The sequence below is a fragment of the Mustela nivalis genome (assembly GCF_964662115.1).
Source record: "Mustela nivalis genome assembly, chromosome: 7".
NCBI classification, from domain to species: domain Eukaryota; kingdom Metazoa; phylum Chordata; class Mammalia; order Carnivora; family Mustelidae; genus Mustela; species Mustela nivalis.
Window position 1 is genome coordinate 73,834,282 of NC_139026.1, and position 144,179 is coordinate 73,978,460.

Below are 144,179 nucleotides of genomic sequence, written 5' to 3' on the forward strand. Positions count from 1 at the left end.
TATACTCTGGTTCCAACCACATCATTGGAAGTGGCAAGATTTCATTCTTTTTGATGACTGAGTAATATTCCATTACATACCCCACCCCCCACATCTTCTTTATCCATTCATCACTCGATGGACATTTGGGCTTTTTCCATAGTTTGGCTTTTGTTGATACTCAGGGTTTTTTTTTTTTTTTTAATGAATTGGTAGTGTGGTATTACTTTGATTTCAGTAAAAAGGCTATTTCGGGGTGCCTGGGTAGCTCAGTTGGTTAAGCATCTGCCATTGGCTCAGGTCATGATCTCAGGGTCCTGGGATTAAGCCCTGCATTGGTCTCCCTGCTCAGTGGGGTGTTTGCTTCTCCCTTGCCCTCTCTCTGTGTTCTCTCTCTCACCTCTCTCAAATAAATAAAATCTTAAAAAAAAAAAGGCTATTTTGGGACGCCTGGGTGGCTCAGTTGGCTGGACGACTGCCTTCGGCTCAGGTCATGATCCCGGAGTCCCCGGATCCGGCTCCCAGCTGCATGGGGAGTCTGCTTCTCCCTCTGACCTTCTCCTTGCTCATGCTCTCTCTCACTGTCTCTCTCTCTCTCTCAAATAAATAAATAAAATCTTAAAAAAAAAAGGCTATTTCAACTCTACCACCAAAACAAAACACACCAAAATTAACTTATCACATCGTGTTGCTCACCGTGAGTGTTTGGTAAAGGCATTTTACGAGTAGAGTTAGACTCCACAAAAAGCTGCAGTAGAATGCAAGGAAATCCTCATGTGAGCTGTACTCTTCTACTCTTTTTTCAAAGTTTGAGTGGATGAAGTTTTCTTTGGTCTGAAAAGTCAGTGATTTATCTTACAGATTTTTATTTTGAGGAAGACTTTTTCTTTTCTCTTTGTAAGATTTTAACTTCTCACATGAATAATATTCCCTCTATAGAAGGAACTTTTGCCTTCAAAAGAGAATTCTGGGTCACCACTGCCTAGAGTTAGTTTAATCTGTTCAGTATTTTCTTTAAAATATTTGATTTTAAGTAATCTTCATACTCAATGTGGGGCTTGAACTCACAACCTCAAGATTAAGAGTCACTTGTTCCAACCATTGAGCCATCCTGATGCCCCAACCTGTTCAGTATTTTTAAGGTTAAAAAGATTTATCAGTTTGGGGACATGGATGACTCAGGGGGTTAAGCATCCCACTCTTGGTTTCAACTCAGGTCATGATCTCGGAGTCCTGAGATCCATCCTTGCAAAGGGCTCCCAGCTCAGTGCAGAATCTGCTCTGGGTTCCCTCTCTCCCTTAGCCCACACCCATCCCCATGGTCTCCCTTTCTCAAATACATCTTAAAAAGAAAAAAGAAAAAAAAAAAAAAAGAAAAGAAAAGGTGTATCAATTAAAAAAAAAATCTTCGTTTGGGAATTTTCCATTCCTAATGAATCCTGTGGTAAAATCTTTCTACCTGAATTGTTAATGGCGATTTTGTTATTTGATATGGCGTGTACTGTTGATACTCGGTATACGGTGACTTAGGTTACATCGTGTGCGTGTGCCTCAATTTCCCTAATTTTTTCCCGATGGTTTGAGCCTACAGATTTCGCCTCTTTTTTGCATGTTTATTTACATATATTATTGGGTCGATTGTCCCAGGTGTTTCATTAAGAGCACCAGGTTTGTTTTTTGCAGTTGTCTAGAAATTTCATAGCGGAGGAGGTCCTGAACTCCTGCCTGCAATGTAGGTCTTTGGCTTGTTGATCCTTAGTAAACACACCACGTCCATCTGGGCGTGCAGGGGAAACTCTCTAACCAGAGGCTTTGGATTTCAAAGTTTTGTTTTTCCCCAAGACACACAGTAACATCTACAGCCCAGCACACGTGTACATGACTGAATAAAAAATGTTGCTATAGAATATTTACGACTACCAGAGATGTCCCTAAAATTTCATACTCTAATTCATATAAAACCAAAACTGCATTCATTCCAGGTAAACTTATTTTACAAACGTGGTTAAAGCCCGACTGACATCGCTCCTCTAACAGTCTCCGCCTCTTCTCCTTCTATCGCAGCCCTCGACAGTGCGACGTTTGCAGCTGGAAAGGGAGAGACCCGCGATGCCCCCGAGCCCTACGCCAGCTTTGCTCGGGAAGCAGCGAGCCCGCTCGCAAACAGCTGCGCACCGACCCACTGCCCCGGCTCGGTGGATGATGCAGGGCTCGACCCATTTCCCTGCCCCCCGGCTTCCTGGAAGTCCGCCCCGCCCCCTCCAACTGCTCTCCGTCGATTTAATCTCGCCGCTGTAAAGTGGGCCGAGCGCCGAATGATCGATGTTCCCTCCACGCCCCGAGAGCCGCCATTTTGGGGGGAGGAAAACAGAAGTAGGGGTGGCAGGTCGTCCACAGGATGTTGGCTGGCTTTTGCTTCTCTTGCCAACGCTGTGGGACCGGGGTGGAAGAACCCACCGGGGCCACTCCTCCGGCTGCCTTCCCGGAATGAGGCCTCAGCGCCCGCGCTGGACGGCCCCCTCATTCATCCGAGAGTGAGTGGCGGCGATCAGCGGCGCGGCGCGCCCTCGCGCGCCCTCGGCTGTCAGTTACCCCGCGCGCTCCCGCCGAGGCGCAGCTCCCCGCGCGCTCCCGCCCCTCCCCCGCCCGGCTGGGAGCTCGGCGCAGACTCGCTTGTTTGTTTCTGCAGGAGCCCAAGGAGAGGCCGAAGCCGAGAAGATGCCTGGCAAGCTCAAGGTGAAAATCGTGGCCGGGCGCCATTTGCCAGTGATGGACCGAGCTAGTGACCTGACTGATGCCTTCGTGGAGGTTGGTGCCAGGTCCTGCCCCTCAAAACGCAGGGAGCACCCAGCCCCGCCTCGCCCCCACCTCTGCAGCCCTTTCTCCTGTCGGCCGCTGTCCTTTGTGGGGGTGCTCGTCCAAGCCCTCCTTTGAGAGCTTGAGCGCCGGGACTGCAGCCCGTCTGATGGGTGCCCCGCTCTCGGGCGTCTGTGGCGCCCTCCCCGCGTGGGGAGGCTCTTACTGCTCTGCATGCTGGGGTGACCCTAATGTCAGGACTCGGAGCGGGCCACCTGCCAGGCAGGAGGTGATCCTGAGGCGTGGCCGCGCAGCCGGCGGAGCTCAGGCGCACACACACGCGCGCGCGCACACACACACGCACACGCACGTGGGTACCGCCATCGACTCAAGGAGAGGCGGTTCCTCCAGCCAGAGTAATGGAGACCACGTGAAGAAGGTAGATACAGTCCGTTATGGGCACTTGGAGACCTCGAGGTCCCGATAATCCATTCTTGAACGCAGCATTGTCTGAATCATCAGTGTAAACACAACCATAACGCCCTCTGCTCTTGTACAGACTGGTAGGTATGATGAACTGTTTTAGGGTAATTTAGTGCCTTGAGGTAGGAAGCCAATTAAGTGCCATGGATTTAAATTGCAAAATTGCTTTTTAAGCCAGATGATTAGTTTAAAACTCATGCAAATTAGCACAAGCCTAGGGCTCTGAAAGTAATAACCCTGAGTCTGAAAGAAGCCAAGTAAAAATTGTAATAAAAACTGACTTGATGAGCCAGAGCATTAGAATAATAATCATTAGGGCTAGTAATGCTTAAGAGTTGACAGCCACAGGATAATATACAACCTGATTTCATCGCGGTATACACTATTCTTGATGTTCTGTAAAGGTTCTCTGGCTTAATAACTGCAGTTCCCCCCCCCCCCCCCATTGCCGTGGTCATTCTTAATCCCAACTTGAGAAACAGATGCTGAGTGTGCTCTTGGGCCAGATGTTGGGTAATGGGGATACACAGATGGCCAGAGCATAGTTTTTGCTTTCAAGTAGCTCAGGGACTGACGCATACAGTTTAGGTTAATAACTGATAGCTAACGTGTTGAGTCTCATTGCCAGATCTTTGCTAACTACTTTTTAATTCTTATTCCTCATAACAGTCCTATTATATTGTTATCCCATATTACAGTTAAGGTGTCGGAGGTCTAGGAGCAGTAAATAATTTCCCAAGGTTTCTTAACCTTGTAAATAGGCTTGTGGTCTGTTCTCTTAACCACTGTGCTAACGTTGACTCTCTAGACAAGGTGATGAATGTAGTAGAATATGGAAACTTCATTCTGTCTCTGAAAGTTTAGGAAGTTTTCCTCAGAAAATGACATTTGAGCTGAATCTTGAAGGACACTCAGGATTTTACTAGGCAGAGGGAACATCAAAGGCACAGAATGGGATACATGGTATGTTCAGGGAACTAGGTTTGAGATGTGTCTGGAGTAAAAGGGAATATGCGGGTAGTGGAGGCTGGAAAAGTAGGTTGGTGCCAAATCTCACTTTCTGTACTAAATAATTTTTCCTATTCTATAAGCAGGGGCAAACAAAGAGAACTTTTTAAGGAGAAATGGAATAGGATATTTATTAGGTTGTTTATAGGATGACTATATGATGGACTGGACAGATGAAAGATGAGACAGGGAGATCAGTTAAGAAGGTGGTAAAATTATCCACACAATATGTGCATGTTGAGAATGACTGTGGAAACTGATTAGAGGTGGAAGACTTGAGAGGGACATTTCCCATTTTTTTTTCCGCCTTAAGATTTTATTTATTTATTTGACAGAGAGAAAGCATGAGCAGGGGCAGGGGAGAGGGAGAGGCAGGCTCCCGTCTGAGCAGGGAGCCCAATGTAGGGCTGGATCCCAGGACCCCTGAGATCATGACCTGAGACAAAGGGAGATGCTTAACTGACTGAGCCATCCAGGAACCCTTTGAGGGACATTTTTTAGGTACAATCGTCATGCCTTGGTAATAAATGGTTTTGCTGGTGAGAGAATGGTTGGATTCGAGAGTGACTTTTAATTCCTTCTTTTTAGCAAATAGTTATTGAATGCTGTTTGCCAGGCCAGTGCTAGTCACTGGTATAACTGATTGCCTATGTGATAGTAAAGAAACTAGACTTGATTCCCAGTTTTATGGAGTTTATATTTTGGTGGAAAAGACAGACATTAAAAAGTAAAGAAATGATTAAATAGATAATTGTGATGGGTGTCATGGTAGAAAACAATAGAGATTAACAGGAACATCTACTTTGGGTTGGGTGAGCAGGAGACCTCTGAGGAAGTGTCAATCAAAGACCTACTGGATGAGGAGGAGCCAGCTGCTCAGGGAGTGTGTTAGGAAGTGAAGGAAGATGGGTGTGGCTGGGATCTGGCGCAAGTTGGAGAGTTAAGGAGCCAATCATGCAGGATCTTAGAGGCCATGATTAGGAATATGGATTTTTTTTTTTTAAAGATTTTATTTATTTATTTGACAGAAATCACAAGTAGATGGAGAGGAAGGCAGAGAGAGAGAGAGAGGGAAGCAGGCTCCCTGCTGAGCAGAAAGCCCGATGCGGGACTTGATCCCAGGACCCCGAGATCATGACCCGAGCCGAAGGCAGTGGCCTTCGGGAAGTGGTTGTTGAGTTTAGTACTTTTTTTTTTTCTTTTCCTGTCTGGAGAAAGAGCTGAAGGAGACAACTAATTAAGAGATTCTATAATAATTCATAAAAAGAGAAGGTGGGGCCCAAGATGTTGGTTTGGTAATGGAGAGAAGTGGGTGGATTCCACATAAGCCTTGAAGATAGATTCTAGAGGATTTGTTGGTTGACTAGAAGAGGGAACCAGAGAAAGGGAAGCTAAAAGATGACTCAGGGCTTTCTGAAATCTTTGGGGTAATTTTCTGAGGCTCCATAGGATTTGTAGAGGTTGTTTGAGTAGGTGGAGGATCAATTTCTGTTTAGGTGTCTTAGGTTTGAGATGTTAATTGGAGTTGTCCATGAGGGAGTTAGATTTGTGAGTATGGTGTTCAGAAGAAAGATGTAGGGGGGCGGAAAAAAAGAAGAGAGATGTGAATTAGAAATGAGCTCATACAGGCCATTGCTTTTCCACTCTGTGAGACCCAGTGCCCCCTTTATATAGCAGGTATTTTGAAATCCACTCTTTACTATGCTGTCATAATATTTATGGCCAATGTAACCTAGCCTCACAATTAAAAAAAAAAATCAATACATTGTTCTAACTAGTAGTTTGACAAATTAGAGAATTTTTTTAGTATGTATTTCAATATAGAAGTACTTGTTCATGATCACAGTAGAAGATACGAAGTAATCAGATTAAGTCCGTGAATATTTATTAAGTCTTTGTATATGTCCATCACTGTACTGGGTATAGTATAGTGTTCTGGAGATATAGTAATGACTAAGACAGAAATTTCTTTAATCATAGAACTCACATTTTACTGGGAGGATGAAGTTCATAAAGAAGGTAATTATAAGATAAACTGATAGATGGTAAGAATATGGAGAAAATAAAGCAAGGATACAAGATAGGGAGCGTCTCACCTATGTGTAAAAATCATGTGAGTCACGCAGTTTTGACATCTTAGACCTTCATTGCTATCTGATTTTTCAAAATAATCAACTAATGGGGAAAAGCAGAATTTTCCCTTAATTTACATGATGGTTATATTTCTTGACAATTATGTTTATGAAAACTGCATTACAACCTCCCCTTTCTTCCCGCATTACAACATCTTTATCTGTAAAATGAGTTAGGTTTTTAATCCTATGTGATTATCTGGTAGGACATTTGAAAGTCCTGACATGAGACAAGTCTTCATTGTTGGGAACTATTTCTTGCATTGCAGGATACGTGCCTCCTCTGGCCCTGCTTCTAAATATTATAACTGTTCTCCACAAATATAGAAATATCTAAAATTCCCTTAGGAGTTGGTCTGTCCCTTTTGTAAACCTCTGACTTAGTGGGGGAGAGAAGAGGTATGGATCCTTGAAAAAAACTTGACATTAAGCTATTAGAGGAGGAAGATTAGGGGAAGAAAACAGATTATCAGCCAATGGGGAGAGAGAAACATCAGGAAAGTAATGTCTCAGAATGCAAGAGGAAGTTTCTGGAAAGAGGAAACCCTCAATCATTGAATGGCATGGAGAGGTCAAGTAAAGAGAACAGAAAAATCACTGAATTGTACAGTGTGGGGGTTGTTACTGATTCTGATAAGGAGAGTCAAGAAAGCCCATACTGTAGTAAGTTAACAAGGGTTAAAATACAAGGGAGGTGAGGAAGAGGTGAGGCATGAATAGGCAGCTGTTTCAAGAAACAGGGCTGTGAAGGGGAGAGGAGAAATTGTGTGGTTTTTGGGGAGTATGTAGCTTTTAGTATTAAAAAAAAATAAATGAGAAGATACTAGAACATATTTCTGTGGTAATAGGAAAAATCCTGCAGGAAGGGAAAGATTAATGCAGGAAAAGGGGGATAATGAAGGATTACTATATAATAAAGGGATAAATTGTGTGATGTAGCCTCTTGTACTATTTAAGCTCATAGGAAAGGGAGATAACGATGCCAGAACTGGTCACGAGAAGTCTTTTTGCTGGGCTTGTAGGATGGCAAAATTTCTATAGGCAGAGAGGAAAAGGGGCTTTTTTAGATGAATAGGACAAACTCAGTAAAAGCAAAAGGAGAGAGAGAGAACATCTGTAATTGCTGGGAGGGTTCTTTTGTGGAATAAAATTTGCTATATAGGGGGATGCAGGTTATTGAATGATCCGAAAACTATAGGGGGGAGAAGTCTGTACAGTAGAAGCTCTCTTAAACAACTTCTATTAGCTCACTTACCACAGTCCTCAGTGCTCTGCATTCCTTCCATGAGGGTATTCTTGAATACCCCACATTGCTAGATTATTCTCTCATGTTTCTACTTCTCTCATCAGTTGGCTGATAATACTTTACCAAGAGGTAATTATGTTTTTTCCCCAAACCTGTTTATGCCAACTCTATTTGTTATTGTAATTTACTTAAACCTTATGTAAATTGGTGAAATAAGAGTGAAAATGAAGTTGATAATGCTATGTAAAGACATATGGATACAGTCACTAAACATTACTCTAGAATTAGATGGAGAAAAGACTAAAAAAATCTAGGATTCTGCGTTCATATATTTTTACAAGCAATTTTAAGTTCTACCACCACATAAAAAAACCCAAACTGGAAATCACAGATGGTACATTATGGGTGTGGTATATGCAAAAAAAAAAAAAAAAAAAGATGCAGAACTCTAAAATAGTGGACCCTTGCTTAAAGAAGAGGCCTTTGCCTTACATTCAAATATAGGGGAATGAATATTTTATTTATATGTCTTATCTTAAAATGTTTACCATTTGAATCATTTTTAATGACTCTTTGATTTAACCAGATTACCAGATGATTTGATTAACCAATCAAATACTGGTCCTGATTGCATTGGTTGAGGGAATTTCTACTGTGTGTGATGTGAGTAGTTTACGAAGCCAGTGAAGACCAAATAGTATGCATACATGTATGTATGTATTTAAGGACTAATTTATTTATTTTAGAGAGAGAGGATAATTGGGGGAAGGACCAGAGGGAGAGAGAGAGAGAGAGAGAGAGAGAGAATCACAAGCAGACTCCCTGCTTAGTACAGAGCCCAATGTGGGGCTCAACCCCACCAAGTAGTAGTTAAAGATGGTTATTCTTACAGGAATCCCCAGATGAATGAGATGGAATTCTATATAATAAAAGTATTAATGGAAATTTATCCCAGTATTAATGAGCATGTTACAAACTGACAAGCTATATTATCATTTTGTGTTTATCCAGGAGCCTTCGAGGGAATAGGGAGAGGAAAAGAAATTAATATTTAATGATGTACCAGACATTTTGCTAGTCTCTACATGCATTTTCTCCTGTAATAAAACAGTCCCCCTTTCAGAGGAGGAAGCAGCTTTAAATAGCAGGTTAAATAACTTTCTCAAGGTAATTTAGCTAATGAGTGGGGAAAGAGAATGCTTTTCTTTACTAGGGAATCTCATTAAAATCCCTGATGTTCTTTAACAAAGTTGTAAGGTATTCATTTAATTGCTGGGTAATAAAAGCTCCTCCGAATTAAATAAGACCAAATGAACTGTGATCCTTCTTTAGTAGAAGGGGAATCATCACAATTTGGCAAAGTATGCATTCTGGCCTTTTTCTTTTCCTGAAATCTTGGTTTTTGTTTGTTTGTTCGTTTAATACAGTTGGGGGCTATCAGATCTTTACTATATCTAGAATAGACAGTTGACCAAAAGAAGAATAAAAGGCACGATATAGCAGTACAGTATAGTGGAGCAAACCTGAAGATGGCTGAGCTCATAATTTATTTATTTATTTTTTAAAGATTTTATTTGTCAGAAAGACAGAGAGAGTGGGAGCACAAGTAGGGGGAGTGTCAGGCAGAGGGAAAGAGGCCACCCGTTGAGCAAGGAGCCCGATGTGGGACTCCTTATGGGGGCTGAGGTGTTTGATATTTGTGTTGTTGAGGTTATAGAAATAATTATTGAATATATTTCATTTTTAAAAAAGGTTTTCTTTGTCAGAGAGAGAGAGAGTATGCAAACGGGGAGCAGCAGACAGAGGGAGAAGCAGGCTTCCTGCTGAGCAAGGAGCCCATGCAGGACTCAATCTCAGGACCCTGCGATCATAACTGAGCCAAAGGCAGACATTTAACCGACTGAGCCACCCAGGCACCCTGAATTCATAATTTAAAGAACGATATGGTAGTTTTGGTGCTTGAACCTAAGCTTTTAGCTTGTGAAAGGTTTTGAATGATTTCATAATCCTAACAATGTTTTACTTCAAATGAAGCTGGTATTAGGTAAATTAGAAGTATTTCCTTGATGTTTTAGATATTAATATGTACTGAAAATTAAATTAGTAACTGAACAGTAACTTCTATTCTTTCCAGGCTCTCCGTCCCCCATATCCCCATTAAGTTTCATTTCTTACTGTTCGTGATTTAAAAAAAAATTATGGAAGTAATACATGAATGGCTCCCATTACAAAAGATTCAAATAACTCAAAAGTGAAACTTTAAAGCCCTTTACTTGGTAATTTACTACACTGTATTGTATTCCCTATACCATGTCAGTCCTTTCTTCAGAGATAATTACTCTCAGTTTTTTGGCATGTGTTCATTTACTCCGCCACCTTTCCTTTAAAAAAAAGAAGAAGTCTTACTTACATTTTAAAAAACGTAATCATGCTTTATAGATTCTGCAGCTTTTTTTTTTTCAGTTATTATGTCATTGACATTTCCACATGGCAGTACTTAAAATCAGCTCCATTCTTTGAGTAGCAAACATGTGATTTATTCAGTCATTTTCCTGTTGAATGATTACTTAGGTTTTTTTAGTGTGTTGTAGGAAGGAAACACATCGTGTTTCTTTTAACGAACCAGTTCTGTTGTTGGTAGTGGCCACTGTTAACATTTGTTGTATAACCTACTAGAAATAACCTATGCTATATATAGGCATATATTATATGACTTACAACATTTTGCCATTTTTTCCTCCCAAAGTATGCCATACATGCTGTTCCACAGAAGAAAGATCTGTCTTGGTGGTGGTTCTGTACCAGTGTGGAGGGAACTGCTTCGTTCTTCTATTTAGCACTATACTGTGTGGCTTTACCATACTTCATCCAACCAGTTCCAAATTGGTGGATATCTCGGTTCTTTCCAATCTTTTTCACTCTAATGCTGCTTGTACATGTCATTGTGTACTTCTATATAAAGTTAAAGGATGTAGTCATTGAACATTTTGATATTTGTCAAACTGCAGTCCTTAGAGATTGTTTTATTTTATACTCCCATCAACAAAGTATTAGAAGATCTCATCAATACTGTTTTCAAACATAAGTAAAAATGTTGGTTTAGTTTGCATTTCTGTTGTGGTTGATCATCTTTTGATATATAGTTGACCCATGAGCCATTTGGGGCCTTGTCAGGGCAGTTGACATCCCCCTCTCAATCCAGCACAGTTGAAAATCACATATGACTTTTGATTCCACCCCCCAAATTAACTACAAATGGCCTGCTGTTGACCATCAGCCTTACTGATAATATAAAGTTCGTTAACACATAGTTGAACTGTTATATGTATTTTATATTATATTCTTACAGTAAACTAGAGAAAAAATGTTTTTAAGAAAATAGGAAGAGAAAACATATTTACAGTACTGTGCTGTATTTGTAGATACAGTAAGTTTACGCTGTATGTTTATAGGATGAATCATCTGTCAATATCAATATTGTCTTAAATGATACAAAACATAGTAGATATACATATTACTAACACTAGACATTAGAAATGAAAAGATAATGTGAAAAAGAAATTCATGTTTATTTACAAATACAATGATTTATGCATTGATAACAAAGAAGCAGCAGTATGACTGCTTTATGGCAGCTCAGTATAATTGATAGAATTGCTTCACAGTAGCCTAGCCTATATACTAACAAGTGAATCGTTACAAAAATATTTTATGGCTTACAGTATTGCAGTCATATTTATAATATAGCACTAGAAATATAACTTGTGATTATAGGCTGATAGCAGTTTCCCCAATTATCAAAGAGAGGCATACTGTAGCTACATAGCACTTTGAAAGCAAAGTTATAAAACAATAAGAAAACTAACTTCTGGGACACCTGGGTGGCTTAATTGGTTAAACATCTGCCTTTGGCTCAGGTCATGTTCTTGGGGTCCTGGGTTGGAGCCCCACGTTGGGCGCCCTGCTCAGTAGGGAACCTGCTTTTCCCTCTCCTGCCCGTCCTGCTTGAGCACGCATCTCTTTCTCAAATAAGTAAATAAATCTTAGGAAGAAAGCTAACATCTGATTAATTTTGTGTTAAATATTGCTCACCTGTGACTATATAAGTCTAGGCTAAGCACTTCTATATAGTCTTACATAGGACGACTACTTAGGCAATGATGATGACAGAGAAGTACTTCAGACAGATCTTGCCATGCAGTTACTAGATTTTCACATGGAGACATTCGCATATACACAATATATAAGTTTATTATCTGTACGGCTTGATGATTATATTCATGAAGTGGAAGTGGATTGTCATAAAGGTTTCATCCTTGTCTTCATGTTGAGTAAGTGGAGGAAGAGAAGGAATCGGTCTTGCTGTCTTGGGTGTCAGAACAGGTGAAGGAGTTGGAAGGGGAGGCAGGAAAGACAGGCACATGTGGAATAAGTTTACTGAAATATGTTGTAACTTCTGACATTTTTTGCTTTTTCATTTTTTTAAAGACTATTTCTATATAGTACCATTGTTTGCTTTAGTTTCAGTGGTAGTATGCTAGAAAGGTCCATGTTGTAAAAGAAATCAATAGCAGTCTTAAATAGTCAGATCCTTTCTGTCAGGTTGTTTAATATCAATTTGTTCTCGGGCATTGCTTCTTCTGTAGCTTCTTTCTTGTCATCTGGCACTGGTTTGGAAGCATTCATCTTCATCAAGTTGTCTTCTGTTAATTCTTCTGGTGTGATGTTTATTAGTTCTTACATTTCTCCAAGATTCAAATGTTGAAACCCTTCACCTTTTACCTTTTTTGTCATGTACGTAAACTCTTCCCTTATTCCCTTGATTGGCTCTATTGTAAATCCTGTCAAGTCATGTACAACATCTGGACATACTTTTCTCCCCCAGGAATTTATTTAATACTGATGGCTGTCATGGCTTACTACAATGGCATCTTCAGTGGTGTAATCCTTCTAGACTTTCATGATGTTTTCTCATCAGGGTTCTCTTCCATAGTGTTGACATGGTATTCTTTTCAAAGAATACCATGTAATGACTTGTAAAGGTTCTTATGACCAGTTGATCTAGAAGGTGATTATAGAAAGGTTGTGTTTGGGGGTAAGTAGACCATTTGATGCCCTTAGTGTTGAGCTCATGGGGTTCTGGGTAGCTAGAGGCATTGTCTAGTATCAAAGGAACTTTAAAAGGCAGTCCCTTGGGAGCCTGTGTGGCTCAGTCAGTTAAGTGACTACCTTCGGCTCAGGTCATGATCTCGGAGTTATGGGATGGAGTCCCACATTGGGCTCCCTGCTCAGTGAGGAGTCTGCTTCTCCCTCTGCTGCTCCCCCTGCTTGTACTCTCTCTCTCTCTCCCTCTCTGTCTCTCTGTGTCAAATAAATAAATAAAATCTTAAAAAAATAAAAACGGCAGTCCTTTAGTGGAAGGTATTTCCTGACTTCAGGGACAAATCACCAATGGAACCAATCTAGAAAAAGGATTCTTGTTATCCATACCTTTTTGTTGTACAACCCAAAGACTGGCAGCTGGTATCTGTCTTTTCTCTTCAAGCCTTGGGGGTTAACAGCTTTATAGATAAAGGCAGTTCTTACCATACACCTGACTGCATTTGCACAAAATGGTAGAGTTAGCCTATCCCTTCTTGCCTTAAATCCTGGAGTTTATTTTTGTTCTTCCTGACTAAAACACTTCGTGGCATTCTCCCCCCCCCCCCCCCCGCCCCCCAGCATAGGGTCCTTTTGTCTGAATTAAAAATCTGTTCAGGCAGATATCCTTTCTTCTCAGTGATTCTCTTGATCATGTTTGGGAACTTGTTTGCTTCCTCTTGGTCAGCGTAAGCTGCTTTTCCTGTTATCTTGACATTTTTTAAGCCAGTCCTCTTTCTAAAATTATCGTACCATCCTTTGCTGGCATGAAATTATCCAGCTTTAGATCTTTCACCTTCCTTTTGCTTTAAGTTGTTATATAATGACTTCACTTTTCTCTTGAATCATATTAGGCTCTATAAATATACCTGCCTTATAGCAACCCTGCATTTTCAATATGAGATAAAAAGGTATTTTGCAAAAAGCATAAGGCTTTTGCACCTGTTAGCATGGCTGCAGCATTGGCTTCACGAATTTTCTTTTATTGCAGTGGTTCTTTATGCTGGATTCATTTATCTTGAAGTAACAAGCAAATGCAGGGGCAGAATTCAAACTACAGTGCATGTCAGGCAGTTCAGCTTTTTCTTGTAACATAATGACTTTTCTTTCATTCTTGGGAGCACTTTAAGCAACACTAGTGGCACTTTGTATGGGTCCGATGATGTCACATAAGATACGGTGTTGCCTAAAATAAAAATATGCAAGAACTGTAAGAGGTCACTTTGTAGTGCAACATGCTATTTACTGAAGAGATGGACTGCTTACACAGAGATAGGTAGTATCACACAGTGTTTTAAGCAGATGCTAGCAACACTTGGGCTCATGTTAGTTGCAACAGAAGGTGGTTTGAAATTATCGTACAGTAGTACAGTACATACTACAATTCATCTTGTGCAGTTATAATTTGATACTGCATCTTTCCATTCATTTACATTTCCCTCAACTGCTAATGGTGTCATGTGTGGTCTGTTATGTATTTCTGTGCATGTTTTGATCAAGTCTAACTTTTTATCCTTAGTGTGTATTTTATTATCATTTTATTAAATGATAAAATAGACTAGTATTTACATATATTTTATGCATTCATGACATAATTGTTTCTTAGTTTTTTTGCTATTTCTCGGATACATGGTTTGTCTATTAGTTTTTTCAATTTGTCACAAATCTCCAAAAGATTTTCCAGTATATATATTGAAAAAAATTAGCCTATACATGGATGCGTGCTTTTCAAATCCATGTTGTTCAACGTTTAGCTGTGTTTTAAAAGCATCTGTGTTAAAATAAATAAAAACATCTATATTTTCATTTCTTTGAATTGTCTGTTTATGTCCTTTGCCCTTTTTTTTGTTAGACTATTGATCTTTTTCATATTGCTTTATAGAAACTCATTAGAAATAGAGGAAAGTTGCCCTTTAGTATATATTTAGCAAACATTTTTTTCTCTCTTTTTTTTTTTTTAAAGATTTTATTTATTTATTTGACAGACAGAGATCACAAGTAGGCAGAGAGGCAGGCAGAGAGAGAGAGGAGGAAGCAGGCTCCCTGTTGAGCAGAGAGCCTGATGTGGGGCTCTATCCCAGGACTCTGGGATCATGACCTGAGCCGAAGGCAGAGGCTTTAACCCACTGAGCCACCCAGACGCCCCTCTCTCTTACTTATCTTTGACTTTCTTATATTCTTTATTGTGCCAGAAGTTACTATTTTCACATAATTTTTTTAACCTTTTCTACTCTCTAACCTGCCTAAACACCAAAGTGGTTGGTACCATGCCTAAGAATTCAAATTAAATGATAAAACACCTAGGAAAATATACAGAAGATAAAAACAATAATTCTTTTGGATATTCTGCTTTTAGAAAATTTCCTGGACTGATAAAACAGGAAAATCAGCAAATATCATAATACCAAAGGAGAAGGAGGTTTCTTTCAAAAAGGAAAGGAGGTTTCATAGTTTATCTGCTTGAACTAGCATTTGTTAGGAATCTACAGTGTGTTTGTGATGGATATTGTCTTTTTTAAAAAAATTTAAATCAATTAATTAACATATACTCTATTATTCATTTCAGATGTAGGGTGTAGTGATTCATCAGTATTTCTTAATACCCACTGCTCATTATATCATGTGCCCTCCTTAATGTCCATCACCCAGTTTCCCCATTCTCCCATTCCTCTCCCCTCCAGCAACCCTCAGTTTGTTTCCCATGAGTAAGAGTCTCTTACTGCTGGAAATTGTCTTAAAGGGGATAAGCTTTAGTTAATTTAGAGGTTAGGAAAGATAATGGTAATAACTAGTAGAATTAGGGAAGAGATCAAATTTAGGAAAGGCGAGGCCATCTAGGAAGTATTTCCCTAGCTATTTTGCTCTTAAGCTTCCTGACCACTTCTCAAGTTGAGTCAGATTTCATAATCTCCATTCCTTGTTGGAAGCAAGTCCCAGGGATTTAGCCTGATTTCTGTTTCATTCCCTTCTTATTTATTTTTGGATCTTTGTGATTTAGTGTCTGCCAAGACTGGCTGTGAAATAAGATAGTTTCCCCATCCAATCCCTTTCATTGTCCTTGAAGATAAAACCTTTAAAGATAATGGTTCGTTGCTGATCACTATATGTGCACCGGTAAGGGATTAAAAAAATAACAAAAATGGGGAAGCTGAAAAATACAAGGATCTATTTCTAAGTTCTTGCAATAATGGGCTGGAGTTTTGGATTCCCAAACTGAGATGGTGAAAGGATGGTCAGCTGATGTTTTTTACCTTCTGATTTTATTCTCACTGGTCCTCTGCCATTAAGATTCCTCTTCGGTCTGAGCTTTTGTTCCCTGAAGGCTATATTAACTTCTTCCTTCATGTTGACAAAATAGTCTGTTTTTAATTTCTGTGTAGAGCTAGTCAGCCAGAGCAGGAGGTAATCTCTTATTTCAGGTGTAGCCTATAAACTTACTGGATTGTACTTTCTTCCCTTTTGTTTCAAGGAATAGTTGTCCTTTTTTTCCCCCTTCCATGGTTCTTCCCACTGCTTGGCTGAGATCAGAATTTACTTTTATTCATATCTTTGATGTTTATATTTGGATTGTTTATTTGTTTTTAGGTAAAATTTGGAAATACCACCTTTAAAACAGACGTGTATCTCAAGTCTCTCAACCCTCAGTGGAACTCAGAATGGTTTAAATTTGAGGTAAGTTTTTAATTTTTTATATTTTTAAAATATTTTATTTATTTGAGAGCACAAGTGGTTGGGGCGGGACAGACAGAGAGGGATAAGTAGACTCCCTGCTGAGCAGTGACCTAAGCCCCGAGCCCCTCCCCTGTCCGCCTTCCCCGGTTTGGTGCTTGATCCCAGGGTCCTGGGATTATGATTTGAACTGCAGGCAGATGCTTCTCTGACTGAATCACTCAGCTGCCTCTTAAGAAAAGTTTTTAAATAAAACTAAATAAAAAAAGTTTTTTAAATAAAACTAAACACAAAGAGTTTTTTTTTTGTTTTTGACATGACCCCTTCCCCCCAGGAATGATAGGAGTACCTTTTATTTCAGGTATAGTAGTTTTCCTACACCATAAAAGATGACTTTCTTATTTGCTTAACTAGGATTATTAAGTTCTTAAAAAAATAACGTTATAGTTAAGAAACTACAGTGTATGAATCCAAGAACACAGATTTGAAAAACAAAAAACAGAATCCATTGAAGTATATTATTGCTGTCATATTCTCTGGATTTTAGTATATACCAAAAACCACTTACGAATAGTGTACAGATTCAGTTCTTTAAAAAATTACAGTCAAAAGTATACATTAAAAAAATGCCATTTTAACCAATTTTAAGTGTAATTCAGTAACATTGATTACGTTTACAATGTTGTATAGGCATCACTACTATTTCCAAAACTTTTTAATTACTCCAAACAGAAACTACTCATTCAGCAGTAACTGCTCCCTCTTCTAGTGCCTGATAATGTCTAATCTACTTCCTGTCTCTTTGAATTTGCCTGTGTTAGACACAAGTGAAATCGTTGTGATATTTGTCTTTTTGTGTCTGGCTTTCACTTAGCATAATGTTTTCAAGGTTTATCCGTGTTATCATGTATCAGAATTTCTTTACTTGTTACGGCTGAATAATATTCCTGTGTGTGTGTGTGTGTGTGTGTGTGTGTGTGTGTGTATCACATTCTGTTTATCCATTTATCTGCTGATGGACAGATTTGGTTTTCACTTTTTGCCTACTGTGAATAATACTGCAGTAAACATTAGTGTACAAGGATCTGTTTGAGTCCCTGTTTTCATTTGTTTTGAGTATGTGCCCAGAAACGGAATTGCTGGGTCATATGATAAATTGTATGTTTAGCTTTTTGAGGAACTGCCAAACTGTTTTCCATAGTAGCTATACCATTATCTATTTCCACGAGCATATATGAGAAAAATCTAATTTTTCCACATCCACATCTTTGTCAAGCTTTGTTATTTTCTGCTTTTTAAAAAAATCATGCCATCTTAGTAGGTGTGAAGTGTTTATAGTGTAATTTTTTCATGGATGAGGTGATGTATGGTTTTTTTATGGTTAAGGACCATTTACATTTCTTTTACTTTGAACTACCATCTCATATTTTAACTCCCCAAAGAAGATACTTAGAGATGACATTATGGAGGTAGACTTCACAGGTCTTGGTGACTAGCTTACTGTGGAAAATGTAAATGTGATGTGGTATGTCATTGGTTTTGATTTGCATTTCCCTAATGACTAATAATGTTGAACCTTTATTCATGTGTTTATTGCCTGTTTGTTTGTCTTTGGAAAACTGTTCAAGTTCCTTGCTCATTTTTTTTTTTTAATTTTATTTATTTATTTGACAGACAGAGATCACAAGTAGGCAGAGAGGCAGGCAGAGAGAGAGGAGGAAGCAGGCTCCCCGCTGAGCAGAGAGCCCGATGTGGGGCTCCATCCCAGGACCCTGAGATCATGAACTGAGTGGAAGGCAGAGGCTTTAACCCACTGAGCCACCCAGGCGCCCTCCTTGCTCATTTTTAAGTTGGGTTTTTTATCGTATTAATAATTTTCATGATAGTAGGACATTAGTATTTAAGAACATTAATTTCATTTTATTGATGATGCAGTACCATAATTTTTAAAGCTGCAAAGTACTCAAATAGCTTAGGTAACTTTAAAAGATATTTGTACTTTACTGAAATAAGGGATTTTTATAAATGTTAATGAGATTTAGCAACTAAAGTTACCAGCCATTTCCCTTAAAAATTTACTAAGTTTACTATTTTGGCTAGTACTTCTAATAACAGTGTATATTGTGTGAAAGATGTTCTTAAACTTTGTTTTGTAGTTAACATTAATTATATACTTTTTTAACCTTGTCATTTGCGATTGGCATTAATTTATATTTTGTGAACTCTCAAATATCATGAACAAATGGATGTTTAGTTTTCTTTTATCTAAAAGAAATACTGGGCCAGGTAGTATAATGATATTTTGAAAGCTCCATTTAATCATTTGGGACCCAGGATCCGTTTGTCTTTGTTCTTCATCATCTGTAGTCTGTGGCTTCCATATTCATGATCACATTAGCCTCCAAGTTAGTGTCTGGAGTTCCAGTGGTCACATCAGTGTTCTAGGCCTGTAAGAAAAAGCAGGAGAGGAGGTGGTGAGTTAATACATATTTTTCAGCTGAGCGAGCACTGTTTGAGAAGTTTTTCCCTACCCTATCTAGCTCTATATAATGATTTATGCTTATATGTCAGTAGTTATGAAGGAGGGTGGGAAATTTAGTCTTTTATCTGGACATATTGCTGTGTAATTAACATTTTTAAGCACTTAGAACATTTATGAGAAAGTCTTACTTTATAATTTTTCATGATTTGATATTGGCTCAGTTAAATCTATGAAATATCCTTAATTACCTTATTAAAATTAATTTCTGAATTTCTCTCTTCAGATTATTTATATTATTAGCTATCTATATATATCATAAACAATGCTAGTCATTTAGTTCTAATGGAGCCCTATAGTGTCAGGGAAGGAATACCTTAATTTACAAGTACATAAGATAAAGGTTCTTATAGGTAAATGTATAGGTGGTTAAATAAGTGTACACAAAAAATGTTATTAATGGAGGTGAAAATCGGAGGGATGTGTTTGGGGCAGTGGTTAATGGCTTAGTTTATGACTCTTTCCCTTTTACTATATATATAGGGAATACCGTAATATGGAATGCTGTTGATGACATATGGTTCAGAATGGATTGGAAATAAGAACTATTATTTTAACATTACACTATCGAAATTTTCAAATATGCATAAAAGTAGGCAGGATGCCTATCCATCATCTACATTTACTTTTACCTATACATTGTGCTGTTCTTGTTTTACCTGTTACATCAGGTAAAACAGTTGGAGGGTGGGGTGACAGGAATATATATATATATATATATATTTTTTTTTTTTTTAAAGATTTTATTTATTTATTTGACAGAGAGAGATTACAAGTAGGCAGAGAGAGAGAGGAGGAAGCAGGCTCCCCGCTGAGCAGAGAGCCCGATGCGGGACTCGATCCCAGGACCCTGAGATCATGACCCGAGCCGAAGGCAGCGGCTTAACCCACTGAGCCACCCAGGCGCCCAGGAATATATATATATTTTTAAGGTTTTTTAGTTATTTGATAGAGAGCACAAGTAGGCAGAGTGGCAGCATAAGGAGAGGGAGAAGTGGGCTCCCTGCACATGGGGCTCTATCCCAGGACCCTGGGATCATGACCTGAGCCGAAGGTAGACACTTAACTGACTGAGCCCTGACAGGAATATTTTAAGGCAAATTCAAAATATTATGCAATTTCATCCATAAATTTTTAATTATGTCTCTCTTATTGAGAGGTATCCCCTTTTTGAAAGCAAATCATCCAGTCACATTATTATATCAGTGATATCAACAATAATTCCTTCTTGTACTTTAATTCTTAAAATAATCTTCAGCGGTTAGATTGTTAGTCTAAAATCAACAAGAAATTAAATGGAATGGGGAAAGGCATAATATTTCATAATTAAGTTTAAAAAATTAACCAGAGTATATGGTTTGTAGAATACCACTTGACCAGAGCATATGTAAGGAAAATAGAGATTTTAGTGTACTACAAACTCTGTCTTAATGAACAATGTGGTATATGTGCTGTAACAACAAACATTCGTAGACTGCATTCAAAAAGTATAGTATTTTAGTTGCAGGAAACAATAATCCCTTTGTATTCCATCCTTATAGATATCTGTAATATTGTGTTCCATCTAGCCACCACATTTGATGAGGAGTACTGGCAAATTAGAGGATGGTATGGTATCCAGAGGATGGCAGCCAAAATAATGAACATGTCTTCCAAAGGGAAAAATCTTTTTTTGCCTCATTCTTTGCCTTAGTCAGTTTGGCTTGCTGTAACAGAATACCATAGAGTAGGTGGCTTAAACAATAGCCTTTTATTCTGATATTTCTGGATGCTGGGAACTCTGAGACAGAGTACCATCATGGTTTTATTTTGCTGAGGTCCCTCTATCTGGCTTGTAGATAGTGATCTTTTTGCTGTGTCCTTACATAACAGGGAGAGAGATCCTCTCTCCCCATCTTCACTTGTAAGGATCCCAGTCCCGTTCGTAAGGACTGCACCTTTATGACCTAATTACCTCCCAAAGACCTCATCTCCAAATATCATCGTATTGGGGATTGGGACTTCCATATACAGATCTTCAGGGGACAGAAACATTTAGTTCACTGCATTCTCCATTGTAGTTCATTTTTAGCCAGTGCTTGGCATGTGATAAGTAATTGATAGTAAGTAAAAGGAGAGAGTACATTTATTTCACTTACTTAGTTCATGAGCTTTAGTTGTTTTTTTTTTGTTTGTTTGTTTTGTTTTGTTTTTACCAATAATATGTTAGTTTTCCTATAGTTTTATTCTGGGAAATTGTCTTTAGAAATAAATGATGGTATCATGGTGCTCATTAGCATCTTTGCTCTCCTGTAGATATTGTATGGACCCTGTTATGACGTTCTTTAAGCATTTTTGCTGGATATTATATGTAGAGTAGTAAAACACAGGATTGTATGTAGAAACAGAAATTAAGCACGGCCCTGGCACAGAATAAAATGTAGAAAAAGAACTTAAACATGCAGCCCAACACGGCCTGAACTCATGGTGCTGAGATCAAGACCTGAGCTAAGATCAAGAGTTGGATACCAACCAACTGAGCCCCCAGGTGCCCCAAACTATACTTTTTTTCCTTAGAAATTTGGCATCTTTTATAGAAAAAGGGATTATAACTTTTGTGTGTGTGTGTGTGTGTTAATTCCTTTACCTTTGTGCTTAGAGATAAATCTCTGTTGTTTTTTTTTTATAAGTAAGTCATTTATATTTGGTATATATGTATATTTATGGTAATGAAGATTGAAAAATAAAAAGATTTAATTTTAAGGTATACTTTCAGGTGGACGATGAAGATTTACAGGATGAGCCTCTACAGATCACAGTTCTTGACCATGATACTTATAGTGCAAATGATGCCATTGGTAAGGTGTACATTGATATTGATCCCTTACTCTACAGTGAGGCTGCAACAGTCATCTCAGGATGGTTTCCAATATATGATACCATACATGGTAAGGAGTATATTTTAAGAAAATATATCATGATTATTAAAAATTATCCATAGAGACTTCTGTGCTACATTTATGGTTTTAAAAGATGTATATGTAAGAGATATATATATATTTTTAAAGATTTTATTTATTTATTTGTCAGAGGGAACGTGAGCACAGGCAGACAGAGTGGCAGGCAGAGTCAGAGGGAGAAGCGGGCTCCCTGCCGAGCAAGGAGACCGATGTGGGACTCGATCCCAGGATGCTGGGATCATGACCTGAGCTGAAGGCAGCTGCCTAACCAACTGAGCCACCCAGGCGTCCCAAGATATTTTCCTTTTAATAGGGAGTCACAAAGTATTGTTGGTGAAATTGTTATTTTTCAGAACATAATTTGAAGTAATCCCTGCTAAATTTGTACAATAAAGAAAATAAATGCATGATTTAAAAATCATCTTACAAAGGTACAGTGGAATTTTCTGGAGTTTTTATGATATATGATATCACTGCACATTGAATACAGACCAGAAATAGAATCTAACTGTATTCCATGAAGCTAAACATTATAGAGAACTAAAAAAATGTAAGTGCTATTCTCATTACGAGTTTTTTGTTTTTCAAAATTAGTTATTTTTTTTTTTAATTTTTTATTTTTTATAAACATATATTTTTATCCCCAGGGGTACAGGTCTGTGAATCACCAGGTTTACACACTTCACAGCACTCACCAAAGCACATACCCTCCCCAATGTCCATAATCCCACCCCCTTCTCCCATTTTATAAAAATGTTTATAGTATTAAGTAATTACTTTTTAAAATTCCCAGCTTTCATTTTCATTTTCAATTTAATTTTTAATCTTTAATTTAATTTAATTTAATTTTTTAAAAAAAGATTTTATTTATTTATTTGACAGACAGAGATCACAAGTAGGCAGAGAGACAGGCAGAGAGAGAGGAAGGGAAGCAGGCTCCCCGCTGAGCAGAGAGCCCAATACGGGACTCGATCCTAAGACGCTGGAATCATGACCTGAGCCAGAGGCAGAGGTTTTATCCCACTGAGCCAACCAGGCACCCGAAATCTTTAATTTTAAAATTTTTAAAAAGATTTTATTTATTTGAGAGAGAGAGGGAGAGGGAGAGAATGAGCAGGGGGTGGAGCAAAGGGAGGAGAAACAGACTCCCCACTGAGTGGGGAATATGATCCCAGGACCCTGATATCATGACCTGAGCTGAAGTCAGAGGTCCAACCGACTGAGCCATCAAAGTGTCCCTCTCACTTTTAATTTTAATTATAACATGGTAAATACTAACATATGATGCATATAAACAAAAACTCCTTGAAGTTCTCAATAATTTTTGAGATTATAAAGTGGTTCTGACATCAGAAAGTTTGAGAACTGTCAGCCTGAAAATGTGCCATCTTTTTAGAATGGCAAATGGACCCATAAGGAACTGGCAAATGTTTCTCTCTATAGTCTAGCATCTTTCTGCCAATTTTTCATTTTTGACCTGGCAATTCTGTTGATAGTAGTTTTATTATAATAAACAGATTTATGTCAAAGTATATTTATTGTGATACATTCTATTATTATTAATTAATATTTATAATGCTAAAATAAATTGGAAAAGAAGATTTACTTAGATAAGTTAGAGCATATATAGATCATGAATTGTTTAGCCTGATCAAAATGCATTATTTAGAGTAGAATGGCATAGCAAAATTGTAAAATTTTGTAAAATTCAGATTATAAAACATTACTACTATAGGATGATTACATATTTGTTTAGAAAGAAAAGAATTGCATATATGTGATATCATATGATAAATTGGCAGAATACATGATAAAATGTTTATTCTGTTTTAAAAAAGATTTATTTTTTTTAAAATAAAAAATAGAGGAGGGAAAGAGAGAGTATGAGGAGGGGCAGAGGGAGAGAATCTCAAGCAGACTCCCTGCTGAGCATAGAGCCCTATGGGGCTCCATCTCAGGACCCCGAGGTGATGACCTGAGCTAAAACCAAGAATTGGACGCTTAACTAACTGAGCACGCAGGTATCCCACTAAAATGTTTATTCTTGGATAGATTTATTTCTGAACTACAATCCTGTTTTTGCTCTTTTGCTTTATTCTGTATTTTTTATAATATAAGTGTATTATTCTTGTAGTCAGAAAATAAAATCCAGTAGTGTATTACCAATAAAACACACCACTGGAGAAATAATCAGAGTTAGCTTAGCTTAGATTAAAGGCAATAGCAGTATGAATGAATGAATTATATTTATATATTTTATATATATATAAAAATATATATTTATATATTACATATATATAAATATTTTATATTAAATGCTGTTTATATTTGGTTTAATGTTTATGGACCCTTTGTTAAGAACATCATCTCATTATTTTAGTAGGTCACTCTTCTTAGAAGGCCTTCAATAACTGAATTTGATTGACATGCAATCAGGACAGTCCAGTAAAAATATTTAGTAATTGTTAGGAATAGAGACCGGGTCATTTTTATTTATTAGGGCATATTCTGAAAAACCCTTATTTTTGGAATTTCTTAGCTCATTTTAACTTAATATATTCATTGAAAAGAATAAAGTTTTTGTGGTAAATCAGATTCTTCGCATTTGTTGTTAAGACCATTTAAGATCATACTTCTAAATTTGCTGTACTACTTAACTAGTTATTGACACTATGCAAATTATTTAACTTTCATTAAACTTTAATGTTTTCCTCTATAACATGAGGATGGTATACTACAGAAATTACCTTACTGGGTTGGTGTGAGATCTATGAGATACTACACGTAAGGCATTTAGAACATTATCTGTGCTCAGCTGTTACCGTCATTATTGTCATCAATTCAAATATGGCTCCTTTGATTCAAATAAGTAGAGACTTTTTCATTTTCTAGTGTGTATATGTACTTCAGAATATGTAATAAACTACTTAGAGTAAAAATAATTAGGAAAGTATTAGCATTGCTATTATGATTAATGTTATTTTAAAATCACAAGTTGGCATTCATTTGCTGGATTATTTAATTGTGCTTTATTTTGTTAAGGTAAAAACTTGATTTTCCTTTTGAAATTTTAGGTATCCGTGGGGAAATCAATGTAATTGTCAAAGTAGACCTCTTCAATGATTTAAATCGATTTAGGCAATCGTCGTGTGGAGTCAAATTCTTTTGCAGTAAGTAAATGCATTTTATTTCACATTTAACAGGGAATTTAATTGTCAAATATAGTTAATCAAATTAATACTTCAGAAAGCTAATGGAAAACCTATTATACTTTGGTTTTAATACCTACGAGGGAATTGTCCATTTTTCAGAAACAATTACTGTACCTCTGGGGACTATTTATTTGATTTTAAAGTGAATGAAATCTTTCTTACAAGTTCTTAGAAATTTTTGTTAGAATAGTCCATTGGGGCACGAGGTATACATGGTTATCATGACTACGAGGTTGGAGGAGTTTGTGGAGCAGCAGGAAGGAGACCACCCTTCCTGACCCTACTCTGGCTTATACTCTAGCCCCTACTCCAGACTTTGGAAGAAATCACAGTAAACATTGCTGGTAATAGTTGCTTACTGCTGGTAGAATGACTGGTGAAGATTTTGGGTTTTTTCCAGAATTTCAACAAAGAATCCATGTATTAATGAAACAACTTAATCTTTTTTACTTAAATCTTATGTTAGTAATATTGGGCCTGAAGGTGAGAATTGATTGCAAAAGAACTGCGTAATAATACAACTCTGAAATATCTAAGAATGACTGGAAACAAGTTTGAAAATGACGGTGGGATCTGTTTTACAGGAATGCTAAAAATTAATTCATTCTTACAGAAATGAGATCGGAGTGACTGTGGTCTGGAAATGCAAAATGTGATAGCATTTGCTACAGTCCTAACTGAAAACCAAAAAACTAAGGGAATATACCCAAACTTACCTATACCATATGGTGAATAGGAGGAGTCTGCAGTTGATCTAGGCCACATGCTGAAGGAAAATCACTGCCTTGTTGCATTGTGTATATGTAAGCACGATATTATAAAGAGTTAAGTGATGCACTATATCTGAACAGTAGCCTGTGCTACCTTGATGTCAGCTGGTTATCAGTAGTCAGCAACAACGTAGGGGGAGATGGACTTGTACTTTCACAATCAATGAAAACAAATCCCATGCTCTCTAATATCTACAGTTGGGAAAACAAACTTGATGAGGCTACATGCGTTAAGTTATATAATCAGACTTAATTCAGATAGACCATGTAATACCATCTGTACTAGGTAATACAGATATGGAGCCATTTGTGGTGGGTGGACAGGTATATTTTGTAGAAGTCTGCAGTAGTCTTAAAAAGCATTATTATCAGACATCAACTTATGGAGAAGCTTACAGCTTTTTTTTTTTTAAAGATTTATTTTTTTGAGAGAGAGGGGAACATGCAGATGGGGGTAAGGGCAGAGGGAGAAAATCTTCAAGCAGAGTCCACACTAAGCAAGGAGCCTGATTTGGGGCTTGATCCTAGGACCCATGAGGTCATGATCTGAGCAGAAACCAAGAGTTGGACCCTTAACTGAAGCGAACACCCAGGTACCCCATAGGTTTTCCTCTTCTACCAGTAGGTCAATCTCTGTGAAAAACAAGCTCTAAAGTAATTTCCCATATTCATCTTATTAATTTCACAGTGATGAATATTGCCAATTAAAGTTTTCTTTTACAAATTAGAACAAGTTGCTTTGTTAATATGTAGAAGATATGACTATATATATATATTTTTAAAGATTTTATTTATTTATTTGACAGAGATCACAAGTAGACAGAGAGGCAGGCAGAGAGAGAGGAGGAAGCAGGCTCCCCGCTGAGCAGAGAGCCTGATGCGGGGCTTGATCCCAGGACCCTGGGATCATGACCTGAGCCGAAGGCAGAGGCATTAACCCACTGAACCACCCAGGCGCCCCTAGGAGATATGACTATATTAAACTTTGTGTAACTGTCAAAAAAGAAAAATCCAGTGGTATTTTATTTTTTTACCTTTATTTTTATTTTTTTTTTTTTAAGATTTTTTTTTTTTTTTTAAAGATTTTATTTATTTATTTGACAGACAGAGATCACAAGTAGGCAGAGAGGCAGGCAGAGAGAGAGAGGAGGAAGCAGCAGGCTCCCTGCCGAGCAGAGAGCCTGACGCGGGGCTCGATCCCAGGACCCTGGGATCATGACCTGAGCCGAAGGCAGAGGCTTTAACCCACTGAGCCACCCAGGCGCCCCTAAGATTTTGTTTTTAAGTAATCTCTACATCCAATGTGGGGCTCAAACCCACAGTCCTGAGATCCAAGTGTCGTACGCTCTACTGACTGAGCCAGTCATGCTCTCCTCCAGTGGTATTATAGTATAAGACATTGTTAAGGTAAGGGCTGAGCACTATAACCAAACATTGTGATGCTATCCAAAATTAAATAGGTATCATCTACAGATATAGTCCCTCAAGTGCCATGAAATATGGCCTGGCATTGGGCAGATGTAGGCAGTCACAGCCAGCCTGGATTAATTGGGTTGAAAACTCCTAAGTAGTTGAGTTAGCTTTAAGGCATGGATATCTATTTTAGGAGACTAATTTGGGATAGGTGTTCTTAGTTTCTCCCTTTTAAAAAAAAAATTGTTTTGCTTGTTTTTCTTTCTTTGGATCTAATTAGATCTTATTTTAAATCTAACGACATTTGGTATTATTTATATTAAATGAGTTTGTTAAATAGTATAGTGACTACTGAACCAGTTGGCCATATGGCCATAGATTATTGGAGGGGCACCTGGGTGGCTCAGTTGTTGAGTGTCTGCCTTCGGCTTGAGTTGCTGTCCCGGGGTCCTGGGATCGAGGCCTGTGTCAGGCTCCCTGTTTGGTGGGAAACCTGCTTCTCCCTCTCCCACTCCCTCTACTTGTATTCCCCCTCTTGCTGTGTCTCTTTCTGTCAAATAAATAAATAAAATCTTTAAAAAAAAAAAGATTATTGGCAATTGCAGGGCTGTATGACTCCTCAGATTGTCAGAAAGGTGATGGTTTTGACTTTTGAGGCTGCACTGTATGTTGTAAGGAAGAACTTTTTCAGAGGGCTTTGAATAAAGTTTTTTGTATTTATTACCCACTCTGTACCTATTTATACAATGATTACCTAACTGACATTCATTGTATTGAATGCTATCTAAGGTTGTCTATGGCTGTTTTCCAAATTATAAAAATATAACTTGTATCTACTGTTTTTACTATGTGAAAAACAAGTGGTCTTAATTAAAGAAAATGATTATTTCTAAGAACAATATGGAATTTAGAAGGCTGGAAGTATGACTATTATAATTACATTGAAATTAACACAGTAAATGTGTTCTTGTATTATGTATCCAAAAGGTAAGAATTTAATTGTACATTTTTTTAAAAATTGAATTTAACGTTGTTATAAATAGAAGCATAATAGACAATTTCTTTCAACAGCAACATCTATTCCAAAGTGCTATAGAGCTGTAATAATTCATGGTTTTGTAGAAGAGCTTGTGGTCAATGAAGACCCAGAATATCAATGGATTGATCGAATTCGTACACCAAGGGCATCAAATGAGGCCAGACAGAGACTCATTTCTTTAATGTCAGGTATTTAAAAGAAATAACTTCATTACTGATATACTTAATACTGTTAAATTTTCATTTCCTTTTGACATGCTATGTGGAATTTTACAGTGAAGGCTATGAATTGCATTTGACTGATTCTCTACCCTTGCCCAATCTTTCTGAATGTACCACGTTGACATCTTATAAGAGGAAATCTGAACCAGAAGCTTATATTTCCTTCTTAACTAGGCAGTAAAAGGAATTTGTGCTCACGAAGTGGCATAGTGGAAAGAACCCTGAGCAAGGAAGTAGGAAACTGGGTTCTGGTTTTCCTTTCTCTAGCATTTATTTATAGTCAGAGTTTAGGTAATCTCTCTAATGTTTTTTGTTTCCTTTTCATAGTTTTTCTCTGACAACATGTTTTAGCTCCGTGTACTTCTTCCTGCCATTCTTACCCCATTACTTTTCTTTTTTTCTTTGAAGAACTTGTTTTTCATTTAAAATGTATATGTACATATGTGTGTATATATATGTATGTATGTATATTCACATATGTATATCAGACAATAAATGAGTATAAATGTTATATTTAATAAATATAAATGTTATATTTATATATAATAGATTTATGTTTTTAAATATAAAATATGTAAACATATCATATTAAAAATATATCAATTATACTTTAATATTTATAAATCACTATAAATATATTTATACTTACTATAATATATAATGTCATTTAATCTATTAAATAATATATCTTTTTTGTTTACCTCTGTATTTCTAGCACTTAGAAGAAAGAAAGAATGCCAGGCACATAGTACACAACCAGAAATTATTTGGTAAATGAATGCATGAATGAGTGAATCTTAATTTTGCTGCATCTGTAAAATGCAACTAGTTAATGTCTTACCTCCCTGAAATTAGGAGGCTAGAGCAGATAATCTTTTAGGTTCTTTTCAAGTTCTAAAAATCTATGATTTTTTGACTTTTTTTATTGCTATCATATCCAGCTTTATATTATGTAATGTGAAGATCTAAAGCAGAATGCATTTTCTTCCCTTTTTTTGCAGGTGAACTGCAGAGGAAGATTGGCTTGAAAGTGCTTGAAATGAGAGGAAATGCAGTCGTTGGGTACTTACAGTGTTTTGATCTGGAAGGTGAATCTGGGTTAGTGGTACGAGCCATAGGAACAGCATGTACACTGGATAAACTAAGTAGCCCAGCAGCATTCCTTCCTGCATGTAATTCCCCGTCCAAAGAAATGAAGGAGTAAGTATGAATCAATGAGTCGTTCTTATGGAGCTTTTTCTCTTTTACTCTTATGTTTTCATTTGATTTGAAATATTCTAGTAGGGTTGTTTAACATACATTTTTTAATATGGTGATTTTTTTCCTATGGTAATTTTTATGATCAGAGATGATTATGAAAATCTGAAGCTTTAATCTATTTAGCTATTTCTAATAATTTATTTATACTTTCTTAATATGAAATTCAAGTTAAATAATATAAAGCTAAACTTATTTCAGATCTTTAGGCACTATATATTCAGAACATTTTTACTTATTCTTTGGGGAATGCTTAAAACCCACTATTATACCTTATAATCCAATTTTGCTTATTATTAGCAACATAGTATAGAAAAGAGAAGTATAGCAGGAAAGATTGACCCATGCAGGGGTCTCATGCAAATGTCTACAGAGGATCGTTTATGTAAATAAAATAATTGAGTATAATTAAATAGGGAGTACTGAGGATTGTGTAAAGCAGATGTTGGCAAACTTTTTCTGTAAAAGGCCGGATAGTAAATATTTCACGCACTAGCCATATAGTTCCTGTCTTTGTTTACCAAAAAAAGGAGTTTGCTGTTCCTGAGCTAAAGGAATTTAGGCTCATACATTTTATAAAAACTGAGTGTGATTCAACAAAACATTTTGGTTGGCTGGATTTGGCTTATGTGATACCATTTTTGTCTAAGTCAGAAGATACTCAATGTGGTGGGATGGTGCTGTCTACAAGAAATGTTTAAAATGAAAATTTTCTGTCATGTTGATTGGGGAATGGGGGCAGATCCTGGTTGGGAACTAGAAATGCTCACTGTTGTACACAGCAAAGGGCGACTCTGTACAAGATGAAGACTTGTTTCATCCTAAATGCCAGTAGTACTTCCATTGAGACCCACTGATTTAGAGATTCTTCTAGATCAAGGGTCAATAATTTTTTTTTGTAAATCACCAGAAGATACAGGTAAATAATAATTTAGTCTTTGCTCATAACTGTTCAGCTTTGCCATTCTAACATGAAAACAGCCATTGACTATGCAAATAAGTGAGTGTGGCTGTGTTCCAATAAAACCTGATGATTTACAAAACAGGTGCAGGATGGATTTGACCTGTGTAGTTTGCTGACCCCTGCCCTGTATCATCAAGGAGTCAGGATTCTGTAATCAGAAAACCTGAAATGCTTCCCGGATTAACAATAGTCAAGAAAGGTTGACTAGAAAACAATCACAGTCTTTTTAAAAAAAATTTAATTCCAGTGTAATATATAGTGTTCTATTAGTTTCACATGTACAATATGGTGATTCAACTTTTTTTTAAACAGTATTTTTAAAAATGAGATTTTCCTCTTAAGCTTATTCTGTTTAACTGTTTCCTTTCTGTTGGCCTTTAGTCATGCAGATTAAATTCTAGTCATGAGAGAGCACAGTATTATATATATGTTGCCTGATTTTATTGGAAAGTACCTTGGCAAGTGAAATGACTTGTTTTAAATAAATCGAAGAGTGAATTTGCTCTATATTCCATTTAAGATAGGTTTTAAAACGATATGAACTGCCTTCTGCCACAGGTAGAGTCAGATTGCAGGTGTACCTTCTTGAGGGATTCACTTTTTATTTTCTTTTTCCACACCAAATTTAAGTAAAGACTTGAGTACCTCCTTCTCATGCCGTCCTCCAGCTTTATCTAAGTTGCCTGAAGGGGCCTTGCTTTTGCAGCTGTGATGTCTGAGGGTTTCCTCTTTTCACTAAATTATTTAGTAGAAAGAGAATATTATATTGTCTGTTGATGTCTTAAAATGATATAGTGATAGTAATGGAATATGTTTTGGCTACATTTAAGAATAATTCTGTTAATGTAAATCTTCTGGGATTGTGTAAATATTCTGCTTTTCAAATTTTGCTGTAGCCTGTTTGCCCCAAGTTGTCAAATAGTCACATCATGAAGAATTTAAGTTGCTTCATTAAGATTTTCTGAAAGACATCTTACTACCTCAGTCATGCTATTAAAAAACAACAACAACAACTCAGTACTTGGGCTGTTTTATCTCAGCCAGTTTCTTTGTATTTTTGATAATGAATCAATTTTGGTTGCTAGTTTAAATTGTTTTATAATTCACTGATTATGATTATTTTGACATTTAGTTACAATATTGATTCTGGACAGGAATTTGATAAAAGGTAGTTTGGATTATGTTCCTGTCTGAATGAATTTAATATTAGAAATGCCACTGGTGTATTACTGCAAGGTAATCTTTCATGCAAGAAGACTGATAAGAATTAGAACTCCAAGAATACATATGATGATGGTCCATTATATTTGGATTTTAACTAGATGTCATAATTTGAGGCTTTTACAATGTTCATTTTATTTTACCTTTATTAATACTGTGTTCTACTTCATTTTTTTTTCCCCTTTCAGATATTTAGTATAATGAATGATTTAAATCTCTTTGGTATTTCCTTGCTGAACTATCTCGATGGTAGAAAGTGCATTTAAATAAGACGTACTGCTTCTCTACTTTGAAAAAAAAGTACTGCTTAAGAGACGTTAGCTGTAATTTCTCCTCTGTACAGTACTGATTCTTAGAATTTTTAACATTAGTCACTTCAACAGAGAAAGAGAAAACAAAAACGAAACCTCACTCTGTTGTTTGTATGCAAATAGGTCACCAATAAGGTGTTTAATTTTTAATCAGTTGTATTAAACACATTTTTATTTTAAACTAGCAACAAAAACAGAAACATTGCCCTATCATAAAACCAGTGATATTTTCAGAAAATAGTCTGTAGATTCTGTGAAGGACCATTATTGTCCGTCAATGATAGCTCATGTTTGAACTTTGACAAATTGTGATCACTGGGAATGTTCACTGGCCAGTAAAAAAGAAGAGGCCAGGAAAAGTTGAACTCTTGATCTGCTTTAAAAAAAATGGAGATACGATAGTTTCTCAGTGTTTTCACATATGATTCTTTTTCCCTCATTATGCATAAGCAAAGGCACTGCTTAGTGAGATAATTGCTAATATGAAGTACAGGATTCTTAGTTGTCTAATATGCTGTTTTTCCCTACCCAGTGTAACTGTGCCCTTTTAGCAGAATTTCTTCATGAAAATTTAAATATTATATGTGAATATATATCTATGTGTATGTGATGAAAATATGTCTATACATCCACATAGATATAATCTATTGCACGGTGTCAGTTGATAAAAGAATTTCAATTCAGAATGTAGTTTAATAGACTCTTTAAATTTAAATAATATATTCTATTTGAGAGCCACACAAAAATTATCTACATTGCTTTTTATTAATGTGTTTTGAAAAGCAGTGTTCCCTTGTTTTTTGTGTGTGTGTGTGTGTGTTTTTTTTTCCCAGTATAATCTGGAAAGCAATATACTTGGAGTGCTGAAATACTGGAATGTTTATATTTGCTTGGATCCATTTAGTTTATTTTTCTTTATGCTGTCATTTTCATATTCTTTAGTACCACTATCTTGCTATTATAGACAGAAACAGCTCTGTTAAACTTTCTTTATAGAAAAATAAAATTACATGTAATCAGTTTCAGAAGCAGCATAAGAGCTTTATATTTGACTATTCATTTTTATGAGTGTTTTGTCCCCGTGTAGTAAACTTTATGGTGATCAAAATATTTTAAAGCAACTCAGAATCCAAATCTTAGTCTTTCTTATTTAATGCCACTATTCCTGTTTTTCTTATTCACAGTCCTAATTATTAATCTGATCCCTTAAAACTATACCTGTATCCTAACAAGTTAGTATTTAGCTATTCTTTTTAAATTTCAGTCTGTTTTTTTGCATGTTGGGGGTTAAAAATTCCTTTCCCCTAACTAAAGCTCCTTTGAAATTATTTTAACATAACTTTGCTATCTGTTGTATGTATTGTTTTCTTTTCTTCCACTTTGACTACAAATTCCCTCAGGTCTCCGCTGGTTCATCCTCCAAGCCATGGATGCCGCTCGACTCACAACAGCCCAATTCACACTGCTACTGGCTCACGACTTACTCAGAACTTCTCTGTGTCTGTTCCCACTCTCATCTATACTGGTACGAGACTGCTCAGACTCCAGAGCTGGGGAAGGCAGGCCACAGGCAGAGTGGCTGTAAAGGGCAGGCAGGCAGGTAGCATAGTGTAGGCAGGTGCCACAAGTCTTTGCTTCCTCCTTTTCTTACTTAAAGTCCAGCTGCAGTGAAGAAATCCAGTATGTAGCCACCACAGAGGCTCTCACTACTCTGAAGTGAAAGTGTTCTAGCTTCCAAAGTCTCTTCCATAGATCCTGTAAGAACCCTATCTTATGTATGCATCCTGTAAGATTTAGGAGTATCCTCCAGTATGTGTTTTGCCATTATTTCTGCATTTGGTTAGAAATAAAATTGATGATTGGATTCTAAATGAAATAGCTGTCAAAGCTTCTGATTTTCTTATTTTATTTATGTACAAAACCCGTTACATAGTAGGGTCTGTTTTATTCTGTGGAAGAGAGCTGTTGGAAAACAGGTAAGCAACTCTTCTGCATAAAATGCAATGGTTCTGTGTAGCTATATTCATTTTTCTCTCTGCTGTGTTTTTAGCTGTGGCACTCTTGATGCTATAGGATAAGGAAACATTTTTCTTTTGAAGATACCTGTGTGTGCAAATATAAAAACTATTCTGAATATTTGCACATACTATTTGCAGCATCATTTTTTCTTTGTAACTTAAAAAAGCATTGTTTATTTGAAAGTATTTTCAGTCATGTATTTATTTTTTTTGTTTACTTTTTCTTTTAATATTTTTTACTCCCTTAGTCTGTCATTTCATGCTTCTTTGCTTATTTACTTGGCTTATTAACTGTTTCAGTGCAGATAATTATTTATCTGGAGAATGATGAATGGTTAAACAGCAATTGGTTGTCTTTGGCCTCATACCCAGCTCCACACTTAAGAAATGACTGCTGGCCCTGCCCAATACTTTCCTGGTGTTTGGATCATGCTGCCTTCCGTCAGGTCCTTTGGCACATGATTGCTTAATATTTCTCCACCTTCTTCTGGCAGGATTCCCTTCAATGAAGATCCCAATCCCAATACTCACTCATCAGGACCCTCAACCCCTCTGAAAAACCAAACTTATTCCTTTTCACCTTCCAAGTCCTACAGTCGACAGTCCTCTTCTTCTGACACAGATTTGAGTTTGACACCCAAAACTGGTAAGGCGCTTCCACCCACCTTTTTCTTTTTCTTTCTTTCTTTCTTTTTTTTTTTTTCCAGATTTATTTCTGTTCTTTATTAGCTTTCCATCCAAGGCTTTCCTCCTATTTTTGGCATTTAAGTTAAAAGATAATATGAATACTGATCATTTTCAGTTACTACCATTAAAATATGAAAATTTCATATAGCTCAGAAATTATCTTGTTCAAAGATAATTTGTATTTATTGATTTAATCATAGTGTAGATATGAAGTCCAGAATTTATTTTTGCATGTAGACATTTTTTCATTTCATGCTCATATTATGAGGAATAATATCTTAAAGCTTTTGAATAGAAGATAACACTAGTAGCTTGCAATCCAATTCCTCATGTAGTAGAAACATTTTCAAATTCATTTTTCTTTCTATTTCTGAACTTAATTCTAAGATTTTATTATGAAAAAGTTTTTAGAATTGAAATGGTTATATTGGAGTACATATATCTATTAACTTCTTGCTATTTCAAATGTTTGGTTTTGCTAGTCTTGCTCTCTAGGTTAGAAAGTAGCATTTTTGCTTTACTTATTCTTACATATTTCTCAATGTATGCAATTTATAGTTTTTCCCTCTCCTATTTGTATTTTTGATGAATAATTTCTGTGAGTTTTTATGAATGTTTTATGATAAAAATTGTTTAAAAAATCAAATTATTTCATTACTTCTTAAAGTAGAATTAAGTTATTCAGATCATTAAGAAAAGTAAAATGTAAAAAGTTAAAAAGTTAGTAGTTAACAATTTTTATAAATATTGTTTTTGTTTATCAGTTTTCTCTCCAGATTGATGAAAACATTTTGCATACCTCCTGTGTCATTTTATCATCTTTAATATCTTTTGTGTGTTACACAAGAAATTTATAAAATGATCCCAGATTTTATGAAAACAATGAAAAGAAATCAACTCTGAAAAACCAGTGCTAATTCTAAAGAAAGGGAATTAAAAAGAAAGCCTGCAGATTTAGTATCTATTTTTATAAATGTAGTCACAGAGTGAGAGGAAGATAATTATGGATACCTAATTTTTTGAAGACAGTAGCTTTATTCTTTATTTACGTATACATAATATGCGTAACGTTTAAAAATCATGAGATTTTTTTTTTTAAAGATATATTTATTTTAGAGAGAGAGCACGCGCAAGCCCGCAAGTGAGTGTGCGCACATGCTCATGGGATGTGACTGTAGGGAGATCAGGGAGAGAATTCCAAGCGACTCCCCGCTGACCACAGAGCCCCACTTGGGGCCAATCTCCTGACCCGAGATCATGTCCTGAGCTAAAATCAAGAGTCGAACACTCACTGACTGAGCCACCCAGGTGCCCCAAATCACGAGATACTTGATAGTAATTGATGCTATTTAATGTGGCATCTTAACCATATTTATACCATAAAAACTGAACCATTCCAACCATAGTGAAGTGTGTGTTTGTTTGTTTATTTATTTATTTAAATAAAGGTTGAGATTCTGGCCTCCAAATTCATGCCTATCAAAACAAGAAAGACTTAGAATAGTATTAAAGAACAAGTTTTCTTTCTTTCTTTCTTTCTTTTTTTTTAAGATTTTATTTATTTGACAGAGAAATCACAAGCAGGCAGAGGCAGACTGAGAGAGAAGGGGAAGCAGGCTCGCCACTGAGCAAAGAGCCCGATGCGGGGCTCGATTCCAGGACCCTGGGATCATGACATGAGCCGAAGGCAGAAGCTTTAACCCACTGAGCCACCCAGGCGCCCCATAAAGAACAAGTTTTCTTAAAATATTTTTTTCAGGCTTTGAGCATTGGAAAGCATCTGCTTTTCAATATTTTTATCTATATTTTATTCTTTGTCACATCACAGACAAATTTTTGGAAGTATTTTCTTGGTCTTTCTGTTTCCTTTTCTTTAATTCACCAAATGGCCAAGTCTGAAAAAGTTGTCAAGTAATAAGTTAACTGAATCAGATTTGTGTTCCCTTATCTTTCTCGTAGGCAATCAATTGTATTTTCAATGAAAGCTTTTTTACATTTTATTTTCTAGTTCCAAAATTTTAGTTTTTAAAGATTTATTTATGATAATTAATACATGATTCTCATGTATTTCTGTATTTATCAGATGCTTCTAAATAATTTTGTATTTCTACTATCATATGCTATTCATTATCTTTAATAGCATACTTATAGAACATTAATAGTTTTTTAATATTTTCACTTATCGTGAATCCCTAAATATCTTTGAATATTCCAGAAGAGATTTGAAATGACAAAATTATGACTGTTTTAAAATTTCTAAAACTATAATTGAGTATGTGTTTCATAATTCTTTGCCTTCAAATTTACCTATATACAAAATCAGTCTTTTGAGGAATAGTGGGGGTAAGCTGATTATGATTGATTGATTATATGCAACTGGGGAACCAAAAATAAAGTTAACAAAGCTTTAGACTAAGAAAGTTGGTTTTCTGTTTGTAGTTAAAGCTATTGTCTTTTTTTAAAGATAGGTCTCATTAAAAAAAAATTCATATTGATTTATTTCTATAAATTCTAATTTTTGACATTTTACGAGGCTTTATTTTCATATTTTTTTCAAGTACTCAACTAGTAGGAGTGGAATTTTAGAATGCTAGTGTTAGGATATTGATTTGACATGTGACTTAAGCTTAAAAAAAAAAAAAAAGTCAAGCTTTTAACCATGTATAGTTTTGGTGATTTGAGAGCATTTGCCCCTTACATACTCAAATCCTTGTAGATACAGTGTTACAATCAAACTCGAATATTAAAATTTTAGAGGAAAAAGAATAGGAGTAATATATATCTCAAAGATGCACAGAAAGAAGTTAATATTTCAAATTAGTGATGGCAACCATTTAATGTGGTGCTGTTTATTTTTTATGGGTATTAAATTAAAATACTCATAAGTGATATGTTTTAGTAACATTTGAAGAACTGTACTTTGCCACTTTAGATAATGTTTATATTTGAGGCAATAAGTTTCTGGCTTTAAAAATTTACAAAATATACCTTTTAACTTTAACATTAACTTTAACATTAACTTTAACATTCTTAACCCAAAAAAGGCAGGTTATTTAAGTGTTTTTGAGAAATCTGCTCCAAGTTATTAGAATGGCACAAAATCCCACGTTAGTGATTTAAAAAATTTTAACAAATGCAAAGTTCTATGAAGGTTTTACTACGTTTTAGACTATGCCTTTAATTTATATTGTGTTGGGTAGATGGTCTTGCTAATGACTTCATATGCTTAGTGTAATTTATGTAGCATTTTAAAATCCATTTTTACTGTTACGTTTTGTTTCATCATTGCTTTCCTTATTCTGCATTTTCTGGTCATCTTCTGAATCTGCATCTTTTCTCTGCTACTTTCCTCCACAGCACCTTACTCACAGGGGCCTAGGATTTACCTGTGTCCCAGCTCCCCCTCTCTCTCTTGTGGTTCCCTTCATCTTAAAAAGTCCTGTCTCCTACTCTCGGAATCTAGCCTTCCCCCTCATCATTCTAGCCCTGTCAGCCCAGTTCTGAGGAAAAGTGTTTCTTTCAGTGAAGAGCTGTTCCTGGCTGCTTCTGGTAGGATCACATTATGTCAGCTTTTTAATCCCTTTATTTTAACTCACCTTTGAAAACAAGTAATTATTTCATACTATTAAAGAAGTATTGGGTGTCTTGCACAGGGCATACTTCTTATTTTTCTTATTGGTGGACAGAATTAAATGATTACAATGATGGTTGAGGATTATTGGTTGGATAATTATGAATATTCTGCTGAAGTCATTTTGTTTACTAAAAAAATTATATGTCTGAGGACATAGATCTGCATATTTCCAAGGATTATTGGGTTTTTATTTCTAGAGTTTCTGTTTTAGATGCTTTACTTTCTTTCCCTTCACACCAACTCCATTCACTTCGGACCTGCACCATCATGTTGCTAAGCCATATGGTTACATTAGTAAATTATTCTGTTCGAATTGGTTTAAGTCTCATTTTGGTGGTATTCTTTCTTTATCCATTTTTTTTTTCTGTCCATTGCATTGATTTTCAAATTATTCTGCTGTATTTTCTGATGTTTTATTTACTTCTACAAAATTACATTTTATTTTATGGCTTTCAATATGCTTCATACAAAGATATTAGTTTTATTTCTATGTTTAGTATTGTATAGTCTCTAAAACCCATATTTAGATTCCTACAAGAAAAATATGTTCCTTTTTTATTTTTAAAGAAGAGAATGGGACTATACACATGCTAACCTTTGTTTCCTTATCCAAGAACAGCTAAAAATGTGAAAGTGAATTAGTTCCTTTTTTAAGTCATTGCAGTAAATTTGTATGTATCTTCAGTTTCAAAAGGGTGGGATTGAACTGTTAACTCTAGCCTCTAGAGCACTGGCTTCTCACCTGTCCCCTACTTTCTATAATTCTTTGATCATAATTGGTCTATTGGTACTATCAAAAGAATAAAATAAAGTAGGGAAAGAAATTAAAACTTAAGCCTTTAAAAAATACATCTTAGAGCTTGGGAATATAATTCTTCTCATCCATAACTATGTACATTTGTGATGTGTCTATTACATGTCTGTGATTTTTAGTTTTTAAAAATATTTTATGTTGATTTTTGCAAATGAGTATTGAAAACTATGAATGTTAATAGTGTTTTGTCACGAATGTTATATTTAGGAATGGAAAGTTACCAGAAAATAGATTGGACTATATTTCAAAATTGCCTAAAATTCACACTCTTTAGAGAATTTTGGAATATTTTAAATAAGCACAATTAAACGTGCTTCTCTCTATAGTTACTTTTAAACAAACATCTGATGTTTCTAGATTTCTTTTAGTAAGTATTCTTAAATTGTGAGCATAGTAAGTACAGTTGACCCTTGAGCAACACACCCCTGCGCAAATTGAAAATGGGCATATAACTTCTGATTCCCCAAAAGCTTGAATATTAATAGTCTACTCTTGACCACAAGCCTTACTGGTAACATAGTCAATTAAAACAGTTATATTACATGTATTCTATACTGTATTCTTGCAATGGAGTAAAGCTGAGGGAAGAAAATGTTACTAAGAAAATCATAAGGAAGAGAAAGTACATTTATAGTACTGTCCTGTACTTATTGAAAAAAATTAATGTATAAGTGGACTGTGCAGTTGAAACCCATGTTGTTCCAGGGTCAATTGTAATTGGTAGTATCTTGATTATTTTGTATTAGAAGACTCACTCAACACTTAAAAAGTTGAATATTATACAAAAATTCATACATTAACAAAATTTTAAAAATAAGTTTTAGAACAGATTGAATCTGAAACTCACTGTGATCACAGTTTTAACATCTAAAATCTTTGTGAATAAAGTAGTAAAATATGTGCCTAATTGCATGTCAAGTACTTTAAATGTTTATATCATTTTAAGAAATTTGACTCATGATATTTATAAAGATGAATGCAGTTAACTTTCTGTTTCTATAGTTGTTTTTTGGTTGTTATTTATGTACTGATGTTCTGTAGGAATGGGAAGTGGTAGTGCTGGAAAAGAAGGGGGGCCGTTTAAAGCTCTTTTAAGACAACAGACTCAGTCAGCACTGGAACAAAGGGTAAGAGACACTCAATATTCTCTATTCTTACACTGTTAATATGATTTTATTATTATGCTTCTACATATTTATAACTTATTTCCATAAACTGGTTTGATCATATATGTAATATAATTTCAGAGTCCCAAAATTTATTTAAGGTATTAAAGAAATTTGTTTATGAATAATTAATTTTAATTTGGAATTCTGTAACTTTTTTTTTTGTCTTCTAATCTTTCATTAGAAGTAATCTATTTGGAAATATCCATTGGGTGATGAAATCATTTGTCATTTTACCTTAAAATTATACAAAAGGAAATAGTGGACATTTTTCAGAAAAATATATTTCAGTTGTACTATATTAAATATCTTTCTTGGGGTGCATGGGTGGCACAGTTGGTTAAGCATCAGACTCTGGATTTCAGCTGAGGTTTTAATCTTAGGGTTGTGAGATTGAGCCCATGTTGGGCTCCAATTTCTAAAAAAAAGGTAATTCTTCAAATATTAATATATTTATATGCTGAGATTATTTTTATGGTTGGCCAATCTCAGGGGTAAGAAATGCACAGATTCATTATTTCTACAGATTAACATAAACAGTGTGGTTATTTGGTATGTGAATATATCTCTTTTAATTATTATAAGTTTAATGTTTAGTTAACTTTGTTAATTGGGAAAATAAAGAGTCACAATTTTGGGATGATTTTTCTCTTTTTTTTTTTGTATAAACTTCATTGCTAAGGGAGGATCGCCTCATAGGTTCTGTAGAAGGCGGGTATGTTTCTGAACATGTGTGAGAGCCTTTTTCTTGTATTGGTAGCTGTTCTAGTTTTAATCTTGATCATTTAAGTTTTATTTAAGCTTTAACAAATGTTGCCAGCTTTATTTCTTTTCGTAATGCATTTTTAAAAAATTTATCAGCACTATGAGGCTCATTTTTTTTCTACTCAACTAACACAGTGCATGATTATTTATATGTTATGTCAGTTATTTTAAGGCACAGTCCCATAGCTTTCATTGTGTCTGATTTGGAAGTTTATAAGCATTTACAGAATTTTCTTTTACATGTTCCCATTTTACACGAGCATTAAAAAAAAAAGACCAAACAATAAATACCTTTAGAAGAATGCATTTTTTAAAAAAGGTATTTCATCTCTAGAGGTTAGCTTTTTGAGAATAGGGTTTTCAGGGTCTGTTACAATGTACAAACAATGTACACAGTTTACTTTTTTAGACTTCTTTACTGTGCAGAAGTATCTGTATGTACCCTTTGCCTTGCAGACAAGGTTGGGGGGAGCAGAGCAGAGCTGAGCTAATCAATCAGTGTGATGAGACATTAGAGGTACAAGGTGGTTTGCTTTACCCCTCAGCAGGCAGCATTTGCACTTGAGCTGCTTTCACAACTTGCAGGCATACCGGCTACTATTGTGCAAAAAAGCCCACTTAAACATTGGGACCATTTATTGAAACCAAATATAGAAAGAGACTGGAAACACAGAGAAGAGGGTCAAGGGGAAGGTATGTGTGACTGTTTCTTAGGCCAGAATGCTCTTACCTCCTCCCCACTCCCACTTTTACATTCTCTACAGAGTTCCTTACACTAGGAATATTCCTTGTAATTGTACTAGAATTCATAGGAACAGAAAAACTCGTATGAGATACGAGATTTTGCCTCTATCTTGTGCCTGTGACTTTATTATTGATATTAAGAGCTTTTGTAAACATCTACCTTTAAGAGAAGAAAAATACTAATCAATAAAAATTGCTTTAAATTTAGTTTGGATAAAATTTATGTTTTCAAATATGATTTTAAACATTCTTCAAGTTTTGGACACATTATTACATTGGGTATACATTTCTAGATAATCTTTATGGACTTAACAGTAAAGATGTGGGAGAACTATAGTTTTCATTTACAACCTTGTAAAATCCGAGTTGGCAATATGTTTATGTTACCTAACTCTGCAGTAGTTACTTGAGTTTATGAGACTACCTCACTATCCTGGGTACACAGTAAATAGAACAAGCTTCGTTTTTAGCTTTCCCATTCATCTGTGGTGGCTGTTAGTATATCTTTGTTTTGGGAAAAAATTTGTACAGAAGTATGAAGAATTTTTCCCATATGTGTTCAGATATGCCTTAACTCTGTCAAGTTGAATATTAGATTGAGTGAACATATGATATACTTAATACCATTTTTATATTCATTTTTAAAATATTAATTTCTATTCCTTGCCATCCTTTATAAAGTGTATGGCTTCCCCCCACCTTAGGGGAAGAGAACCTTTGTCCAGCATGCTTTATTTAAAGGGTTCAAGTAACAGTTCTCAAAAATAAAAGTGTTACAAAATCAGTGAAAAATAAGTTGACAGGATCTTGGTAATAGGTGTCAAGTGATTAGGAGATAAGATGTAGAGATATAAATTTGATTAGATTTAGGGTCTACCTATGAATGATTTGATGTAAAGCAAATAGGTTTACTTTTCAATATGACTCTTCTTTCACTTGTAAGAAAAATGAAGTTACTTTTCAGATGCTGGGAGATATATTTTTCTTCAGTAAAGAAACTTAGTTGACTTGGTTGAATTTAGTATTTCCCAAATATATTTTACAATGGAATCTGCCATGCAAAATACCTGTTAGTGAGGACCACACTTTGGGAAACACTTATACAAAGCAAACTCTTTTAATAATTGTGATGTTTTCGATAGTGGGGTAAAATTATATAATAAAATCATAGTAGGAATCTGGCACAGAGTTCTTTTTATCTAGAAAGTTGACTCTCATTTCTTGGGAAAATAAAAAGAATACTTGGTTGAAAAATAAACTATTTAAATATATTCTAAGAAAAATTCTATTTAAATGTTAAAAAATTACTTCCATTGTGTCCCCAGATTTTCCAACTAGCCTGTCTTTGAACACATGGTATTAAATAGATTTATGCTGTATGCATTTGGCTTATTGTCAAAATGTCAACATACAAATTTCCACCTAGTTGTGCCACAAGGCAAGGCACTTTATTTTTTTTTTCTAACTTTTTTATTTTTAAGATTTTATTTATTTATTTGACAAAGAGGTCACAAGTAGGCAGAGAAAGAGGGGTAAGCAGGCTTCCTGCTGAGCAAGGAGCCCTGTGGGGGCCTGGATCCCAGGACCCTGAGATCATGACCTGAGAAGGCAAGGCACTTTAAATATTAGGGGTTTACAGAGAAAATATCTTCTGTGGTTTTGAAATTCTCATCTAGGCATTGAAAACGGGTTGGGCTTGGCTGATCCTAAGGAAGCTGTTCTTTTCAGTGGAAAAGAACCTACAAATTCATCAGGTATAATGATAAACTAGAGATTAAAACCAGCACCTTGTCTCACTGTTTTAATCAGAAATTTCAAGAAGCCAGATGATAAGGCTTGTTGCTCACATAGAGCCGAGGCCTCCTTGACTCACGTTAGCGTATGGGAAAGATTATAAAGTATAGTTTTAAGATACTTTGCCGAGGTCTGGCACTCTGTAAGTACTTCACAGTAGTCACTATGTAGTGGTGGTGGAGATGAGCGCTATTTAACAGTCACTGGTAGTCACTGGCTACTGGTGAGAGGGGTGGAAGTGATAGGTGTTTAATGGTAGGTATCCGCCATAGTGTTTCTGGGAGAGTTATCTGAAGATGTAGTTGTGGTTGAATAAACCATGCCATTTTTATGTACTTCAGGTTAAATTTTGTGTGTTAAATTAGGTGTGTTGATTGGACATGTAGGACAGAGTTTAAGTTTGCAGAGTGATCGTCTGCCTCTTTGGGCAGCCATTCCCCTACTTTTTCTGCTTATGATCACCAACTCTACTATGCTGCTTTTCCTCTTGTCTCTTTTTATCCCATCTTCTGGAATTTAGGAAAAAGAATCAGAATCTCAAGTAGAGAAATCATTTAGGTTAATTTTTATACCTACCTAAATTCTTATATTCAGATGTTTTCCAATATGTGAATTTACCTATCTTATTTCTCACTTTCAGAAGAAAGTACAGCTTTCCATTTAGCTGTTTTATTTTCAGTGTCTCTTGTCCAGAATATTTAAAATGTTTAAGTATAAAGATTAAATGTAAAGTGCTTTTTTCTACTATACTTCAGTATTTTGAGAAAATTTAAAAACTGTCTACTTAAAATTGAAAAAAATCATGAAGGCCTTACTTAGGTAAGATATTTAAGTTTCTAATAGCATAAACTTGGATGTGAGGGCGATCTGGCTGCGACATCTGTCACCCCATTGATCACCAGGGTTGATTCAGCTGATCTGGCTGGCTAGGCAGGTGTCCCCTTCCTCCCTCACAGCTCCATGTGCGTCCCTCCCAAAGCTGCGTGCTCGGTCGAAGAGGACGACCTTCCCCAGTAGAGGAGAGGACCGTTCTTTGGTCAAGGGTATACGAGTAGCTGCGCTACCCTGCTAGAACCTCCAGACAAGCTCTAATAGCATAAACTTATTTGTATATTTCTCACTTAAAACTTATATTTAAAAAACTCAGGTAGAAATAAGGAGGCATTTTTGACTAAATTTTTTATAATACATGTAAGTGAAATTCCCTTCCTATCCTCCCCCTTTTTTCTTTTTGCCTGTCAGCTGTGCCAATCCTATCCATTTCCATAGATAGGTATTTACTTTTTTTTTTTTTTTAATGTAGCCTAGGTTTTTTTTACCCTTGTTAATTTAAATATTTCCAATTCTAACTGAATTTATTTCTAAATTCTCTCTATATTTTATACTATGTCTTCATGGGTTATTGAAGTGTGCAGGACTGTTTGCCTTTGTGTTAAATGACTCCAAGTTGCTATGCTTTGTGAATTATGCTTTGGTGAGTTTGTATTCTCCATGCTTAGTAGCCAGTCAGTAATCTTGCTGCTTTTAATGTGCCTGCTTTTAGTATTCTGTATGTCTTTATCTCTCAGCTTTCATTTGCTGCATTTAAATTATTGTGGTCAGAAAAAAAGATATTGCTAAGCTTTAAAATATGTTCCTAAAATTATGTATTTATAATTGCTGAATGGCATAGTATGGATATAATCTGTAGGGATTTCTTATGAATCAACATAAATTTTAGCGCTTGGAAGTATGACAGTTCTTTGGACTGTAGAGAGCTCTGTTTTGCTTATTTTCCAGCTCTCAGTTATATTCTGAATAGCTGAGGCTACTGGTAAGTGACTTCTGGATAAGTGAGCTATGGTAATCTTAAAGCCGTATGAGGCAGATATTAAATTTCCCTTGCTTGCATCCAATTTTGTGTAATGTGGGAGCCCTCTATACTTGGAGAGCCACAGGAGCTCTGCTTTCTTCTTGGGTGCTATCTCAATGAATTTCCTTTCTCTGTTTCCCATTTCTGCCTTACCTCTAAATTGATGAGATTGATGTTCTTGAGAGAGAAGGGGAGAATGAAACTTATAAGAACTTGGGGAATTTTATTTCCTCGCTTGCTGTCATCTATTTTCTTCTCCCTTTTCCTTAATATGCATCTATGTACTTAGAATTTTTTCCAGCTGCCCTGGTGTTGATAGAGTAAATTATCTTACACAGCAATTCTGTACCCTCTTGACCTTGGTATTTGCCCTTCGCTTATTCCTGAATCTCTTAACCCACACTGCTCATTCTCTCACTCCTTCCTTAGTTCCACATTCTTGTAGATCTCTTGCACCAGGCCTTCAGAGTCTTTACCAGTAGCCTGGAATTGGGTGTGTGTATGTGAGGAGGATTCTGCCCCACTGAGAAGTAGACTCAGCCTCGAAGGGCAGGGGAATCCCCACATCTCACTGTGAATTTGCATCAAGAGTAGGAGATTGAAAGGAAGGAAGAATGTGTCCAAATATCTTAAATCAAAACTCTGAGAACCTTTTTTTCTCATTGAGAATTGATAAAAAGAGTGTTTGGATTCTGTATAACATGATATATGTGGGAAAATGGATTAGGAACTCTAAACATCTAAGAAGACATTTAATTACAAAGCATGTGTAATGTGTAACTGGTAGCCTTTTGTTAAGAGATAGGATTCATATCATAGTATGAATATAATCTATGGGGATCAGGCTTCTTAACAAGATAATTTTTTGTACTTTACACATGGTCAGTTATATTTTCCCCCCTTTCTTTCTACTAGGAATTTCCATTTTTTACCTTGACGGCATTTCCTCCTGGATTTCTCATGCATGTTGGGGGTGTTGTTAGTGCACGCTCTGTGAAGCTTTTGGATCGTATCCACAATCCTGGTATGTTCTTTAAAAGTTTGTTTTCAGAGTTTCATTTACTTAAACTGGGATTATTAAAATTGAATTTTATACTAAAAAAAATCAAGTCTATCCGTAAAGAGAAATGAAAAAGAAAGTATAAACTGGCATGTTGCTTTAAGTATTTGCTATAATTCTGATTAAAAATAATCAAATAAGTAGAAGTATATTTTAGTTAGCTTTTTTATATAAAACAAATATTGATTCATTTTCCTGGCCAGGCATCACTTTGAAGAAGTTCCTAGGTAACTTTTCAGTCAGCTTTTTTCTTTGACCCAGGCAGACAACAAATTTTGTAATTTGACCGTTGTGGCCATTATCTTAAGATGTTAATTCTTTCATTAGCAATAACTCTTCATAGATTATTTTAGTAATTTCCTTATTCCTAAAAGAAGTATTCCTTTGAAATGTAATTATAAACATTGTGTAGTGTCTAAGAATTAAGAAAAATAGTGCTGTCTGTGCATTCCTGGTTTCTTTTCTAAAACTATTTGTTCTACATAAGCAAACAAGTAAGAATAGTAGCTCACTCCTTTATTTTTTTTTTTATTTATTTATTTTTTTAAAGATTTTATTTATTTATTTGACAGAGAGAGATCACAAGTAGGCAGAGAGGCAGGCAGAGAGAGAGAGGAGGAAGCAGGCTCCCTGCTGAGCAGAGAGCCCGATGCGGGACTCGATCCCAGGACCCTGAGATCATGACCTGAGCCGAAGGCAGTGGCTTAACCCACTGAGCCACCCAGGCGCCCATAGCTCACTCCTTTAAAACATGGGGCCATGATCAAAAAAGAAGAAAGGCATCAAATCAATCTCAATTTCAGGCCCTTGGATTAGGAATGCTTTGATGGTTTTTCTAAATCCAAAATAAGCGTGATAAGTGGTAGAAACTTTCTGTGTGCAGTGTGTTCTTGCATCTCTTGACTGGATTCCCAGTAATTTGCTCAAGTCACTTATTATTTTGATGACATACTTAAAAAGCTGAAGTTATGTTAGTGTTCTTATTTGGCATATATACATACATATTTTTGAAAATTTTAAACTGTCACTTCCAATAACCTCTTCCTGAGGCTTGTACTGACAGCTACAAAAAGAGTAAAACACTGAAATTATTTTATGCAAAACACTGCAGATAGTGATTTTGAGGATACAGAGCATTACCATTCTTCTAAGTTAAAAAAAAATTTAATCTGTGCCTTGCGGTTTGATGTCTTTTCAGTTAATAATTCCAGAGGAGCAGAATGGAATTTTTCCAGAGCTTGAACGAGATTTCAGAAGAGGAATAGTAGCTAGGATTATTTAACTCTTAAAGCTAAACAAATACATCTTTTAAACCTTAGTCTTCTCTTTTTTTCTTCTCTGGTTTATTTTTTTTCTGCTCTTCCTTATTTTTTCAAATCAATTTAAGATCTTCATGTAGTTTTTGTGAATTCTGTAGTAATTAAAGGCACATTTAGATTGATGCTAGTTTAATGTATTGAGACATTGGGGACTCTGCAATTTCCATATCTTTGTGTTTAGGAACTTAAATTATTTGGAAAGCGCATGGAAATACTGAGTTAATATACCTGACATTAACTTGGGTGTGACCCAAGGCTTGTTAACTGCCGTTTCTTTGGACCATTGACTTAAATATTTTGCCAGATGGTGCCCACTGATAAGCTCCAAAATGGTTTCAGCAATATATTTAACTGTTCCGTTTACTGAAAACATTTTGATTTTATTGTGGCTTCCAGGTACTCTGAGTAAGCTATAGAGTCTGGGAGAACAAACAAGTCTTACTTAAATAAGTTTAAGTAGAAAGCTCTATTTAAAATCCTATTATTTTTTACAAAAAACTCTTTTTTAGGGTTTATCATGCTTGCCAGTTTGTTGTAGCGGTGTGAGAAATGTAAGAACCCAGGCCGAGGGAAGAACACAGGAATCTTGAATACAGAATACATTTTGTGTATTATAATTATCAAGTTATCCATTCTCTTCCTTTCCTCCCCATATCAGAATATTTTTTTTTCAATTCACATGTAGGAAATCCTAGTTACTAATGTACTTATTTCCTAAAAGATTATGGGCATATAAATATAAATGCTTTTAATGATATACAAGTTATATTTTAATTTTGTTTTATTTTCAGTTAATTTTAATCAACTATGTATTCTAATGGTTTCACTATTACATGATTTTGATATAAAAATCACATTTTGGGGGGTGGTTTTATATATGTATTATGCATTAAAAAAGGAAGATTTTCTTAAGAACATTTTATTGATGTTCTTAGTATTTCATAAATAGTTATTTATGAAAAAGATTTAATTTGTTGAAAAAAGCTGAATGTTAAAACCAAAAAACCCCTCTAGATTAGCATCTACCATGATAATGATATATTGATTTTATGACACTGAGTTACTCTGCTGAGAGAAACTTAAGATGGATTGAGATGCCTGTGCTGTTAAAATGCTGTATTTGCACTCTCAAATGAATCTTGCAGCTATTTTTTTTCTAGTGAATATGGGAACTTTTCATTTTACACTGGAGTGTAGAAGGAATAAAATCTTATTTTTAAACCGCTACTGTCTGCTACATATAGATTAGTATTCTGGAGTTAGTTCCTTTAGCATATCCTCCTTTGTTAAATATTAAGCAACACGAACAAGAATGGGGTGGTTTTAAAAATCAAGGTCATTATCTTAAACAACTAGACTTTAGTTAATGTTAGATTATGATAGCATGCTCCTTCTTCTCTTTCTATTTCTACTTCTTATTAACTCTGCTGTCTGTGTCTTTCCAGTTGCTGTCGAGTGGTATTGTCAATTGTGTTCTTGTTTGTAGTGTTTTTTTGTTTTTTTTTCCCTACTATTCTGCACCTAAAACTGATCTACTAATTTGCTGTTTTGAACTCAGCCTTTGTCGGAATTATGGGTAACACAAGATCTTACAAACTGCTAGACTGGAATAGTTTCAATTCAGGTATTTTGATGGTCATTCAGTACTACATATGCTGACAAAAATTATGGCAGCTCAGTGAAGTTTTTAGAAATGTTCTAGATTAAATAGGTTTAATGGAAATTCAGTTATACAGATACACTCTGCAGTACATATGTTGTAACTCTTAAAGTTTCCACAGAATTGCAAATATAAAAATGTGTTAACTAAAATGAATTAACCAAAACCATAGAAATACCATAAATTAAAAATGGCTTTTGTCAGGTGATTAACTTTCAGAAACCTAAATTTAAATTATATTTATTATATTTTGGACAGTTTTTTCATGTCAGTTAATTGTCATAGGCATTAGCTTTATAATTAAAGAGATGTTAATTGTTAAATGTAAGTATTAAATGGCTAGTTTGATAAGCTTAAAGTCTGCTTAAACATTAATTTAGACTTGAGTATAATGTATTTAGTATTCTATAAATACTATAAAAGTGTGACTATTACCATTTTTTTTTATAATTCCAGAAGTGTTTCAAAATTTGGTAAGTAAGAGCAGATTTTGGGGGATTAACAGCTTTCATAAGCTCCCTTCCTTCCCCGTTCATGTGAGAATTAATTTTTCTTTTTAGGTAATTTTACATATGGATATAATTTGTAAAATATAGTTTGTAGCTTTTAGAGAAACTAAACTAACTTTACAGCTGATGATGTGGTTTAGAGTCAAAGCCAGTTTTTCTTTTTGATAAAAGCATATCCTTCTAATATAAATATGTAAATTTTTATGTTCTTTATTTTTGAAATTAAATAATAGAACCATTTTGATTCGGTATTAGAGGCTGGTATTTTGCCTGAAGGATTTTACCAGTTCTTTGTGTCAGAAAGTATATATCTATTTATAGAAAAACAAAATCACCAAGAGGCTTAACATTTTAGATAATATTTCATAATCTTTTCAATACTGTAAGCTTTTTTTTGTTCTTAGGGGTCCAGGATGTAAGTTCTGATGTAAGTAATGCATGTTTGACTATGAAGTATCTCATGTTCATCATGCAGGTTTACCTAAGTTCAGTCTAGTAAACAATCTGATCAGGTCCAACCTTTGCAGATTTAGACTGACATCAGTTGGTAAGTCTTCAGGGAAATTACCTCTTCTACTCAGGTTTTTGCCAGTATGTTACCATATTGATTAAAATTAAAATAATCGTTTTTAAATGTTATGTGTTATACTTGGTTTTTAGTGAGGAAAATACCCTGCTGGATTCATTTAATAAAAATAATGTTATTTTAAAGTGTAGGCAGATTAGTTTATAAGAAGTAAAAAAGCCTAATTATGTAAGAAAAGGACATTGGGAATAGACTGATCATTAATAATTTAAGGAACTTAAACATTGTCAGGGCAAAGATGTTTAGGGTGAGATGAGTGTTAGATGAATGAACAGTCTTGGAAAGTAGAAAAGTAGTTAAATCTTATAATACTTTGTCCCCCATAAGCAGAACTACAGAATTTGGCAAGGATAAACATGGTTGAGGAAGCGGTATATCTTGCCATCATTTAAAATAAAGTCAGGTAGTGAGTGTATGAAAAAAGATGGATAGAAGTTACAGAATAGTAAAAGAATTTCAAAGATGACACTTTCAGTTTAATGTTCTAATAGCTCTGTGCTTTTGACTGAGATATTAGAATCTCCTAACAGTGTATATCAGGCTGATTTTGATATTAGGTTAAGAAAAATAATGTGATAATTCTGAAATACAAAAATGTAATATTTATAAATATATTTGAATCATTTATGTATTCTTTTCTGTGATTGGGGAATAGATTAGCCATTGCTGTCCTGTATTACCATAGAAAATCAGGAGTTGGCCACATCAGTAAGAAAAATAACTGTGGTTATAATTTTTATTAATGTTAGAAATTGTTCATCAATACTGTACTTCCTGGATTCTGACACCATTTATTTTATGAGGTATCACCATTTTAATAATAGCTTTCCAAGAGAAAAGAGAAAGAAACATTACTATATTAAGTATATTGATTAATTACTAGACATGTTTATTTCAGAAACATTAAAATGTGTTTCAAAGAAACATCTTTATCACATAATAGTATTTCATGAAATATGATCTATCGTGCAAGCATTTATTAGAACTTATTTTGTACCATACAGTTTGCTAGATGATAGGTGTGCGAAGATGTCAGTCACCCCGTTTTCATGAAAGTCATATTCTGGACAGTTAAAAAAAATATGTTAATGGTATACTGTGTGGTGTGGTGTGATATAAGGTAGAGAAGTAAAGAGGAAGGCATGATTAACTATGTGGCAGGGAAGCTTGGAGAGGTAATTCTTGAGTTCAGTTTGAAGGATATATATGACCTTAATGTAGATTTTATATTTCTGACAGTGTATTTGGAGGCATATTGTTCACTCCTTTGAATGTAGTTCTGAAACTTTAGTAGTGCATTGCAGAACAATCCCCTAGTCATTACTTGTTTGATGATGTTTACCCAGTTATTTTATACCTATTGCTTGCCATTGAATACAAAATGTCCTTGTTGCTTCAGCTTTTTATTGTGTTTCCCTTTTTCTTCTGCTTTGCTGTCTTAGGTTTTGTTAACTACAGTGATAGGAAATATTTTTATATAGCAGGAAGAAGGAAACTCAATTATCTGAGAATTTATTTTAAAATCACGGTATTACCTTTTCTTATCTTGCTTCTTATGTTTCTGGCCTGGTTAATGGACTTTGAGAAAGACAAGCTGAATCTTGCTGCTTGAAAGGAGGAAGCAGCATTTGCAGATCTTGTGTGTGACATGCCTGGAATGGGCTGCGTAGGAGTAAGACAGGGAATCCCATGGTCACATGTATGTTAGATCATTGGCTGTATAATGGAGAATGCATTTAAAGGCAGCAAGCCTATACACTGCAGTACTCCTGGCCTGGTAAGTGACCTAGGATTTGGTGGTGATAAGAGAGCTGAAGTTCACAGAGCACTTAACTATGTGCTAGGCACTCTTCCAAGTGCTGTATGATAGCAAGTCACTTAATTCTCAAAACACAGCTCTGAGATAGGCATTTTTCCTCTTTTGTGAATGAGAGAAATGAAGCATAACAATTTGCCTTAAGTGAAATAGAAAGTTGTTAAGCTACAATGTGAACTTAACTACTCTGGCTTCATGGCTTACACTCTTAAGATAAATTTAGAAAATATTTAAAACGTAAAATCATCAGGACTTGGTAATTAGTGGAATGTGGCAAATCAAACAGTCTCTTAGCAACTTTGAGCTGAGAGAAGGAGAAAGATGGATTAGAATGATCCCACATGGCTACAAGTCTAAAATCCCAGTGAGCAGTTGAATCCTATCTTTTGGAAACCCAACTCTATTTGAAAATTGAGTCATAAAAATATTTTAAGAGTAGATTTTAAAAGGCATAGCTCTTTCCTTCTTAAATGGCTATGCTATTTATTTTTCTTTCTTCTGAGTTTACCACTGAAAGTTATTTCTGGGTAGCAAACTGATACAATTTTTAATTAGGAATAGTCTCAGTATAATTGAGAAAAAATTGTTATTCTTTCTTAATGTAGGGTACTTGTGAGCTTAGATATTTTTTTCAGGAAGTCCCAAGAGGAAACAATAAAGTAGATATGTAATGTCGTTTGAAAAAATGCTAGTCTGAAATAGCTTCCAAACTTAGACAATATTTTTAAGAGCAAATGTTTTAAGTACTGAGTTAATAAAATAGCTAGATAACTTTCGTTTTTGAGGATATTTTAAAAAGTTATTATTTTAGATTGTAGGTTTAGGACATATGTTTGAGATTTTCTGTCTTCTAATAAATGAACCCTTGCTAGTGCTAAGGGAAGCTTTATATTAGTGGTCTGAATTCAGAAAATGTTACTCTTTTTTTTGGTCATCTGAATTATAGTTGTTTTACTTTGGGGTCAAAAATTAATCATCAAAACCAAGAAAAATAGGTATAATTATTACTTTAAACATATTTTAACAAAATGAGTCAACAGATGTGTAAGGAACTATTAATAGAATACACATATCAGTCTGATAATCTAAATTTTTTTTTTCAGTTTTAAGTAAAAATCTTTTATTCAGTGGATGTTTGTGGTTTGCCTACTGTGTCTTGAGCATGATGTTGGGGATTGGGAACATGTTTGTTCAGCCAGGCAGACAACATGATTATACACCCAGTCTAGGCTATTTCTTAAACTATTTTGCTGTGTGTGTGTGTAGTAGTAGTAGTAGTAGTAGTAGTAGTAATAGTTGTTGTTAAATGGAGAGAGGCTTTCTTGGAACTTGAATTCTACTGATGACCCCAGCAGTTATTTTTACTACATCAGAGAGGTACTCATGAGCAGATATGCAAAACTAAGCTTAAAGTAGTTAAGCAGCTTTTGGTTTTAAGAATTTTAATAAGGTTTTAAGAAGTAGGTATATGGAGTTCAGGAGGGCATAAATATAGCCATGTATGATGTGTGAGCTTCTCTTTATACGTAATGCAACATATAACTGTAATAAATAATTTTCTGTTTGTGTATAATGTAACTGCATATTGACTACTGTCAATCCTTATTATCTGTAAAAAAAAGTCAGGTTTATAATTTCCTTAATTTATAAATTTTATTCTTTATATATATCTAATATAACTGGATATTAATTACACTATTATAAGGTGACATGTAAATTAATATATAACTTTATATATATATAAAAGGAAATCTCACAGGTCAGGAGTGATTATATATCTGACTTATTTTATAAATAGTGAAGACTCCAGTTTGATCTAATATGGATTATATCGCAGCTACCATCCTAACATCCTAAATTACCACAAGTTGGTGTTTGCTCTGAATTTGCACATCATTTCCTGTATGATGGAACTGTTCTTCCTAGGTTGGTACTGAATCCCCATCTGGTTTGAGATTGTATATACACTTAAATCTGAACTCTGTAATTCCTGTTTCATTAGGGGAAATTTATCTTCGTCAAAAAGTTGTTTTGTGTTGGAATAATATTTTAAGGTATTTAAGAATGTGGCTTTCTTATGCTGTCCATTGACAAGATAGATTATCATTGTAGTAAAAATGTTTACTTGAGCCCACCTAACCTTTGATCTTGTTTAAAATCTCTTCTTGTTTATTTAAAAATTAGATTGAATAATTGTCCATTTCCTTTTTTTCTTTAAGTCAGATGTAAAGATTCTCAGTGGCAGAATTCTCTTCCAGAGTTATGTAACAACAGAATTAAATTGAACACTTCAGATAGTCATTATTTCTTAGTTGCAAGTGTGAGATTGCCTAAAATCTCAAAGGGATTCAGTTTTATAAAGGCCTATTATGTTGAGTTGTTCACTTCTTTACTTTCTGAGATATAAACATTTATTTTCATTATAGGAATACTTACCAGTTTCACCTGCATTTCAGAAATAAGATAAAATGTTAAAAAGATGGCAAGATATCAAGCTATGGCCATGCTCTAGAGAAGTGACAGTAGTAAAATAAGTTAATTGTGATGCCAACCAAGTGTGCAGACATTACCTCTAAATGAAGCATCACTGAAGTATTGACCTACAGCCCAGTTCATGACTATAAATAAAAGGATATAGTAAAAGATTGTGGGGCACCTGGCTGGCTCACTCAGTGGAGCATACGAGTCTTGGGATTGTGAGTTTGAGCCCCATGTTGGCTGTAGAGATTATTTAAAAATAGAATCTTAATTAAAAAAAAAGATTTGTGATATTATCTATGAAGAGTTTTGACCCATAGTAGAAAAAAGTAATATAGTTTTAAATATAATTTATTTAATAAATAAATTTTAATTTCTCCTAAAATGAGGTCTTTTTAAAATTATAAATAATTCTATGGATTATTAGGAGGAGCATGATATTTAAAGTGAAGATGTTTTTTTCTTGACATCTGTGAATTGTTGATTAATTGCGACCTTCACATCTCAGCTGTATTTCCTTCAAGTGACTAAATTGTATCCAGTTTCATGAGTGGCATGTATAATTGCCATAAATTTTTAAGCCAGATTCTTTGTTTTTGCCTTTATGTAAGTATAGTAGATCCTCAGTTTTGACTTTTGGAGAGTGTAAAACAATTCAAATTCAACTAGTGTGTTTCTCATAAGAATACAGTTAATAGCTTTTAGGCTTTAAAAAGTCTATTATAGGATTAAATATGGTGATATTTCTGAATCTTCAGTGATATAAGTTAGGCTGAATCATTACTATATGAATATTCTCTGGCTCATCTCTGCCATAAATATGTAGACTTTGAAGTAAATTTAATTTTTTAATATTAATTAAATTGATTATTCTTAATTTTATTTTAATTAAATAACCCCTAAATTTAATAGCCAACAAATTCATCCTTTGGCTTCTTGCTTACAGTTTTAGATAATTATTGTTAATTCAATTCCTAGTTTGTGATGAAGTGCTCCCTACTGTATGCTTGCCTTGCTTTCACCTAGAATCTAGGGCCATTACTTTCTGTAACCATTTCAGTGAGCTGCCATAGTTTTCAGTCTGTACTGTCACCTGATCCAAGCATGCGCCAAAATATCCACTGTTTCTGGCTCCTGTCTGCTGAATCTGCTTTGCAAAACCCTTTGTTCTCTGAGCTTTTGCTTAAGCCAAAAACAAAATTTAACAAATTCTTTGGAGTGTGGACATATGCCATTTGCTTCCTTAGCCCCCCTGTTATGTAACTCTTTAGCTTTTATTAAACTTGTAAATATTGTATTAAATACAACAATGGCATCCCCATGTGCAGTTGTGTGGCTCATGTGTCAAAATAAAGGCTGCTTGTGAACCTGCCAGAAGAATATGAATGCTCCACTTGTGCTGCATTCAGCTTTTTGTTTTGTTTATTATTTTTTTAAAATCAGCCACTTACTCTTTCATAGTGTTTGGTTTAATTATCTGATTATTTTGTGTGTTATACCAAGGTAAGTTTGATGTAAATAAACTTTGTATTCTATGTGGTTATATGTATTTCATAGTAATTATTACCTACTTTCCCATTTAGACATGCTGGCCATTTCTAAATAAATATATCCTGAACTTAAAAAAGTAACTTCCTCCATTTTTTTAAAATTAATTTAAAAAATAATGTTATGGATTACTTTCTGTAAAATTCAATTTAAAACAGAAAGGCTACCATGTATTACTTGTGGCACAGATGTAGGCAAATCTAATGTGAGAAAATCTGCTTTTATAGAAACATAGTATACAGTTATTTGCTTTAGCAAATAATATTTTAAATTCCCAGAAAGGTTTAAAAAGTAAATAGCATGTTCTACTAGTGTTTTTTAAAAAAAGTTAAACTTTATTTTACATAGCTTTTCAGGGAAAATTGTTGTTTTCCAAACTGAGATATATTTCTATTATATCTATGATACTTACTTTTAGAGAATCATAAATAAGTTGATAGATTGAGCAACTGCTTGAGTAAATTTTTGTCTTATGATAAAAATTCCCTTATTAAGAAAGGAAGACGTTAAATAGATACCCAAATTGGTCTGGGAACATGTATACCTAAAATAGAGAATGGATTTGAGAGTGTATTTGTGCTGTTAATGTCTGTATTTCAGGGGGAATATGAAGAAATTCTTTAACATAATAATGTATGTGCTACCTAATTGCCTTACACATTTCTTACACAAAATAGGGCTACCTAATTGCCTTACACTTTTCTTAATTCATAATATTGATTGCTAGTACCATATTGTAGTCTTTTCTATTTTTCTTCTTTCTTTATTTTATCTTGTCCTTGGATCTCTTCCTCAGTTTCCTGGAGTCTGGATTTCTTTTTTTTTTTTTTTTTTTTTTTTCCTGAAAGAAAGTTTTAGTGTAGCTCTGTCTTGGATCCAAAACTTTAATACGAGAACTGGCTGGCATCATTTGTAGCTCTGGCTTTTATCTCATTTCTCTATTCTGCTGATCCTCCTCCCTGTGGAGGAAACAAAATTACATCCTAGGAATGTCAGCTATAACAAGCCTTTTAACCTTTCTTTATTTTGCTGTCATCAGTATTTTACTAGTGAGTATAATTCTACTTATTCTGCTTATTTAAAAAACATTTTGAAAACTAATATGTACTGAAATTCAAAAAAAGAAAGCTTTTGGATTGTTTGATTTTCAGTTTTAATAGTGCCTTTTATATGGAAAATTTACAACAGGAGGTTAGCATCCTATTTTGAGTTAGATTAAGTTTTTTCTATCCCAAATTGTTCCCAAATGGAATGGGCTCCAAAAAGAAACACATTAGGATATGCTCATTATAGACTGTTTCTGTTTTTAACATCTTTGCACATGAAATGTTACTATAATTTGCAGCTGCTCTTCACCAGTACTTTGCAGCTAAATGCAAGTGATTAGGAAGGATGTGTGCCAGATGCTCCATTTATAATGCTTTATTACAAGTAATATTGGACTCCTCTGTGGTAATAAAATGCAGTGCTGTGATTCTGAGGCATTTTCTTAATTACAGAACCATATATGAAGTTACAATGTACTAACTGAAATTTGTCCTTATATACATTAACCAAATTATTTGTAATAATCTTTAAATATATTTGCTTTCTTTATTTTTAAATTGGCTAGTCCCTTCATTTCTTGTTACTTTGCTTTAGGACCCACAAGGATGGCTACATGGCTTTCTCTTTTTTAACATTGACAAACCTTTGCCTTGGAAAGAACCTAGAATATAGTGGGTTATAAAAAAAAAAATAGGTACCAGGAAATGAAATCAGAATTTAAATTAAATTTGTGGATATGACTCAAAATGTTCACTGAGCAAGGTGAGTGAGACACAGAATATCCTCTCAGTTTAGGATTAGAATCTGGAAACTCTGGGTCTACATTTTAAGTTGTAGGTAATAAAATACCTCTCTATAGTATAGATGTCCTCTGAAGTAATAAAGCAATAGAACTAGCTGGTTTATTTTCTATCAATCAAGTTTAAAATGTTAAACTTTTTTGGAAGTAACATTGAATTAAAATGTTAATAAGCCTTTTGAGAAATAACATTTTAAACATGTGAAGTTAGTTTTAAACTCTGTTATAGACCAGTATGTCTTTGCCTTCCAAAGTATGTTCATTTTAAACATTTCTTTATCATATAGACAATGTGCTATTGAGTAGTGAACTGATTTAAAATTTATTTTTCAGATGAACCAGAAACTCGAGATGCGTGGTGGGCAGAAATCAGACAAGAAATAAAATCACATGCTAAAGCATTAGGCTGTCATGCTGTAGTGGGCTACAGTGAATCAACTAGCATCTGGTAAATGATAACTTGATTTCCTAGATGCTGTAATTTACCAATTGCCATCTGAAAGGGTAAAAGTTTTATGCAAGTATAAAGAAAAGAATTGTGGCATGATCTAGGAGCACGGGCCTTGGGAGTACATCAGACTGAGGTCCATATGCCACGTTTGCCACTAAATTGCTGTAAAACTTTGGGAAAGTAACTACTCCTCTGAGCCTCAATTTATAGATTGAAATGGAGATAAAGACCACCTATCAATTAAGGTTATTGAAGAATTAAATGAGAATTGATACTGGCACACAGCAAGTATTAATTCTAGGCCGACTTTACTCCATTTTGTGGCCCTGCTGATTCCTTCCTCTGGAATATTGGGACCCTTGATCTATTGTAAATGAACATGAACTGCCATTTGTCTCTTAAGTTTGTCTGTAAACTCTTTCTGCCTTCTTTCACTAATCCTACCAACACATCATCCTTCTTGTCTCTGTCAAGTTAGGAAGGGACTTCCATACCCTTACTCTCAATTCCTTTTTCTCCTACCTTTCCTCTCAGCAAACTCTGTTACTTTCAAGTCCTTGCCATTCCACAGTTCAGACTTTTCTGCCTCCAAAATATTCTTCCGCCTTTCTTAATTCTCTGCTGTCTCCACCAGTTGAACATGGTTACCCTCCTTTCAACAGCTTGACCTTGTGCTTTCTCATTCACAAGTCCTCCTCTATCCCCACTTAACTTTCAACCACATTTTGGACTTCATTATTGCTCAAAACTGTTTACCTTTAAAAATTTGAAACTATAAAATTTCACTTTTGGATCACAGCTTGATATTTTCCATCCATCTCATTTGCTCATTTACATCTGGCTTATTTTGACTCTTACCTTGACCAAGACTTTGCCCAGTTCCTTACTCAGGTTCTGATTTAACTTTATGACTGCCATTGATGAACCCTGTTTTTAGCCACTCAAAAAGTTTATAACAGGGACTCCTGGGTGGCTCAGGTCATGATCCCAGGGTCCTGGGATTGAGCCCCACATTGGGCTCCCTACTCAGTGGGGAGTCTGCTTCTTCCTCTCCCTCTGCCTGCTGCTCTGCATACTTGTATTCTCTCTCTGTCAAATAGATAAATAAAATCTTTAAAAAAAAGATTATAACAGATATCATCTAGAAATTGTTTGACCTTCTGCTATCTTATTTTCCCACCTATTCTTGAATAATTCTTAACTGTCCCGCTGTTACACCAGTAGTTCTCTTGTGCCTATGGTGGTCTTTATTGTTAGGAGAAAAATGATTAGACTCCAGTAAATGTGGACATTACAGAGACATGCTGTTTTATCTTCTGAGGGTTCTTTCTTTTCTTCTGCTGACTATGTATGATGTTCTTGCACCTTCTTGTCCTCAGTGTAGCTGTTCTACTTGTGTTAAAATAATAATTTTTTATGCTTAACCTGCCTTACTTCCCAGTAGATAGTCTTGGCTCATTCATAGTTTTAGTGTCATATGCTTTCAGTTCCTAGGGTTATAGTTTTTTGTTTTTAGTTTTTTTAAAATTTTTAAAAAAGATTTTATTTATTTATTTGACAGAGAGAGATCACAAGCAGGCAGAGAGACTGGCAGAGGCTGGGGTGGGAGGAAGCAGGCTCCCCGCGGAGCAGGGAGCCCGATGAGGGACTCGATCCCAGGACCCTGGGATCATGACCTGAGCTGAAGGCAGAGGCTTAACCCACTGAACCACCCAGGCGGCCCCTAGGGTTATAATTTTAAAAGATGTAGTGGTGGGTTTTTTTGTTTTGTTTTGTTTTGTTTTTAAGATTTTGTTTATTAGAGAGTGCAGGGGGAGGGGCAGAGGAAGAGAGAGACTCCTAAGCACAGAGCCAGACTCAGGGCTTAATCCCATGACCCAGAGATCATGATGTGAACTGAAATCAAGAGTGGGACACTTAACCAACTGAGCCACCCAGGAGCCCTTAAAAGATGGTTCTTGCCATCAGATTCATTTCTCCTGGAGGATTATGACAAGTATAACACATTTTATGATAGAGATGCTGTGGGATCCAGAGGATTGGAGTTTAGAAGTAAGATCGGAAGAAAGTGTTAATGAAAAAAAAAAAAGTGTTAATGAAGTAACTGAAACTTCAAACTAAATCTCAGGGAATGAGTGTGAATTATGTGAATGAAGAGAGGAGGCATGAGGGGAGTGTTCCAGGGCAGAAGAATAGCATACAGAGAAGTCCAGAGGTGTAGATTCAGTGTGGCAGGGGTTAGGTCACAGATAGATCCAGGGATCTACAGAAAGGAGTCAATTTACCTAGACATTTGAATTCACCTGATTCAAGCTTCTTTTTTCCCTCCGAACCTCAAAACAAGTCTTTGTGTTTAAATCCTATCTACAAATTTTGTTTCTGTTCTAATCCATTCGATTTACTATTACTGGATTAACTCTCTGAAATGTACTTCTGCTTTCATAGCTCCTTCTTACTTAATCCAGTACTCTCCGTGGCTCCACATTATTCTTTGACATTTCCAGTGCGCACTTTAACATTTTAAGACTGGCCTCTCTCTACTCAATTACCGATCAAGTGACCATTTCTTTCATGTCCTTTCAGGGTTCTGGTCCGTTTATACTTTGTTTTCATCATTTTGTCCCTTGACTGCTACTTTTGTCATTTGCTTTAGGTGATCTCATTCAATAATTTTATTGATTATGTAATAAATTGATATTATGTAATAAATGATATTGATTATGTAATAAAGAATTCTTTAGAAAATAACTTTTTAATCATACATATAATGATGTAGTTTAAGCTCCATTTAGTGTATTTTGGATACTGTTTGTTTCAAATACCTTTTGTTATTAAGTTTAAAGGTACAGCAATAATGATATTGATTATTACATATTAAGCTTTTAAAGTAATTAATGAACTTCAATGTCCTTTAAAGAGTGCTTTAATATAGTTTTATGGATTATTGCTGAATTCAGCAATATAATTTGTTACTACTTTTATTTTGAAACATTTCAGTATTTGTTCGTTTTACCATATTTAAAGGAATTTATTGTCATTAATATTATACTTTATCTTTTATACTTCTAAAGTAATAACTCTTGCCCTTTTCATTTTAATAATTATTTCTATTTTTTATTCTAGGGTAGGAGATAATCCTATGATATGATTAATATTTAGTAGAGTCTAACTTGAATTTAAATTGTCACCCTTATAATCACTTTGATATTGAACACTTTCCAAAGCTAGGCTGCCTGGAGATAATAACTATTTAATATTTTTTTCTCTTATAGTGAAGAGGTCTGTATTTTATCTGCATCCGGCACGGCAGCTGTACTCAACCCTAGATTTCTGCAGGATGGCACCGTGGAGGGCTGTTTGGAACAGAGGTTGTCATGGCAGCCTGGCTTCTTTTCTATAAGGGCAAGGAAGGGAGAAGTTGACTTTTAACTTTAGAGCCAGGATAGTTCTGTATGAGGGTGGGGTTCAGCGGTACACTGTAGGGATCAGGACCAGCACACTTTACTGCTTTTTACCTAAAGAAGTACTGTTCTATACTACATGACACACCTTATTATAATTTTCCTAGTATCTTGATAAATTACATATGTGACTATCAGAGAATTTCAAGTATATATTTTTTGTTTGTTACAGTATAGAAATAATTTTTTATTTTTTCCTTTCCCTTAGTCTTACTTCTGAAACACAAAAAGGTTGTAAAACAATTTGCATAAAGAAAATTTATAATTTATAAAACAAAACACTATTTTACCAGAATTATATATAAAAGCTCTTAGAAAGTGAAGTATAACTTTAATGTTTGTGAAAGTGAAATTAAATGAGATTACTTTTTAGTTTATTTATTCATCCCTTAATCTGTAGACTTCCATAAATGTCAAAAATGCTTCCCATAAACAGATGAGATTATCAAATACACATACATAAAACTGTTTGTTTGGTGCCAGAGTATACCTGGATAATGTAAATTTTAATTACCCCTTACTCCACTGTTTGCATACTTGCTTTCTTTTTAGTGTAAATTTGCCAGTCTCTGTATAACAAAAATATTCTAGCTCAGGCAGGCAAACAGAAGACCTTGGTCGGTTTCTTCTTTAGCTTGTATTAAAAATGGATTTTGACTATATTACTGAGCATTGAAAGTCATCATAAATAGGAAAATAGAGATGTGGAACATTGTGAAGTATAGTAAAGATCAGAGTGTTCTGTTGAGAAAACTGCCTGCTGGTGAGTTGTCCCAGTCATCCATAGTTCTGACACATGTCAGTTGATTTTCATTCTTGAGTGGTTAGAAGTCCAATTGAGCAAATGACCCCCAATGCAGCTTGATTATTTTGATATTCTGGCTTGGGTGGATACCAATGGCATTCTAGTGCAACAGATACCATCCCAATCTGCAAAAGAGGAAAATGCCCTTCTTTCTTGCTATACAATTATTTCTGCTTATAGAGAAAATTTGAAAAATATAGGAGAGTAGAAGGAAGAAAACATCCCCCATTATCTCAATATTCAGAGATAGTCCCTTTTCTAGATTTCATATTTCAAATGTTTTCCTAAATTTAAATACTTCTATTTTTATGCCTATAATATTAAATCACTTAAGTTCAACTTTCTGTGAGGTGTTTAGTTAAAAATTGCCCCAGTTTTCATCCTTTTATGTCTTTTTGTAACTCATGGGCTTTGGTTCAAACAACCTGACATTAGAATCTGAGGTCTGCTACTTAGTATTTAGTGTGACTGAATAAGTTACTTAGTATCTCCAGTTAGTTTTAGGCCAAGAAGAATTAGTTTTTGTTACTGTTTGCTGCACATTATATTGGGTGTATGCTATGCTTATTAGCCTTTCTGGGTAAGTATTATTATTCTAGTTTTATAGATGAGGCTCTGAGAGGTTAAAAGATTTGTGTGAGGTCGCACAACTCCACTTAGAATCTGTTTGATTTCTCTATTACTTCTAATATACCAGAATGCCATCTCAACAATAAAAGAAGAATATCTGGGAGTGATTAGATTTAGAGGGTTATTGTGGATATTTAATGAAATAATATGTACAAGGAACTTGCAAGAAGCCTGACTCATAATAGGTACAGTACAGCATTCCTTTCTCTTTAATTTGTCCACTTGCCAAGTTTCAACTTCTAACAGGTCGCTTTAGCTTGGAGTGAATTGAGAACCCATGTCTTTCCGGAGCCCTAGAAGGTGTGGCTTTGTGAAAGTCTGGAGTTCTCCATGAACTTCCTTTTGCTTTCATTTCTGTTGTTCCCTGAATTTCCTGAGATTTGATGAGTGAAAAAAATACTTAATCATTCTAAAATGAATTCATAAACATTATTACAACAAACATTTTACAGTGATTGGGAAGGTTGTGTATGGTCCTTTGTGGTTTATATATGATATATATGTTGCTTGTGAAACGGTTCTCAGAAATCTTAAAGCAGTCAACTAGAAATTAGAAATATAAGATTATGCCTATTTTTGACTTTTTAAATTTTTAAATAGGTTTGTTTTTGATCATAATTTTTTTTTTTCAAATTGTTAGATTGTCTGGTTAAAGAGATTTTTCTTCCTTGGGAATTCGTGTGTGTGTGTGTGTGTGTGTGTGATTCTATTTGAGTTATATTGGTATTTAACCATGTTTTTTTATGTTGTATCACAAAGAGCAACCTTTGGGATAATAGTGGTTTTTGTCAGGTGGGACATCCTCAAACGTATGAATTGATGCAAATCAGTGGCTACTTATGTAAGTCTTTTCTCATACGAAAGAGTATGGTTCTGATTTCATGGTCATTTTTAATTCTAGTAGTCATAGTGGTACTCTTGTAACCTATGGTGGTAGAAGTTGCAGTGTTGTGTATATAAGTACTGTATATGAAAAATATGTTTTTGAAAAAAATGCATAGAATTTTAAAGAAGTCTTCATTTATTTTCTTTGTGTATTCATACAGGCTAGAAGAAAATTTGCCTGCTGGCTGTGGATTTTGCCACATACCATATGATGAACTAAATATGCCATTCCCAGCTCATCTCACGTACTGCTATAACTGCAGGAAACAAAAAGTTCCTGATGTTCTCTTTACAACTATAGACCTCCCAATAGATGCAACCGTTATTGGAAAAGGTTGTCTTATTCAAGCAAGGTATATTTATGCAAACACTACTTAGGGTCCTTGAAAGAGTTATGGAATATGAAGTCAAATAGACATGTTTCAAATGTCAGCTGTACTCCTTCCTACCTGTGTGGTCCTGGGCAGGCTGGGCAATGCTATCCAAATCTTGTGTTTAATCACATACAAAATTGGGAGGAAGAATACACTCTTTATAAAACTCAAAAAAGTTCATATACAAAAGCAGTTTTAAACACTTTCTGTACAGATATTTATTATTATGAAGATTACTAATTAACCTGTTGTGGGCTAGTAATGTGTCTCTATTTTAAGGACATTATGTAATACATTTTAGAAATTAATTTTTTTTCTTTTAAAGAACAATGCCATCTAGTGTTTCTTTTATTAATTCATTTAGCTGTTGACAGTTCCTTTTAAAATGTCCTGGAGTAGGACATGATAAATTGTGGTTGTCATGCAGGAAGTAGCTGTTACTGTCTAGGTCACTAACTACTGCCAGGTTGCCAAATCCATTGAGCAGTTCTGTCTTCCTCTTACTTGACATCTCAGCAGTATCACACAGTTGAGCATTTTCTCCTTCATACTTCTTGACTTCATAGTGTCTCCTGCCACAACCTGCCCCAGGTTTTTCCTACCTTTATGCATAATCCTTAGTCTCCTTGTTGATTCCTCCTCCTTTTATTGATCCTAGAAAGGCCATGGTTCTGTACCCTCTTCTCAAAGCTCTCTCCCCAGTTGAACTCATCAACTCCTATAGGTCTGTGTGCTTTTTGTATGTTTGTGACTCTCACATTTACAACTCTAGTCCAGAACTTTCTGCTGAGCTTCAGACTCATATACTTTCATACCCAACTTTGAAGTCTTGTAGGTGTCATTTATTTTTTGAACCACTGATTTTTCTCCACTTCTTTCATATTAGCCTTCTTTATTTTATTTTATATTGTTTTATTTTATTTTGTTATTTATTTTTAAAAGATTTTGTTTACTTATTTATTTATTATTTATTTATCAGAGAGAGAGAGAACACAAGCTGGGGGAGCAGCAGGCAGAGGGAGAAGCAGGGTCCCCTCTGAGCAAGGAGCCTGATATGGGACTCGATCCCAGGACGCTGGGATCATGACCCGAGTCAAAGGCAGACTCTTAACTGACTGAACCACTCAGGCGCCCCTAGCCTTCTTTATTTTAACTAATGATCTCCTTGCTGTGTCTAATTCTTCATGCCAAATGTGGTATTCTTTGACACTGTCCTCCTGACAAACCTCTCTGCATCAGTTATTTTACAAAGTCATGTTGAGTTTTCTTTTCTTTTTTAAGATTTTATTTATTTATTTGACAGACAGAGATCATAAGTAGGCAGAGAGACAGGCAGAGAGAGGGGGAAGCAGTCTCCGTGGTGAGCAGAAAGCCCGATGCAGGGCTTTATCCCAGGACCCTGGGATCATGAACTGAGCTGAAGGCAGAGGCTTTAACCCACTGAGCCACCCAGGCACCCCAAGTTTTATTTTCAAATGTATTTCTCATCTATTTACATTTGCTTTCATCTTGGACCTTCTATTTGGGATTGTTTTTCTTTTGCTAATACCCTTTAGTATTTATTTTGGTGGGTCTGCTGCTGGTGAACTGTCTATTTTGCTTGTCTGAAAATACTGACTTACCTTGAAAAGGTTTTGGGCTGCCATTTATTTTCTTGCAGCACATTGAAGATACTCTTCCATTGCTTTCTGGTTTTCATTACTACTATTAAGAAATAACCTATTAGATTAACTTTTATTATTTGTCCCCCTCCCCCACAACCAGGCTATGTGTGAGTTATTCTGTTTGTCTTTGGTTTTCTGCAATTGCCCTGTGAAATGTTAGGTATGGAATTCTTTTATCTTAATTGCTTTATATTGGGATTCTTGAATCTGTAGATTCTTTCATGTGCTTTAGACAATTTTTAGATATTAGTTCTATGTTTCATCTCTTTCTTCTTGATACTGAAATTAAAAATGTTAGACTTTCTCGCTACCTCTCTTGTCTGTATTTTCTGTCATTTTGTCTATGTCACATTTTGGATACTTTCATATCTATATTAAATTCTCTCATCAGCTGTCTCTAATATTCCAGTAAGCCCAATAATTGGGGTTTTAAATTTTTGATAATCTTTTTTTATTCTGTAAGTTTCATTTTGTTCTTTTTCAAATCTTTTATTATATGTTATAACCTGTGACTGATTCTTTAATGGATAGTTTTAATATCTGAAAAATTTTTTTATTCTGTTACTTCTTTTCATTATTATTCATTGTGTTTTGTTTCCTTAGACTGTGATAGGCTCACAGAAAGTTGCAAAAGTGGTACAAAGAATCCCGCGTAGTCTTCACCCAGCTTCCTTCATTGGTGGCATTTTATACAGCTATAGTAGAATATCAACTAGGAAATTAACATTATTAATGGTTAACAATTAATTAACATTGTTAACTGTTAACCATCTACAGACCTTACTCAGTTTTTACACTTTTTAAAATTTGCATTCATTTGTGTATTTGTGTATATATGTATAATTCTATGCAACTTTATCCCACAAGTAGATTTGTGTAACCACCACCATAGTTAAGACACTAAACTGTGTTCCCTTACCACAAAAGAACCTCCTTGTGCTGTTTCCTTATGTTTATACTCTCCACTAACCCCTTGCCCTTGTCCTGTGATGCTTTTAAGAAGATTCTTAGAAATACATAATTTATCCAGTGTTTTGTTTGTTTTAGGTAGGAGGGAGTTAATGTCCACCAGTCTTCAGAGTGTCATCCCTAGATTAGTAGGATCACCATCCTTGAGAGAACTTATAGAAATGACGATTCTCAGGCTCTACTCCAGACCTATCGAATGAGAATCTCTGGGGATGGGTCCTAGTGATTGTTTTTTAATGAACTCTCAAGCTGAAGATTGGTAACTACTAACATTAATACCCTTTGTTAGTTTGGGGATCTTTCCTTCATCTTTACTGCTACCTTTTTAGTCTAAGCTGTCATTGTCTGTCACCTATATTGCTTCTTGTTACCATTTCCTCATCAGTTCTGTCATCCTTATTCCATGTTCTGTGTAGGAATATAAGTGATATCTTAAAACATAAATTGGATCATGTTACTACTTAAAAACATACCTGAATTTCTCATTGCTGGTAGAATAAATCAGATTGCTTAGCATGACCTGTAAGCCCCTAACATGATCATGTCCCCGTTTAACTGCACCCCCATCCATGCTGCTCTCACCCTTACTCACTTCACTTTAGCACAGTAGTTTCCTTTTGGTTCTGCTAATACATCCGCCCCATTCTGTAATTGTGTTTCTCTAGCTTTCTTGGCTCCATCTTGTTTTTAAGATCCCAAGTCAGGTATCCTCTCTCCTGTGAGGCCTTCTCTCTAGTTATTCCAATTCACGTCACCTGGTTCATTTTCTTCAGACACCTGAGTCTTCAACATAATCCAACCTTACCTTGTTTCTTTGTTTATTTCCATCCCCCTCCACTGGAATATAACCATGAGAACGGGGGCTCTGTGTTTTGTTTGTTGATTAGTGCTCACTATCTAGAACAGGGCCTAGCACATGGTAGATGCTAGGGAAAGTTTTGTGTTCTTTGAATGAGTAAATTAACTTTTTTCCTTTGCTGTCCATTCATCATATGACCACATGGAGTTATGAAACCTAAGATTTTAAATTATATTCTCTAGTGATCTTGACTGGTAATTTTTTCATTTCTAGAGATTTTTGAGATTTTTCTTTTTCATTTATTAAGATAGGACTTTTAGCGAAAGCATACACAATGAAAAAACTGACAGAAAAGATTATTGATATAACTTAGTAAGCCCATTTGAAACAAGTAAATGTTTTAATTAAGTACACTTATAGAAAGTTTTAAAAATTGGACATTTCTTGAGATAGTACCAGGAATACTGTCTAGTGACTGAATTATTTTCCTTAACAGGTTATGTCGCTTGAAAAAGAAAGCACAGGCAGAAGCAAATGCCACAGCTATTAGTAATCTGTTGCCGTTTATGGAATATGAAGTGCATACTCAGCTAATGAATAAACTAAAACTCAAAGGAATGAATGCTTTATTTGGACTGAGAATTCAGATCACAGTGGGTGAAAATATGTTGATGGGCTTAGCGGTAAGTTTAGATGTTTTGGTTTTGTTTTGTGATTCCTGTAGTTGTAATAGATTCTGTTTCATGTGATTCAAAGAGTCTTTTAAAGGGACTTATTTAAAGAAACTGGCATTAAGATCTTTAAGGGTTGGGACATTATAGGAAGTAAAAAATAGGGTTATAGGCTTTTAAACATTTTATTTTTATAATTATGAATTATTTAAAATTCAACTAATGAAATTATATAGAATTTATTTATATTATTATATTTTTATATTCTGACAATCTCAATAGTGAGATTTTTTTTTTTTTTAAAGATTTTATTTATTTATTTGACAGACAGAGATCACAAGCAGGCAGACAGGCAGGCAGAGAGAGGGAGAGGAGGAAGCAGGCTCCCTGCAGAGCAGAGAGCCTGATGCGGGACTCAATCCCAGGACCCTGAGATCATGACCTGAGCCGAAGGCAGCGGCTTAACCCACTGAGCCACCCAGGCGCCCCAATAGTGAGATTTCTAAAAATTATCACGTGTAGCTTGTTTAGTAAGTGGGTCATCATTTTTCTGGACGTTATTATTTTTATGCATTGCTAAGACAAGATTTCTCCTCAGCGCAGTTGATATTCGGGACTGGAACCCTCTTCATTGTAGGAGGCTGTTGTGGTCACTGTAGAATGTTTAGCAGGCACCCTGGCCTCCGCCCACTAAATGCTTCCCTTCAGTGTGATGAACAAAAATGTTTCCACACATTACCAGATGTCCCTGCAGGGGCACAATCACTCCTGAGGGGGAGGACCACTATGCTAAAATAATCTTTAGTTGTAGGAAGAAAATAAAGCAATACATATGAAACAGCCTACGGCTGGATATGGAATTAAGTTTCATCATAAATGTGCTCCTGTGGTCAACAGTGGAATGTGCAATGAAGTATGTGTTTCTTTTTCTTTTTCTTAAGTATGTTTTTCTTAAGTGTTGATATATTGTGAGGCAGTAGAGGGGTGCTGGGTGTTTCAGTGGGTTGAACATCTGACTCTTCACCTCAGCTCAGGTCCTGATCTCAGAGTCATGAGTCTTAGCCTGCACTGGGCTCCATGCCCAGCATGGAACCTACTTAAAAAAATAGAAAAAGAAACGTTATGAGGAAGTGGGAAGGTCTTTATCTCAGCTTTATGTTCACCTTGTCTTATTAGAAAAGAAGTTCTGACTAGAAAGTCATCATGGGGAAAGCGAGAGTTGTCTTTATAAGTTGTTTGAGACCCAGAGAACTAGGTGCCTGCACAATATATACTGACCAGGTAGAAACTGATTAACAGTATTTATGGAAATCCTCTTCTATTTTAGACACTTGGCTAGCTACAATCTTTATCTGTGACACTGGCACTTTCCAAATTGGAATTCTCTGCCATCTTTCTGAGATGCATAGAAATTTAATTTAAAGAAATTTATAGAACTTGAATTTTTTTTCTCAGTATGTATTTGTAGATTAAATGCTAAACTATTTCCTGTTCATGCATTTACAAATATGTAAATTGCTGTATGTAGGGGATAATTGTGTGATAATGATAAACTAATCAGGTAATCATGATTTCTATAGCAAGAGAAATTTGCAGTGATTAATGAAAGTAATCTGATTTATATTAAAATATTTGATATCTAGATTAACTTGTGAAGAAAGTGTTCATTGTAATTCATTCATCTAAAAACTTTCATGCTTAGCAATTATTAAACATGTATAATTTGGCTGAATACAAAACTGTCATTATTGGTGGGTGTTTGTGAAACTAAGACTTGATTCAGATCCAGAGATTTAAAAAGCATTGTGCCAGCTGTATCAAATACTTCTGGTGGTTGAGCCCCAGAAAACTAGTTTGTATAATTTTTCAGTGTCTGCCTAAAATACTGCCTTTTCTGATTCTTGCTAGTCTTTTCCTTCTTGACCACTAGTGACACTCATTATAATTGTTTGAGATTTTGGTCTTTGTGCTGTGGTTTACCTTGTGCAGTTAAGTCTCAAGGCCCCAGGAGTAGCTTCCGTGGTAATTGATCTCTGATGAATGTCTACTGCGTGTCTGGCTCTGTGCTACTCCAAAAGGAATGCAAGGTTACTTTATTAGAGGGGAAAATGGATGCTGTGATAGATTGAGACTTGTCCAAAGTGGTATGATTACATATACTGGAACTGAATTTCAAATCTAGGCCTGTCTTATTCCAGAGTCTGTGTTCTCAAGCTTTCTGGACTGTTGCCTTGTTAGTGAGCACAGTTAGAATGTGTTAGAGGTGGTGTGCTAAAGTTTCATATGGCAGGAGGGTTCTGAGCTTGAGTATTAGAGACTGGGTCATAGACACAGTCATGGGCACTGACAAACCAGGAGAGACAGCTTCTGAGGATCAGTTTCATCTACTGCACAGACATCATCATAGAGTATCATACCCTTTTTAGGATGAACTTTCACAAAATTGGCATTTGATTAGAAAGAATAATAATAACCCACACAGGAGTGCCTGACTCTTGATTTCAGTTCAGATCATGATTTCAGGGTCAGGAGATTGAGCCCTGCATTGGCTCAACAGGGCATGGAGCCTGCTGAAGATTCTCTCTCTCCTTCTCTGCTCCTCTCTGCCCCCCCCCAACTCACTTGCATACACTTTCTTTAAAAAAATAAAAATAAAATAAAATTTCACAGTTCAAAATACACAAGTGTCCAGAGTTAAAAGAAATGTCTTTTCTTGTCTGCATTCTACTCCTTCGATGTTAACAATTTGATATTTATACTTGTATATATATATATTTATTGCTTTGCTTATGTAAGCATGTTTAAATGTAAATGCACATAAGGGTGTGTGTGTGTGTGTGTGTGTGTGAAAATACTGTGTTTCATATTTCCTTTAATAGTTTTCTAATACTGCTGGCATGTGGTACCATTACAGAGTCAGAGATTAATAGTGATTTAATTAACTATTTAAAATAAATCTATATTAAGTAGTTTCCTTTCTTGGTAATTATGAAGTGGGGTGGTGTCATGAAAAGTTCTCGGGCTTTAGATTTTTTTTTTTTTTTTTTTTAAACTTGAGACTGAAAGATCCCACAAGCAAGAGGGAGGGGGAGAAAGAGAGGGCAAAGCAGGCTCCCTGCTGAGTACGGAGCCTGAGGCGGGGCTTCTTTCCTGAAGCCCAGGATTGTGACCTGGGCTGAAGGCAGATAACCAACTGATCCACCCAGGTGTCCCAGGTTCTTGGATTTTAGAATGAGAAACATATTCAAATCTCTTCTCCACGTTTATTGACAGTATGATCTTGAGTAAGTTTCCTGTCCTTTTTGAAGTTCAGTTTCTTCACTGGCTTTGCAAAATTTTCCCTTTTACTTTGTCACTTTAAAGGGACATTATTTAATCAATCATGAAACATTTACTTTTCAACAACTTTTAAACTTTTTTTTTCTACACTATTTTTCAATGCAGTTTATTTTTTACAATCATAAGGTAGAAATTGAAAAGTGCTGTTGGGTATGCAGTGAAAAGTGCTGTTGGGTATGCAATGAAAAGCAAATCCTTCTTTCAATGCTGGCCCACCTGCCTACCCAGGATTCTCGCCAGAAGCAACCAATTCCTGTTACCAGTTACGTGTTTCTGCACTCTTCCAATGTACGTCCCATACATGCACTGATGCTAATTATATTTTTCCTCTAAGGCAAAGACCTCTTTCATAAATGTGAAAACTTAAGGACTATTATTCTTTAGATAGTTTTTTCTGATTATTTCCCCCATTATTTTTACAAGTCGGCCACAGGTGTATATTTAGCAGCTTTACCAACGCCTGGTGGCATTCAGATTGCTGGGAAGACTCCTAATGATGGCTCCTACGAACAGCATATATCGCATATGCAAAAGAAGATAAATGACACAATTGCCAAGAATAAAGAATTATATGAAATCAATCCTCCGGTAAGTGAAATAAATCCACATGTGACTATGTAAGTTATTGTTTAGGGGTTAGCTTGTTTTGGCGTGATTTTATTTTGGACATAAAATATTTTTTTTTGCTGTCCTCATTACTCATTCTTTTCACCTTCCTTTACATTCATGCTCAAATGTCTCCTTTTAGGGAGCTGACTCTGACTGCCTTATTTGAAAATTGTTTTCTTCCATCAATTTTTGATAACCCCCATCCCCCTTTTTGTTTGTTTTTTATTTCTCTTGTCTGTGTGTGTGAGTGTGTGTAAACCCAAAGAAATACGTTTTTTCTATTTGTCATTGCTTGTTATTCCTAGTAGAATAAAACTCCCTTGGGGGACTGTATTTCTGAGGCCTGGAACAGTTCTTTCTAGTAGTATCCTCTTGATGAAATAAATGGTTTGAATGTTCATTTTTAGTTAAAAGAAAGATTTCTTATTTATATGCTTAAAATGGGAAAGAATATACCATTTTTCTTTCTTTCTTTCTTTTTTTTTTAAAAGATTTTATTTGTTTATTTGACAGAGAGAAATCACAAGTAGATGGAGAGGCAGGCAGAGAGAGAGAGAGGGAAGCAGGCTCTCTGCTGAGCAGAGAGCCCGATGCGGGACTCGATCCCAGGACTCTGAGATCATGACCTGAGCCGAAGGCAGTGGCTTAACCCACTGAGCCACCCAGGCGCCCCTACACCATTTTTCATTTTAGCTTCTTTCTCAGGATTTTCCTACCTGCCACTTTCATAGGCAGTCTTTCATACTAAGTGTGTAGGAGGTGTCACAATATCTCTTACTCTGAGGGTGTCTCATAGCCAGAGTCTGAATTGAAGGAAAGAAGTGTTGGAGTTAGAAGGAATCTATTTGTTTTCTTATGAGTGTCCAATCATGAAATATTTCAGTACAAAGAAAGTGTTTGGATAACATTATTATGGTGATTATTTGATTTTATACACACTATTGAATTTTGGTTGATTATCTGGGACAGTGCATCTGCATTCTAACTTCAGACTTGCAGCTTTCTCACAGAGTCAGCTGAGAGGAATTTCAAAGATACAGTGGTGGTAGATAGCGGTCACATGTGACTATAGAGCACTTGGGTATGTTTCTGGTCTGAACTGAAGGGTGCTATCAGCATAAAATACACACTGGATTTTGAAGACTTAATAGAAAAAAAATATCAGTTATCTCAAGTATCTTTTTATATTAATTACATGTTGAAAGTGTATTCTTTTGGATATAGTGAATTAAGTATTTTATTAAAATTGACTTTGTTTCTTTTTGATTTTATTACCTACGAGGTGTCCTTTGTATTTCTGTTGAACAGCGCTGATACAGAGCTTCTTTAAATTCACTAAGGAAGTTGATGTGTTAATATATGTTTAAATAGCCATTGTAAAAGTTTTCCACACAACACTACTGACTGCTTGTTGGCAGTACATTATTTTTCTTTTATAATTATGTTTTGATATTTGACAAATAGTGTTTATGCCTCTTGGGGAGAATAATTTGCAAAGCTTTATGTTAGGGCTTCATGAAAGAACCTGAACTCTTGCTTACCAGTGTTCATCAACTATGTACTTACCATGTTGACCTCCCACAGGAAGAATTGACCCCCTCCTCCATTACATTCCTGGTGTTTCTGTATGTGCTTCTGTCATAGGGCTTGTTCCATATTACTGCACTTAGCTTTTACATGTCTGTCTGGCTTTATGAGCCTTTTAAAGTCCAACATATTTAGAGAACGTGAATTAAATTATTTCATCTAGTCAATAAATATTTATTGAGCTTTTGTATTAGCAGTACATTTTAGAGGGGGGAATAAATCTGTCACGATTCTTAAAATTTCAGCATATCTAGATTTAATGTATTGAATACGACTGTATTTCCACAAAAAGACTAGCTTATGAATTTTCTAATATGTCTCTCCTTATTTCAGCATAACATCTCAGAATTTGTTTGACAAAGTCAGTGTAGTAGGTCACTAGTCATATTACAGTTTCATCTTTTCTTCTTCTGAGAGAATGTATGCCCACCCTGAAAATGTGGATCAGTGTGTTTCTTGTCTGAGGAAGGTAGCTCCAGCTGAAGTGAATGTCCTTGTTTGATTTTTTTTTTTTTTCTCAGCACTGAAAAATCTTTCAAATGCAGAGATGTAGTACCATTTAACTGGAGATAATTCAGGCAAACAAAGGTATCAAAAGGTGCAAAACTTTCAGAATAACACACAGGACCAGTGGTGAAATTTCATTATGAATCTGAGATATATTAAATCCTGGATAGTTGCTTTTATGAGGTCCATAATATAATGACAGAAGCATAACCAAATCTTAAACTATTAAAAATTATAAAAAGAAAGGTGTTATCTAGTGGGAAGAGCATTGCACTAGGTAGGTTTATCACTTAAAGTAGTTTTCAAGCCCAGGCAAACTGCTTTACCTCTGAAGTAAAGCTCTTTCTCATTTTATAGTCGTTATAATAGGCACCCTGTCAGAATTATACAGGGCAAGTTAATTTGGGGTATAAATAAGAGAAATGAATGTAGAATTGCTTTATAGATCACTATTATGAAATTGTGATAGTCTCTCTCTTTTTTTTAATACTTTATTTATTTGACAGAGATCACAAGTAGGCAGAGAGGCAGGCAGAGAAAGTGAGGAGGAAGCAGGCTCCCTGCTAAGTAGAGAGCTCGATGCGGGGCTCAATCCCAGGACCCTAGGATCATGACCAGAGCTGAAGGCAGAGGCTTTAACCTACTGAGCCACCCAGGTGCCCCCAAATTGTGGTAGTCTTATGTAAGGTATGCACTAGTGATGAACATTTAAAGCTTCATTTTGAAAAGAAATTCTTATACTCTCTCTCTTTTTTTTTTTAAACATAGCTTTGTTATGCCAACAATAGGCTATGTTTTTTGCATTTGTGCTCACGTATTCACATTCTGATAGTCCTTGTAGCCAACAGATATTTAGAATCTCTGGTTGGCTCTGATCTTTGACTGTGTAGTAGTAGGTAAAAGCTTGCAAACCCATATGGGGTCACACCATACACTGACCTCAATAAGATCATTGTTGTAGCTACCAAAGTTTATTTACCTTAATTAGTTATACAGCAAATACCTGCATAATATATGTATTATGTATACATGCACACATTTATCATAGTCCTCATTTTATTATGTGGAGCTTTGAAAAATTACCACTGGATAAGAAAAGATAAAAAAGGTGAGAATCCTTTTTGGAGACTACATTTTTAATTTTTTCTGGGCTTTTCGGTCTTTTAAATGCTGAGTAGAAAATACCTTTTGAGGGGCGCCTGGGTGGCTCAGTGGTTTGGGCTGCTGCCTTCGGCTCAGGTCATGATCTCAGGGTCCTGGGATCGAGCCCCGCATCGGGCTCTCTGCTCCGCAGGAAGCCTGCTTCCCTCTTTCTCTCTCTCTCTCTGCCTGCCTCTCTGCCTACTTGTGATCTCTGTCTGTCAAATAAATAAATAAAATCTTTAAAAAAAAAAAAAAAGAAAGAAAATACCTTTTGATTTGAAAGGACTGCCAGTTTACTCATTGTGGTGTCCTCTCTGTATACTAGATGTCAGTATTGCCTTGCAAGTTGGCAGTTCTATATGTTTATGGATAGGTGTAGCCAGGCTGCTATTATTGATAAAAGGAAATATCCGTGTACTCTATAAAAGGCTAATTAGTTATGAAAGTTAAAATTAAATATAGGCTGTGAATATATTTTTTAGACTTCTTCTCTACAGATATTTATTGATATAAAAATTTAAAATCAAACTGAAGTGTAGGGGGCGCCTGGGTGGCTCAGTGGATTAAGTCTCTGCCTTCGGCTCAGGTCATGGTCTCAGGATCCTGGGATCGAGCCCCACATAGGGCTCTCTGCTCAGCAGGAGCCTGTTTCCCCTTCTCTCTCTCTGCCTGCTTCTCTGCCTACTTGTGATTTCTGTCTGTCAAATAAATAAATAAAATCTTTAAAAACAAAAACAAAAACAAACTGAAGTGTATAAGTATGAAATCATGTTATATATCTGAAACTAATATAATGTTATATGTCCATTATACTTGAGTAAAAAGAAAAAAAGTCTACAGTTTACAAAATAACACCAAAACTGAAAAAGACTATCTCATATGACATAAAGCAAATGTATTTCTTTTAGGATATATCTGAAGAGATTATAGGATCACCCATCCCAGAACCTAGACAGCGCTCAAGACTTTTAAGATCTCAGTCAGAAAGCTCTGATGAAGTTACGGAATTGGACCTTTCACATGGGAAAAAAGATGCTTTTGTGTTGGAGGTATTACTGCTTTAGATTAATTTCTCAAAGTTTTTGGAAGATAAGATGTATATTGTTACAATCAGATCCTAAATTGATGTGACGTGATTTTGTATTATTGCAACTGCTGTAAATATACAAAAGGTTTATTATAGAAATTATAGCAAATTTGAAAATATTAGAAGTTGGTAATATATTTTTTGATTAAGCCCAGGTACAATAATGCAGGTGGTTTTGGAAAAATTAATGTATGGGTTGAAATAAAATTAAGATAATGCCTAAACTAAAAATATAATTGCTTAATTCTTAGAGCTATTTTTGTAGACTTGAATGAATTCAAAGTGTTTTTTTTTTATTTACTGTATTTACTTGCTTCATGTGTTATATAACATGTTAGTATAATTGTATCCTTTCACATGTGTATAATAGCACTACAAATTCTGAGTATAGTGTTTTCTTACTGAATTCAGAAGGTATGGTTGAGCTTTCATTATAAAAATACACTCAGACCTTTCCTGGAGAATAAATGTGGCATGGAAGATCTATGGAGCCTCCTGCCTCGCAAGTTTGCTCCCTTTGCCCTGCCCTATAAACAGTTAGCTTCAATGGAGATAAATGATCTTCCTTTGGTATTAAGGAAAGGAAAACAATTGAGGATACTCAGAAATGTTCTGGTAAGGTTCCAGTTGAGAGAAAAACATCAGATGCCTTTACTTTAGTAAAGCAGGAAGCTCATGGTAGAATTTTTTGGGGATGGGGTTAGACATTTGAAGAATCTAGAACAGTGCCTATGGACGTGATCAGGATGTCAGCCATGGGAAATGCACAAGACTGAACTGAGGTGAGAGTGTTGACTTGTAGAAAACTCAGACTATATGGGTGTTTGCCTGTTTCTCATATTTTTCTACAGTCTGAGAATGAACAAAAATTGGAGGTTGGTAAAAGAAAATGTCAGACTGAGGAGGTAAAAGGTGCTAGGGTACTTTTTGGGGTAGTGCTACTCAAAGTGTGCTGTGACTGACTAGATAGCATCAGCACCATCTGGAATCTTGTAAGAAATGCAAATTCTGGAGCCCGTACTTCAGACCTAGTAAATGAAAATTAACTAAATGAAAATTTCAAAGTAGGCCCCAGGAATCTGTTTAACATTCTAGAGCATTATTGATCTTTATGGTCCTAGATCCTGGCTAAGTAGAGAGTGAAAGTGCTTCAGATCTGGGTAGAAGGCTGAGAGGAAGGTGCAGATTCAGTACGAGAGGGAACAGACAGGACATTGTAGTTGGGACTGGGTGTGGAATGTTTTTGGGAATAGTGGGCCGAGATATGGCGGTGACTGGATAGCTACGGTAAAGTTAAAAATGGTTCTTCAAGTCTCAACGGTAATGTGAAGGGACACTTGAAGTGTGTGAGAGTCAGTCAGATTCCTGCTGTATAGATGAATGTCAGCATATGTCTAGTTGGATGGTTTCACTATTTATTATTCACAATGGAATATTGTGAATTGTGAATAAGAAAAATAGGATTTGGATTTATTTTTCTTAGCTATGCCTTTAATTATCCCTATGTAATTCAGTTTTAAAGCAGTTTTGTATGTAAGTCAAAAGATCTTTTTAAATTGCCTTTATTAACTTATACAAGTAGAGATAATTGTTTATATCTGTATAAGCCTTTTGAAACATGTACTCATAAAGGCTTGAGAAAAGGCTCTCTCTTTTTTTTTAACTGAGTATACTTTATAATGTGAAATATTTACTTAGAAGTATTTATAATAAGTAATGTGGAGAAATTTACAGATATTAGAACTTTTTTCTTTTTTAAGATTCTATTTTTTTATTTGAGAGAGAGAGAGAGAGAGAGCAGAAGGTCAGAGACTCAGACTCCCTGTGGAGCTGGGAGCCCTATGTGGGACTCCATCCTGGTACTCCAGGATCATGACCTGAGCTGAAGGCAATTGCTTAACCAGCTGAGCCACCCAGGCACCCAGAACTTTTTTTTTTCAAGTTTTGTATTTTAATTTAGGGGAAAATGGCTCCACTTTTTCTTGACTCTTATGTTTTATATTTAGTAAATAATAAAAACAATGCTTTTTTAAAAATTTGAAGTTATTATACATTTAGTACTTACACAATAGTTCTAACCCTTTTATTTTCAGATTGATGACACAGATGCTATGGAAGATGTACATTCTCTGCTTACTGATGTTCCTCCTCCTTCAGGTGAACAGAAAAAACATACTTTTGAGATGAGATTCGTTTTATATGTCAATATTTTAGTTCATAAATTATTATAGTAATACTAAATTTATTTTAAAGGCTTTATCAGTGTCACATCCTCTCATGTACTTTGCTGCTCCAAGGCTAATAAAACATAGTTTACAATTACTTATGTTAGAATTTAGGTGAACTGAATGGGTGCCTGACCGGCTCACTCAATAGAGCATGTGACTCTTGATCTTGGGATTGTAATTTCGAGCCCAATGTTAGAGATGGCTAAAAACTAAAATCTTAAAAAAAAAAATTTTTTTTATCTAGATTTTTATCTTTATTTTTTATTTACTTATTTAATTTGTTTTTCAAAGATTTTATTTATTTGACGGGGACACAGCGAGAGAGGGAACACAAGCAGGGGAGAAGGAGAAGCGGGCTTCCCGCTGAGCAGGGAGCCTCGATGCCGGGCTCAAACCCAGAAGAGAGCTCATCTACATGAACAGGGGAAGGAGCAGAGAGGGAAGCGGAGAGGATATCAAGCAGACTCCTCACTGAGCACAGAGCTTGTGAGGCTTGATCTCAGGGCTGTGAGAGTCAGATGCTTAACTGACTTGAACCACCCAGGTACTTCTAGGTAGACTGATTTTTAATCCTTTCATGTTAGTACATTAAAAAAAAAAACCCAAACTCATAATTTATTAAGATGGTCTAAAGTTTACTGAAAGTGTAGTGTTTTAGAAAAAAGAATAAATGGATCTTATAGTTAGAATTCCATGTAATAAGTGAAAAATGTTATTCTCTAATATAAAAATAGATAAAATAATATCATATAGTTTAACTATGATTTATTTTGACAGGCTTTTATAGTTGTAATACAGAGATTATGCCTGGTATAAATAACTGGACATCTGAAATACAGGTAAACCTTTCATAATTTTAAGCAACTACAACATTTATGATTTTAGCAAGTTCCTTCTTAATATGTTTTCTCTTTGACCACCTTATTGCAACTAAAATGTTAGCCTTTTTCATACCACATTATTTGTTATTACTCATTATTTGGCAGTTTTATCAACTGTCACAGTATTTAGATAAAAATAATAAAATGTCATGCTATTATATCTCCCCATATTTAGATGTTCACATCAGTAAGAGTAATCCGATTAAGCAGCCTTAACCTGACTAATCAAGCCCTTAATAAGAACTTTAATGATCTCTGTGAAAATTTGCTCAAGGTAGGAACATTTTGACTATATTTTAATTAAATCTCCTAAGAATTATGCAGTTAAAAAAGAAAAGTATATATTATCTGGAATATCTTACACAGTTGTGGGCTGAGTGATTTTTATTTACATATTATATTAATCTTAACTCTCTCATCTGGTAAAATGCTAAAGTTGTGCTCTCCATCTTCATATGCCACATGATTAAATATATTTTAAGTTATTTTATAACTTTAAGCTTCAAAGAAATGTATTGCATATGTGTAAATTTTAAAAAATCTTTTGTCTTATATTTTTATGACTTAGTGATAATATGATTAAATCTTTTATTATTATTTAAAATAATCTAAGAGTACACAATAGAAATGGACCAGCTTTGCTTTAATCTTTTAAAACTTTTCTTTTGCCATGATATAATGTGCAGTGGAAAATCAGTTTAAAAAAATTTTTAAATGGAAAGAAGTGATATTACTAATATATTCTATTATGTAGAGCCTGTATTTTAAACTGCGGTCTATGATCCCCTGCTGCCTTTGCCACGTAAATTTTACAGTATCTCTGCCTGAAGATGAACTAATACAGGTAATTAAGATTCGGTTTATTGTTAAAGAAAATTTCTGACTTTTATCTGATCTGTTTTAATATTATAAATCTGCCATAACTGAATAAATATAAAGGATTTTACTTCAAAATATTTTTAAACAAACATACTAGAATGAATCAGACCACATATGTTTTATTTTTCTAAATTCTGAATTATCAAAGGTAGAATCTCATTTCTGGCATATATGTAATAGGATGCGTACTTACACGGGATTTCTTCAGTCCCTATGTTTTAGAGAAGGTACTTCAGTTCTTTCTGGAATATTTAGGTTTAGGTATATATGGCAGACTCAGTTGTAGTCTAAATATCTGAGGTTTTCTGTAATTTTGGCTGAGAATCTTAACCAGAAAACCAAATTAGTTAGTTAATATAAATTGTTCCATTACTGAAGAAGATTACTGAGGAAGATCTGTGAGAAACTTATTTTGTCAATGATTATTTTGCTAATCATATTGTTTCTGTAATTCTAGGTAACAGTCACAGCAGTTGCAATAACTTTTGATAAAAATCAGGCTTTACAGACCACAAAAACACATGTTGAAAAGTCATTGCAAAGAGGTAAACCTATGATGGATGGGAACATAGTTCATGTTTGTCTACAGTTATAGTTCAGTGAAAAAGGTAGATTAAATAAATGACTTGTTTCTTGAAGAAGAGTTACTGTCACTTTTTCTGTTTATCAAGGTAACTTTGTGGTTGACTTGGTATTTTTCACATGTGAATAGGTGGTTGACTGGTGTTTATTTTATTTACATAGAGAGTGCTGCCTTTTTTTAGATTTTGGTTATAGCATATTCTGCAGTAATTTAGAGGTTTTTGTCCCAGGACCTTTAGGGAGGTCCCCAAGGCATCTGAGAACCTACTGATGTAGTTAGCACCATGTGTTTTTCTTAGGAAAGGTCCTTGGAGTTGTCCTTTATCCAGTAAAATCTAGGAAGTACCATTCTCAATATATCCCAAAGAAACTCCAATTTAAAAACTGCTAATGTGTTCTGAAAAAAAGGAGAGGGAAATAGTATGCTTTCTAATATTTAAGGACTTAAACCAGCTAAATAAAATACTTGTGATTAGTCTAAAATTTTTATAGTTGATTACATTCTACATGTATAGCATTGAATTAATGTCAAATAGAGATGTATTAAACGATTGCATTCAGATATTTATAAAGGAAGATAGAAAATAGCTGGTTTATGTATCATAGAACCAGTATGGTACAAAGAATAGGATAATAATGGTTATTGAATTCTTACTGTTTGGAAGGCATTGTGCTAAGAGATTTATACTTAATATTTTTCCGAGGCTTCACAACAGTCCTAGCAGGGAAGATAGCATCTCTCAACATTGTGCAGGTGAAGGAAGGGTCTCCAGGGGAGTAACAAAGAGGAAAATAACCAGAATAAATTGGATTGGAAGAAATACATGTTTTATCCCAGATTCTTAATTAAAAAAAATTAATTCTAGATCATTACTAAATAACCGGTGTTTTTCTTGCCTCTCAAGCCTCTACAGATAATGAAGAACTTCTACAGTTTCCGCTGGAGCTCTGTTCAGATTCACTTCCTTCTCATCCTTTTCCACCAGCTAAAGGTTGGTTAAGTGAGGGAAATGCAAACACAAATAAATCCTAGTTTCTAGTTCCTTTTACTTCTTCATTGTAGGCAGTCTTACTTAATGTTGAGCTGAAGATTTACTCTTCATTCCCTCATTGTCTGTTTCTTCATGTTCATGCAGGGGAGAGAGTAATATTCCTCTTATTTTAATTTCTCAAGTAACCTCATCATAAATTATTAAGGTAATGCTTCTTGTGATATTCCATTCTTATACTTCAAATGCATTAAAGTTTTATTTTCAGAACTCTGGATTTCCCTCGTGATATATTGGTATTTATATCTGGTAAGGTTTTTTCCAGCCACAATCAAAATTTTACAAAAATTTTTAAATTTTTTAGACAACAAAATACTGATTTTCTTCAGAAGAGATGTGGAGAGGGGCGCCTGGGTGGCTCAGTGGGTTAAGCCTCTGCCTTCTGCTTGGGTCATGGTCTCAGGGTTCTGGGATTGAACCCTGCATCGGGCTCTCTGCTCAGCTGGGAGCCTGTTTCCCCCTCTCTGCCTGCCTCTCTACCTACTTGTGATCTTTTTCTCCCTGTCAAATAAATAAATAAAATCTTTTTAAAAAGTTGTGGAGAGAGGTTTGGGTTGGGGATAGTACAAGTGAAAAAGGGATGAGCTGTCTTTAGAGCGTCTTGCTTATTATTGAGGAACATTGTTGTGTACTTAAAAGATACTGCCATATTTTCAAATGCAGAATGATAGTCTCAGCTTAATAGCAACAAATCTACTTAGATCTGTACAGTCTTTGGTGAAAAATGGGAGGTAGTATTTTCTATTTCTTTTCTGATTTCAGGACAATTTGTATTATAAGAATTACTTATAATTATGAATTATAATTGAATTATTCAGAATTACTGTACCTTATTTTGTAGCATTACATATATAATACATGTGGTTTGTGTTTTTTCATAATTTTTTAATTCTGAGAAATGATGCATTTGTTATTTCAAACCAAATTGGCTTTTCTAGCATTTATATTTTATAATATAAGGAAAATTTTTTTATGATTTATACTTCTCAGTTTGGTACCAAATTTGTTATGATACAGAATAGTTTTATAGTCACATTGTATATTAGTAGAGTCTTTACTAAATCAGTGCAAGCCCTGTTTATCTAGGTAAATAGATCTTGTCTCATATTTTGAAGATGAAATATAAGCTACTTTTATATTCTGAACTTTCTAACATGGTAACTGTGGTCCACTTTCTTTTTTAATCTATATTAAAATTCTAATTTAGAACTCCATAGAGAATTTTAGCATAGTTGAACTCCTTGAAAAAACAGAGAGGAAAAAATTAAATCCAAAGATAATTTGAGTTCAATTTGTAAATTAAATCTAGCTTCCAGAACAAAAAAAAAAATGTGTAGAATCTTCCTTAGAACTGACTAGACAGAATATTTTTAAAAACTTCTACTTTATATAGAAACTTGTATTTTTTTTTAAGAAACTTATATTTAACACACGGTTAATTCCAGATCACTTTTAAGATCATTTCATTTATCCTTATCCTCCAAGGGGTGGGATATGAACAGAATCAAAACCAAAAATCTAATCAATAATAGCAAAAAGATTTGATCAATTGCTAATATATAGGTATATACATTTATGGATATTGGGCCCCTGTTACCTCAGCTTTACCTTGTTAATCATTACTGATTTCTGCAGAAGATTAGATTTAAGTTCTATAAATTTACCATATCTATATTGATACCTTGCAATTTCTGCATTAGCTTTCAAAATGTTTTCAAAGTTAATTAGAATTAGTGCTTGTTGAAGTCATTAGTCTGTTTTGTACAAATTATACTCTGAACTGAAAAACAATGCTTAAAATATTGCAACTTACTTTATAATGTGGAGAGGGGCCATAATGTGGACTAATAAAGTAGCAAACCTCAATTCTCTTCTCAGTTCTGCTACTGATAGTGTGAGAACTTGGGCCAATTAACTTCTAATAAGCCAGCTAAGCCTCAGTTCCTCATATGAGGTAAATATGAAAAGATTAAGATTAAGACTCTCTCTACCCTTTAAAATTCTCTGATTCCTTGGGTTTCTATGGTTTATGGTTCTTCTAAAATTAACATGTTTCTATTATTAAGAACAAATCAAAAGCCAATTAATCAAAATCAAAAGGTAGTGTTTAAGTTACATTAAAAATTTCCAAATAGCTTCAAATCTGTTAAACCAGTAATTTTTAAGCTCTGCTTCTCCAGACCATGGGGTTTCTTCAGAGGTTCCTCGTGGCCTTCTAAAAAGGCAGGGTGAGAAGGGAGCTGAGGGGCGAGTAGAGAGAGATTAGATCTCTGGACCCCCTTCCTACCTCTGAACTAGAACAGCTTTGATTCAGTATGGTTTTATTTATTCATTTTCTATATGTGATTTTGTTGTACGAGTTTCAAAAAGTCTGAAAACCACTGAATCAGATGTCATTATCATCATTTTCATAATATTACATCTAATACTAATATATAGAAACCTTTTATACTAAGTACTTAACTGCAAAATCTATGTGCTTTTTTTGAATATTACATTTTAAAATTATCAGTAAACACTAAATAGTTTACCTGTATCTTTTTATAAATAGTTGTATAAATTGTAGTTTATGCTGCATGCCTGTTTATTATCTTTGCTTTCTCAAGTCTTCTCAGGAGGACATGGGCTATACTAAATATACTTGAAAATGTTATCAACAAAATATTTTGGAAGATTGGGGATAGGATAGGTTTTGCAATATTTTAAGATTTGAAGATCGGATGGGTTCTGAAAAATGTCATAGAATGTAATACATGAATGTAGTAATTGAGCATTATAACATGGAATGTTTTGAATAGAGAATAGAAGTATGTGGCAAAAGTTAAGCGTAGCAATTTAGAAGTAACAGGCAAGAGAGGAAGGTAAAAGTGCTAGGAATAAATGCTAGGAATAAGTGCTTGGAATAAAGAGAAATACAACCACAAGAGGCTTAAAAGTTAACTACTAATATTGATAAGTAAATAATTGTATAGTTTTTATAGTTTTGTTAGGTCAGTTAGCTAAGCTGATGGAGCTTTTCTCTTCTTTTTTTTTAATTTTGAAAACTTTGAATCCTATTTTTCATGTTATTACAAATATGGCAATTTATTAAAAATTTTTTTATTTTATGTTGACAGAGTAGTTTCAAGAGGTATGCACAGTAATTTATTAATACTTCCATCTTTTAACTTGTAGATAAACCTTTCTGATAATTCTCTTTTTATGTTACTGAAAATGAATGAATATTATGTGAAAAAAGATGCTTCAATTACATGTATCCTAATTCACTGAGTAGAGTAAGCCTGGGCCTGAATTGTCCATCCATGTTCAAATTTTTCCTTTCATCCTTTGTTAAACTTAGTTTTGTTTCTCAAGGTAACAAAATATTTGTTTGATATATGGTTGGTTTGGTTACCTTGCTCTAAGTATTTGATTTTTCTGACTTGAATATTAAAAGATGCTGAGCCTGAATAATTTCTTCCAGGAAATTATGTGAAGGTCATCAAAATTCTTGATGAATACTATGAGGAACATAGATGATTGGCATCAATGTAAATACTTACATGAAGCTGTATTAAGAAAAAAAGGATGGTATAACAAGTTTTTTATATCACTCCCATGATGTTTTTTCCTCATCAATAGTGTGTATACTTTAGTTCTCTGAGTATTTACTACTTTACTCTGAAATGGCTTTAAGAGACTTTAAAAATGTTATAAAGGGATGGAACACATTCAGTAAAAATGGAGAATCTGAGGGACAGTAATTGGGGTGAAAAGTAAAAAAAAAAAAAAATAAGATTTGTTTTACAGATTGTAGTTGATCTCAAAAATTTTATACATGTAGTTTTTAATAGAAGGTTAGCATATTATTTTTGATACATGTCTAAAGACCTAAATCTCAATATCTTAAATACCATGCTGTGAGGCTTAAGATCTTAGGGAAATGTATGTGAATCATGTGCCACTAGAAATATATCTCAAGTACTTAATAAGTTTATAATAGGGTAATAGTTTTCATTCAAATTCTGAGAGGTTAAGCCTTTAAAAAGATTAGGTCAATTTAGTTTTTATTTACTTTTGGATGAAATTTTATGGAAGAAAAATCTTTTATACCTACCTTGTTCCTGCTTTCATTTTGCTTTATGCTGAAGTGATAGCCTCATGTTTAATGGCATAAGCTATAGGCTGGTAGGAGTACTGTTTTCATTAAGCAGCTGCCAATTAATGTGACAAGCATAGGTCACATTCTGGATTTCAGTATAAAAATAAAATCCTCAATACATTATATTCCATAATTAGGTATCACATTCGAAGTTTTTTAAATTTTTATTTTTATTGAGGCTATAAGGGTTATTTTTGTTAAGCCAAATTTGATTCTAAAAGGTAGTTTAATTTTTTACTTTTAATGACTTGCCTTACATTTTTTTAAAACTAGTGATTAGAAATATAAACCTATGAAAACTACAAAAGTTAGCTTTTATTTTATCCTGCCAATGAATGGTTCTAAATTCTTAAAACTATTACACAATTCTTTGCACTAACTAAAAATATCTTTATGTATTAACAATTCATTGCATGTCTGTTATTTCTCTCTTTTTAAAATGTATTATATCATTATGACCAACTGGTAGCAAAAATAAAAAATATTGAAGTTCTCCATGTTCTTGATGGCCCCAACAATTAGTGGGAAGTCCTGAAAGGAGAGAGATATTGAGGGGAAGGAGATTGAAGGGAAAATAGAAAGCAAACAGTGGAAAACTTATTAGAAACTTATCTGAGACATGGGGAGGAAGGAAAGAGAGAACTGATGGAGAAGTGTAGGGATAAGGATCTTTGCTTCTTCGAGGCAGCTTAAGTTCAGTGAAATCCAGAGTCTGAGGAAAAGGGAGTAAGGAGCAAAGAAAATTGAATTGGGTTACTAATGAAAATAGGTGTTATTTGGAAGAGAAGATCTGAAGGGTGGGGGAGAGGAGAGAACTGAATGCCTGGAAACAAAGGCAGGAAAACAGAAGATGGGGTTTGAAGAATAGTGGTGTAGGCTGTTGTACACCTTTAGCTGGAAGCTTTAATGATGTGAATAGAGAAGCTATTTATGTTTGTCGTCTAATGTATGTATTGTAATGGTGGTTGAGTTTTTCCTCTTAGTGGACTATCTACTTTGAAGCTCTTTACGTTTTTTTCTATGCTTTAATAATTTTTAGCTCTCATATGGCAATTATCACTCCACCAATATTTGAATACCATTATGGACAAGATTTATACATAGTGTTTATACACATAACTACATACACACATAAGTCCGTTGTTAGGCCAGATTTTATAGTTACAGGACATAGCTAATCAGTGCATCATAGATTGATGGAAATGCCAAAGGAAATATAAAACAAATTTTGATCATAATAACGTAAAACTGAGAATGTTTAGGGACACGTGGGTGGCTCAGTCGGTTAAGCGTATGACTCTTGGTTTCAACTCAGGTCATGATCTCAGGGTCCTGGGATCCTTCTTCATGTTGGGCTCCATGCTCAGTGAGGCTGCTTGAGATTCTTTCCCTCTCCTGCCCCATTCCCCCCATGCATGAGCATGTACTCTCTCTCTCTTGAAAATAAATAAAATCTTTTTCAAAAGTTTAAAATAAAAAACCCAAGAATGTTTTTTTAAAAAATTTTAAAAGATTTTGTTTATTTGAGAGAGACCATGCTTAACCCAGGAGCCCCTGTCTATTTTTTTTTTAACATTTTATTTTATTTTATTTTTTTAAAGATTTATTTATTTGAGAAAGAGCGAGCAAGAGAGAGCATGAGCAGGGGACATAGGGAGAGAGAAGCGGACTGTCTACTGAGCAGGGAGCCTGGCTTGGGGCTGAATCCCAGGACCCCTGAAATCACTACTGGAGCAGAAGGCAGGCACTTAACCAGCTGAGCAACCCAAGCACCCCCACCCCTCACCCTGAGAATGTTTGAATAGCTAAATAAAACATACATTTTTTTTAAGACTTTAGATTGTATATATTTTCTTTTAAGTAGGCTCCATGCACATTGTGGAGCTTGAACTCAAACCCGAGATTAAGAGTTGTATACTCTAGCCATTGAGCCAGTCAGGCACCCCTGATTGCATATATTTTAATATTTTTATCTGCCACAGAATCTTCAGAAGTTTCAGGAACTTTTTTTAGTTTTAGTAATATTCTTAAGGTGACCAGATAAGATTATCTCAGATACTTTTTAATTATTCAGAGCAAAGATGATCTGTAAATCCTAATGACATAAAGTGAACAAGTTGTCTGAGGAGTTAGTGATTGGCATAGAGCTTTATCATAGCCAGCTGATACCTTTGTCATTGGTTATGACTGTTTAGAAGAATGGAGAGGCCTCAAACTTCAGAAGCACTGGAGCATATATAATTGTAGGAGGAAGAATCCTTGCCACATTGTTTTCTTTTGGTCATCAGTATGCTCATTTCCACTCAACTGCTTTTAACATAGGCTAGTCCCCCTCCCCACACTGATAGAGCTTGTTAAATACTGTTAGAAGGTACTAAGAGAATAAGAAAACCTTATGTTCTGTTTGCCTTTCTCACTTTCTAGGGTTGTTCTTTTATGGATAACAGGGTTATCACTTACGGGGGACAGTTTAATGAGACAAAATAATAATTTTCTTGTATCCAGTGGGAAAGGAGATTATAAGTGAAGTAGGCTGCTGTGTGGCTTGAATGAGACTTTCTGCAGCAGGAATGGGGGGAACCTAACATAAGAAGGGTTTGTCTCAAACTCTTCTATACAAGTATGGCTGACAGTGGGCATTAGCTCTTCAACAAAGCCCAAAAGATTTTAATAAGATTTCTAATCCTGAATATGAAATATGCTTTTTTAAAAAAAGTATTGACTTAGAGATTACATATGGGTTTATTTCTTTTTCACCTTAATTACTAGTTTACCACTGAACCAGACAGCTAATACCTGCAGTACCTTCTCTTTTGAGAAGACTTTTATCCTGGAAGCCAAACTGTAATTGGAAGAGCAGAGTAACTGAGAATCTGAGGTTATTAGACACCTGCAGTATTCAAATATCTGAAGTGCTGATGTTCGACTGTTTCCCGGACCATCTCATCTAGGGCCTTTTCTCTGAGAGAAAAATTAAGATCCTAGCAAACACGTTGGATGAACCTGCTCTCCTTGAATGAGATTAAAAAATGATGTATTTTAATCTTTCCCTTAAGAATATCTGTAATTTAAAAGTTTTTATTTTTTCCCCCAGATTTTAATTCAAATACATTTACATGTGGAGGCAGGGAAAAGACGTTTTCCCATGTTGCCCCCCACTTTTTTTGGAAAAAAAAAAGTTTCCATTTTTGTGGGGAAGTAATAAATGTACATGGTAAAAAATTCCCATCTTACCAAAAAATCCTATAGTCCAAAATGAAGCTCCCTTCTTCGTTCATTTGCCTTTTCAAGAGGCAGCTACCCTCAACCAGCTTTATTGTCTGTCTTTGCAAAGATAATTTATTTTTTCCTTTTTTAAAAAGCAAGTATTTAATAGATCACTATGTCCCTTAATTTTTTTTTTTTCACTTGATATTTAGAGTTGAGAACAGATAACTTTCTACATGTTTAAGTTCTTTGTGGACATTTGTCATTAAGTTATATACAGCTGCTACTGAGGAGTTTCATATTACTGAGATATAGAAGATATAGAAGATAGTTTCATTTTAGTAATTTTCATATTTTTTAAGCTTTTTGCCCCCTGTTTCTTCACTTAAAAAACTTGCACAGAATTCCTGATGCCAGCTATATTTTTCTGTAAGTCTGTACTCCCTGAGTCTGTACTGCATAGGACATAGGAGAGCCCTGGGATTCTCCTGGCATATTTAAGCTTGGGTAGGCATTTGCTGTCCCAGCTTCTACACTACAGCCTTTTTCAGTACTGAACTAGCTGCCCGTTAGAGATGTGGTAAGCTTCTGAATGTCAGTTTTGTTCTGGTCTCCTTCCTATTGGTTCCATCTCCTTCTGGGCTTCCAAAACTCCTCAGGATCCCGAATCAGGGAGGATGTTTTCTTGCCTAGATCTGCAGTGTGAGGGCATGATGGTCAGGCACTTCCACAGCATGGTACCCTCACAGTCATTTTGTGGATCCTACCTAGTAATCCCTTTTATTCAATGGCTCTGTATTATAAGAGAAATGTCAGTCACTGTACACTTTCCAGTATTAGTTAGTGGTCACTTGCTTGGTAAAAATGGGAAGAGGAGGGAATATGGAGAGATACTCCCATTGCACCCGATTAGCAGAAACCTGTACAAATCTTATTTTTAAAAGGCATATCTTTTGTTAATTTAAGAATATTACCAAAAGATTAACACACTAATAAGCAGGGATAAAAATATGTACTTACTTAATTTATAGATTCTTTTTAAAAACTGCATGATTGCAGTTATTTTTGGTGTTTTTTTATGAGTTATTTCTAACTTGGCAACGCTATTCTTTCAGTTATAAAATTCTTTGAAACAAAAATTCAAATATGCTAACGTAGAGTCTGAACTTTAGAAAAAATTATGAAGGTTTTTCTAATAGTGCTGTTCAAATTTGTATAATACTTTAAACAGGTATAATAAAAATACAAAATACTAGGGAAAATTCTGGATGCTCCTTTTATAAGGTTAGTGTTAGTGGAAAAGGAGCGATTCCAGTTTGGAATCTAGCTCTGTCTGTGGGGAATGCTTTTTAGTTCTATGATGTGTTGGTGCCACCAGAGGGAGCTGTTGATAGCAAAGTCCTTGAATGAAAGGGAGTTGGAGAGGGGGAGGGTTATAGCTAGTAAGCAAGCAGTTTGTTTTATCTTTGAGACATAGGTTATTGCCTGGTCTATAATTTTTAATCTTACTGACCCCCTCACCCCCACCTCCCACACACAAACATTTCCCCTCTCCGTGTTTCATTTCAGATTTTCTTCCTAATACATTGATGCTTTTCTGTGCTCAATTTTTTTGCCCTGTTTTCATCCTACTAACATTTGTTACTATGTTTATATTTTCTCCTGTCTATAATGTTTCTGAAACTCTTTTTGTGTTAGAGTAACAAGTAGACTTCCTTGGCATGATATTTATTAACTGAGCTAGTTTTCATAAATCAATAGAAACTGCATTTAAAACCTAAATACTTCTATTTGGTTTGCTTTTATAATGAAGCCATAAAGATTTCCTTGTATTCATCTGGCTCATAGAGGTTTTGACAAACAGCAAAGAAGAGATACTGGCTTGTACTTAGCATTCAAGCTAATGTTGTTCATATTGTCTTATTAGAACACCTGGAGAGTGCAAGTTCTAACTCAGGTATACCAGCTGCACAGAGAGGTGAGTTTGTCTAATTAAGCAAGTAGTCACCAAAGGTGTGAAATTCTAGTGTGGTGGTGCATAAACATACAGACATTGGAGAAATGCACTGGACAGTGGAATAGACACCAAAACGTGACTTTATTGTAGTTAGAATGTATCTTTTAAAATACTAATTAAACTAATATTTATGTTTTTAGCATTTTAATAGTTTCCCTGTTTCTAAAAATAAAATCTTAGCTCTTTTACATTTTTTTAGCTCAGTAATAGCAAAATCTATTCTTTTGAAAAAGGAGAACTTGTTAGACTCCTACTTGCCTCCCCAGTCAGTGTCATCAGAAGTTTTGTTGCCAAAATCAGATGTGAAAACAGAATATTGACCAAAGTGACCTTTTGGCTTTCCTGTTACTGATGGTAGAAAGAATGTGTTTTAATAAAAGATAAGTCAACTAGTGATTTTAAAAAAATGTATTCTTCAGCATTTGATTCTTATTATTTTTTTGATTTTCAGGGTAAAAACAGGGAAGTGAATTATTCACCAAGTTTGAATTATAAATTAAAGTCATAAAATATAAACAGTTAACACATTGTAAAGTACAAAGAATGGGAAATAAAATTAGTTAAAGCAGTATATGGTCCTTTCACTGATATTCTGTTAGACTTTGCTTCTGTTTTCCCTAAGCAACCACACAACTATGACATCACCAAAAGCGCTCAGCCAGCTAACTGAGAACTTGGTTTTGGACAAATCAGTGTCTAAAGCTTGACTCTTTACTCTCTCTCATATCTGACTTGAAAAGGACCATTCTTTTTCTAAGTTACAGTTAAATTACATCATCAGAAGGAGTGTTATGACGAGTAAGAGACGTCACCCATATTTTTTCTTTGTTTTTTCTTTTGTTTTCTGTCTGTGTTTTCAGCAACGTCAGTTGATTACAGTTCCTTTGCAGACAGATGCAGCAGCTGGATAGAGCTCATTAAACTGAAAGCTCAGACCATAAGGCGCGGATCAATTAAGACAAGTAGGCGGATGTTTCTACCACATTATGATCTGAGAAGCATATCCCTGATTTCCCAGTGGTGAAGGCTAGACCTTACGAACCAGCAATAACATTGCCAATCAATCACGTACTGGAGTGTGAAAGCTGCAGATACTAATGGTCACTTAGCCAAAGTTATTAAAGGGCCTTTAGATTTGTTCATTTTAACTGTACAATTGTGTTTTCAAAATTTTACTTTTTGTGATGGTATTCTTCCAAGTGTATAGAGACTATGTCCCTTGAATGGAAGGAAATTGTGAGCTCTCTTATTGAAGAGATGGTCTTCCAGGAGCCAAGCTACCATGTAGTGATGGCATCTGCTAGTTTACTGACAGTGATACCCAGAGGGCTAAAAGAATGAGGTATTTCTGAGTAGAAAATAGCTAACTCTTATCTCACTGCTACAATCAGCATCATTACCTAAATGTTCTTTATACTCCATGTGTTCTGGTAGAATCTGAGGTAAATGTATTTGAGTGAAGGAATTGACATTAAAAAGGAGGAAACGATGTTTTGGAGGAAAGATCACAGGATATGAAACCAGACAGATCTGGTTTGGGATCCTATAAGTGTCGTTTTAATAGCTGTGTGACCTTGGACAAACTATTTAACTTCTCTGAGACTTAGTTTCCTCGTGTAAAATGGGGATAATAATACCTATATTGCTGGATTGTTGTAAGGATTAGATATATATACATATATACATATGTATGTCTGGCTTATGGTAGTTACTTATTAAGTGGTAGCTATTATTTATGTTACTTTATAAACAATCAATTTTTAGACAGCCAAGGTCATTGTTAAGTTTTTAAAATTGTGAGTTTGATCAAAATGGTTTGAAGAAGAAACCAATTACAACTAGTTAATGTAAGGTTTATCTACAAGTTGACAATGATGAAGTCGTCTGAAAAAGATGGAAAAAACTGCACTGGGAAATATAACAACTTTCACACTCTCTTTGTAATAATTTGTTCCTACAGCAGATAATTTTTAATGCTCTACCGCTTTTTCTTTTTCTTCACTTTATAACGATCATTGTGTGTGTAGCTGCACCGCATCAACATTTTCTTTTGCAGGAATGCCATTTTTCTTCCAAAAGAATTCCATTCCAGCATTTCCTCTTAAGTTTTTCTTTCTCTCTCTTTTTAATTGCATGCAGTGCATGATAATTTCTTTACTTTCATGACATTGCTTAGCCTCACAGACAGCTGAATGTTGTCACCACTTACTTGGAAACCTTAGGGAATAATTGAGTTACCAACACCCGATCTTAATGTTTTTTCTTCTTTCTCCAAATTTAGCTGTGACAGTTGAAAAAGCAAGTCCTATGGGTGAAGGAAATTTCCGGAACCGTTCAACTCCACCTTGTGCAAATTCTACAGTTGGGGTTGTTAAGATGACACCTCTTTCTTTTATTCCTGGAGCGAAAATAACTAAATATCTTGGGATAATTAACATGTTTTTTATTCGGGAAACCACTTCTCTTCGTGAGGTAATTTTACAACATTGTTTTTGTGAATTTTCTGATTAAAGACAGTAGTAACAAACTGTCTTCAGATTGTTATTTCAGATTGTTATTACAATTTCGATTTATTATTTTTTGCCAAAGTAATCACAACACTCATGCACATACATACAACTTTTTTTTTTTTCCCCAATAACCTGTATGGATTGATTATAGATTAGACTTGCCAAATTTCATATAGCACTTAGTATTATCACAAGAGTTATGTTGGATTTAATTTCATTTATTATTAGAAATTCCAGATCCTCATTATATGATAAATAAAACAAGTAAATTTATCAATGTATGATTAGAGATTTAAAACAGCCCGAAATTTCAGCTTAGTTTTCTTAAGTAGTTATTTGTCTGAGATATATTTAAATAATAGTTTTTAAGGACTTATATTTAGAAATCATAGGGGACTAAATTATAGATAGATGTCTATGGGGATAGTTTATAATTTTTTCCCCCTGAAAAAGAATTAAGCTGCTTGTTTTCTTTCCACCTCTCCAAAAGTACATGAGAATGCCATTTATTCAAATTCTTACCTCTTACTGGGTAACAGTAGTTACAGTGTTTTGATGTGGTCAAATTTAAGAATCACGGTTAGCCTATTATATCTGTAATTACACAGGAATTTAAACTCGAGAAAAAAATTGTATTTATATTGTATCTTATGTTATGAAATAAGACTAGAGCAAATACTGTGAATAGGGAAATTTTTTATTGAATAGGTATGAAACCCAATAAACTCTTCAGCAGTTTGTATTTTTTTAGAGTGTGTGCATTATAAAGATGACTTAACTCTGCTTTTTTCCCATTTTCTCTCCATTAATGTTTCTACACTTCTTAGAAATAATAGCCATCATACTTTTTTTTTTTTCAAGTAGGCTCCATGCTGGGTGTGGAGCCCAACACGGGGCTTGAACTCATGACCCTGAGATCAAAACCTGAGCTGGGATCAAAAATCAGACTCTTAACCCCCTAGACACCCAGGCGCCTCGGCCCTCATACTGTTTTTTTTTTTTTTTTTAATATCATGCTCACCTGCCTGGGACAGTGCCTGGCAGAGTAGACATAGGTATTTTTGTGTCAATGAGGGAATGACTTCTGACAGAATGATTAGGTAGATGTTTCCTTTACGATAAATTAGTTTTAAATCATATTCTAATTGTGTTGAGATGGAGAAGACAGTATCTTAATATAGTCTCAAAATCCTTTGAGACTTTAATATAGAATTAAATTAGGTGACACTTAAGCCCATTTAATTCTGACAAGGAAAGTTGAGTGTGAGAAGCTGGTATAGATTGGTGAATTAACTTTTCAGTTGCTCTTAATAGTACATGGATATTGCATTATTTTAGTCCATAAAATTTTATCCCCTAAGTGCCTTCTCTACTACTTGAGCAGCCATACCCCAACATGTTGCTTCATAGTAGATTTCCCTTCAACAGAAATTTGTAATATTAACTGGATGGCATAATATCCCAAATGTATTCATTGCTTGCTAAGTTGTTACTTGCTTTCAATTATGTAATCTTTTAAGAATTACCCCTCCGTAGTTTCTGTTACTCTGCCATCGGAATTTTGAAGTTTAAAAGACAGGAGTAAACCAAATACAAGTAAAAGAAAAAAAAAATGTACTGAGCTGTGAACTGAGTAGGAGGTAGGCTGAAATACTCACTTCCTTAACTACAAAGAGAGCTACCTTTAGATAGCTACCTCTCTCTGGCTTTTAAATAAGGTGTGTTCTGGTCAAATGTTTTTTCTAACAGTGCATTAAATTTTGCCCTTAACTTCCAATTTTAAGTTTGAAATTTATTCCTAGACTGTGTAAAAGCTGCAGTAGAATTTGCGGAAAACTTAGGTTCTAAAGTATTTTAGGCTCTCAGTTAGACTTTGGTTTTTGTTTTATTTTTGAACACTGAAAACCTTCCATAACCTACTGGATTTCATTCCCTAACAAATATGTATGGAATGCTCAGTGTGTGCACCTGTTGAACTAGGTGTTAGCAAAGAGTTACGAGCAAAACAGATGGCGGTCTCTGACCTGATGGAATTTACAGTCTAGAGGAATGGAGCCTGGTGAACATTCAACAAGTAATCATTAACTAATGTATAATTACTAGTGATAATAAGTAATATAAAGAAATACAACAGAGGCTATCAGAGGATATAACAGGGGGAACTTAATTTAGGTCTGAGAGTTAGGGAGTGTTTCCCTGAGGAAATTACATATAAACAGGGACCTGAGGAATTGAGTAAGAATTATCCTGGAAAATTGGGTGAGGATCCATCAGGGACTTACCCTGCACAAAGAATCTGAGGCAGGAAAAATGCTTGATAGGTTTGAGAAACTGGTAAAAAGGCAAGTGTAGTTGGAACATGCTTCGGAATGGGAGATACAGCTAGCAGACAAGTTTATTGGTTATATTTACCATCAGTTTCTGTGAGTGATAGGAATGATTTGATGGAGATACTGGAATTGGAGAAAGTTTGAATTCTTGCTCTGCCATTTTTTATTAGCTATGTGGTCATAGTCATGGGCATGTGACACATTTTCTGACATCGCTTTCATCATCTGTAAAGTAAAGGGATAATCCCTATCACAGACATGTTCAATGAAGGTTTATTTGTTCATTCATGCAACAAATCCTGTTGCAAGGGAAATTAAAATGATCACCCATTATATTAATATCATTTAAGATGTTTTAGTATAATTTGGCATTTTGTATAAATTCATGCATACAGTTAGATTTTCTTGTGTATTACTTGCTAGGAAGGAGGAGTCAGTGGTTTTCTCCATGCTTTTATTGCTGAAGTGTTTGCAATGGTGAGAGCTCATGTTGCTGCGTTAGGAGGGAATGCTGTTGTCTCCTACATAATGAAGCAGTGTGTCTTCATGGAGAATCCAAATAAAAACCAGGTGAGATGCAGTTACAAACTTCTATAAGTGAGGATTTCCCCTGTGGCTTTCCCATCTCCCACTGTCTCCCCACCCACCACCAAAGAGAACTGGTCTTCAGAACTTTTTGATTCTAGATGCTTAAAACATGGTTTAACAAATGTATTGATAAGTACGGTCATATATAGATCAGATGCTGTTTTCATATCCTGGGTATTCTTTTTTTTTTAAAGGTTTTTATTTTTTTATTTGACAGAGATCACAAATAGGCAGAGAGGCAGGCAGAGAGAGAGGAGGAAGCAGGCTCCCTGCTGAGCAGAGAGCCCAATGAGGGGCCCGACCTCAGGACCCTGGGATCATGACCCGAGCCAAAGACAGAGGCTTTAACCCACTGAACCACCCAGGCGCCCCCATATCCTGGGTATTCTTAAATACCTTTGGAAGTTTTGCTCCTAAGTTACTGTGGAAGACACCCTTTAGTTTGGACTGTGATCTGTCCAGTTCTAACTACCATAGTGGTGAAGAGTATGTCCCAATTATTATTCCTCAAAAATAATTCTGTTAGTGGGGGCAAAGAATTGTTGCTTAGGATTAATTTTAGAATAAATTTCTTTTATCAGTATTTTTCATATAATAGCTTACTTTGAATTGTTAAAGTTTCCTTTAAAAAATTAAAATTATCAATGGGGTTTTTCTGAATTTCCTTTCTTATGAATTACCTTCTTTTTTTTCCCCTTTGTTCATTTTTCTATTGTCCACCTTTTCGAAGTGACTTAAAAGCTTGTGCTTTTTCAGCTATGTAGCACCCCTAAAATAGCCTAAAACCATGAGCATATCTGTGAGTTGGTGATTGGACATTTCCTGTTGTTTGTATAGGCACAGTGTCTTATAAATGTAAGTGGTGATGCAGTGGTTTTTGTTCGTGAATCCGAATTAGAAGTGCTGTCAACTCAGCAGCCTACTGCCAACTGCCAGCCATCATGTCCTGGAGGAGAAGTTACAACCTGAAGTAAAGCAGAAAGGAAGAACTCAACTAAATGAAATTCATCTGTCACCATTGTTTTTTCCTTAATTATCTTACTGGATTTTTAAAAGTGAACTTAATTTGAGATAATTAAGAAAGGAATGGTACATTATAAGTAGATTTGATTTGTCTGGAATTTCTAGGAGGCATGAGAATTTTAAAATCTTGATGTTTTGTTTGCCAGTCCTTGTCAGGCCCCATGGGATCTCAACTCCTCATTAAGTTTGGGTAGATTTCTCAGAGAACTTAGCAGAGATGGAAGTTACTTGTAGTTTATGTTGACTTTAATAAAATCATACTTTGAAACAAAATGGTGAGATTATCAAGAAATTGTAATAGCTATCCTAATGTAATTGAGAGAAACTAAGCAAGAAATTTACAAATTGTCAATGCATTAAAAATCTGATTTGAGGAATGTGTGAGAAAATGGAGAAAAGTTTTAAAAACACTATGTGGGTTTCCTAATGTGTTTTATTTTGAGAACAACTGAATTTGGAATTCAGTAACAACTGAAAGGAAGCCATCTTTTAAAAAAAGTTAAAATTCTGCAGCTTGTATCCATACTCTGTCCTAACTGCTGTTAAAAAAAAAAAAAAAAGTAATTTATTAGAGCCAGTGCCCTTCCATTGAAAGTTTTATTAATGTCTGTAAGGAGGGAGGAAAAATCTATGTAATCTTGTAACTGGCCAAATTTCGTTAGTGTTTAATTTGTCTAGAAGAGGCTTGGCTTCAACTGGAAAGAACTTTTGTTGACATAGTGAAAGTATGATTGATCTAGTAGGAGCATAAAATTATTTCTAATAGAATCATACTGCACTCCTACCAAATAAACAGAGTTACATCTTAGGGATTTTTGATGGTTAGTTAGATTGTATTTGGCATAGAATTTGGAAATGTAACTTGAATGTAAATATGCTGCAAAGTGTTGAATGTATACATAGAAATACTTTTTCTGTCAATGCCAAATACCTATTGTAAATGAACCTTAAAAAGTACATTCCTCCTTTGCACAATAAAATTTCTTTATAAGACTTATGATTTTGCTCTTTCAGGATAACAAACCACCGAAAGATTAGTAGGAGTCATTTCCTTGTTATCACAGGTGTCAATATTTTTCTGCATTTTGTTTATAATTTTATTTTTTAAATAAAAAGTTTATAAACTGGAATATTCCCGAATCTCTTCTTTGCCTACTTTGTGTGGTGTAGTACCGCCATCCTATCACCTCCATTCATTCCTGCAGTCAGCAAACATCTGTTGGGCAGCAACTAATCCTTGCGGCACTTTCATTGTCTTTGGTAGGTAAGTATTCACATTGTGAATTCACATTGAATGTATTCACATTCAACAACTACTGTATGCCTACTAGATATTAGATCCCAGGGCACAGTTTTAGGCAGTGAACAAAACACACAAGTTCCTAATGATCATGGAGCTCGTTTTCAGTGGCTACACAAGTAAGTTGTAAACTGTGCTCTGTGTGTGTGTGTGTGTGTGTGTGTGTGTGTGTGTGTGTACACACTCTACATACTATACATATATGTGTGGTGTATATATATGTATGTTTATATATGTATATATATATGTTTATGTCTTGTGTGTGTATATATACATATATACGTTCTTGTGTATACAGATATACGTATGTATATATGTATATACCCGCACTCACACACTATAACAATTGCTAATGCTTACTGAATGCTTACTATATACCAGGTAGTATAATAAATAACTATATATATATTTTAATGATTTTATTTTTTTGTCAGCACAAGGAGGGGCAGCAGCAGGCAGAGGGTGGAGGAGACTGACTCCTTGCTGAGCAAGGAGCCTGATCCAGGACTGGATCCCAGGATCCTGAAATGATGACTGAGCCAAAGTCAAATGCTTAGCAGACTGAGTCACCCAGGCACCCCAAACATTATTACTAATTCTTGAACATTAAAGTAGCTGGGTGGCATTAGCTCCATTTGGTATGAACAATTGTATACTTAACAGAGGCCTGAGCTAATTTCTAAAAAAAGCTGGAATTTCCTTAATTACTCAGGCTTGCTCTGTTGGCTCACATGAGCCATTTGCTCATGTGCTCTACCTTTGAAGCATAATTAGCCCAGGCCAAGAGGGGCTCCTTCCAGAAAAGTTCATGTTGCCCTATACCCCAAATGCTACTGCTTATTCCTTTGTGTGGATTCCCTCAAAAAATGATCATTTTTACAGATGTGCTGGGACTTAGTACTCACTCTTTTGGAAACACTGAGGCCAATTTTAGTATTTATAACATGCCTCATATGTATCTCTTTCATTCGTTATTGCTGCCCCAAGGGTCAGCTACAAAACTTAACCAATGTTAGATTTGTTAACTGCACCATCCCACTTCTACCTCCTCCTCTTTCCGAATCCATTGCCGTCTGGCTTCCAACTCCTCTGCCCTTTGTATGCCAATGACACAAGAACTGGATTGCAGTATTACATTGCAATTTTGATTAATGTATAGATGGGATCATATACACAATTTTAAAAAGAATGGCTTTTTTTTTTTTTTTTATCTTTTGACCTGGCTTTCTTCTCTTTTCCATCACATCTCCATTAATCTTCTAAAGAGTTCTAATTTACAATTGATAAAACTAATCTCGATGTACAGTTCAAGGGGCTATGACAAATGGGTTCAGTTGTGTAACCAAGGTAAAGAACATTCCCATCACACAAGAGAACATTTCTCTCTCTCTCTCTCTCTCACACACACATACACACATGGACATACATTAAAACACATTTCCATCACCCCAGGAGGTTTCCCTTCTGTCCTGTAAATGGGATCTTGTGTTTTGTTGTTGTTGTTGTTTTGTTTTTACAGATTTTATTTGAGGGACACCCAGGTGGCTCAGTTGGTTGAGGGCCTGCCTTTGGCTCAGATCATAATCTCGAAATCCTCATCAGACTCCTGGCTCAGTGGGGAGTCTGCTGCTCCCTCTGCCATTCCCCCTATGTATGCTCTCTTTCTATAAATAAAATCTTAAAAAAAAAAGATTTTATTTATTTGAGAGAGAGACAGCACAAAAGAGAGAACATGAGAAGGTGGGGGGAGTGGGAGAAGCAAGGGCCCTGTGTGGAACTTGATTCCAGGATCCTGGGATCACGATCTGAGCCAAAGGCAGCCACTTAACTGACTGAGCCACCTGGGTGCTCCAGGATCTTGTGCTTGACAACTTTCACTTAGTGTAATGATTTCGGTGCAACTACATGTGGACAACACTTTTGTCTGTTATGACTAGAGTGATTTTTAAAATTCAGTTAGCACTTTTCTGTGAAAACTGAATTCCTATTCTTTGGAGTTTACCTTTTCTTGTTGATAATTTGCCATGTGTGTGACAAAGTTTCCCCTTATTTTGTTGTCCACCAACATAGTTTATTTTACCTTTTTATCATATCCAAACATTTAATTTTATTATGAACAATATGACTATGACTATCTTTTCTTTCTTAGATTCCCTTAATTAAGATGATCTCCCCTTGATTTTTTGGTTACCTTGAAGGTTCACCAAACATGTCCTGAATTGCTCATCTCAATGGCTCCTCACCAAACTTATTTCTTACCAGATAAATGCCAGTCTTAGCTTGAGTCAGATACCTGAGGGAGATCCAAAGCCTAAACCTTTCTACTACACCACCCAATTTCAGGGAACAAGATGCATAAAGGTGAGGAGGCATGAAAATGTATGTGATATGAAAGTAACACATTTATTTACAAACAGTTTAATAGTTTCTTTTTCTCCAGAGGAGGATTTTTCACAGAGTACTTTGAGAATCTGATCTAAACTCTGGAACTTTTCCCCAGAGAAATAAGCAAATCCTTGATATTCTGCATACTTATTCAGAAAGTTTATTGAAATGTTGAAATCCCTTCACTGACCCCGACTTGAATCAATGGAGGAGAATAAAGAACCAGGCTGAAGTAGAGGTTAGGAATGATCAGGTAAATGCTATCCTAAAAATTTGCCTTTTCCGCAGTAGGAAAGTCAACTTTTTAAGATTAGATTTTTAAATATTAAAAAACCCAGGGGTGTCTGGCTAGTTCAGTTGGTGGAGTGTATGAGTCTTGATCTTGGGGTTGTGGGTTTGGGCCCCACGTTGAGTGTGGAGATTACTTAAAAATAAAAAATCTTTGAAACAAAAACCCCACCAATGTATCTATGGTAGGCAGAATAATCCCACCCCCTTGAAGACGTCCGCAGCCTAATTTTTAGAACCTGTGACTATATCACCTTACAGGACAAAAGGGACTTTGCAGATGTGATCAGAGTTAAAGACCTGGAGATGAGGAAATTATCTATGGTTATCTTCAAGGGTCCTAGAATCTAATCTTCCTCGAAAGTGGAAGAGAAAGGTTTCAAAGAGTAGGTTAGAGAGATTCTATGAGAGATGGACTCAATCTGCTTTTGAGGGCTTTGAAGAAGGAAGAAGGGAGCAGTTGAGAAACGTGGGTAGCCTTATACTCCAGGAACAGCCCTCAGCTGACAGCTAGCAAGAAAACAGGGATCTCCGTTCTATAACTGAGTTTTAACAACTCAAACGGGCAAGAAGATCGATTCTCCCTTAGAGCCTCCAGAAAAGACCAGAGCCCTACTCATGGTTTGATTTTAGCCTTGTGAGACCCATATCAGGTTTCTGACTTACGCAACTGTAAGATAATAAACTTGTTGAAGCCACTAAGCTGGCAATAGTTTGTCATGGAAGCAATAGAAAATGAATACAAAGTTCTTATAAATTTAAACTACGCCCATATCTAAAGTTGCAATATTTATGGTAATATGAAATCCTTCACAAACTCAGGATATAAGTACAGTCCTTTTATTTTTCTAATGAGTTTTTTTTTTTTTTTTTGAATACCCAGCCTATTAGGATAAATCCAGAATGTCCCACCTTTGAGGTCGTCCCCAGGACTTCAAGGCAGCTTCCCCACCCAAGCTCTGCGGAACACTCTCACCTTTGCTTCTCACTGCCACATGATGTCGCTGTTGGAATGGACTCCGCACAAACGGACCGCGCGGGTCTCCCGCAGTGATGACGCCAATTTAGCCAAGACTCCTGCAAAGGTTTGCTTGATTCCTGCAAAGCTTTGCTTGATACTTTAGCAGATTGTCCTATTTCCTCCATGCCTACGTACACCATCTAAGGAAGCCTGCCAAGTTTCAGTTCCTAGTGCTCAAGCCAGCTGCCAATGGAGTCGTGAGAGTTTCCTATAAATTCTAGATACCAGAGGTTGGTTTGTTTAAAATACATATTTTGCAGACATTTTCTCTCAGTCTGTGACTTATTTTGCATTTTTCAAACATTGTCTTTTGGGGGAACAGAAATTCCTAATTTTTTAAAAAAGATTTTATGTGTTTATTTGACACAGAGAGAGCACCAGCAGGGGGAGTGAGTGAGAGAGAGAGAGAGGCAGGCTCCTCCCGGAGAAGGAAGGCCCAGGCCAAGCAGGGCCAGATTCCAGGACCCCAGTACCATGACCTGAGCGGAAGGCTGAGGCTTAACCAACTGAGCCACCCGAGCCCCATATATTTTTTAATTTTGAAAAAGTCTACGTTTTTTTTTCTTTTGTGGTTTGCGCTTTCTGTGTTCTAAGAAATTTATGCCTAACCTTACATTGTGAAGATTTTCTAGAAATTTCAGATTTTGGCTTTTCTTTTTTAGGTACATGATCATTTCAAGTTACATTTTGTATATGATGTGAGGTTTGGGTTAAAACTCTTCCCCTTTCTGCGCATGGATGTCCACGTGCAAATTGCTCCAACACAATTTGTTGAAAAGACAAACTTTAATACATTTGATTGACTTGACATTTTTGTTGAAAATCGATTAATTGATTGCCCATATACACAGGTGAGCCATTTTATTGGTTTAGTTCTGGATCTGTCATGTGTTCCATGTGTTCCACATATCTATCCTTTTTCTGATATTACATGATCTTGATTCTTCTAATTTTATAGGTCTGGAAATCAAGGAATGTGAATCTTAAAACTTTGTTCACATTCTTGAAAGATATTTCTGATAATTTTAGTTCCTCTGTTTCTTCCATATAAATTTTAGGGTAGCTTTATATTGAAGAAAATCCCTGCTTTTTAAAATTGGGATTGTGTTGAATCTATAGATCAGGTTAGGGAGAATTGACAATTTAATCCATGAACGTGCTATTTCTTTTACTTTTTTTCATTAATATTTTGTTGTTTTCAATATACAAGCCTCACACAAATCTTGCATGTTTCTTGAGGGGAGAGTTATATCTAAGTACTCCATGTTTTTTGGTCCTATTATTAGTGGTATTGTTTTAATTTTTTTTTCTCTTTGTTGCTGCAAAAAGCTTTATTGTTTCCATTTGTCCCACAGCTTGGGAGGAGGCTCCAGGATCCTTAGAATGCTGCCCAATGACTGCGTGTAGGGAGGGGGCCAGGCGCAAGCACTGGCACCAGAGGGATGCCCGCGGGGCCCCTCAGAGGCCGCTTGGCTCCGGAGGTTTTCCAAGAGGAAGTGATACCCACCCAGCCCGGGCCGGGGGCAGCCTGCAGAGGAGAGGCAGGTGGTCGCCACCTCGTGGATGAGTTTCCCCTCCTCCCCCGGGAAGTGCGAGATGCGCGTCTGCGCAGACAGAACCGGGCACGCGGAGCAGGAGGGCCGGCCTCCGGGCTTCGCCAGGACCTGGCCCTCACGTCCATGTCTTTGTTACTCATCTTGGCACAGTTTGTGCAAGTCCTAGAAGAGAGCCGGCTTCCACGCCGGTTTGGCGTCTTCTAGAGAAGTTCAGGGAACCTCGTGCTTCTCAGCCAGCTCGCGCTAACCCTCTCCAGAGCCACGTCGTTGCTGCAGTGGAAAGACAAGCCCAGGCCGTGCTCGGTGTTGGAGACCCGCAGGTGCATGTTGACCCGGCGGTTGGCGGTGGTCTCCAGCTCGGTGGAATAGTTCTGAGGACTCTGGGAGCTCCTGGGTTGATGGGACACAGGGAGTTAAGCTCAGAATAGGCTGCTGGCTGGTCCCAGAGGCAGAGGGTGGCCAAGGAGGTGCCTCCGAAGGTTGCCCCTGGGAACCAATGTTGCTGGGTGGTGTTGAAGCAAGAGACAGATCCGGGGGGCCGCGCGGGGCAAGCATGGCCTTAGTTTTCAGCGGTTATTTATTTTTAGTGTATACAAGAAGAGGTGATCGTGTGTCCTGCAGTTGGGTATTGCTTCTAGTAGTTTTTTGGGTTATGAATTTTTTTTTTTTTTTAATGTAGACAGACATTGTCATAATCGTGCCTCAGGACTCCGAATGAATTTTATTTATTTTTCTTGTTCCTTACTAAATTGGCCTAATTAGTGATCACCTTATTAAGATATTAAGTAACATGTAGAGTGGATTAAGTATTAGGTATGACGTATGATGGCAAAAATGGGCATCCTGACCTTTTTCCAGATCTGAGGGGGAGCCATTCAGTCTTTCACTGTTAAGTATGATATTGTCCCTGGGTTTTCCCAAGACCTTCTTTGAATTTTGTCAAATGCCTATTCTCCTACTGAGAAGATCGTATTAATCTTCTTTGGTTTGTTGATAAGGTGGATTACACTTGCTGATTTTCAAATGTTAAACCAAATGTTCCCTTCTTTTCTGTTTTCCTGAAGAGTTTGTCTAAAATTGATGCTATTTATTCCATAAATGTGTGATAGGCTTTGCCATAAAGAGTTTTCTTTGTTGGAATGTCTGTAACTATATTACAGACATGTTGATTTTGTTAATAGATAGGGGGCTATTCAGGGTATCTTCTTCTTGTTGTGTAACCTTTGGTAGTTGGTGTCTAAGGAACTGTTCCATTTCTTCTAAATTGTCAAATTTATTGGTAAAAAAATTTTTGGTACTGTTTCCTAATTAATCTTTTTAATACCCGTGGTTCTATAGTGTTGTGGCTTCTCACTTTATTTCTTGATCAGTTTAGCAAAAAGTTCATCTCATTTATTGATCTTTTCAAAGAACCAGATTTCAGCTTCATTGGTTTCTTGTGTTGGTTTTTCCTCTGTTTTCATTTTATTTGATTCTGCTTTTATCTTTATATTTCCTTTATGCGTGCTTTTGATTTAATTTGCCCTTATATTTTTAGTTTCTTAAGGTGGAAACAGATTATTGATTTGAGGCCTGTCTTCTTTTTTTTTTTTTTTAAAGATTTTATTTATTTATTTGACAGAGAGAGATCACAAGTAGGCAGAGAGGCAGGCAGAGAGAGAGAGAGGAGGAAGCAGGCTCGCTGCTGAGCAGAGAGCCCCATGCGGGACTTGATCCCAGGACCCTGAGATCATGACCTGAGCCGAAGACAGCGGCTTAACCCACTGAGCCACCCAGGCGCCCCAAGGCCTGTCTTCTTTTCTAATATAAGCATTTAAACTGATGCATTTCCCTCTATACAGTACTTTAATAGTATCTCCAAATTTTGATGCATTTTAAAAAATTTACCTTAAATTAAAAATATTTTATCATTTCCTTTTAACTTCCTCTTTAACTAATGGTTTATTTTAAAAGAATGTAGTTTAATTTCCAAGTGTTTTGGACTTTCCAGATGTATCATTTGTGGTGAGAACAATGAGCTCCAGGGCTTATTTATCTACTGTTTGCAAGTTTGTGCCCTGAAGTAACATCTCCCCGAATTCCCCAGTGTCCAGCCCATGGTAACCACCATTCTACTGTTTTTATGAGTTCAGCATTTTATTTTTAAAATTTCATTATTAATTTTACTAACATAATTGACATGTAACATTGTATAAGTTTAAGGTGTTCAACATGTTGATATATTCACATATTACACGTTTTAAAGAAGATTTTACTTATTTATTTGAGAGAGAGAGCCTGGGGAGTGCAGAGGCAGAGAGAGAAGCAGACTCCTCACCAAGCAAGAAACTAGACAGAGGTCTCAATCCCAGGACCCTGGGATCATGACCAGAGCTGAAGGCAAGTGCTTAACCTACTGAGCCACCCAGATGCCCCTATATATTGCAATTTGATTACCACTGTGGTGTTATCCAATACCTCTCACGTCACATTATTATAATTTCATTTTTGTGGTGGGAATAATTAAGATCTAGTTCCTTAGCAAGTTTAATGTTCATAATACAGTATTGCCTATAATCAATTATACACTAAAACTTTGATTTTTTGAAAGTCAGAATTTTATTAAAAAATTCCAGTATAGTTAACATACAGTGTCAACAATTCTGTACATTACTCAGTACATTACTCGGGTAAGTGTACTCTTAATCCCCTTCAGTTATTTCACCCAACCCCCACCCCACCCCACCCTGCCGCCACTTCCCCACTGGTAACCACCTGTTTGTTCTCTATAAGAGTCTGTTTTTTGGTTTGCCCCCCCACTTTTTTCCTTTGTTCATTTGTTTTGTTTCTTAAAAACAAGAAAGAACAAGTGTTGGCGAGGATGTGGAGAAAAAGGGACCCTTGTGAACTGTTGGTGGAATGCAAATTAGTCCAATCACTGTGGGAAACACTCTGGAGGGTCCTCAAAAAATTAAAAATGGAACTTCCTTATGATCCAGTAATCACACTACTCAGTATTTACCCAAAGAATATGAAAATACTAACTTGAAAAGATAAATGCATCTCAGTGTTTACTGCAGCATTACTTACAAAAGCCAAATGATGGAAGCAACCCAAGTGTCCATCGACAGATGAATCAATAAAGAAGATGTGGTATAGATCTAGATCTATATCTGTGCACACAATGGAATACTTTTCAGCTATAAAAAAAGAATGAAATCTTGCCATTTGCAATCACAGGGATGGAGCTTGAAAGTATAATGTTAACCAAAGTAAGTCAGAGAAAGACAAATACCATATGATTTCACTCATATGTGGAATTTAAGAAGCAAGTTTGATTTTTAAATACTTCACATGTGAGTAATGTTATACAGTATTTATCTTTCTCTGTCTGACTTAATTTCATTTAGCATAATGCCCTCAAGTTCTTACTGATTTCATTGTATCTTCACTATTGGCATGTAAGTTATGTTTCTTTTTTAAAACGTTTTAGTGGTTTTTCTATACTTTTCAGTCTATACTTTTAATTTATCATAGCATGTCTTCAAATTAGATCGGTATGAGACCCTCCCCACAGACACACACAAAAGTACAGATTTGTATACTGGAAATACATGAAGTACTTAGGTATAAGTTATAGTATTTCTTACTTCCAATAAACTAGCATAACTACTTTGTGGTTGGAATATAGTCTCTGAATGACTGTAATCAAGTTTATTATTTTTTTAAATTCCTCTTTTCTTTAGGCTTCATCAGCTTCCTGGGGTGAATGCTTAAACTTGTTTACTGTCAGTCTTTCTTAATTCATCATAAATGTATCTAAAGTTACAAATGTCCCTGCTCTTTTATCATTCCACAAGTTTTATGCAGTATTTTTATTTCTTTTAAATCTGAATTTTTATAGTAACTATTGTGATTTCTTCATGAGTCTATAGATTATTTAGGAGTGCATTTCTACTCTCCCAGTGTATGGGTTTCTTTCACTTTGTTGTTTTCTAATAAAGTTGCATTGCGATAAAATATTGTGATCTGATTGACAAATTCTTTGGAAATTCTTGAAAATTTTTTGTTGCTTTTCTTTCAATTTTCATAACTGTTTCATATGTATTTGGAAAGAAAATATGTTATTTGTTGCATACAAGGTTATATATATCTCTCTATCAACCATCATCTATTATCAAGTATCTATAAAATCGAGCTTGTTAACTAATTATTAACTCTTCTACACCCTTAACTATGACTGCAGCTCTCCCATCAAGAGGGGGAATCTTTTTCTCCATGTCTTAAGTTTGGGCTGGCCTTCTGCCTTGCGCTGGCCAGGAGGATACAGCAGAGGTATTGATCTGCCTACCGGGAGCCTAGATCACAGGTGTAGTGTGTCCATTTGCTTTCTCTCTGGAACCTCCACCATGACATGCAAACAAGCCTTGGCTAACCTGCTAGAAGAGGAGAAACTTCATGGAGCCAAGATCAGTCATCTTAACTGTTCATCTTGCAGTTGAATTAATTAGCTAATGAGAAGATTCATGAGTAATAATGACAGTTATCTAAAGCCAGAGAATTTGGGGGTAATTTCTATGGAGCAATAACTAACCAACATACAGCATTAACATTTTACACGGTTGTTGATTCGTCTTTATAATTTTGGTACTTTTACTTTTTTGACGCTATGAATTTAGGTTTATGTAATTTTGTGATTTCCTATCACCTTTGTTGTTTACATCTTTTATCAATGTAAATGTGTTTTTTATTAACATGAAATATATTCCCACAGATGTATTTCTTAAAATCATATATTTTGAGCAATATGAACATTGGTGTGCCAGTTTTCTTTGGGTTAATTTTTGCCTGGTCTGCTTTTTTCCCAACCCATTAAATTTAAATTCTCTGTAGATTTTTGTTCTCATTGTGTCTTCTTATGTATGGCCCACCATTCCTTTGCTTCTTTTTTTTTTTCTCTTTCTGTGTTTTCAGTTGGATTCAAGTCCTCCCACTTTTTTCTCTCATTCCAGTATGAAAATTCAGATTCGAAAAAAACTAATGGGTGATATTTTATTTTTCCCCATGTGTGTTCTGAAGCAACCGAGAGATAGACAAGAGAGTGAGGCAGACAGAGGTCAAATGCCACTTTTATTAGTTATGAAGGTCTTGGACCATGGGACTCTAAGTCTGTTGTCTCTGAATTAGGCAGAACTACCTGGTCCCTAGTAGTGTTGCATAACCACAGAACTCCTTCCTCAGGGACAAGCACAGTTGAGCAGAACAGAGTGTTTATGTTCTCTCCTGGTAAACAGATCACAAGAGAGGCAAGAGATTAGAAGGGGCAGAGCTAAGCATTCAGTTTTGTTCGAGGAGGTCACTGAGAGGATGTGACCACTGGTTGGACTCATGAGCTGGACCCAGGGAAGTCAGAGGCTCTTCACCCTCTCCCGTGTCCTAAGAATGTATGTTCTACCTACCGTTCCCTGAGTAGGAGCTGTTCAGAGATAGAGCTTTGAGAGAGTGAGAGGTTGTTGAGACCATCTGGACAGTATACATGCCTTTGGTGGCGCCTGAGTGGCTCAGTGGGTTAAGCCTCTGCCTTCGGCTTAAGTCATGATCTCAGAGTCCTGGGATCGAGCCCCGCATCAGGCTCTCTGCTCTGTGGGGAGCCTGCTTCCTCCTCTCTCTCTGTCTGCCTCTCTGCCTACTTGTGATCTCTTTCTCTGTCCAATAAACAAATAAAATCTTTAAAAAAAAAGAAAACAAATAGACAGTATACATGTCTGAATCCAGCTAAGTTCTTCATATAAACCTCTAAGAGTCTGGCAGGGAGGGGCAGGGATTTTCTTGTCTTGCAGCAACACTCCTATGCAAGTTTCCTTGCTTTTTAAATCTGTCACCTGCCAGTCTGGAGTGGGCTGCCTCTTTCTTCAATCTCTCCTTGCCCTCTGTGTACAGTGGCCAGTTTGCAAACCAGCAAATTGCCTTTCCTGAACTGTCATTCTGAGAAGTAATTTGTCTATCAAACAAGAGTGAGGAGGAGTGGCCTGAGTGCTCAAGAACATTATTTTAATAAAAATCACCCTTAGAAACACAAGTGGAAGCATACGTATTCTTAGAAAATAAATAATATATTCCACAGCTGTTCTTTTAGTTACTACGCCCAAATTTTTAATCTATTAGTTTTCTATGGCTGCTGTAACAATTACAACAAATTTGGTGGTTTCAAACAACACACATTTATTCTTCTTTTTTTTAAAAGATTTTATTTATTTATTTGATAGAGAGCACGAGAGCGAGCGAGCACGAGCACACAAGCAGGGGAAGTGGCAGGCAGAGGGAGAGGGGGAAGCAGACTCCCTGCTGACCAGGGAGCCCAATGTGGGGCTCGATCCCAGGACGCTGAGATCATGACCTGAGCTGAAGGCAGACGCTTAACTCACTGAGCCACCCTGGCGCTCCCCACACATTTATTCTTTTACAGTTCTGGAGGCGGGAAGTCTGAAAGCAGTATCCCTGGGCAGAGACCCAGGTGACAGCAGGGCTCTCTTCCTTCCAGGTGCTCTAGGACTTGAATCCTTCCTTCCTTTTCTGCCTTCGAGTCCTTCATCTTCAAAACCAGACCTTCAGCATCTTTGTTCAATCATTACATTGCCTCTGTCTCTATGCTCATCAACTTTCTTATGTGGACACTTTTGATTACATTTAAGACCCACTTGGACAGTCCAGTGTTGTCCCAATTCAAGATCCTTAAGCCCATCTGCAGTGTCCCTTTGTCACATAAAACACTTTCACAGGTTCTGGAGAGTAGGACATGGCTATCTCTGGGGGCCAGTGTTCAGCCTAGCACACAAATATATGTAATATTTTAGTTCTCTAACAAGTCTAAACTTAGAGCCTTTCTAGCCTTCTCTCAAAGAAGTCAGGACTTAATGTTGTTGTCTATGATTTTTGATTCTAACATTTTAAAACACATACAAATGATAGTTGTTTTTATATTCTAAATATTTACTGAGATTACCAGTGTGCTTTTGTGATGTCTACTTATTAGTTTCTTCTGGGTTCATTTTCCTTCTTGCATCTTCTTTATTTTTTAGGTGTTGGTTTATTAAAATTCTTATCTTTCGATAAAAATTTGTACCTAGAATTGTTTTTGTTCCGCCTTCACTTCACTTCAATCTAATTTAGGTGATTATAAAATCCCAGGTTCTGAGGCGTTTGGGTAGCTCAGTCCATTAAGCGTCTGACTTTTGATTTCAACTCAGGTCATGATCTCAGGGTCTTGAGATCGAGCCCCACATCAGGCTCCTTGCTCGGTGAGGAGCCTGCTTCAGATTCTCTCTCCCCCTCTCCCTTTGTCCATTCCCCTTCCTGAAAAAAGAATTCTAGGTTCAAAGTATTTTTTCCTCAGAACTGTACAATACTTCTTAGCAGAGTAGCAGAACCTCCAGATGAATGAATGCGTTTTTCAGATATTAGGAGGACAGAATAGTGAAAATAATCCTGGATTAGGAATCAGATAAACTGGCTTTAAATGCCAGATCTTCTACTTATTACACTTAGGCTTTGGTAAAGCCATTTAGCATAATGGTCTCACTTGAAAAAGGGACCCTAATTCACAACATCTTTGTGAGTTTTGAAATAAAAAGAAAAGAATGGATTTGAAAATTATTTGTTACCATCCAGTTATATAATTTCTTAGTAATCAATTAATTATTGCAAGGCAATTAATATCAATTGACAGATGTTTCCAGGATACTGACTTTTAAATCCCCATCCACTTATTGCATTTGATAATGTGCCTTGCAGATGGTTTAGAATTTTTGATAAGGTTGTTTTATTTTTCACTGCTAAACTGTAGAATTATTTTATTATGCTTCACAGACATAACTCTTACCTGTAGAATTTAATTATGTCAATTAGTACAAAGTATACTGCCACGGCAAAGATGGATATTGTATATTTAAAGAATCCCCTCTACTATAGCAGCCATATAGTACTTTCATTGTGGTTTTAAAAATAATTTTAAGTATAAAAGGTTAGTTGGAAAACTTGATATTCCTAGCAGTAATGTTTTTTTGACAGGAAATTATTTATTAGAGATTGTTTAAGTGAATTACATCTGTAGAGAAGATGACAGATGAAGTTTAGAATGAATAATGATACAGAATCTATGATGGTTAGAAGAGGTTTTCTCCTTTTGCATTGCTGTCAGTCATGCAAGCATTTTTTAAAAAATTTATTTATTTATTTTTAAAGTAATTACTTTTATTTAAATTCAATTGATTTATAATATATTACTGGTTTCAGAGATAGAGGTCAGTGAGTCAGTCGTCAGTCTTATATAACACCCAGTGCTCATCATATCACCTGCCCTCCTTAATGTCCATCACCCAGGGACCCCATCCCCCCACTCCTCTCTCCTCCAGTAACCCTCAGTTGGGTTCCTATGCTTGAGTCTTTCATGGTTTGTCTTTCTCTCTGATTTCATCTTGTTTTATTTGTTCCTCTCTTCCCCTGTGATCCTCTTTTTTTCTTAAATTCCCCGTATCAGTGAGATCATATGATAATTTTCTTTCTCTGATTGACTTATTTGGCTTAGTGTAACAACCTCTAGTCACACAAGCATTTTTCTCACGGGTAAGGTTTTCCAAGCAACCACTAGAGATCAGGTCGAGGGAACAAGGTGGATTCTTTCTGACATAAGGATATCCACACCCTACAAGACACAAACGTGTACATATGTTTTAATAGCAGAGTCATCTAGTTAAATTATTCTTGTCTGCCTTGGGTGTATTTGCTAAGCTTGTTTAGAGAAACTGGTTTATCTGCAGACGTCATCCCTATCTCTTTGTCACTCCATAAAATTGAGGAGAAATTATTTCTGTTTTCGCCTGGGCACACTCAGTTATGTTTGATGGGCCTCCTCCGATTTTAAATTGAGGCATTTTTTAATCCTCCAATTTGAAAGAAAGTACTCGGCTGTTATTGGTTCCCAGTGTAGATATTAGAAATGCTTATTGGTCTGTAAGGTTTTCTTCTGCACATGGCACAAAGACCTCATTTACCAAAGGGGTTGTAATGGGGGAAATAACCGCTAAATCATCACTTCATAATGGGTAGAAGGAGGTGGGTAGCAGCTGGGTTCTGGGTTGATTGCTGTTTGTCCCCTTGCGTGTTTTCCAGAGAGGCCTTTCAGATTTATTCTCATTATGTTGCCCAGGCATGAACCTAAAGGACTGCCACTTAATGGCCCCCACCATAGACCAATTTTCTTTCCTACTCAACAGGATGGACAGAGGTAAACTTTACCCCTAATAAGCTCTTTACAGTTGCTTTTATATTGCTTCAGCTAATCTTGGGATGTTAAGAGTTCTACCACCACGAGCACAGTGATTGGTACATAATAAGGGAAAGTAAATATTTATTACATGTAAAATGATCGAAAGCTTTTATTTCTTCTTTTAAAAAAAAAAACTTGAAAGGCTATGTTTTTACCATCCAAGATAAATATTTAAGTAAAAAGATATTTGAGCTAAAAAACAGTTAATTCCCTAAGTGTTCTTTAGTAGTTTGTTACCATATTGGTGTCAGGCTGTCTGAGTTTTAATCTATCTAGGAGTTATCTTGTGTGTCTTTTCAGTTAACATTTTATTCTTTGATATCAGTGTTTCCAAGCCTTTGAAAATTTTATCACTTCTTTTGTAGGCTTGTTTCTGGAACTCAACATGATATTTTAAAAGGTCACTAACCAAGAACCTTTTATTTGATTTTTCACAAACATCCCCTGCTATCTAAATAGCAGTCAATCTGGGAAAAAAATTAAAAGCCAATGAGGTCAATTATTCCTTTGCCCAAACTCCAAATTGATAATCCTCAATTATGATATTCATTTTGTCTAATTACTTAAAGCTTTGGCAAAAGTAGTGATAGATAAGAAAGTTGATATTAAGCCTGCCTTCCTTTCTTCTTTCTTTTCTTTTCTTTTTTTTTTTTTAAGATTTTATTTATTTATTTGACAGAGAGAGATCACAAGTAGGCATAGAGGCAGGCAGAGAGAGAGAGAGAGGAGGAAGCAGGCTCCCTGCTGAGCAGAGAGCCCGATGCGGGACTCGATCCCAGGACCCTGAGATCATGACCGAGCCGAAGGCAGCGGCTCAACCCACTGAGCCACCCAGGCGCCCCACTTCTTTCTTTTCTTTCTTTCCTTCTCTCTCTTCCTCCCTCCTTCCCTCTCTCTTCCCCTTCCTTCCTTCCCTGCATTTTGCAGAGGTGTTCAAGATTCATTCTCATAACATGACTTACTGCATTGAAATTTGGATGTGTTTCATTGCATAAAATACCACCTATCTAAGATAGTTATTTTTCCATTTAAAATGACCAGATGAAGTAGTTTGCTCTGAAGGCCACATTTACTTTGAAATCAGAATAATGCCACTAGAGTGAAATTCTATTTTTCTGGTGAATGCAGCTTTAGTCAGTTCTGGAAATTCTTCCTAAAATGTATTCCCATTCCTTAAATCTTTCCTATATATCTCCTATTTTTCTGGTGAATGCAGCTTTAGTCATAGAGTGAAATTCTAAAAATAGGCTTTGGCCCAGTCATTAAACCATCATCCAGCCCAGGTATGTTGGCAAGAACATTGGAATTCCGGGAACTCTTCTGGTCCTGGCTCTTCTACCCACCTGGTATTAATACTTCTTCAGCTTAAAGTCACCTCCACAAAGTGAGAAATTTAATCATCTAAAGAAGCCCAATTCTAATTCTCTCTCTGGCACCTACCACTCACTAGAGATTCTCCTTGTTTGTTTCTTTTGATTATCCTCTTAGAATTTAAGCTTTAGAGATGTTACTGTCTTTCTTTATAGCTGAATACCCAGCATCTAGAAGAGAGCCAGGAATATACCATATATCACTGAATCTATGATGACATCAATTGAAAGATACACCACCATTTCATGTGTGTCTGAAACAAAAATGCCACCTTGTAAGTTATGGGGACAGTGCTGTCTTATCATGTCAGAGTTTTTGTTTTAATTCACTGAAGAGCTCTTTTAGTTTTACTTAGACCACAGATTGATCATATGTCTTACTGTACACTCTAAAAATGAGGATATAAGCAAAATAAATTGGTTAAGCTATTCCTGAAACAACTCACTTGGAGTCCAAGTCTTCATTATCAATTTTCGGTGACAAGTTGCCAATATACACCTTTTCCTACACAGTACCACTCTCTGCGCCATCAAGAGTGTTGGTGAAGCAGTATTTCTTAAAAGATCCCTTCATTATTGTCTTTGAAATTGTCTTTCCAGATGGTGACCTTCACTCTGTGAGTCTTGGTGCTCCTGGCAGTCACGCCGGCAGGCATCAGCTCTAAGGCTAACCCTAATTTCAGAAATGTCACAATGTGAAAAAGTATACCTCTTTTTTTTTTTTTTTGAAAAAGTATACCTCTTTAAGTTTCAGAAATAGGGTGTGCATATTCAGTAAATAAGTACTTTTAGAATACATGGATAAATGACTGTTTTCAACCATCTGTGTTCTTGGGCGAGCCAGTTTTCCCTTAAGCCTTATTTTTGAACTATTAAAAAAAAAAACAATGACTCTGTTCAGTCTAGTCTTAAAGGGTTCAAGGTCCGGGTCAAACATTAAGACTCCCAGCAAGACTCTGAGCAAGACTTCAGATCAGAAGATGAGTTATGTGAAGTCTGGGGGGTTTTGCCACATTTAGCTGACCCCTTTCTTTCTCCTGCTTCTAGCTGGTTGGTATGTAGTACATAGAACGCTATCATCAGAGAAAGAAAAGGTAATCAGTGAGAGGATTTACACACAGGAAGAACTGTACATTTAACCTTTAGATAGCTCAGTTCCCAGGCGGTGAGGGAAGGGAGGGCCTTTGGACTCTGAAAGGTTACAAAACCTCTAGAGGGGCCGGGCTGAGGCTAAACCTCCAGTTGCAGCTATGACAGACTCTCCAGCCATTGTGGGGCTATCTGGCCTACCTGCAGGCGACCCAATGGGCAGAAGTTAAAAAATCTTGGTTGTCAAGTAAGAGCTGTCTGTCTGTACACAGCCCTCAGAATCCTATCTCTAGATGTGGCTGAATGGCCACTTTGTAAATACAGAATTGCTTGTTTATAAGCCTGAAGGCAATGCCTACAAATGGGGAGGAGTAACTCCATGAAGCCCCACATAACCTGTATGTACGCACACTATCCAGCTAAAATATCTACAGGACATACCCCGCATGGTGACTTACACCCATTCATTTCCATGGCCTTAAATTTACTACATGTCCCACTGTGTTTCTGGAGACCCTATCTAGGCTACAGTGACCTCCTCCACATCAGTCAAAGGATGGAAAGTCGAGTAAGGAAAATCAGGATTGGTTTCTACTTTGTTTCATCTATTACCGAAAATATCTGACTCTATTGTAATTAATTGCTTCCTGCCTGTTTCTTTCCGTGGGTTATGAGATACTCCCCAGAGAACTGAGGAAGAACAATGGAGTACATTTATTAACTAAAATCAGTGCATTACTTTTTTTTTTTTTTTTTTTTGGTAGCCATTCTGGAATAGATAATTTATCGTAGTTTGGTGCCTCAGGAAACATTCCATTTTGGTGACATGACAGAGAGAAGAGCGGTCTTAAATGTCCTCACAGACTCCTTCATGCACTTGGCAGGATGCTAACCCTCGACACTGCTGTGGGAATCTTCTCTTCGCAGCGAAATTTGAATTTCTACTTCTAGATTAGAATCTAATAAGGATTAGAAGTCCGTTTTAATATTTAAAGACCATTTTAGGACTACTTTTCATATCCTGGCAGTTATGAATGTTTTGCATTTACTAAAAACTGCTAAGTATGCTGCCAAATTTTTTTGTTAATATTATAATCAAAGTTACTTAGTTACTGATGTTTCTGCAGCCATGGAAAATGCCACGCAATTATATACCGAATATATTTTCTCCTTTGAAACTGCAAAGCCCCCGAGGTTCAGCCTAATAGCCATGCTCTTCCAGATACATTATTCATTGTAAACTAGCTTTCCAGAGTCCTACATTATGGAAAATTAATTAACCTGTCACATTTTAAAACACATGTGTGCTAATGTATATTATGAGCAATTTGAACAATCTTTCATTCCTGGTCAATTGCTTTTTTTTTAAAATTATGAACCTTTTTTTGGCAAAGTTTAAAAAATAAAAAAATAATAAATTAGGGAAATTTGACTAACAGAATTTGATGCACTTCATTATTAGATAAATAAAAAGTAAGTAAAATGTAGGATGGGTAAGAGATTTATGTGCTGAATCAGCTGTTAAAATGTAAGTCTTCATTGCTTTTGATTCCATGTAGGTGCTAAGCCTGAAATGGAAATGATATGGGATATGTCTCCCGATTGAGGACATGAAAGACACTACTCACCAGTTGCAGGCAACACCTCTGAGAGGATTAGATGGGATGATTTTGCTAGCTGCCCTGCTCCCTGTATATGGAGGTTTCCCAGAGCATAATATATTCAATTCCATGCCTAGAGGGGGTTTTCAGGTCACCCGGACCAGGCTTCTGTCGTTAAATTCATCCTTTGCTATAGTTTTTAGGGAAGGATATTCAAAACTGGTCTTAAGTACAAGTCTTCAGAAACCCTGGGAAGTCCTGAAGTATTATAATCCACAGAATAGAGAGAAAATTTGAACAATAACAACAAACCAGGTACAATATTTTTTAAAGATTTATTTATTTTAGAAAAAGAGAGAGAGAATGAGGGGGAGGGACAAAGGGTCAGGGAGAGGGAATCTCAAGCAGACTCCACACTGAGCATAGAGCCTGACATGGGTCTTGATCCCAGGACTCTAAGATCATGACCTGAGCCAAAAACTAAAACTCTGAACGCTTAACCAGCTGTGCCACCCAATGACCCTTGAAACCAGGTACAATTGTTAGCAATATCTAGAATATAGATCTCCTCTGGTCAAACTTTCTCCATTAATTCCACCTGCATTGATGTCTCATTAAATTTAGAATGCAGTTAAAATCCCACAAGATTCAATACGAATTGTCTTCTGCCACTCTAGCTGACACTAGCTCTTATTTCTCTCCCAGTGTCCCTGGATCCTCTGCTTCAACTAACAGAAGGTAGTTGCGATCACTGTATTCCTCACATAGTATTTAATAAATATTGGGATGCCTGAGTGGTGCAGTTGGTTAAGCATCTGCCTTTAGCTCAGGTCATGATCCCTGAGCCCTGGGATCAGCCCCACATCAGGATCTCTGCTCAGGAGGGAGCCTGCTTCTCTCTCTGCCTGCCACTCGTCCTGCTTGTGTGCTCCCTGTCTCTGACACATAAATAAATAAATTCTTAAAAAAATAAGTAAACATTTATACAAGTCTATAAAAAATGGAGAAGTTTCATATATGCATTTGTGTGTACATATATAAGTATATAAATATATATATGTTTGCATGTACATATATGTATGTGATTTTTTGAAGAGTGGTGCTTTATAGTTTTCAAAGTACTTTTACTTGTTTCTCTTGGTTTCATCTTGTTTCCAGAAACTTTCTACAGTTTTTGTCAGCTCTCTAAGAGCTCCCATATTCTTGATATTGGATTATTAGGGTATTAATTATTAGGACATTAGCAGTTGGTAGAAGTAATAAAAAAAAACTCAAGTCAATAAATGTGGCTTGTTGGAGGCATTGAAAACATAATTTAGTACAAAAATAGATGGGCAAATTTATTTATTGCTGTCAGAAAATACATGAAAAAGTCAGTGACTCCAGTTAGAAAAGTTAGACAGAAAGTGAGATTTTTAGCATACTCCTGGAAGCAAGGTAAGACCAAGTGCACAGATACAGAATAGAGTGTTAGCTGGGCAATTAGTGTACAGGGAAGAACTGCATTTAGGGGAAACCTTGTGTATCACAGACAACAGCCTCAAACCAGAGGAAAAAGTCATGTGTCCTTAGATTGAAAAGCCTGTTGTGTCTTTAAGCCTGTCTTATATGAAGTTGATGGTAGCACTTTCCATCAGGGTACCACTTAATGGGAGTAGAAAACCCAGAGTCATGTGCCCTCTGTAGAAAGAATAATTAGCATATGTGTTCAGATTCTGTTTATACTTCTATCATAAATCTAAATGTTTTCTTGGTCGAATGAGAAGGTCGTCGCTTGCTTCATCCTAGCTCCAAGTTCAGCCTACAGCGTGAGCTGGCTGTTGACCACTCTGGCTGGGCTCACTTATTTGCTCAGCTCTGAGCTTTTCCTCCCTCACTCATGACATGAGAAAAGTTCAATAGAAAGTGCTTATGTGCTACATATCTCTGAGTTTCAGGTGTGAAATTAAATCGTTTGGTTTAAAACCTAGATCACGTTTTGAAGAATATTGAATGAAAGGCTATAAACAAACAGGAAGGTGAGAATTCCTTCTGCCTCCCCCACCAAGTATTTATCAATATGCATTTTTTTTATTTTTAATATTTTATTTATTTATGTATTTATTTATTTGAGAAAGAGAGGGAGAGCACAGAGGGAGGGTGAGAGGGAGAAGCAGACTTCATGCTGAGCAGATAACCTGATGTGGGACTTGATATCAGGACCTGAGCCAATGGCAGATGCTTAACCGACTGAGCCAACCAGTTGCCCTAGCAGTAAGCATTTATTTATTTACTTTTTAAAAAAGATTATTTATTTATTTATTTGACAGAGAGAGATCACAAGTAGGCAAAGAGGCAGGCAGAGAGAGAGAAGGGGAAGCAGGCTCCCTGCTGAGCAGAGACCCCTGATGTGGGGCTTGATCCCAGGACTCCGGGATCATGACCCAAGCCGAAGGCAGAGGCCCAACCCACTGAGCCACCCAGGTGCCCCAGCAGTAAGCATTTAAAAGACATAGTGGCCCAGCTCACAGTGGGACAATCTGACCTGAGTTCACTGAACCGATTTATGATAGAATCTGAACACATATGCTAATTATTCTTTCTACAGCTCTTTCCCAGCTCACAGTGGGACAATCTGACCTGTGGCTCACTGTATTTACCAAAATTGACAATGCAGTGTTTTGAGTTACACATGCTCCCTAGACCTTGCCTTTCTGCACCAAGAGGTGAGGTAGCTGTTTCCCACTTGCAACTGAAATAGAATAAAAGGAATTAACAAGTATAGGAGATACTACCGAACTTCTGAGGCTTCATCCTAAGAAGGTGATATAGTCACTTCTCTCTCTCTCTCTCTTTCTCTCTGTCAATACTCGGCCTTGGGGTCCAGCCCCCCATGTTTTAAAGAAGCTCAAATGGCTGATGTGAAGAGATCACATAAAGCATCCTCTCAGACAGCCAGCATTACTGCCAGACATGTGTGGGAATGAGTTTTCACTTAATTCCAGCAATAGTTGGTGAGAAATACAGATTTCATGTTCTTTGCTCATGTTCTTTGCTCGCTTGGAGGCTTGCCAAAACCATGTTCTGTGCGATCTGCTTTGTGCTTCTTCCTGTGTCATCCACTTCACTTGGGATGCGCTTCTCTTCCTCTCAGCAAATACACCTTCTCCATTTTCATTTCCCGGCATAACCCAAAACCTGTCCTCCAGAGCCTAATGCTGCTGTCCTCACTCTGCCTGTCCCTTCACTCAGTGAACGTATTTATACTGTATTTTTCTTCATTCATGTGTGTTTTGTTTTTCTTTCTCTTTGCTTTTTCCCTCAGGGCCAAGTCCTGAATATTCCATTAGACCACAAATGACTAGACATTACAGGGAGGCAGAGGGGGTGGTGGGTTAAGAACATCGGCTGAAGGCCCAGACTGCCCAGATCAGGGGGGTGGCTCCACCATTTACCAGCAGTGTGCCCTTGAATAAGCGACTAATGTCTGTGTCAGTCAGGGACCTACCAGAGAGACAGAACTGCTAGGAGGTCTACCCGTAAGCACATACATGCACACACATACAGAAAACATTTATTTCTAGGAATTTCATGATTGTGACCTGGTGAGAGAAATTTGAAATTTATGTCCTTGCCACACCAGCTGAGAAGATCCCAACCCTGGGCCAGGCCAGCCATCTACCCTTTTCTTGCAAATTGGTACTGGAACGATCTCAGTTGAACCGTAAGCAATACACAGTAGACGTCCTCCTGTCTCTGGCAGGCTCCCTCTCCCCTTCCTCTCAGCAGCTATTTCAAAGCTTATTTACTCCTCCCCACTCTGCCCGAGGATGGGGGAGCCCTCCTCCTTTCTCTGGCTAATCCCTTTGTTGAGTTGAACGTCTCATCCGTGAGTTTCCTCCTGGAAATCCTCCCAGTTCTAGCCCATCCCTTTTATTTTTAAGCTTTCCTCTCTTCTTGTTCTTGGTCTTAACCTACAAACTTGTTCCCGCTCTTCCCTATGTCAGTCTTCAGCTGCTGGGCCTCCCTTCTTCAAAGAAACTTGGCGAGAAAGTCATCGTGGTCCTCTTTGTATCCTCACTTGCTGCTCACTCTTCCTTCTGTGGAAATCTGGCTTCCACCTCTGTCTCTCCACCGAACCTGTACACAAGGTTGATGACCTAAAACCACAGATCCAAGAGATGACTAAATGGCATGTTGAACAATCTTGTTCCAATCTCAGCAGCTCTGGACACTGCATACCACTCTGCTCTGTGTGGATGCCTGTCTTCTCTGGGCTTCTATGGCATCACTTTCTCAAACACTTACATCCTTTATTAGTCATAGTAATTGCTCAGCCTCCGTTTGCTCAAGTTCTCATGTCCTCCAATCAAACGTGTAAGAACCTGGAGGCTTACTTAGTGCCGAGGGGCCTCTCCACTGTCCACGTGCCAGGGCAGGAAGGAACCAAAGACTCCGACAGTCCATTGGGAGACTCATTTTTCAGCTGCTATTACTTCAGTCACGGCCACTCAGCATTCCTGTGGAAAACCTGTGAGACGTGGAGACTTCAGGTCTCTTTCTTCAATGATGAAAATGCTGACCAAGTTGAAAGCATGGGTTTATCTAAAGAGAAAAGAATTAGAAAACTTTAAATGTCCAGTTTTAAAAAGTCCTGCCTAACTGGCATTATCATATTTCACACAGACTCACTTCTCAGTTACATGAAAATATAAGTATTTCTTAGAATATAGTTGCTTCATGTAGTTTGGACATCTTAAAATATATTTTTATATTTTTTTGGAGTTGTAAAATTAATTCTATTAGCATTAACTCTCTTGGTTATTATTTATTGATTCTGTAATTTGGACAGTTCCTGGCTTATACTGTGCTATTTGTGTTAAGTTTGTGGGCAGTATGTAACCTTAGGGTATAAATGTTATAATCCTCTATTTACTATGAAAATATATGAGGTGGGTTTTAGGGATGTCAGACTGTCAAGTGTAAAGTAAAGAGAGCTAAGGGGCCATGTAATAATTGCCTAAATTGGCTGATGGGTAGCTATTAAGAAAATGCAGTCATTGAAAAGGAGACCCGAGTGCTTGAGGTGAATTGAGTGAGTCAGTAGTTTTCTTGAAGACCAAATCAGAAGAAATGCACTGATATAGTAATAGAAGGTAGGATATCAGCCCCCTGTTTGTGGTCCTTTATTTCCACCTGAACAAACCATAGCAAAAATAGCAGACATTTATATTATGCTTGTTATGTACAGATGTTATTCTGAATGCTTTACATCTGTTAACTTGTTTGTCCTCACAACTTCCTGTGAGGGAAGGATCATACTCTCCTCATTTTTTGTTTCATGTTCTCCATGAAACACAGAGAAATGAGTTATTTTCTCCAAAGTCACACAGCTAGTAGTAGAAAAACTATTGTTTCTTTTTTATTTTTATTTTTTATTACACATTTATTTACTTATTTTATTACTATTATTTTTTTAAAAGATTTTATTTATTTATTTGTCAGAGAGAGAGCGAGCGAGAGCGAGCACAGGCAGACAGAGTGGAAGGCAGAGTCAGAGGGAGAAGCAGGCTCCCTGCGGAGCAAGAAGCCCGATGTGGGACTCAATCCCAGGACGCTGGGATCATGACCTGAGCCGAAGGCAGCTGCTTAACCAACTGAGCCACCCAGGCGTCCCTATTACTATTATTTTTAAACATATAATGTATTATTAGCTTCAGGGGTACAGGTCTGTGAATCATCAGGCTTACACAATTCACAGCACTCACCATAGCACATACCCTCCCCAATGTCCATCATTCAGCACCCTATCCCTCCCCCTCCACCCCCAGCAGCCCTCAGTTTGTTTCCTGAGATTAATAGTCTCTGATGATTTGTCTTCCTCCCCGGTCCCATCTTGTTTCATTTTTTCCTTTCCTACCTTTCCTTTCCTACCCCCTACCTTGCCTCTCAAATTCCTCCTATCAGAGAGATCATGTGATAATTGTCTTTCTCTGATTGACTCATTTTGCTTAGCATAATACCCTCTAGTTCCATCTATGTTATTGCAAATGGCTGGATTTCAGTTTTTTAAAAATATTTTATTTATTTGACAGAGAGAAATCACAACTAGGCAGAGAGGCAGGCAGAGAGAGAGGAGGAAGCAGGCTCCCTGTGGAGCAGAGAGCCTGATGCGGGGCTCGATTCCAGGACCCTGGGGTCATGACCCGAGCTGAAGGCAGAGGCCCTAACCCACTGAGCCACCCAGGTGGCCCAGGATTTCAGTTTTTTGATGGCTGTATAGTATTCCATTGTGTGTGTGTGTGTGTGTGTGTGTGTGTGTGTGTGTGTGTACACATATATACACACACACACAACACCACATCCTCTTTATCCACTCATCTGTTGATGGACATCTAGGCTTTGGTTATTGTGGACACTTAGTTATAAACATTCAGGGGCATGTGCCCTTTTGGATCCCTACATTTGTATCTTTAGGGTAAATACCCAGTAGTGCAATCGCTGGGTCATACGTTAGCTCTATTTTCAACTTTTTGAGGAACCTCCATCCTGTTTTCCAGAGCAGTTGCACCAGCTTGCATTCCCACCAACAGTGTGGGAGGGTTCCCCTTTCTCCACATCCTCGCCAACATCTGTTATTTCCTGACTTGTTAATTTTAGCCATTCTGACTGGTGTGACATGGTATCTCAGTGTGCTTTTGATTTGTATTTCTCTGATGTCGAGTGATGTGGAGCAATTTTTCATGTGTCTGTTGACCATCTGGATGTCTTCTTTCTTTGCAGAAATATCTATTCATGTCTTCTGCCCATTTCTTGATTGGATTATTTGTTCTTTGGGTGTTGAGTTTGATAAGTTCTTTATAGATTTTAGATCCTAGCCCTTTATCTGATATGTTGTTTGCAAATATCTTCTCCCATTCTGTCAATTGTCTTCTGGTTTTGTTGACTGTTTCCTTTGCTGTGCAAAAGCTTTTGATCTTGATGAAGTCCCAGTAGTTCATGTTTGCCCTTGCTTCCCTTGCCTTTAGTGATGTTTCTAGGAAGAAGAAAACTATCATTTCAATTGAAACTCTGAGTTGATTACAGTAAAGCCTGGACAGAGCTCTTTGGTTCCATTTTGCCAACACGAGTGACCACAGCTTCTTCGGTTTTTAATTTTATTGTCTTTTATATTGCTTCCTCTTCTGTCACAAGAAAAAGACAAAAAGGGCAAGTGATATAATAGAACAAACAAGGGCTTCATCCTTGGGGTACCTGCTATAGACCACGAGGCAACAAGAGCAAGAAATGACTGGTGTTACTCACTGCAGAGCATCAGTGAAAGGGGAGGCAGGTGGCTGGCCTAGGAGCTGGAAAAGGACATGCAAAAGTGTAGGAAGGTGTTGAGGGTTCTGCAGTTCTCCTGAGTCAGTGGCATTTTGGATATTTATAATTTTTTCAAAAGATGTATGGTGGCTTCTATTCCACTTTAGATCACTGGAAGCTGCTAAAATAGAAATTACTGTGAATACTCAGCAGATGTGGGAAGAAAGTCTGATGTCCTTTACTGGCTACATATAAAGTAATATCTTGCTGATATTCCTTGTGGAGGCTGAGGTGTTTGATATTTGTGTTGTTGAGGTTATAGAAATACTTATTGCATATATTTCCATTTCTTAAAAAGATTTTATTTATTTCCAGAGAGAGAGAGAGAGAGAGAGAGAGAGTATGTGCAAGCAGTGAGGGCAACAGACAGGAGAAGCAGGCTCCCTGCTGAGCAAGGACCCTAATATGGGACTCGATCCCAGGACCCAGGACCCAGGACCTGAGCCAAAGGCAGATGCTTAACCAACTGAGCCACCCAGGTGTTCCTATATTTCCATTCTTAAGAGCACAACTTTTTTTGAATGACATGACTTTTCATCCCCAAATTCAAAGGACTGATTTTGTCTCTTTGCTCTTTTGGATTGAGATTCCACAGAACTGTAGATCTTGTCAAATATAAGTTAACAAGGAATTTATTTTCATTATTTCAATGATATATCTCAGCAGCCTTGACTCAAATAGTTCCCGTAAAAAGAAACTTACTGCTCATGAGGCAGCTTATTCTATTTTTTAAAAAGACAATTTGAAGTATCAGAACACTGGTATTAGGTAATTGTCAGAAAATGTTTTCACGATCTGTAAGTACAAAATATTCTTCATAGTTTGTGGCTCGCAAAAAGTCCATCTCACAGAGGTGTAACCAGGATATACTTTCAGATCTGTAACTACTAGTTTAAAGGACTCTTTGTCTCCTCCTTCCTCCCACCTGAGGTTGCCCAAATGCCAGTGCCCCACTCTGCTCCCCAAGACAGTGATCTGAATCGAGGGACCCACTTCAGTGCGGTCATGTGTCACCACCACCACGAGTTCTGACACAGAGCAGTTCTTCATGAAGGATACGTAGAATAGCAAACCTCTATGATTACATTTCCTAGTTTCCTACTTGAGACAGTTTTTAGTTTTTCTGACCTTAAAAGCTAGACGTCTGACACAAAGAGCAGTCTTGTTTCAGAAATCCCATTGAAAAAGTGTACTGGTAGTCGAGAAAACTTGCTCTTTTAATTGTAATACTGACATAAACAAGTTAAATTTCTAATCAGACAAGGGCTGTCTTTCTCTTTTTTAAACATAAGATAGCCACACTGAAGTTCCCAGTGTTGCTCTAAGACAATGGGTACTACACAACAGTCATCTGGAAAAAAAGGGCCAGAGAAATGATTACTGGAACTGGATTATGTAATATTGGATGTGAAAGTCATCCAAGATATTAGCATTGTCCTAGAGAGGAAAGTTATGATACCCCAAATACCACAAGGTAATAGTCATTATAAGTGGTGCTGGAGAAATGTGTGGGAAGGAGACATTATCAATATATTTAGCAGTTTTCCTTCAAGAATGAGAGTATAACAGATACACATTGGTGACATTGAAGTTATGTATTTTCTTTCCCTTCAGATTATGATGTTCTGGGACTTTCCACCCAATGAAACAGTAGGTTTCAGGGCTTCAGAGAACACGCTATTTCTTGCATGGATGTGTTTAGGGCTCTTGTAAAAGCAGGTTTCTGAGCAGCAAAGTTTATTGAGAGAGAAAAGGATTTCTACATTCCCAAACTCCTTGAAGCCTTTTTCTTTTTAATATCTAGACCACAGATTTATTTGTGCTGATCAAATCAGCTGACAAAATAAGCATTAACTAATAAACAGAAGTATTTTTAATAATACCTGTGATATAATATGCAACAACGGAAACTCTAATGTTTAATGATATTATTCACTTCCTCTTTTTTTTTTTTTTTGGTCTACAAATCTATCTATCTATCTATCTATCTATTTATTTATTTATTTATATTTTCAGCATAATAGTATTCCTTGTTTTTGTACCACACCCAGTGCTCCATGCAATCCGTGCCCTCTCTAATACCCACACCTGGTTCCCCCAACCTCCCACGCCCCGCCGCTTCAAACCCCTCAGATTGTTTTTCAGAGTCCATAGTCTCTCATGGTTCACCTCCCCTTCCAATTTCCCTCAACTCCCTTCTCCTCTCTAACTCCCCATGTCCTCCATGCTATTTGTTACGCTCCACAAAGAAGTGAAGCCATATGATAATTGACTCTCTCTGTTTGACTTATTTCACTCAGCATAATCTCTTCCAGTCCCGTCCATGTTGCTTCAAAAGTTGGGTATTCGTCCTTTCTGATGGAGGCATAATACTCCATAGTGTATATGGACCCCATCTTCCTTATCCATTCGTCCGTTGAAGGGCATCTTGGTTCTTTCCACAGTTTGGCAACCGTGGCCATTGCTGCTATAAACATTGGGGTACAGATGGCCCTTCTTTTCACTACATCTGTATCTTTGGGGTATATACCCAGGAGTGCAATTGCAGGGTCATAGGGAAGCTCTATTTTTTTTTTTTAAAGATTATTTATTTATTTATTTGACAGAGAGAAATTACAAGTACACTGAGAGGCAGGCAGAGAGAGAGAGAGAGGAGGAAGCAGGCTCCCTGCTGAGCAGAGAGCCCGATGCGGGACTCGATCCCAGAACCCTGAGATCATGACCCGAGCCGAAGGCAGTGGCCCAACCCACTGAGCCACCCAGGCGCCCCGGGAAGCTCTATTTTTAATTTAAGGAATCTCCTTGAAGTCTTAACTTCAAATTTTACAAGGGAGCACAGGAAGAGGGAGATTACACTTTGTGGTTTGGGTAGGCGGCTGTTGGTGTAGGGAAGGGCAGGAAATCTCCAGGAAAAGAAGTGGAGAGGAAAGAAGGGTGTGTGGTCACATTTCTGACTTCTTTCTCCCTGCTCCAGGTTAAGTTCTAAGATGGAGCATTATAAAAATAATCAGATAAGGCTCAGGTATGTGGGAGCAGATGGACTTTCTCATTTCTCTGGGCAAAGGCTGGGATTTCAAGTCCCTTCAAAGAAGGAGAACAACCAGCAAGGGGAATCCCAGGTGACAGGCTGGAATGAATTAAGGGATGCTCTCAACAGAAGGGAGGAAGAGTCAGCTCCTCTGCTACCAAAGCCAAGTTCAGGTTATGAAGGGTTCAGCCCATGGATCTGGTCAGGACAGAGAGAAGACTACAAGTTTCCAGGGCACTTGGGCGGCTCAGTCAGTTAAGTGGCTGCCTTCAGCCCAGGTCAAGAGCTCAGGGTCCTGGGATCGAGCCCCACATAGGGGTCCCTGCACAGTGGGGAGCCTGCTTCTCCCTCTACCTGTCACTCCCCCTGCTTATGCTCTCTGTCTCTCTGTCAAATATATCTTAAAAAAAAGAAAAGAAAAGAAAAGAAAAAAAAAAGACTCAAGTTTCCCTTCTTGTGGGTTTTAGCAGCAGCTACCAGGAAGATGCCTAGTGTCAAGGCAGGATGAGAAATGGCCTGGCAGATTTCAAGGATGGCCAGGAGCACAATGCTGGCCTACCCCCAGAGCTTTGGACCCCAGGATTCTTTTCTCCTCATCTCTACACTCAGATACCCTCTGACAGAGAGTCATTGATCGATTGAACCATTACCTGAAACAAATGAAACTAAACTCAAGTAGGTTTTCTAAATATAAGGGAGCCCAAGTTACCTTTAATTGAGAAATTTAATTCTCCTTTTGCTTCAAGCCAGTAGAGAATAAGAATCTCAGATCAGGGCACCTGGGTGGCTCAGTGGGTTAAGCCACTGCCTTCGGCTCAGGTCATGATCTCAGGGTTCTGGAATCGAGTCCTGCATCAGGCTCTCTGTTCAGCAGGGAGCCTGCTTCCTTCTCTCTCTGCCTGCCTCTCTGCCTACTTGTGATCTCTCTGTCAAATAAATAAATAAAATCTTAAAAAAAAAAAAAGAATCTCAGATCAGGATGAGAAGGCCTCTTATTTTCTAGAAAAATAGAGAATGCTACATCTCCCTTCTTATTTTTTTTTTCTCATCTCATAGTATTGTAGAAATGCTGATTTCTACACACAAAAAACATTACTCTAAATGTATTTGTTAATTTTATTTTGTGCAGGCCTGGCTTCTGTTGAGAAAATTCTGGTTCCAAAAGTAGTTTCATATTTTCATGGTCACACCAGCATGATGGTCTGTGGCAAGGACATTGCTTCATCCTCCACCCATCCCTATTTCCTTTTCTCTCCTGGATGCACAGTTAAATTACATTTAAATTACATCTCAGCTTCCCCAGCAGTAAGGTGAGGTCATATGACTTCATTTTGGGCAATGGAATGTGGAGAAATATTATAGGCCACTTCCAGGCCAGGCTTCTAGAACTTCCTATGTGGTCCATGTTGGTCATTCTCTCACCTACCAGCTAAATGTAGGTGAGGACTCTGGCTGGAAGAGCCACTGGATGGAAAATGCCTGTGTCCCTTGAATGACTGTGTGTAACAGAGCCCCAAACGCCACGTATCAAGAACTGTGACGGGTCTGGGATTTTGCCCTACCTGCAAGATAGTAAGTTAAACCCTTATTGTTTCTTGGATCCTGGCAGAACACCCAAAACTCCTGAGTCAGCGATAAAGGACTTCATTATTCCTGGCAAAAACAGTAAGCAGGACTTTGTATTGGCTTGTTTCTATTCTTGTCTCTCAAGCTGCATTCAGGCAGCACAGGACATATGAGAGATGTCTGCACATGCAGTGGACTACATTACGGAAGAGGAACACTGAGTTTGAGGAATTCACCACTTTGATAATAAGGAGAAGCAAGACTGCACTTTGCCATGGGGTAGACATTATCTCATTTTTCAAGATTGCCCATAGCAAGTGTAACTCTTAGAATGGCCCTGGTAAAAAATGACTGGGGTCTTGACATGACTTGTAAAACTTGCAGTGATACCCAGGACATCTGCAGTTTTGGGCAGGAAATAAACCTTTAGTAGGTTAAGCCTGTGGATTTGGGGTGGCTGTGGTAATTAGACTATCCTGCCTAATACATAGACTCATCTGGGAAGAACCTCCCTTGCTCATCCCAGAAACTGAGCGGTAATTCTTTCTTTTCTTCTGCCTCATTCTTCATTTCCTCTATCTACAGCTGATAAACATCCAGGGGCTAGATTTTTAGACTGAAGAAAGCATTCATTTTTTCCTAAAGTAACTTTTTTTTCCCTCGAAAATTCTGACTAGAATCAAGTATCAAGGTTTCAGGGTTTTTTTTTTAATATTTTATTTATTTATTAGAGAGAGAGAGCACAAGCAGGGGGAGTGGCAAGCAAGGGAGAAGGAGAAACAGGCTTCCCACTGAGCAGGTAGCTCCATCCCAGGGCTCCAGGATCATGACGTGAGCTGAAGGCAGATGCTTAACCAACTGAGCCATCCAGGTGCCCCTCAAGGTTTCAGTTTTATTAGATTCAGTGTCAATGTTTTTATCTAAATATACACATTTGAAAAATTTGATCATGGCAATTCTGAGAAATTGGCAAAAATTTTCAAGGTGTCTCAATTAATGAGCCATTATGAAACATAATAAATATTATTACTTTTATTTATTGGTGTTTATATACTAGTAGTAATAATAATTATACTGTTACTATCATTAAATTTTTAATAGCTGTTTCTTTTACTCACAATGGAAAAGTCAAGTACTAAAAATATTGTTATAATGGGTATTATACAAAAGAGCTAGCAGTATGATGTTTTGCAATATCCAGGGAAGCTAGTAGGAACATTAGAATGTATTTCTTCTCCATGAGCTACCATGGTGAATTCTTTTAATGTTTAATGCTGAACTAGGAAAATTCAAAAGAAGACAATTTTTCTGTGGAAAGTAGTGTGAGTTAAGTTGTTACTAGTCCCGTATGGTATAAAAGTACTGTATCTCATATCAAGAGTGAAACAATGGGTTACAGTGCTTGAAATAATATTTAACATTTTCCACCACTGATAGGAGTTACAAGTATCATTTGTGTTCCTAATGGTTGGCTCTTTTTCATTTTAAAGCTGGTACTACTGGTCTTCCACCTGCAGAATAAGCCATTTGAGTAGCTTTCCAGTAATAGAGATAGATTCATATACAGTCCCTCCCCTTCCCACGTTCTGTCCTATTGAGGGCAAATTGTACAGTATAACCTGAAAACAAAACAAAACAAAATTGGCCCACCAGGAGATTTGAACATACAACTTTGACCTCGTTACTGTTCGTTGGTACCATTTTCTACTTCAAAGAGCAGCCCTCCAAAGATCAGATAATAGGTCCCTGCTCCTGTAACAAGTATGTTCTTAATCAATTTTCTATGTTCACAGGGTTTTAAGCAGACAGCACTATGAATGCATTGCACTGCGTTATATTTCTCTTCAAATATAGAGACATTATAGAGATGTAATATATATTGTTCCTCCTAGAATTGATCTTTTGGGATTTTACATTTTATAAAAATAAGGATTTCCTGTCTGGATTTCTGGATGACTTAATTTATGACTATCCAACCAACTTTGACGTCTGATACCCACTGTGGCGAAACTAGTGACTGTCTGTAATGATATATGGACAGATGCTGTTTCCTGAAGTGATCTGTTGATATTTGTTTCTCCAGCAGATTTATGTTGTCTATTAAGTCTTTTACCACCATCTGGTATAATTAATGACTTGTGAAACTTGCCTCTTGTAGCACAAAATCCATCACATGGCAGACAATGCAGATGGGCATTCCATGAGATGAGCCAAGATTTTGAATACAAAGGCTTCCTCAGCCAGCTGGGAGCACATACATGAAGAGCCCTTGCCACCTGGAATTTATTCTCCTTCCCTGTTCATTGTCTCAGAACACAGGGCAGCCGCTAGGTTTTGTGGCTGAAACTGAAGCTTGGTTAGCGGTAGGGTGAGCCTAGTCCAAACCAATTTCCTCATCCAAATGTTGACTTCATACTTCACTGATATTTGCCAGTACCTTTGTTCTTCATCCACAGCATTTTCCTTTACTCAGTATTTTATGAAATTCTATATATTATGTATTCAATTATTTCCTAGACATTTTTTTGCTTTATTGCTCTTGTTCTGGGTATCCTATTTCCTAGTATATTTTATAGTGGATGGTGCTACGAGAGAGGAATGTTGTTGATTTTTACATGTTGATCTTACACAGAGCAAACGTGCTGAACTCCTTTATTCTCTGCACCACTATTGTTTAATTTATCTCTTTCCTGCCAATTCTTTTTTTTTTTTAAGGTTTATTTATTTATTTATTTGACAGAGAGAGATCACAAGTAGGCAGAGAGGCAGAGAGGCAGAGAGAGAGAGGAGGAAGCAGGCTCCCTGCTGAGCAGAGAGCCCGATGCGGGACTTGATCCCAGGACCCCGAGATCATGACCTGAGCCGAAGGCAGCAGCTTAACCCACTGAGCCACCCAGGCACCCCTTTCCTGCCAATTCTTATACCTATTATTGCTTTTTCTTATCTCATTATGTTGTCCAGGACTTTGATACTTTTTAAAAAAACAAAAGCGATAGTAGATGATGTCTGTGGGAATTCTTTTCATGAAATCAGATAATTGCTGTGGCCTACAGTAGATAGTTTACCAAATTAAGGAAGTTCCTTAGTTTCCTAAGAAAAATACACTTTTTAATGGTTCTATAGTATTCTTTTGCACAACTACATTATAATTTATTTAGGCAATCTCCTACGGAGAAGTATTTAGGTTATTTTCAGAAATTCATTTTTGCTATTACAAAAAAATCGTACAATAAAAATCTGTGTACATTTTTCTTTCAACATTTGTGTAAATATATATGTAGGAAATATTTTGTTTCTCTTTTAGTGTATGCTCCATGCTGGGCATGGAGTGGGTCTTGAACTCATAAGGGGCTTGAACTCACGACCCTGAGATTAAGTCCTGAACTGGGATAAGAGTAGGATGCTTAGGGGTGCCTAGGTGGCTCAGTGGGTTAAGCCTCTGCCTTTGGCTCAGGTCATGATCTCAGTGTCCTGGGATTAAGCCCCACATCGGGCTCTCTGCTCAGTGGGCAGTCTGCTTCTCTCTCTGCCTGCCTGCCTACTTGTGATCTCTGCCTGTCAAATAAATAAACAAAATCTTAAAAAAAAAAAAAAAAAAGAGTAGGATGCTTAACCGACACCACAGTAGGAAAGATTTTTAGAAGCATAATTGTGGAATGGAGGATGTGTTCCTTAAATTTTTGATAAGTGTTACCAAGGAGAGAAAGAGCTGAGCATTTACTCATCTTGTTCTGTACATTATTTCAAGTTAACTAAAGATCCTTAGTTGATGGAAGTAAGTTGGTTTTATAGAATCCCAAATGAAAATATAGGTAAAGTGATAGCATTATAAATGCATCATTTTATGATTTTCAAAGCAGTAATTGATTCAGACAGTGACCACTAATGGATGTTGACATCTTGAAGAGAAAAGTTGATAATTATAGCAGAAGGATCGACAGCTACTGTCTGAATACACCTGTTAGTCTTAATATTGACATAGCCCCAAAACCAGACTTTGTGAAATACACAGAATGACATATCAGGTAGTCTCACAAAAAGGTTTGAACCTGAATCTAGGCTTCTAATATCTAATTTCCAGTTTAATGGGAGGAGAAGGGAAGGAAAAAATTTAAATAGCACTAAAAGGAAGCAATCAGGCAAATCCAACTGGGGACACTCTATAGAAGAACCATCTTATTTCATTCTCAAGTCAGTGAATGAATATGAAAGGGAGAAGTGACTTCTAAATTAACAGAACTTTGAAAAATGTAATGTAACAGTCAAATAGCATGTGTGGACCTTGTTTGGTTCCTGTTTCAAATGAATCTGCAAAATATTTTTAAGACAGTTGAAGAAATATTATTACAATCAAGCTATTAGATGATGCTGAAAAATTACTGATTTTGTTACAAAAGAAAAAAAATTACAGTTATGTAAGAACATGTCCTTATATTTCAGTGAAACTTAGGGAAAGTACCTATGATTCTAAATAAAACAATACCAGTACTACTCCTCAAAAAACAAAACAAAATAAAACCACAACTAAACTAAATCCAAACAAAAAACAACCAAAACTGAAAACAAAAACAGAAAAAAAGGGAAGGAAGAAAAGAAAGAGTAGTTGAAACAAATATGGAAAATGTTGATAATTGTTTAATCTAAGGAATATGCAGATCAGTTACACTGTTCTCTGTACTTCTGTGTGTACTTTACAACTTTCAACTCAAGTCCTTTTTTTTTTTTCTTTTTAAAAGATTTTATTTATTTATTTGTCAGAGAGAGAGAGTGAGAGAGAGCGAGCACGCACAGGCTGGGAGAGCAGCAGGCAGAGGGAGAAGCTGACTGCCTGTTGAGCAAGGAGCCCAGTGCAGGACTTGATTCCAGAACCCTGAGATCATGACCTGAGCGGAAGGCAGATGCTTAACTCACTGAGCCACCACAGCGCGCCATCTCAAGTCCTTTTAATTACTACAAATTAGCTAAAGTCCACAGGGTTTAAAATCTGAAACCAAATTATTTTGCTTTTGTGAATTGCTAATACCAAAAAAAGTTATAATAAATTTTGTTGATCTTTGAAACTCCAAAGAAATTATAATCCAAATGTCTTAAATTACTTCTCCCATCCTCCAGTTCTAACTTCCCAATCTCTTTACTGGTCATTCTTAGTCAGATGACTCTCACTCCAGTCCTGTATGGATTCAGGGATGCTTTAATACAGTGATTCTGAATCTCATGGCCAGACTCCTTGAGTTTCTGATTTCATTTGCTTGAGATGAGCTAGGGCATTGGTGTTCAAACTTTACTGTACCTTAGAAATCCTGTGAAGGTTCAGTAAAAAGATTGTTGGATCAGTTTGCATTTCGATCAAGTTTGCATTTCGATCAAGTTTCCAGGTGTTGTTGTTGGTTCTGGTCATGGTTTGGAGACCACATTCTGATAATCATTGGGCTATGGAACTCACAGTTTTTATAAGGCTTGGAGTTGATTTTAATGTCCGCCAATGCTGAAAATCAAAGCAAGAAAAGCTTCAACGGGTACTGCCTTTAATGGATACGATTTTGGGGGATCTCAGGAAATTAATTGAAACATGCTTCATCTTTAAAATAACAGGCTACTCAACACAATCACAAATCAGCCCCTTACACGTAGCCCACCACAAAATTAAAAAAAAAAAAATATTCCCAAACTCCTAGAGAAGAGCTATCGCAAGCAAAATGATGTTCCCGAGCATAGTACTTGGTAAACTCCAAAGATGGGAAGTCTGGTGAGTGAAGGAGATAGATTAAGAAGAGAATACTTTGATTTCAGGTTCATCAGAATGTCTGTCCATCCAAGTGAGTTGTTTGAATTCCATGTTCTGTGAATGTTGATTCACAAGAGGTAATTATGGTACTGTGTATTTGCACACAAGGGGGTAAAAATCCTCCCATGGGTGCTGTCATCTCTCTCAAGAATGCAGATATTTCAACGTTTGGCAGACCCAGTTACCAGGTCTTTTGTGGAAATCTATTTTTTCCTCAACGAGAATATTCAAAACCTCTTCATTTCCATTCTTTGGCAGCGGCTACCATCCTTTTGTTGACTCCATAAGTTAAGGGCATGCTACAGAAGCCACTTCAGCTTCCTCTTACTAAGCAAGTGCCTGTGAAAGCTGCTTCCCCTGGAAGATTTTCACACAGTCTCCACTTATGTTCCACCTGGAGTATCAGACTCAGCAGATTCCTCAACTGAGGTTGTTCTTGTTGAATCTCAAGGGTTTGCCTCTGGGAGGTTAAGGTGGATGAATGCTTTCTGTCATGTGCTCCTCAAGACGTGTTTTCCTCACCTTTTGTTTCAGGACTTGAGTAGCATTTCTTACTCTTCCATCTCTATTTTCCCAAATGTGGGATGTATCTCAAGTACTTCTTTTCCCTCTGCTCTTGCTCTATTCCTTTCAGAAAGGCTCAGCCATGTTTTTCATATTTAAATTACTTTTAAAAATCATCGCCCTTACTTTTCAACTGTAGATTCCAAAAAATTCCATTTTTGTTTTTAATTCTTTCTTCCCAAACGCAGTGCTTTTTTTTCCTTCTCATGTATTCTTTCAGACTTTGTTTTGTGGGTTTCCCATTATAAGAGAAACAAGTCATTAAGTTATGGATCTGCTAGAAGCATCAACTATGGAAACAAACCTCATTTAACTACCCCTTTTAAAATTGGCTAATCTGACATAGGAGATGTTTTCCCATCAATACAAATCTATTGCAGGCCTCTACTTGATCTATTGTTACCCTGCCTGATCCCCTTTTATCTTGCCTCATTTTGGCTATGTCTTTCCTTAAGAGTCCCCAAATCAGTGCATTTCTTGGCATGTCCCTATAGGGCATGGTTAATACTTACATTTTCCATTTATAATAAACTTTGTGTTACTTTGAAACTCACGCACTAATTCTTTGAATATTTTACTCTATTCTTGTTCCCCCCCCTAACCAGTGCGTCCAAAAATTTTATTTAGCAATTTTGAATACTTTTCCCACTCTTCAAGCGTAATTCCCCCAGTTGATCTCACCATGGCCTCTCTGTACCTTTAACCCTGTCTCCAGTGGAGGCCATGGGATGGGTCATTTCAGATGACGGCCAGAGACCTCATCTCTCTTTCTTTGTCAGATTTATCTGGGCTCCAGTCACCCTTTATGCTACAAAACTTGCATCTCTCTCTCTTTTCCAATACGTACAGAGATCTCTTTTTTCATTTAAATATAACTATTCTGGTCTCTAAAATCTCATGTTCCCTTTTGTGTCTCTCTAGATTGCTTTCTCTCCAACTTCTTAAAAAATATTTCTTCCTTCAGTTTAATCAACTTGTTTTTCTTTATTTTGCTTTCATTTTTTGGTTGGTGTTTTCTGTTCTGGTATTGAAGTAGTCACACTACTGGTTTGAAACCTGCGTGTGGGGTTTATGTTAAGGACATATCCATAAATTCCCATTTTATTGAATTTTAAAAACCAAGGGGCGCCCGGGGTGGGGCTCAGTGGGTTAAGCGTCTGCCTTCAGCTCAGGTCATAATCTCAGGGTCCTGGGATCGAGCCCTGCGTCAGGCTATTCCTCCCTTCTTGTTGGGAGGCCTGCTTCTCCCTCTCCCTCTCCCACTGCTTGTGTTCCCTCTCTTGCTGTGTCTCTGTCTGTCAAATAAATAAAATCTTTAAAAAAAAAAAAAACAAGATGAGATAGTGAATTTTTTCCACTCTGCCTTGGTTTCTGAAAATTCAGTTTCTGTTATTTTATGTTTGCTTCTATTGTTCCTAAAGATATTCCCAAATTCCCCCACCTAGTACCTTCGTTTCCTAATTCCTTTTTATATTTCAAGCAATCTTTTACTTCTTTTCGTCTTATTGTGTAGTTCTTCTTCTCCATTTTCAGTAGACAGTTTTACTTTCCTTGTCAGCTATTTCCACTATGATTTATTGATTGGACCATGACTCGTAGTTGAAATGATATTTCTTTATTTCCAAACATGGAATATTCCCCTGTTATTTTTTTATTAACTGACCTCTAGGGTAACTGAATTATGATCTTTATTTATATGACTTTGAAATCATCTGAGAGTTGTTTGGGGATTAACTCATGGCAATTTATGTAAATAATTGATATGTATTTGAGAGAATGTGGTTTGCCCTGTTTGTGCGGTGTTCCATATCCCTCCGTTAGGTCAGGTTTGTAGGGTTGTGCTATTCAGAATTTATAGCCTTTTTTTTTTTTTTTTCATCTGTATTCTATCAGATACTGGGGAAAAGTTGTTAAAAATTTTTCCATTTTGATTGTGGATATGTTAACTTCCCTTACAGTTATGTAAAATTTTCCTGTCTGTATTTTGTGGTTATAAAGTAGAAACATACACATTTAAAATTATTACATTTTTTGATATAGTCAATCATTTATTTTTTATAAATAAAATGTTTCTCTAGAATCTGCAGTGAAATGTTAACACAGAAATGGTGAAAGTATACATCCTTGTTCACTATCTTAGGGGGAAGGCATTCCTTCACCATTAGTTATATTAGCTGTGTGATTTTTGTAGGTGACTTTATTGGGTTGAGAAATTTCCTTTTATTTCTGGTTTATTGAATGTTTCATTATGAAAGAGTATTGGATTTTAGCAAATGATTTGCGTATTGTATGTGTGCCTATTGACATGACTGTGTAGGTTTTGTTCTCTATTCCATAATATGGTGTTTTCCATTGATTGGTTTTCACGGTAAACCAACCTTACATTCCTTAGATAAATCTTATTTGGTCATGTTATATAATCTTTTACGTGGTTCTGAATTTAGTTTGGTAGTATTTTGTTGAGAATTTTTCCATTTGTATTCATAATTATATATTAATCTGTAGTTTTCTTCTGATATGAATTTGTCTGATTTTGTTGTTAGAATAATACTGGCCTCATGGAATGAATGGGTTGGAAAGTGTTCTGTACTGTTTCATTTTTTGGAAGAATTTGTGAAGGATTGGTGTCAATTCTTTAGTTGTTTGGTAGTATTCGTCAGTGAATCCATTTAGTCTTTGGCGTGTGTGTGTGTGTGTGTGTGTGTGTGTGTGTGGTAGGAGGATTTATTCCAATTAAATCTTTTTGCTTGCGATATTTCTATTCAGGTTTTCTTTACTTCTGGAATCTGTTTTTTAATAGTCATGTCTTTCTGGGAATTCCTCCATCTTAGTTATGCTATCTAATTTGTTGCTATGTAATTGGCATAACATTTTTGGGGGGAAATTCTTTTTATTTCTATAAGATCAGTAGTAATGTCCCTGCTTTCATTCTTGATTTTAGTAAATTGAGTATTTTCCCTTTTTTTTTCTTTTTCAGTACAGCTAAAGGTGTGTCAATTTTGTTGATCTCAATCAACTTTTGGTTTTATTGATTTTCTCTTCTGTTTTTCTATTCTCTATTTCATTTGTTTCCACTCTAATTTTTATTTCTTCCTTCCCTCTGCTTATGTTTTGTTTAGTTTATTCTTTCCTAGTTTCTTCAGGTAGAAGTTTAGCTTATTAATTTGAGTTTTTCTTCATTTTAAGTGTAAATACTTAAAGCAAATAATTTCTCTCTAAGTACTGCTTTAACTGCATCTCATGATTTTGGTGCAGTGTATTTTTGTGTTTATTTATTTATCAGCATTTTCTAGTTTCCCTTGTAATTTGTTGTTGGACGTGTTGGTTATTTAGTATTGTGATGTTGAATTTACTTTTTTTTTTTTTTTGGTAAATTTCCCAAATTTCCTTCTGATTCCTATTGTCATTTCATTGTGGCTAGAGAATATACTTTGTATGGCTTAAATTCTTATAAACTTACTGAGGCTTGTTTTATGGCCTAACATATGATCTAAGGTGAAGAATGTTCCATATAGCCCTAAAACAAATGTGTATTCTGCTGTTGTTGAATGGAGTACTCTGTGTCTGTTAGATTGGTCTGGCTTATAGTGTTGCTCAGATTTTCTATTTCCTTGTTGACCTGTCTTGTTCTTCTAAAGTGGTCTATTAGAGTCCCCAATTAATGTTAGTGAATTGTTTATTTTTATGTCAGTTTTTGTTTCTTGCATATTGGGGCTCTAGTGTTAGGTGCTTGTATCTTTATAATTGCTGTAGTTTCTTGATGAATTGATGAATTGATTCTTTTATCATTATAAAAGTCCTTCTTTGTCTCCAGTAACAATTTTTGCTACTAAATCTAAAATTTTTTTTAGTATTATATATTTTTTAGTATTATAACCACTCCAGTTTTCCTTTATTTACTATTTTCATGGCATATCTTTTACATTCTTCCAATCTATTATGTTTTTGAGAATAAAATTCTAGTACTGTTTTCTTAGTGGTTGTGCTGGAAAGTACAATGACCATCTTAACTTATTATTGCCTAGTTCATATTGTACCTCCTTAATATGAAAACTATGACTCAGTACAATTCTGTCTCTTCACTGCTCCTTCGTGCTATTATTATAATAGAAAGTACATCTTTATTCATTATAAAACCTTCAAAACAGTTTTATAGTTATTATCTTATGCAGTTCTCTATTAGATCAAATAGGAGAAGAAGAGAGTTACAAATTATAGTACATTTATAATGTCTTGTATTTCTAAATGTGATCTCAGTGTCCCAGGATCGAGCCCTGTATTGGGTTCTGCTCGGCGAGGAGCCTGTTTCCCCCTCTCTCCCTGCCTACTTGTGATCTCTCTTTGTCTGTCAAATAAATAAATAAAATCTTTTTAAAAATCCTGAATATTTAAAATAATCAAATATATTACCTCTGGGAACCTTTTCTCTTTTCCCTCCTTAGGGTTAACTGTTGCTATTTGTTGACGTTGTTGTAGCTGTTTGTTTAGTGACTCTCCTGGACTAATTTCATGAAGATTGTATTCTTTGTTGTATGCAGCCACTAAAATGTCTTTTCAGTTAATTTATTGGTCATGTAATGATTCAACAGGTATTTCCTTAAATGTCTTGATCCAGTTGAGTATCCCAGTCTTTGCTGATGGGCATTGTGTGTGTGTGTTTTCAATGCTACAGCAGGAAGTTCATGATTCTTCCTTAACCTTCTCTTCCTGCTTGCACACAGCCTCAAAGTCTGTCTGAAGTGTGAGATTATGGCTTTGTCAGATCTTCCTGAACATGTACAGAGCCAGCCCTACACACTGGGTGCAGCCTTCTAGATTTCCTGGAATGTGTCAGAGCTATTCAATGCCCCTTATGGACATTTCCTTTCTTTTTAATGTTTTGGTAAGCTTTTTGTTAGCCTCACTAGTTATTTTTAAGAAACACCTTAGGATAGGATAGTTTGCACAGATCAAGTCCTGAGTTAGATAAAATGACGACAAGTTTTGAGAATGAAGCTTTTTCAGAGAACTGACAAATACTGATAATTCTCTTACTGTGGAGCTATTTGAGGGGCTTCAAATCTATTCTATTTCCTCAGGGCCTTTTGGCTGCTGGTTTTTAAAACTATGACAGTTGTAAATCTCTTGGTTTTCATGGCTATTACAGAGCTGGACAATCCAGATGAGACAAGAGAAAGTTAGAGGATCACTACTATTACTGTAAATCAACCTTGAGTAAATGTCCCATGAATTGTTGCAAGTCAGTGGTTAAATTCCAGAATTCAGAAAAAGTTGCTTTTGACAATATTTTCTTTTGTGAAGGACCTGATTTTCAGAGATCCTTATTCCACAATCCTGAAAGTATTTCACCGTTTTTTTTTTTTAAGATTTTATTTATTTATTTATTTGACAGAGAGAGATCACAAGTAGGCAAAGAGGCAGGCAGAGAGAGAGGGGGAAGCAGAGTCCCCACTGAGCAGAGAGCCTGATGTGGGGCTCAATCCCAGGACCCTGGGATCATGGCCTGAGCTGAAGGCAGAGGCTTAACACACTGAGCCACCCAGGCGCCGCTTTCCCCATGTTTTAAAAATATTTTCAAAAGATGTTAAATTTGTTTTTCTCATTGTGCATTTTTCTAGATAATTTCTTCTGATCTATTGTGCATTTCACTAATTCTCCCTTTAGCTCTGTGTCATTTGCTATTAAAATTTCCCAAATGAATTTCCCTCCTATTCCTGCTCTCCTCCACCTTCTTCTTCATTTCTTTCTTTCTTCCTTCCTTTCTTTCTTTCTTCCTTCCTTTCTTTCTTCCTTCCTTCCTTTCTTTCTTTGTCTTTCTTTCTTTCTTTCTTTGTCTTTCTTTCTTTCTTTCTTTCTTTCTTTCTTTCTTTCTTTCTTTCTTTCTTTCTTTCTTTCTTTCTTTCTTTCTTCTTTCTGTTATTTTCAGGATCCCAGTGAGTTTTCATTTCAATAACCATGTTCCTTTGAATCAGTATTGTCATAGTTTGTAAAAAACCTTCCAACTTCAAGAAAGTAATAATGAAAAAAATAAGTACATCTTATATTCATGAAATTCGTTATTACGTTTTTTAATTCTAGAAGTTCTGTTTTTACTCTTAACAAATCTGCTGGTCTTTCTTTATAGTTTTCTGATTCCTGCAGATGCTTTCACACTAGTCATTTATGTTTTAAGCACAGTAATTATATTTCTGATAATTTCAGTCTGTTATCTTTTTTTCATGCCTGTATCTGCTATTATTGCTGCTGGTTTTGCTCATTTTGCCCTGTTTTTGCCTGTTTCCAGTGATTTTGGGGTACAATCTCTAATCATCCCTTGTGGAAATTCTTTGATGCCTGAGGTAAAGATGAATTCTGACAGAAAGGATTTGTGTTTGTATTTGCTAGACTCCAGGCAATGCTACCATCTGAGATGATTTTACAGTGAATTTTTAATTTAGGATGTTTTCACAGTCCAGGAAATATGAACATGATCTAGTGATCCATGTGTACACTCATTTGTGTTTCTAGCTTTTCAGGCTCATTCTCATTGCTCTCCTTTTCTGTTCAACTGAGATACCGTTCTTTGTGACTATTTCTTGGGTTTGGGCCAGGAGAGTGGGTTGACATTGTTTTTGCATTTATAGGTTTAGTGTTTCTTCTTAGTTTCCTGAATTTCTCAGCTTAATGACCAAAAGCTACTATAGCCAAAATCCTGGTGGCTCACAAAAAATAAAAATGTATTATTTTGTTCATGTCACAGTCAGATATAAGTCAGATGGCTCTCCTGGGTTCATCTCCTTCACAGTTTCTCTCAAGAAATCTTTCACTTTTAGATAAGGAATCTGGGGGTCTTACAGATTACCTTAAGGGCCAGGCCTGGAAGTGGTGTATGGAAGTTGCATTGACCAAAACTAGACATGTGTGCTCAAAGAAACTATGAGCAGGAATA

At 36.1% G+C, this 144,179-nt stretch overlaps 1 protein-coding gene and 1 long non-coding RNA gene across 33 annotated transcripts; one reads left to right on the plus strand and one right to left on the minus strand.

Moving 5' to 3' along the window:
• Positions 1–2,303: 2,303 nt before the first annotated feature.
• C2CD5 (C2 calcium dependent domain containing 5) lies at positions 2,304–100,180 on the plus strand. Of its 32 annotated transcripts, none has more exons than XM_082740508.1 (29): positions 2,385–2,513; positions 2,669–2,787; positions 16,369–16,455; positions 21,747–21,918; positions 25,005–25,100; positions 28,397–28,552; positions 29,587–29,785; positions 33,739–33,863; positions 40,533–40,618; positions 41,340–41,372; positions 46,728–46,836; positions 49,750–49,815; positions 58,968–59,082; positions 62,358–62,453; positions 65,028–65,219; positions 69,169–69,355; positions 73,106–73,270; positions 77,437–77,577; positions 79,709–79,772; positions 80,621–80,682; positions 80,900–80,998; positions 81,479–81,568; positions 82,061–82,148; positions 83,091–83,177; positions 92,510–92,560; positions 93,460–93,561; positions 94,881–95,071; positions 97,863–98,009; positions 98,865–100,180. In XM_082740508.1, exons 2-29 carry the CDS (start codon positions 2,698–2,700, stop codon positions 98,994–98,996), a joined length of 3,228 nt encoding a protein of 1,075 aa, XP_082596634.1. In that variant the 5' UTR covers positions 2,385–2,513; positions 2,669–2,697; the 3' UTR covers positions 98,997–100,180. The 32 variants fall into 32 exon arrangements, with proteins under 32 accessions (XP_082596642.1, XP_082596639.1, XP_082596624.1 ...); XM_082740497.1 differs by lacking the exon at positions 33,739–33,863 and adding an exon at positions 34,851–35,002; XM_082740519.1 differs by lacking the exon at positions 33,739–33,863 and adding an exon at positions 34,851–35,002 and having other exon boundaries at positions 93,490–93,561.
• Positions 18,745–104,169, minus strand: LOC309869411. Its single transcript, XR_014314171.1, has 2 exons — positions 104,000–104,169; positions 18,745–18,899 (listed from the first exon to the last, which is right to left on the minus strand). It is a non-coding gene; the product is annotated as an uncharacterized lncRNA (long non-coding RNA).
• Positions 104,170–144,179: the final 40,010 nt, after the last annotated feature.

Bases quoted from the DNA above. Each gene is read 5' to 3' on its own strand.
- C2CD5 (XM_082740497.1), top strand. From the start codon at position 2,698: ATGCCTGGCAAGCTCAAGGTGAAAATCGTGGCCGGGCGCCATTTGCCA. The intron at 46,837-49,749 runs GTATGTTCTTTA...TTTTGAACTCAG, and splicing joins GGATCGTATCCACAATCCTG to CCTTTGTCGGAATTATGGGT. The intron at 73,271-77,436 runs GTAAGTGAAATA...TATTTCTTTTAG, and splicing joins TATATGAAATCAATCCTCCG to GATATATCTGAAGAGATTAT.